The 120,526-nt window shown below is 37.1% G+C and overlaps 6 protein-coding genes, 3 long non-coding RNA genes and 3 pseudogenes across 18 annotated transcripts; 9 read left to right on the top strand and 3 right to left on the bottom strand.

Moving 5' to 3' along the window:
• Positions 1–6,479: 6,479 nt before the first annotated feature.
• On the top strand, positions 6,480–11,551 carry LOC137747893 (glyoxylate/hydroxypyruvate reductase HPR3-like; annotated as a pseudogene). The gene is made up of 2 exons (XR_015955877.1): positions 6,480–6,655; positions 11,015–11,551. The product of XR_015955877.1 is annotated as a glyoxylate/hydroxypyruvate reductase HPR3-like (transcript).
• An 865-nt stretch (positions 11,552–12,416) lies between these two features.
• LOC137748699 (RNA-binding CRS1 / YhbY (CRM) domain-containing protein) lies at positions 12,417–16,036 on the top strand. Its single transcript, XM_068488875.2, has 5 exons — positions 12,417–13,072; positions 13,742–13,869; positions 14,487–14,712; positions 14,801–14,928; positions 15,233–16,036. Exons 1-5 carry the CDS (start codon positions 12,529–12,531, stop codon positions 15,437–15,439), a joined length of 1,233 nt encoding a protein of 410 aa, XP_068344976.2. The 5' UTR covers positions 12,417–12,528; the 3' UTR covers positions 15,440–16,036.
• A 4,606-nt stretch (positions 16,037–20,642) lies between these two features.
• Positions 20,643–21,643, top strand: LOC148698639 (uncharacterized). Its single transcript, XM_088677404.1, has 2 exons — positions 20,643–21,501; positions 21,612–21,643. The coding sequence occupies exons 1-2, from the start codon at positions 20,655–20,657 to the stop codon at positions 21,641–21,643; spliced, it is 879 nt and encodes a 292-aa protein (XP_088533530.1). The 5' UTR covers positions 20,643–20,654.
• A 1,394-nt stretch (positions 21,644–23,037) lies between these two features.
• Positions 23,038–29,542, top strand: LOC137747894 (TMV resistance protein N-like; annotated as a pseudogene).
• A 2,429-nt stretch (positions 29,543–31,971) lies between these two features.
• On the top strand, positions 31,972–49,933 carry LOC137747554 (lysophospholipid acyltransferase LPEAT2). Of its 2 annotated transcripts, XR_015955875.1 has the most exons (15): positions 31,972–32,549; positions 33,078–33,258; positions 33,372–33,431; positions 34,291–34,454; positions 34,568–34,631; positions 34,732–34,800; positions 34,934–35,035; positions 35,244–35,288; positions 36,123–36,193; positions 36,919–36,985; positions 37,697–37,747; positions 38,039–38,149; positions 38,266–38,313; positions 38,434–38,730; positions 49,713–49,933. XR_015955875.1 is itself a non-coding variant. In XM_068487684.2 (14 exons), exons 1-14 carry the CDS (start codon positions 32,089–32,091, stop codon positions 38,602–38,604), a joined length of 1,665 nt encoding a protein of 554 aa, XP_068343785.2. In that variant the 5' UTR covers positions 31,972–32,088; the 3' UTR covers positions 38,605–38,953. The 2 variants fall into 2 exon arrangements, 1 of the variants encoding a protein (XP_068343785.2); XM_068487684.2 differs by lacking the exon at positions 49,713–49,933 and having other exon boundaries at positions 38,434–38,953.
• A 990-nt stretch (positions 49,934–50,923) lies between these two features.
• On the top strand, positions 50,924–52,276 carry LOC137746713 (uncharacterized). The gene is made up of 3 exons (XR_015955876.1): positions 50,924–51,741; positions 51,832–51,892; positions 52,005–52,276. It is a non-coding gene; the product is annotated as an uncharacterized LOC137746713 (long non-coding RNA).
• A 4,754-nt stretch (positions 52,277–57,030) lies between these two features.
• On the top strand, positions 57,031–65,497 carry LOC137746463 (MADS-box protein SOC1). Of its 4 annotated transcripts, none has more exons than XM_068486482.2 (9): positions 57,031–57,966; positions 58,140–58,222; positions 58,443–58,661; positions 63,869–63,962; positions 64,100–64,161; positions 64,281–64,380; positions 64,501–64,542; positions 64,738–64,779; positions 65,139–65,497. In XM_068486482.2, exons 3-9 carry the CDS (start codon positions 58,480–58,482, stop codon positions 65,262–65,264), a joined length of 648 nt encoding a protein of 215 aa, XP_068342583.2. In that variant the 5' UTR covers positions 57,031–57,966; positions 58,140–58,222; positions 58,443–58,479; the 3' UTR covers positions 65,265–65,497. The 4 variants fall into 4 exon arrangements, with proteins under 4 accessions (XP_068342583.2, XP_068342581.2, XP_068342580.2 ...); XM_068486480.2 differs by having other exon boundaries at positions 57,533–57,966; positions 64,100–64,173; XM_068486479.2 differs by having other exon boundaries at positions 57,533–57,966; positions 64,091–64,173.
• Positions 65,498–65,750: 253 nt separating this feature from the next.
• LOC137748817 (putative fructokinase-7) lies at positions 65,751–68,800 on the bottom strand. Its single transcript, XM_068489007.2, has 7 exons — positions 68,556–68,800; positions 67,784–68,004; positions 67,285–67,497; positions 66,999–67,196; positions 66,772–66,912; positions 66,565–66,681; positions 65,751–66,316 (listed from the first exon to the last, which is right to left on the bottom strand). The coding sequence occupies exons 1-7, from the start codon at positions 68,647–68,649 to the stop codon at positions 66,182–66,184; spliced, it is 1,119 nt and encodes a 372-aa protein (XP_068345108.2). The 5' UTR covers positions 68,650–68,800; the 3' UTR covers positions 65,751–66,181.
• Positions 68,801–69,422: 622 nt separating this feature from the next.
• On the bottom strand, positions 69,423–71,809 carry LOC137748795 (uncharacterized). Of its 4 annotated transcripts, none has more exons than XR_015955864.1 (6): positions 71,651–71,809; positions 71,252–71,443; positions 70,813–70,862; positions 70,607–70,715; positions 69,687–70,191; positions 69,423–69,577 (listed from the first exon to the last, which is right to left on the bottom strand). It is a non-coding gene; the product is annotated as an uncharacterized LOC137748795 (long non-coding RNA). The 4 variants fall into 4 exon arrangements; XR_015955865.1 differs by having other exon boundaries at positions 69,423–69,853; positions 70,093–70,191; XR_015955867.1 differs by having other exon boundaries at positions 69,423–70,191; positions 70,813–70,872.
• A 7,741-nt stretch (positions 71,810–79,550) lies between these two features.
• LOC137746945 (agamous-like MADS-box protein MADS3) lies at positions 79,551–85,165 on the bottom strand. The gene is made up of 8 exons (XM_068486951.2): positions 84,511–85,165; positions 82,150–82,225; positions 81,958–82,019; positions 81,757–81,856; positions 81,252–81,293; positions 80,516–80,557; positions 80,258–80,397; positions 79,551–79,829 (listed from the first exon to the last, which is right to left on the bottom strand). The coding sequence occupies exons 1-8, from the start codon at positions 84,690–84,692 to the stop codon at positions 79,742–79,744; spliced, it is 732 nt and encodes a 243-aa protein (XP_068343052.2). The 5' UTR covers positions 84,693–85,165; the 3' UTR covers positions 79,551–79,741.
• Positions 85,166–103,470: 18,305 nt separating this feature from the next.
• Positions 103,471–106,072, top strand: LOC148698638 (uncharacterized). 2 transcript variants are annotated; one of them, XR_015955857.1, is made up of 5 exons: positions 103,471–104,438; positions 104,571–104,657; positions 104,758–104,919; positions 105,021–105,094; positions 105,950–106,072. It is a non-coding gene; the product is annotated as an uncharacterized LOC148698638 (long non-coding RNA). The 2 variants fall into 2 exon arrangements; XR_015955856.1 differs by having other exon boundaries at positions 103,471–104,657.
• Positions 106,073–108,831: 2,759 nt separating this feature from the next.
• LOC148698637 (uncharacterized) lies at positions 108,832–110,027 on the top strand (annotated as a pseudogene).
• Positions 110,028–120,526: the final 10,499 nt, after the last annotated feature.

The raw sequence follows: 120,526 nt of genomic DNA, 5'->3' as shown, positions 1-120,526 counted from the left end.
AAAATGGAGTTGAATTTCTGTGCATCACTTCCCATGAATATGGCCAGAAGCGTATTCTAGAGAAGATGAAGCATATCCTGAGTGGTTTGTATAATACAACCATACGCTCTATAGAGAGTCACTATGTGGCTGGCCTACCATAGGGACTACACTTGAAATTACACTTTGGCATGATTGTTTGGGACACCTTGGACGAACAACGATGTGCCCTATCCTCAAATCTTCACATAGGCATCCACTAACTCGAAGTTTAGGTTCTATTCAAGGAATCACATGTCAAACTTTCTCTATGGGAAAGCTTATCATTAAGCCTTCTTATGACAAGATTTGCTCGAATCATCATATTTTTCTACATAGGATTCAGGGGGACATTTGTGGACCGATTCACCCTCTCTGCAGACTATTTGGATATTTTACGGTATTGGTTGACACTTCCATACGTTGGTCATAGGTGTGCTTGTTTTACACAAGGAGCCTTGCATTCTCCAAACTGTTGGCTCATGTTATCAAGCTCAGGGCTCACTACCCTGATTATTTGATCAAATCTATTTGATTAGATAATGCTGGAAAATTCACATCTAAAACTTTTGATGACTATTGCATGTCGATTGGGGTTAAAGTTGAACATCTAGTATTCCATGTTCACACCTAGAACGGCCTGGTAGAGGCATTTATTGAGCACTTGCAAATGATTGCTCAATCGTTGGTCAACGTACCAAGCTCCCGATTGCAGCTTAAGGCCATGCAATATTCACACAACCATGTTGGTCCACTTGAGGCTTGTTGCGACCCAACCATATAGTGCCCTTCAGTTGACTATTGCATACAAACCCAACATGTCGCATCTGCGCATTTTTGGTTGTGCGGTCTATGTGCCAATTTTTCCGCCTTTATGTGCAAAAATAGGGCCTCAGTGGAGGATAGGAATGTATGTCGGATATGATTCTCCTTCAATTATTCATTACTTAGAACCTTTGACAGGTGATCTTTTTACCACTCATTTTGCGAATTGTCACTTCTATGAGACATTTGTCCCGTTGTTAAGGCATAAGAACGTCACCGTTCCTAAAAAATGACAAGAATTATGGTGGATGACTCCCACTTTGTCTTATTTAGATCCCCACATTGCTCAGTCTGAAGCTAAAGTGCATCATATATTAGATCTTCAGATTATAGCTTAGAGCATGCCAGATGCTTTCACAAATCTAGCGCGAGTGACAAAAACATATATTCTAGCTATGAATGTGTTTGCAAAGATAGATGTACCAAATATATGACGGACTTTCCTCCTCGAGGCCTTGGATGCCACTTTGGCCGATCCACGTACATTAGCAGCTAGTCAATCCTTTGCCCCTACGCAAAAGTATGGCATACCTCTTGGTTCAAAGGATTTATGCCCCCAGAAGAGGAAACCCACATCACAGGTTGTTGAGCTTACCGTGAATCCAACTATCGCCTACTCATTCTATCCAACTCATGAAGAAATTCTAGATTACAGAAACATCCTTGAAAAGACGAATTGACTTCCCGGGAATCGCGAGATTTCAGTCCATTATGCTAGCTTGGATGATGTTTAGTGTAGAAATGAGATGATCATTGACGATGTATTAGCATATGCAGTAGCTACTGAGATCATGTTGAGCGATGACATTGAACCATGTTTTGTTGATGAATGTTAACGTAAAACTGATTGGTCAAATTGGAAACAAGCAATCTAAGTCAAACTCGATTCGCTTTTGAAATGTAAGGTGTTTAGACTTGTAGCTCCTACTTCTCCACATGTGAAGCCCGTTGGCTACAAGTGGGTTTTCGTTTAGAAGCATAATGAGAAGAATGAAATTGTGCGTTACAAAGCTCGGCTTGTTGCGTTAGGGTTCTCACAATGCCTAGGGATTGACTATGACAAAACTTATTCACCTTTTATGGATGTGATTACTTTTTCGCTACGTTACCAGTTTGGTGGTTTTCAAAAAACTGAGTATGCAGCTGATGGACATAGTAACTGTATAACTCTATGAGGATCTTAATACGAAAATTTATATGAAAGTTCCCGATGGACTTCCATTAATTGAATCAAATATTTCCAAACCCTAAAACATGCTCTCAATTTGGCTGAGGCGTTCACTCTATGGTTTGAAGCAATCAGGCAGAATGTGGTATAACCGTTTGAGTGAGTATTTTACTGGTTAGGGATATGTGAACAATAAACTATGCCCTTATGTGTTCATTAAGAAGTCACATTCCGATTTTACGATAGTTGTATTTTATGTCGACGATATGAACCTCATCAGAACTATTGAAGAGCTCAAGAGAATTGTCGCATATCTGAAGTCAGAATTTGAGATGAAAGATTTAGGAAAGACTCGATACTATCTCGATCTCGAGATAGAGCACCGTTCAGACTCGATACTATCTTGATCTCGAGATAGAGCACCGCTCAGATGGAATCTTAGTACATCAATCGAACTACACCCAGAAGGTGTTGCGCCGCTTTAATGAGGATAAAGTGAAGCCTTTGAGTACTTCTATGGTCGTTCGATCGCTAGATGCAAAACGAGATCCCTTCCATCTGAAGGAAGATGATGAAGAGATTTTGGAACCTGAAGTTTCTTATCTAAGTGTGATAAGTAGTTTATTGTACTTAGCTCAATGCACTAGACCCGACATCTCCTTCACTGTTAATCTTTTGGCAAGATATAGTAACGAACCTGCACACAGACACTGGACTGGTGTTAAAGATATCTTCCATTACCTTAAGGGTACTATGAATCTGGGCTTGTTTTATGCCTACGGATCCTCGAGTGATGCTACACCCCCTTATCTTGAGTTAATTCTCACCTTGTTGGTTATGCTAATGCAAAATACTTACTTGATCTGCACAAGGCGCACTCTCAAACAGGTTACATCTTTACCACTGAAGGCATTGCAATCTCTTGGAGGTCAACTAAACAAACCTTAGTTGCCACTTCGTCTAACCATGCTGAAATTCTTGCCTTACACGAAGCAACTCGGGAATGCTTCTGGTTGAGAGCAGTTGGGGGCCATATTCGAAGCTTCTACGATCTTTACCCCGTCATTGATGTCCTGGCGACGATCTATGAAGATATCAAACAGCTTAAGGAGGGTTACATTAAAAGAGACAATATTAAGCACATTGTGCCGAAGTTCTTCTTCTCACATCAACAGTAAGAGCATCAGAAGATTGAAGTCATGCAAATCCATTCACAAGACCGTCTGGCCGACCTTTTCACCAAATAACTACCGAATGTGACATTTCAGAAGCTTGTTCAAGGAATAAGTATGCGTAAACCTTCTGGGTTGTAACATTGTTAGTTCTCTTTGGAATTATGTCAAACTCAAGGGGAGTATCATGCAATATACTTGCTTGATCTTAATGTACTCTTTTTCCCCACGATTAAGAGCATTTTTTTCCCTCTGGGTTTTGTGCTACTTAATGAGGTTTTGACAAGGTACCCACCTTGGGTTGATCATATCCTTGATGATGTCTCATAGACATTTCATTTGACTTTGCATTACTTACGCCTTTTTCTTAGACTTTAGGTTTTTGCCCCAACTTGGGTTTTACCATAGCCATTGGGTTTTTTGTGAGACTTAGTTCCATATGCAAGTTCCTACTTTACTTTGAGACTAGCGTGTTCTCAGAATCAGTGCCGATGAGTTGACTTCCTCAACTTTACATGATGCCAAATCTACTTGAGTATTTACACACTCAAGGGGGAGTGTTATAAACATTGTATTTAAGTGTGATTGTGTAAATCCTAGATTAGATTTGATGCTAGTTATTCTTTCCTATTAGGACTTGTATTCCTTGCAGGAGAATGATTCTTCCCTCCTTTATTACTATAAATAAAGGCACTGCGTAGGGGGAATAACACATCCTCTACACAACCTGCAAACACATCTCTCTCCCTATTCTTTCTCCGCCGTGTGCCCCTTCTCTCTCCATATTAGATTAACATAAGCCATAACAGAGGAAATAATGAGGACGTTATTGTTTTTTATGTGTGAATATTGATAAATTTTTAGGTTCAACATAGACCATGTCTACATTATTGATATTGTGCTCAACTTAACCACTTTAATGCTAAGTATGAGGTTTTATTTCAAAAGACCTTGGTGATGGCTTGTGTGAACTTCCCATATATAAGCTGCAAACTGCATATTATCTTATATTTTAGATATAAAACTTTATTCTCCAACGGATATTTCAACATTATGTAAAGTAGTTTTAGTCAATGTATCAAAGAGGCACAAAAAAAAAAAAAAAAAAAAAAAAGGAAAGAAAGAAAAGCAAATTAGACTATAGGATGGAGTACCAGGATATGAGCATCACAAAGCAGGATATCAGTAAAGGCCCTAAAAGACCATAGATTGAATTAATATAGGCGCCATGCTTGGTAACTCGGGGGAAACCAAATTTAGGGTCTCTTATCATTTTAGGGTTGGTGCGGAGCTAATTAGGAGGTTGGGGTTCAATTGAGGCTAAGAGTATGAGATGTTGCATAAAAACTTGAGGGAATTAAAGATTTTTTTTTCATGTTCAGCCATCATATGTCGAACATTGGGTTTGACGGTCTGGCAAGCGACATGGTGGACGTCGTAAAAAATTTCGATGTCTTTGAATTTAACGAAATTGTACCTACAAAACAAAGAGACACCTTCAGTTAACATCCAAAGTTACATGCCCAAAAGGGGGTTTGGCCATTGAACCTCTAATGCCTAAGTTAATTTATCTGTAAATAGAGAGAGATTTATGGTTGAATTACGTATAATCAACTTACGAGCAAATAAATTGGTGATAGGGTATTTATTGGAGTTAGGGCCAACCATATGTGTTGGAGATTCCATGCCATGTGTTAGCGTCCTATTGGCCAAAGTGTGTATCCATTGAATGCAATAGTAAAGAATCTTTAATATGTTGAGATATCTTAAAAATGCTTGAGAGTAATCCCAAGAGATATTACTAAATAAATAATAACACCTAAGAATTATCTTTGGAGAAACCTTGATTGAATTTGATTGATTATGTTTCCTTGAATAAAGGAATATGTCTTCAACTAGGAAAGCTTAAAGATAAGAGTTAATCATTAATTTTTATAATATCTAAGAATTATTTTTGGAGAAACCTTGATTGAATTTGATTGATTGTGTTTCCTTGAATAAAAGAATATGTCTTCAACTAGGAAAGCTTAAAGATAAGAGTTAATTATTCATTTTACCTTTAATTCACTTACCTTATCTCCTTGACATGGGTATAAGAGATTGAAGAAATTGTAGTTAGCAACTCTGGCCTTCTTCGTTGATTGAACTACGCATGGAACGAAAGTGAGCCTCGTCATTTCAAAAGTCCACGTGTCAGCTCCAGGATTTTCTGAATAATTTTTAACTCCACAAATGGCCCCCCACTTGTTGTGCTGTGAGTAAGAGGTGCAAGATGTGTAGAAATCCCAAGTTAAGTACGCTTGCCAAAAATAGGTTCCTTGACTGCATTGGTAAACATCGTGGAGTTGTGGGTGTTCAACAGTCACAACAAACTTGTTTTCAATCTTCTTCTCTCTATTCATGTTTTAATTCGTACAAACTCTAGAAATCCAACAAAACATACTTGTTTTCAACCAGTGTGAAATAAACCAAAATTTTCTTTAGGGAGTGATTGATGATATAAATTAAAGAGAACCCAACTGGAGTTCGGTTTCGTAGGGACTGACTGACTCATCAAAACACTCATGTTGCTGGGTTTCACAACAGCAGGCACATACGTGAAAAAAATTGGATTAGTTTCAGCAGATCTCTTCTTGAATTGTTTTTTTATAAAAAAATTAATGCTCCAAGTCTATCCACGAGATGCAAATGGACATATTGATAGTGCACAACTTTTCTTCACAATACTTTGACACTTCGTTCCAAATAAAACACATCGTTAGGAATTCATAGTGAATTTCTCCAATAAATTGAACAAAATTTACTAATAAGTTGCACACTTTATGAATTGTAAGTCGAATTTGTTCACCATATGACAACTTTGAGATTCGTGGTTGACACAAAAAAGTACTGGTTGATGAAGAGAGTGACTTTGATTTAGGTTGAGGTTGTAAAAGATATATACCTTACTAGTTCGAACAACATGTCCGCAAATTGTAGATGATCAGGAAGTGTTTTTGTTAAGTGTAATTAGGTTTACCGTTTGAGGGTATACGGGTCTGTTCAACTAAGGTTTTTGTTATATTTGAATTTTTTTTCATAGAAACAAACATTTATGAAATTAAATGTTAAAATTTAGCCCCAAAAGCCTGGGACTCCCCTCTTCCTCAGCCCCAGTTCCTCCAATCCCGCGTTACCTCCGCCCAGGTCCACCTCACCTCCTCCCTCGGAACCCCCATCACACTCCAGCTCCTCCAAATGCTCCCTTCCTTGAAGCTTGTAATTACTCTTAGCGCAGGCCTTGAGCATGTCGACTTCGCTACGTGTCAAGCACATGGCGTGTGCATTGTGAATTCCTCTCCAGTCTTTTCTGCTGATGTCGCTGACATGGCTGTGGGGTTATTTCTGGACGTCATGAGGAAGATTTCGGCCGTGAATCGGTTTGTTCGAGATGGGTATTCGGTTAGCAGAGGAGATTTTACTTGGTTCTAAGGTAAATATATTTTTTTAATTAATACAATAATGACACATCCACTCCAACATTGCTATCATAAAAAAAAATATTGTGAAAAAATATTAAAGAAAGCTATCATAAAAAAAATTATTATTGTGAAAATATTTTTTTTTTTTAAAGATACGATAGTAGATTTTATTTCATCATTAATTGCATTACAAAGGTTGATCCATCTCTAAACATAGAGCTATATACAGTCCTCAACAATTATATCAATTATGATACTAGGTGGAGAACCGATCCATTCACAGCTTTGCATCAGAGATAGGCCGACTTTTGCAAGGCGGTGAGCAACAGCGTTTGTGTTTCGGCGAATGTGGGTAATATTTGCTTCAGTGATTTATTGAGTAGAGCTTTGCAAATTGAGGATAGGATCCCTTAGCACCTCTACAATCTGAAGCGAGTCGGTTTCAATAATAAGGAATTGATAACCCCTGTCAATCGCCTATAGCAAACCTGCCCTCATTTCCATAGCTTCCGAGAGCAACGAGGAGGCTATATCTTCAAAACTTCCAATACTAGCAGCCACAAAGAGACCATCACCGTCCCTGATAATGGCACCAAAACCAGCAGCTGGGCTTTCTGCATTCCAGGACCCATCAACGTTCAACTTAAGTCGCCTCTAGGGTGGGACAATCCATCTGGGGGTGCTTCTCAATCTGTTGTCTTGTTCCGCACCTGCATTTGTGATTCTGGTAAACTTCAACCACCATTGAATAACATTAGCAGTGCATATCTCAGGAGACACTAGCTTATCGTCCTAGAGTTTCTTGTTCTGTGCCCCTTATAGTGCCCAATAAACCATAAGAAAAACATCTAAGCTTACCTTAGGTATCAGATCCACAATCTCATTGATCCATATCATGAAGGATGGAAGGTGAGTGTTCCTCTAGAGTGTAATGGCATTCCTTCATTAGGTGGATGGTAGATTCCCCATACACACCACACAATACACATTCCACATCTGTGGTAATATGTCTTGCCGCCAAGTTAGCCCTAGTAGGAACCAACTCATTGGCAAGTTGCCATACGCAGATTTTAACTTTCGGTGGCATGTTTGCACTCCACACTTTTGCTTAGATCTTAGAATCATCGGAGTTAGGGGATGACGCCCCCCAGTTTGTGGGCTGTAGCCAATTTCTCGCCACATGGTAGGCCGACTGGACCATAAACCTTCCATGTTTTTCATGGTGCCACATCAAGTGATTTGACGGATTTTGAACACTTAGTGGAATTGTCCAAATCAAATTTACCTCCTCAGTAGAGAAGAGCTTTTCTAGCATATCAATCTTTCAACCTTTTGCAATTGGATCGATTAACTCATTTACCGTTGCCACCATGCATCTTACTAGTTTGGGCAAATATGGGCGAAATCGAGATGGGATGGGAATCTAAGGGTCATCCCAGATATAGATGGATTGCCCAGTGCCTACCTGCCATCTTAGACCCAAGCTTAAAACTTTCCTTGCTATGCAAATGCTTTTCCAGACATATGATGCTCCCAGATTTTAATAGGGTTTCCATAAAAGAGCTATTCTAAAAGTACTTAGCCTTTATAACTGTAGAAACTAGAGAGTGAGGGTCTGCCATCAATCGCCACCCCTGCTTTGCTAGCATACTAAAATTGAATGCATATAAGAGTCAAAACCCAAGTCCACCCTTATTCTTTGGATTACAAAGACGTTCCTAAGAGCACCAGTGCAATTTCTTTTCTCCTTCGTCACCATTCCACTAGTAGGATGCAATTAACTTGTTTAAGTCATCACAGAAGGTTTTGGGAAGAAGAAAGCAACTCATCGAGTAGTTAAGGATTGCTTGAGCCACTGCCTTCACCAACACCTCTTTCTCGGCCGCACTTAGCATCTAACCTTTCTAACTCTTTAATGTCTTCCATAAACGATTCTTTCGATACCCAAAGCACAAGCTTCTGTTCCTCCCCACAAATGTTGGCATACCAAGGTATTTCTCATGTCGCTCTACACGACTCACACCAAGGATCCTAGCAAGCTTTCGTTGTACTGATCACTTTACATTTCTGCTAAAACAATACTCACTTTTCTCGAGGTTTACTTTCTGCCTTGAAGCATGTTCATAAATCTTTAAGACCTCCCGTAATTGCCTGTAGTCCAATTTCGTCGCTCGACAAAATAGTAAACTATCATATGCAAATAGCAAATGACTAATTGCCGGTGCCTCCGTACATATGGAGACACCTTGTATCATTCTCTGCTGTGCCCTCTCAGCTATTAGCGCTGGCAATCCCTTTGCACAGAGAATAAACAAGTACAGTAGAATCCACTATCACTCTGTTCCCATTTTCTTCTCCAATGGTTTTCACGGGCCCCGGTCGTCGTAGCTCCCCTTCTTTGTGGAAAAAGCATGGAATTTGCCCTGGATGCAGATTCCACCCTAAGTTCACCATTAAATCGAGTTTCACCGAATGGTAATAATGGCGCCGGACGAGTACACTCACTCAAGTGGCCTAACCTTCCATATCGGTAGCAGAAAATTCTCAATCCTTCATATTTGAATCAAATCTTATAGGAGCCCCGAGTTGGGCATGGCACCAAACAATATGTAATTAATGCTCGAAATGAGTCGAAATCCACCCTTAATCTCAAGAAACCACGAAATCCCATATCTGCTGGATCTTCCACTTCAAGGACTACCCCAATTTTTGCCCCCAGACTTCTGGCATTCTTCACTATACAATAATTCTTGGGTATCCTATGAGCCTGTATCCAGTAAACAGCTTGATCAGCAGCAATGTTATCAAGAGAGTGAACAGATGGCCAAAACTTCATGGAGAAAGTATAATCCCTGATGAACCAGGGGTTGCCCTCCAAAATTTTTCTAGCGATTTGTTCCTCCCCCACCGTGATGGCATAAACGTTTTCTTTCGCCCTTTGAACCCTGACCACCCTCATTTTGTTCCATGCTGCCCTGAGAACCTCCTTGACTACTGTTGGGGGGGGGGGGGGGCTCATTATCTGCAATTAGCCTCCCAACCAAATGGATGCTATTGTCAGATCTCTCCTCCAAGTCCAAGCTATCTTCAAACGTAATATTGAGGCCATCCATCATTTCTTCCCCAATGTCCATTGAAGAAGAGAAGGAAACCATGCAAATACTCACAGTAATATACTAGAGCAAGTAAATAAACTCACATCAAGGATGCCAGAGTTAGTAAGAACCCACGGCTTGGGATGCTAGAGTTAATGACAAGTAGAAAGCCTGAAAGCCAAACAATGCTTGGAAATTTTGAGCTCGACATTAAATCAAACAAGTGGTGTGCAACTCCTTCCTCTCTAGGATGCTGGTGTCAAATCCTATAGGTCGAATTTTGATGGGTTGGTTAGTTTAGATCGTTTTGCAACTTCTTTTGTTCATAGAAATGAGGAGGGGTAACCTGTTGGTGTTAAGGCGTTGAACCTTGATGGCACCACCATTTCGATTGCAGAGATTGTTGCTTTAAAGGAAAGGCCTTTGTTCGTAGGCACAAAGGTATTGTGAAAATATATTCAAGAAAAAGTAAAGATACAATAAGTTAGAGGGGACATGAAGACAAATCCAAACAAGAAGAAAATTATTAGAAACAAAAAATCAATTAAGAGAACTTATAAGAGAAACGAAAATTTGGAAGGCCCGAAAGATTATGAACATTAGCCGCAATTGCACACGGCAGACAAGAATCCCACAAATGAACCCCAACATGATTAATATCATAGTTTGCCAAACAATGTACCACCTAATTTCCTTCGCGATAAATGAGAGAAAACCGAACTTGCATGGAAGACAGGTACTTGTAGTTGTATTGTACGTATGAAGTTTAAATTAATCGATCAAAAATTCATTGGTGCTCCACTGCTCTGGAAAATAGGATATTCTTGAGTTTTTAAGTCGATATAGTCATACCCTTTATTTGTTTGTTGTGATGTGATGTAAAAATTAAAGATTGTCAAATGCAGATTTTGATTGATTAGTTTTTATTTGATTTTAATTCTCTATGTTACATGAGTGTATGTGATGCTCCGGTTTGTCAACGTCTAGAGCCGCTAGACTGAAATATTTGGATTAGAGCATGAAAATTCCGCTCTTGATTCAAGCAGTGAATCTCATAAACCGGTGTGTTCTAGAATTTTTTTTATGGAGAGCCGATACTGAAAACAAATGAACACAGTTCGGAGGATAAGGAATTTCCCCATAAATGGGAGCAGTTCCTTTGAACTTTATAGTTATGTTAAGCATTGAAATTTGTACATAGAACTATGAATCTTCCTTCTTTTCTTTTTCTTGTGTTTGGTGATCTAAAGTGGTTTTCTTGATAGGAAATTTCAGATTGGAGGGAAGCGAGTTGGTATCGTTGGATTGGGACACATGGGCTTAGAAGTTGCTAAAAGACTTGAGGCATTTGATTGCATTATCTTGTACAACCCAAGGAAGGAAAAACCATCTGTTTCGTACCCTTTCTATTCCGATGTTTGTGAACTTGCAGCTAATAGCGACGTGCTTGTTGTTCGCTGCACATTGACTGCTCAAACCCACCACATGATTAACAAGAAAGTCTCGTTGGCATTGGGAAGAGAGGGGGTGACTGTTAATGTAGGGCGTGGAGCTATTGTCGATGAGAACGAAATGGTGCAGTGTTTGGTGCAAGGAGAGATCAAGGGTGCTGGCTTGGATGGATTGGATGTGTTTGAGAATGAGTCTGAAGTTCCGAAGGAGCTCTTTGGACTTGATAATGTTGTCCTGTCACCGCATCAAGCTGCTACGACAAGGATTTGAGTGATCTAGCAGTAGCGAATTTGGAGGCTTTCTTCTCAAATAAACCATTGCTTTCTGAAGTGGTGAATGGTTGAATAGATTTCTATTTGCAGGTTAGTGCCTTCATAATTTTGTGTACCATCTTGCTTGCAATCGTTATGGTTTTTCTCCGATGGCGATTATTCATACAGAAACCACTCGATGCAGGGTACAAACAATTGATTCGACAGATGAAGTGACGAGAGAAGAGAAGGATGAAGAACTGCCATATCGCTGTTGGTATTTGTTTGGAAAGTTGAATGATTTACAATGAATAAAGCGACTGAAGATGTTTGGTTCTGTAAATTTTCTTTTGTCTTTCTTCCATGTTATGTAAATTCACACCTCACTGGTTGCAAAGCGAAACAAAGAACACGAACCAGAAATCGAAGGTTGATCGCCATTTCTGCGTTACCTTAAGGGGATTCGAATGATGCTACTCATTTCCTTAGTCAACAAGGTAAATGGTTAATAAAATCTGTTTGTTCTCTAGAGTTGAGAAAACTTATACAGGGCTCACTCGTCTACCCACCTTTTGATTTTGTCCAATAATATTTAACACATGTTTATTGTTTTAAAAAATAATGGACATGTTTAAAAAAAAAAAAAAACAAAATACCACGTGACATTTTTTAATTGAGTCGAATCAGAAAGTATTATCCCTCATTAAAATCAAAATACTCGAAAATCAAAAGAATTGTTAAATTTGAATCCTCAATCTTTATCAACAAGAAAATGAAAGTGTAATATGAACAATGATAAAAATATTACTAATGCTTCTACAATTGTATTTAAATTTTATCGTATCAGTTAAAATGATCAGAAATCAAGTCTCAATTAACAATACAACTATCAAATATTTACGACTTACAAAAAATCTAAACAGAACATTGATTTTAATAAATCTTGATATATAATTTCTAAATTATTTACACACTCAGTCATCGCATATCCAAGAAAAGCCCCGGAGGGGTGTTTTAGTTTTCGCTCGCGTTCTGCTCGCCCTTTCCGCTCACACTCAATCATCACACATCGAAGAAAAGCCCTCCATGTTGCTCACCAAGCTCTCCCGCCAAAAGCCAAACCCACTCGAACTCCTTCTCACGCGCCACCTCTCCAACCCCTCGAAACTCCACGACCGCTACTCCTTCAAACCCCCACCCTGCCTTTCCCCAGACCCCCAAGACCATAACCCTAACCCTGATCATATCCCCAAGAAAAAGCAGAAACCCCAGTACCGCCCGCCGTCGTCCCTCGACCGTACGGGTCAGAAGCCGATACATTCTGATTTGCCCTTCGATTTCAGGTACAGCTACACCGAGAGCAACCCGGCTGTGAGGCCCATCGGGCTGCGGGAGCCCAAGTACTCGCCTTTTGGGCCGGGCCGAATCGACCGCGAGTGGATCGGAGTGTGTGCCCCGGCCGTGGACTCGAAGGTGCGGTCGGTGGAGGGAGCGGAGGAGGACCCGAAGTTGGAGGAGAAGAGGAGGAGGAGGAGAGAGAAGGTTCAGGGAGAGCCTCTCAGTCCCGCTGAGAGGAAAATCTTGGTGGAAAAGTGCCAGAGGCCCAAAACCAAGAGGCAAATTAATTTGGGTATGAATTTTTGCTTTGTGTTTCATTAGCTTTGTTGGATTGAGGAATGTGGGGAATTGATAATTGCTTTATTGTAGAGTTTGTACGATGATTGGGCCACTCCGCTTTTCGTTTGATTGAGAAGATTTCGGCTTTTTGGATAGCTTAATATGCTCGATGAATTGGGTATTAGGTTTTGCTGTAATTGACATAGCATTGAGTTGCTTGAGGTTCAGAGTATTGTACATTGTCTATTTCGATTCTGTTTGATTATTCGGGTCTGAGCTTTTTGTATTCTCTACCGTTTTTGTTGGATTGGGGGTCTGCTATTTCTTTTGATTGCTATGGTTTTGAGGTTTCTGAGATGGGAGCTGGGGAGAGTATTTGATAATAATGGTATTTTGTATTTTGGTTTTACTGCGATTTGTGAGTAATAAGGGTATGGTCTTATGTTCTTGGTTTCTATTTGGTGCGTCTGCTTCCTCCGGTCGTTCTCGTTTGGTTTATTTTGTCAAACTGGTTGATGCAATCCCTATTCCGTCAAAAATCCCCCTTGTAATGTTTAAAGGTTTTTATATCACTAAGCAATTACTAAACAAGAATAAGTAGTGTCCTTTATGTTTATTCATCTCCCCCTCTTATTTATCTCTGTTATCGTCTTATGGTGTACTATGATTTAATTTCTTGTAGGGAGAGATGGTTTAACTCACAATATGCTGAATGATATTCATAACCATTGGAAATTCGATGAGGCAGTGAGGATAAAATGTATAGGTGTTCCGACTGTTGACATGAAAAATGTTTGCAACCAGCTTGAGGTATCTTATGTTCTCTAATTACTGCTCTGTATCTTTCCTCTGATGGAACTATCGTTTCATTTTTCTCTTTTCCTCGAGTCTTTTACAATATGGTATGTGTGCTGTACCACATAGGCCCTTTTTTGCGTTTACGAATTCTCAGCTATATGCTACTCATTGCACAGTCCTGCTTGGCATATGGTTTTTAGTTCTTTAAAGCATCAAAGTTCTTTTCTACATTCCATCATCAACCTTGTTGCAAAGTTTTATAGTTTGTTTGACATTTTAATATAGATGCCCTTGACATTTGGCATCATTATCTGGGGGAATGTTTGACCATGAAAAATGAAATTTTGAAGCTCTGTAGGAAGAGCTGCCCAGTTTGTAAGAAGGGCCTCTGTGGGATCAAGGGTGCGATTGTGTAATTGAGAAAGTGTTGAAACAATGTAACACTGATGTTTCACATTATGGTACATTCTAAAAAGGCACCTTTTTTGAATCAATAAAAAATCAAATGCAACATATAATCTGTCTTTGCATGATGAATTGAGTTATATATGAGAATGGTTACAGGATTCACTATTATTTCTTGGAACTTGGAAGAAATGCTAAATGCAGGTTTCATGTGTATGTTGCAGGACAAAACCTTTGGAAAAATCATCCACAGACATGGTGGTGTACTTGTATTATACAGAGGCAGGAACTATAACCCCAAGAAGAGGCCCGTGATTCCATTAATGTTGTGGAAACCACATGAGCCTGTATATCCCAAGCTGATCAAAACTACAATTGATGGCCTAAGCATTGCGGAAACAAAGGAAATGAGAAAGAGAGGATTAGCTGTCCCTGCCTTAACAAAACTTGGTACATTCTTTTTCTGGTTTATGGACTTGATGACTTGAGAATTGAGATGCGTGTCTACTTATTATTTACGATCTTGTTGAAACTGCAGCCAAGAATGGTTATTATGGTAGTTTGGTATCCATGGTCAGAGATGCTTTTCTCTGCTGTGAGCTGATTCGGATAGATTGCCAGGGATTTGAGAAGAGTGATTACAAGAAAATAGGCTGCAAACTTCGGGTAATTTGTCAAACCTGTTTTTTCTTCTCTGCTTAAGCTTACTTCTGTGTACAAGTTGAAAGTGCATTCAAATGGCTAGTCATGGGGATTTCCAACTGCATTTCTTCCTGTATCTGACATGTCTTATGATGGGAACAGTTGCTTGAATATCCTCGAAAGACCATAATAGTTTCTTGCTGTCTCAACTTTCATGGCTTTGTTGATGCGAACTGCGCTCGAAACCTAAATGTGTATTTGCATGCATGAATAGCATGATTGCTTCTGTTTATTAAGTTCTCGTATTTAAACTTTACTGTTGCTACAGGATCTTGTTCCTTGTATCCTGGTGACATTTGAGAAGGAACAGATTGTGGTGTGGAGAGGGAAGGACTATAAGCCTCCAGAGGGTGGATACTTACTTCCAGATCGAGAACTGTTCGATGGTCCAGAAGGTGATTTGGGTTCTGGCGCAGAGGCGTGTGATAAGTCAGAATCAGATGGCAACAGTAGCCTAAATGAATTCTCGTCTTGAGAAGATGAGTAGTCACTTCATTGCTGCAAATACAGGTGCCAATAGGTGTTGTTGGTTGGAGACTCAGATTTGATCGAACTTTCCTTCTCCCGATTGCAAATTCGGAATTCATGCAGAGCCAAATGGACGCAGTCCAGAATATCCTGGAAATAGTATTTGGGGTGAACTTGTGGGTTGTGCAGTGAAACTAGATGGCATGATCTAAACTGTTCCCTCTTGTCGCAGCACAAAATGGAAAAAGAAAACGAGTGTCAACTGAAGTATTGAGACAAGGTGACAGACAGGGTAAGAATTGTAGAGATTCTTTGGATCCGATTTTCACCATTTGTAAGCTGCCCTCCATGTAGGACAGTGATTCCATGAATCCGACTCTCATTTGGCGGAGATACCAACCCCAGTTGGGCAAGACTTACTCAAGCCTTATTCTGCAATGGTGTGCTATATTGGTTCAAGCTTTTTTATCAAGGCATTGATCATGTTTTAAATTGTAATTAGACTTGTACGAAAGCGACTCTGCAAGAATCCAACTGCCTCCAAATCTCTATGATGATGATGGGGGTTGCTGTATGCGCATATATCTCGATTTCACTTTGTTCATCTGTTGATTCTATTCTATATACCGCGTGCTTACTTTTTCTGATTTTGCATCAGAGAGATACTAATGGGGGTTATACCACCGGTTGTACACCAAGGATCCCTTATACGGGCGTCTGGACGCAAGAACTTATCCGGGTAGGCCTGGGATGCAGAGTCAAACTAGAGTTATGTTGAGTACATATTTTTATTGGAGGATTTAGTATTCACTGTCTGCAAGCATTCACACAAATCAATTGTCCTCCGGAGGGATTTAATTAATACGCGTTAACTCCGACTCTGAGTATTGATACTGACCTCAGGCTCGTCAATTCTCTGTCGCCGGCGTATTTCCTACAAACTTGCCGGCGCCATTGTTAATCTTGTTGCTCCCTCAATTTCTACTTGTCGGAAAAGGTGCACTGGTTCCAACTTGTTTTTTGATCTACTACTTTATGGTGACGAATGATTACCATTTCTGAACTCATCCTTTGAAGGTAAGGTGTTTTGCTGACTTTGCCTATTTAGAGCATCTCCGATGGGAGTCCCTATTTAGGGACTCCTACCACCACCTTAGAGTACTCATTTAAGGATTTAAACGGAATCTTTGTGTCCCTAAAGAAAGAAATATTGCCTTCAATGGGAGAGTCCTTATAGTAGAATCCCTAAATTTGAGGTTTTTACAATTTTATGTAATAATTTGATTAGGTGCATATTTTTTGTTTATGTTAACATTACATTCTCGTAAAATATTTTTGTGAACATTTTAACAAAAAAAATTCAAATTCTGACACTATTTTTTTTTCTTCACAAAAACGTAACTAGAATGAGTGAATTGAGTAGGAGTGAATTGAGTATAGGAGATGAAGTTGTGGTTAGATAATTGGTATTTATAGGAATGATGAGAGAAAAAAAAATGAAAGACTAGCCCCAAATTGAAAATATTGATATTTCAACGAGGGCATTATGAAAAGAAAAAACAAAAGAATTTGAAAACCAACATGAAAGAGTAACCTAAATTAAAACGGTATTTAATTGGAACCGTTGATCTTTCAACGGTAAAAGAATTTGAAAAGTAAGAATCAATCTGGACCCTTCATTTTAAATGGTTGAAAAGAAAAGGAAAAAAAACAAGGCCATGTAACTGGGACCCACGCCTGCTTTTCCACTTAAATTGTCCTATTGGGTCCACCATTTCAATCCCTATATGTGGGTACATACACCAAGTATCCGGCGAGTCCCAATACTTTAGGGACTCACTTTCCGATCCATTGGAGATTCATTGTCCCTATATTTGTTTTATACTCATTTTATATGGTGGTTGTCCCTATATAGGGACTCCACTGGAAATGCTGTTAGACAATATAGAATAATGCTGAAGACAGAGAGAAAGAGAGAACAAACAACATACAGGACATACTATTATACCAAACAGCTATAAGATTCTTCAAAAACCCGAGTTTTTAGACTTTGTCCTGATTATTTGAAATGGTCTTCAAGTCTTGAGTCATGAAGGATAAGCTACTACCACTTGAAAAACACACTAGAGCCGAGTCAAAGTGTAATCCGCTATAATCCAAAGTTTTCGAGCAGAACCAGCAAAAGATGTAAGAAAAGTTCCATAAAAAACCTGTAGCACTGGTTAACCACAAGATAGGGATGATGAAAAAGCTCTAACAACCAAAACCAAAGACCCACATTCCAAGAACATTCCCAAAAAATGTGAGATAGAGACACAACAATAGAATTTACAAAATGAGCAATGAGAAACCAAGGAAACTCCCAACAAAAATACAAAATGAGCAATGAGAAACTATTGAAAATCCCATATGTTGAAGCATTGTATCAGTGAGGAGACGACGATGTAAAACAATGAGAAATCATTGAAACTCCCAACAAAAATACAAAATGAGCAACAAGAAACTATTGAAAATCCTATATGTTGAAGCATTGTATCAGTAAGGAGACGACCATGTAAAACTTTCCAAACAATTAGGCTTTGCCTTGGTTGGATCCAATGAGACCAAATGATTTTCCCCCAGGGCTTGAATATCAAAGTTAAGCAAGTGAAAATAAACCTCTTTAGCTATAAGAATACCAGAGAGAGATCTAGACCAACATAAAGAGTCGGAAGATTTCTGAAACGGAAGGGAATAACTGTAATGAAAGAAGCAACTTTAGGAAAAGGATTGATGAAATCCGACGACGATTCCCAATGAGAAACACATATAAAGTCTCTCACTAGGGCGCTGACCGTATGAGCAAGAGTATCACGGATGTCAAGATAGGAAATCAAAAGACTGCCCAACCAATTATCAAACCAAAATGAAACTTGAGAACCATCACTTACAATCCAAGTCGAATGTTTTTAAAACTCAGCCACATCGATGATTTTTTACAAACGGAAAGAGGAACCCAACCTCTATGCAAGAAACGAGCATGCATGAAGATAGCCACTAGAGTGGGAATCCACAGTATCCCAACAACACTTTAAAAGTAATAAGAGATTTAGAGCCGCCAAATCCTTTTACTCTAAGCAACCAAGATGCCTTGGTCGACTAAACAAACTTGCCAAGAAATTAGAAGAGTACCATGAGAGTCCGGATCACCTGATTAGAAAAAATTCCTTATCCAACATTGGACTTGATTTAAAAGAAGACGAGGCCAAACGTACACTTGAAAACTATAAATTAAAATGCTTTGGATGATAGACGTGATAAGTTGTAGGCGACCTGCTTGAGAAAGCATAAAACCTTTCCAGAGAGTTTACATTTTACTTTATCCGCAATGTCCTGAAAGTAACTCCGCATAGATCGACCTTGGAAGATGGGAACACCCAAGTATTTGAATGGAAAAGAACCCACTCCAATACCAATAAGGTTCCTGATAGATCCATGCTTGGTTGCGCATATTTAACCAAGAAAACCAAAGATTTTGACTTGTTGACTACTTGACCTGAGTTAAGCCCATATTCCATAATGAATCTTACAAGGTGTCCAAGATTAGCACGGATGTCTCACAAAAATATCATAATATCATCAGCAAATAAGACATGAGAAGGGGCACATAAACCCTATTGGGGATGCATTAGAACCTCCTCCGCCAAGCAAAATAACAGAGGAGACAAAGGATTGCCCTGACAAACACATCTAGAACAGGAAAAAAAAAAAAAAAAAAAAAAAACAAACCAGAAACTTGCCCATTAACTAAGAAAGAAAGATAAGCTGATCGTAAAATTTCCTCCACCCAATTAACAAACATATGGGAGAAACAAAAAGATTTCAGAACACGTTACAAAAAAGGCCATCCCAAAGTGTCAAAAGCCTTTTTGAATATCTAATTTGATTGCAACAATACCTCCCACACATCGCTTATCAAGAAAATTCATGCACTCCGAAAGTGAGAATAGTGGCATCAGAGATGGTAAGACCTTTAAGAAAAAGCATGTTGTTGAGAGGATACAATCCTGGAGGCAACCAGGCCCAATCTATAGGTAAGAATACGAGTGGTGATTTTGAAGACAAAATTAGCCAGAGCAATAGGACAGAGTTGATAAACTGAGTCTGCACGTGGAACCTTAGGAATAAGAATGACCAGGTTAGAATTATAATGAAGAGGAATTTTCCCATCAATGAAAAAACTCTGAATAGGCAAAACTACATCTGGACCAACTATGCTCCAGCATGTAACATAGAAATAGGCATTGAAACCATCAGGACCCGAAGAACTAAAAGGATCCAAAATTTTAACTGCTGTAGGAATTCCTCTTTCAACTAGCCTAGTATTCACTGTATCGTCGTCCGGGGAGAACAAAGTCTTGTAGTGTATCACAATGTGATCATGTACGTAGACGGATCATCTAATATTTGGGAACGAACACGAACTGATGCCAAGGATTGATGAAGCTTTTTGAATTCCATCATGGAGTGAAAAAAATTAGATTTAGTATTCTATCCCCTAAAGATAACCCGCGAGCTCATGATTTATCCTTCAAAAACATTTCTTGTAACCTAAGAGCCTCATGTACAAGCCCTTGGGCTTGCATGTCACGTGCAAATGTATCATTAGAGGGACCAAGAGAAGCAATTTCCCCCTGTATAACTTCCAAATCATGCAAAAAAACTATCCACGACAGAGTTGACATATCCAAAAGAAGACCAATTCCATGCCCTAAGCTTACCTTTAAGAACCCATAACTCAGCTGCTAGGGATGACGTTGAATTACTTTTTTTTTTGAGAAATGACAATGGATTACTTTAAAAATTAAACATTACACTCAAAACTATAGATTTTTTTTTTGGCTTGTTGATCAACTAAATGGATATGTGGTTTATTTGTATTAAGTGAATAATAATCTGCTCAAAAGTGTTTATTTATTCAAGTCAAACAAGTAAATCAATGTATAATGAGTCATTAAACTGACAAGATTGCACTCTTCATCTGCTCGAAAGTGTTGAAGTTGTGCAAATTGCCCTTGTGTTTAATAACTCAGTTATACAAACATAATATAAATGGTTTGTGTCTAAAGATGATACCATGTTTATATGACTTTGGATTGGGAAATATTGTAACAATAGTTTTCCATGTTTGATTAACTAGCTACTAAATAATATTGTTTTCGTGATCTTCTTCAGCACCTCACATGACGTCTCTCAACTTCAATAATATAGAGACTTTGATTGGTTCCAACTTTAAGAAATGGAAGGAGGATGTCGAGATTGTGCTCGGTCTCATGGATCTTAATCTAGCACTAAGGGAAGAAAAGCCTGAAGCCATCACTGTCGAAAGTACTGTAGATGAAAAGATAAAGTTTGAAAAATGGGAGAGGGCGAATCGAATGTCCATGATGATCATGAAGAAAGCAATGGCTCAGTCAGTCAAAGGGGGAATTCCTAAGACTGACAATGCAAAGGAATTCTTGGCTGCAGTAGGGGAGAAGCTCAAGGAGTCACAAAAGGCAAAAACTGGGACATTCCTTACACAAATAACATCAATGAAGTACGATGGTGTGGGAAGTGTCAGAGAGCACATATTGAAGATGTTCGATCTTGCCCAGAAACTGAAGGATCTTGAGGTACCTATGACTGACCAATTTTTAGTCCACATGGCTTTAATTTCCTTACCTCCTAAATATGGGCAGCTCAAAGTCTCATACAACACTCAAAAGGAAAAATGGGGTATCAATGAACTGATTTCAATGTGTGCTCAAAAAGAGGATTGGCTCAAAAAGGACAAGGCTGTAGATGTGAATTTTGTGCAGGCTGAAAAACGCAAAAGAGACTCCACTTTCGGTTCAACCATACCTGCTGGTAAGAAGAAGAAGAAAGAAAACTTTTCTTCATTTAAAAGTGCTAATCCCTTTAAAGGATCTCACAAAATTAAGCCTGTTAATGCCGAGATTGAGAAAGAAAAAGAATGTTATTTTTGCAAAGAGACAGGTCACTTAAGAAAGAATTGCACTGGATTCAAAAATTGGCTTGTCACTAAAGGTAAAATCATAAATGTTTTTGTATGTGTTGAGTCAAATTTAGTTTTTATTCCCCCTCAAAGTTGGTGGTTTGACACTAGGTGCTCCATTCATATAACCAATTCCTTGCAAGGATTCTCAAAAACAAGGGAGATAAACAATGAAGTCTACAATGGCTATGTAGGAAATGGGAGCAAAGTTGCTGTTGAATCCATAGGGAGAGTCGAATTAGTCCTTTCATCTGGTTTTGTTTTAGAATTGAGTCCAGTTCTTTATGTACCTTCCATGAGAAGGAATTTGATTTCTGCATCTAAGCTAGTTAAGTCAGGTTTTATTTTTTGTTGGTGACAATCATTGTGTAAAGTTTTACCATTTGAATGATATTAATAAATTGCTTGGGAAAGCCTATTTTGAAATCGATATGTGGCAACTAGACTGTTCATATAAAAATGAATGCCTTAGTGTTCAAGCTGTTGGTTCAAAATTATTGTCCACTTCTGAAAAATCCTCAATGCTTTGGCATAAAAGGTTAGGACATATATCTAAAGAAAGGAGCATCACCTTGTCAAAACAAAACATGTTGCCACAACTTGATTTTAGTGATTTCAAAGAATGTGTCGATTGTTTTAAAGGAAAACTCACCGACACTAGAAAATTAGGATCAAATCGTAGTAAATCCCTGCTAGAAATCATACATACTGACATATGTGGACCTTTTCTAAACAAAACCATTTGTGGAAAATCTTATTTCATATCCTTTATTGATGATTTTTCACGTTATGCATATGTTTATCTCATCTCGGAAAAATCTGAAGCTTTGGAGTGTTTTAAATCTTTTCATTTAGATATCAAAAAACAACTTGAAGAACAAATTAAAATTGTGAGATCCGATGGAGGTGGTGAGTACTTTGGCAGGTGCACTGAGGTTGGACAACACAAGGGGCCTTTTGCAACTTATCTTGAACAAAATGGCATCGTAGCACAATATACCACTCCAGGGACCCCTCAACAGAATGGGGTGGCAAAAAGAAGAAATCGTACTCTCAAAGATATGATAAGGTCTATGTTTGCACACTCATATCTTCCTATTTTTCTCTAGGGAGAGGCATTGAAAACCGTAACATATATCTTGAACCGAGTGCCAAGCAAGTCAGTTAACTTGGTGCCATTTGAAGCATGGACTGAAAGAAACCCGAGTTTCAAACATTTCCATGTTTAGGGATGTAAAGCCGAGGCGAGATTCTACAATCCAATGGAGAAGAAGCTTGATCCAAGAACTACAAGTTGTAGGTTTATTGGATACTCTGAAAAATCAAAAGGGTTTAAGTTTTACTGCCCTAACAATCATTCCAGAATTATGGAGACACATAATGCTAAGTTTCTCGAGCATTTGGATGGAGATGGTGACAGCCCTTCACATTCAATATTATTAGATTTTGAAGAACTGCCACAAGAGGGTGAGTTGCTTGAGCAGCAAGCAATTGCCGTGTGCATTCTTTTCGAGCCATAAATATTTCCTACACCTGATAGTCTCCCTGAGCAGCAAGTACATGGAATGATGAATGATCACCAAATTCCCCATGATGAAGAGCAAGGTCCTAATACTTCAGACGTAGAAGATAATAATATTGATGATCATATACACGGCATAGCTGTTGCACCGATTCAGGCACCAGTTAGAAAGTCACAACGAGTTCTCAAGGCTATTATGTTACCTGATTTTGTATATCTTAATAAGGCAGAATATAACGTAGGGGATGATGATGATCCTACATCCTATCATCAAGCAATCTCAAGTACAAGATCAAAGCTATGGAATGAAGCCATACATAAAAAATTACAGTCTATGGAAAATAATAGAATGTGGACCTTAGTACCAAAACCGACGAGGATTCACAAACTCGTAGGTTGCAAATGGGTCTTTAAAACAAAGAGAGACTCAGAGGGTAATGTTGACAAACATAAAGCGAGACTAGTGGCAAAAGGCTTTACACATAGAGAAGAAGTCGATTACAACGAAACATTTTGTCCTATCTCAACCAAAGACTCCATGAGAATAATACTAGCCCTTACAGCTCATTTTGATTTAGAGCTTCATCAAATGGACGTTAAAACCACTTTTCTTAATGGGGATCTTGAAGAGGACATATACATGAGCCAACCACTAGGATTTGTTGAAAGGGGGAAAGAATTAATGATTTGTAAGCTGAACAAATCGATTTGTGGGCTGAAACAGGCTTCGAGACAATGGAACAAAAAGTTTGATAGTGTGATGGAGAAGTTAGGTTTCCAAGAAAATAAACTAGATGAGTGTGTGTATTTTAAAGTCTGTGGTAGCAAGGTAATATTCTTGGTATTGTATGTAGATGACATATTAATGGCAAACTCGGATATTCTTTTTTGTTACAATCGACCAAGGGCATATTAGCTCAGAACTTCGATATGAAAGACTTAGGAGAGGCTCGGTTTGTGTTGGGGATAGAAATCATTAGGGATCGTGCCAAGAAATCCCTTGGTCTTTTACAAAAACAATATATTGATAGGGTGACTAAAAGATTCAACATGGACAAATGTTCAAATGGAGAGCTACCTATTGGAAAATGAGACAAGTTGACTTGTGAGCAGTGTCTCAAGAATGATCTGGAGAAAGAAGGAATGAAAGACAAGCCGTATGCGTCTCTAGTAGGGAGCTTGATGTATGCACAAGTATGTACGAGACCGGATTTGGTCTTTGCAGTGAGTGTATTGGGTAGGTTTCAATCAAATCTTAGTGTATCTCATTGGGTTGCAGCCAAAAAGGTCTTAAAGTATCTTAAAAGAACCAGGGATTTTATGTTGACATATAGTCATGTGGACAAACTTGAGTTGGTGGCATTCTCTGACTCTGACTTTGCAGGATGTATAAATGATAGGAGGTCAACTAACGGTTGTATCTTCCTGCTAGCTAATGGAGCAGTTTCGTGGAAGAGTTCAAAGCAAAAGAGTATTGCATCTTCTACATGGAGGCTGAATACATGGGGTGTTATGCAGCAACTCAACAAGTCATTTGGCTTAAAAATATGATGAAGGGACTGGTGATTGACAACATTGAAAGGCCTCTGAAACTTTATTGTGATAATAAAGCTGCATTCTTCTTTTCGAAGAATAACAAGAAGTCTTATGCGAGCAGGTTAATGGACATAAAGTTTCTGAAAGTGAAAGATGAAGTAAAGAAGGGAACTATTGATGTTGAGTACATCAACACGAGGTTGATGGTAAAGGATCCAATGAAAAATGCCTTACCAGTGGGAGTCTTCAAGAGGCATGTTTTCAACATGGGAGTAAGAGAGTCCTTTGACTCAGTTAATGAGTGGGAGTAAACACTCTAAAGACTGAGTTGAACTTTTTTTTTTTTTTTTTTTTTTTGGTTGTTTCTTTTGCTTTTAGTAGCTAGTTGCAGAAAAATGCTATGAATTATTATTGTTTTGATAATCTATGCAATTGCCATTTCATACAGTTTTGGTACTAAAAGTATTTTTCAGTTTGTTTTTGAGGAATCAACATATTGTTTGTTGGTTCTCAATGTCATGATTCTGGTAGTAACATAGTGTTTCATGATAAATGTGTATGTAATTATAGAATATTAAGTACAGGTTATTCGTACTTAGGATTTCTATGGTTTTGCATTTTTCTTGGAGTGACAGGTTACTAAGTAGAATGGCAGCAAGTTTTGTAAACTCAATGATCATCATGATTTCTGTTGTATTGAGGAATATCATTGACATTCAAGTGGGAGAATGTTAGACCACGTGTGAATGACAATGAGATAACAACTAGGTTTCTTAAACTACACGTAAACTCATTATGCGAGTTGTGTGGTTGAAGGAATCTAAGATCCTTGATATAATAGGAGTTGTGGAGTTTAATTATAGTGTAGCCAATCTAACGGGAGTACTTATCAAGTATTTACTAAGAGATAAGAATCACAGTGGGACTTTAAGTTGTTATGAGGATAGAGTTTATCACCACTACTGATAATAGGCCGGTATTAGTGGAACTCTGATAAGATAATTTGGTATATATACATATTGAAGAAGTCCCTGCTTCCACACAATAAGACTCTCGTAAACTAAACCCTATTAACTAGTAGAGGTCATCACTGTGTGCTGGGAGTAGAAGACTAATTCACTTGTTTATTCAATGGCGACATCGTCAGGTAAGTCGGTTCTGCAAATTGCATATGGGGTTATACTGAGGTTGTTTGTGGATGTAATCCTATCACTACGTTGACTATGTTGATGGCTTATGGTTGCATAATAAGTCTAACACCTCTCACTTACAAATGAAGAAGAATACCACTAAATCGTAGTAATTCTTTCTTTTATTCACTACAATTTAATAAATTAGTATGAATACCCTGGCAATTTGTAATGTTACTCTAAAACCTACAGTCCACCTGTGTATTCCTTATGAAGATCCTAAAAAAAAGGACAGCAGAGTGCTGAGTCTGCTGACTAATTTATCATGAGTTGGTGTATTCTTATTATTAGTTGTTATCCTTTGCAGATATGAATCGAAACTTATTCAAACAATTGTTGGAAGGATTTTCAGTGAATTAAATCAATCTCTCCCAAGTGTAATTCCAGATTTAGTAGGGATGGATTCTCGAATAAAGAAATGTTGTCGTGCTTACAGATAGGCTCAAACGAAGTATGTATCATAGGATTTGGGGTATGGGAGGCATGGGTAAGACAATGCTTGCACAAGTAGTTACTGAAAGGATAAAAACACTTCAAAGCTGACAACTTTCTTGCCAATGTTAGAGAAGCAACTGAAAAGCAAAGTATAGCTGAATTACAGAAGAAACTAATTTCAGATATCTTGTTGGAAAGTGATGTAAACATTAAGGATCCGGAGATGGGAGTCCGGATATTAAGCTAGAGGCTACATACTAAAAAGGCTCTTATCATTCTTGATGATGTGGGTCTTGTAAAACAACTGAATGCTCTCTGTGGTCACATGGTTTGGTTTGGGGAGAAAAATCATAATCATATCAAGGGATGAACGTTTGCTAATTGAACATGAAGTGGATGAAAACTATCAAGTTAAGGAATTGACTGATGATGAAGCTCTTTTGCTCTGTATTCAGAAATCCTTTAAGGGAGACCAGGTTGGAAAGGATTTTCTCGAGCTATCTAAGAACTTTGTACTATATGCTAATGGCTTTCCATTACCCTTTTCCGTAGAAGCAAAGAATAATGGTCAAGTGCATTGGATGGACTAAAAGAAAACCCTGAAAGAAAAATTATTGATGTGCTTAAAGTAAGTTATGATGGATTACAGTAAATAGAAAAGAAAGTATTTTTGGACATTGCATGTTTCTTTAAAGGGGAGGACAAGCATCGTATAACAAGAATACTGGAAAGTAGCTATAGCTACCATCCAGTCATTGATATAAAAGTTCTCATGGAAAAATGTCTTCTAACTCCAGTTGGAAGAAAATTGTCAATGCATGATATGATACAAGAATGGCCCAAATGGGTTGGGAAATTGTTTGTCGGGAGAGTCCTGAAGAGGTGGGTAACTGTAGCAGGTTGTGGCTTCCCAATGAAATTACTCATGTTCTTGAAAATAATATGGTAAGAAATTAGTAGAAATACTGATTAAATATTGTTAAAGCTAATTAATTTATAGTCTTTGTATATTCTTATAACTTGTGCTACAGCTAATTCTTTCTTCCTTCCTATTAGGGAACTGCTGCTGTCCAAAGTATATTGCTGAATTTGCCAAAAGAAGAGGAGGTTAACTTGAACGTTAAGGATCCTTTTCTAAAGATAGAAAGGCTGAGATTGCTCAAAATTCGGAATGGGACCTTTTTTTGGAAACATCAATTATCTTTCAAATGAGTTAGCACTTTTGGAATTGGATTCATGTCCTTTAAATACTTTGTCGCCAAATTATGAATCAGATAAACTTGTTGAACTAAGAATGCATTCGAGCTGTATCAAACAAATATGGAAGGGGGCAAAGGTATGCTAATGATTAATCTTGTGCATGTAACTACTGAGTATATGTAATTAGATTTTGATAAACTCCTTAAAGACTTTGTGGTCTGTATATACTTTAGTGTTTAGGAGCCTCATAAATAATGTAAATTATGTATTTGTCTGCCAATCTTGATATGAGTGATTCTCATGAATAATGTGATTATTTTTCAAATGACTAGTGGTGGAGCAGGCTAACACTCATTGACATGAGTGATTCTCATTACTTGACCAAGACGCCGGACTTCACTAAGGTGCCAAATCTTGAGAAGTTGGTGCTTCAAGGTTGTATAAGATTGGTTGAGGTTCACCCATCCCTCGGAGTTCTCAACAAACTTGTGCAGCTGGATATGAGAAACTGCAAATTTGTTGAGAGCCTTCCACCGTCCCTTAATCTGGAATCTCTTCAAATTTTAAGTCTCTCTGCTTGTTCAAAACTCAGGAAGTATCCTGAAGTTGAAGGAAATATGAATAGTTTGCTTAAGCTTTATTTGGACGGGACTGCTATAGAGGAATTACCTCCATCAATTCAACATTTGGGTAGTCTTACTTTGTTGAATTTGGGGGACTGCAGAAACCTTATGTTTCTTCCGAATACCATGGAATGTTTGACGTCTTTAAAGAGCCTTATTTTAACAGGTTGCTCTGAACTTGATGATGTACCAGAGAATCTAAACTCTGTACAGTGCTTGGAGGAGCTTGATTTAAGTGGAACTGCTATAAGAGAATCGTCATTCATTGTGGGTATGAAGAATCTAAAATATATATATCCTTCCAAGGATGTAAAGATCTACCTTCCAAACCATGGCAATCGCTCTTTAATTGTTGGTGGTGGGGTAGAAATGCTTGTCATCCATTCAGTCTGTTGTTTCCTACATCACTCTCAGCTTTAACTTGTTTGACAAATCTAAACTTAAGTGATTGCAATTTGATGGAGGGAGGACCTCCCGATGATATTGGTAGCATAGTCTCCTTGAAATTGTTAAGAACTTGACGTGAGTAATTGTCATAGGCTTCAATCGCTGCCTAAGAAGTTTCAATATAGTCTTCTACAGGTGAATGGCAAAGATTGCACTTCGCTGATGGACTTACCAAATCAGTTCCATGTAATATCTTCAGAATGCTCAGGAACGACTACAATCAATTCCCTCATTTCATCCATGAATACAGATAAGGTCACAAGAACGTACACTATTTCTTCCCACCCAATGACTGGTTCTAGTATACAGTCTCAACATCAATGTGAACTATACGTTTATGAGTATTCAAAGCCAGTTGAAAGGCTTCTAAAAGAACTAGAAGTATCTCTCTCTCTTTCTCACACACACACACACACACACACACACACAAAAACAAACATGCACACTGCATAGCATGATCTGTTTCTTTCACAACTACTTATCATATGTACATTTCTGTTTTACATTACAGGGGTGGATTTATCAATCAGCTTTCCATTCGATTGTTGGTGCCGGATGTAAAATTCTAGAGTGGTTCGACAATGCAGTTATCTCCAGGGATTCCATAGAAATCCCTATACCTCCAGATCTAAAAGGGGACAAGACGTGGATGAGGGTTGCTGCTGTTTTCACAATGAAGGAACATGATTGTGTTGTGTCCTACATAGAATCAGATTTAGAAGCTTTTAATTACTTATATAAATGCAACTTGAGAACCAATGAGTTCAGACTGCAAGCATATTTCTTTTGCGGGAAGCAATGCAACTTCGTTGGATCAGAATCTCATCTACTTTGTGTTTTTTATCAGCCAAGTAGTCGTTTTCCACCATGTTTAAATGAATCAAGTGCGTTGGTGGCTTCATTTGAAACCAACCACCCTTTCATGGTGGTCCAGAAATTTGGGATTTGTCTACTATACGAACAAGATGTTAAGCAGTATATTGATGCACTATTGTCGTGCTACGACGTCCACAAGTACCAAATAATCCCTTCTGATGACTGCATTAAGCTACATGAAGTTGATAAAGCTACGTTCAAATCTGAATGGATTACTGTAGTTCATAACATTTTGAGATGGTAGAGTTTAAATTTTAAAAAACCACATACACTTCTTGCTAACTAAAACTTCTTCCTCATTAATATGACCTACTACTACACGTTTAAATCTGATTGCAAGGACATGGAGAAATCAATCCTAGAGTTTGAAGAAGGCTCTGTAACTCTGCCGAGAAGCAACATTGAATCACTTCTTCCAAGATACCTTAAGGTCTCACTTACTCACTCTCTCTCTCTCTCTCTCATGTCTCTCTTTGGAGACACATGATCAGTTATCTCTCTACATTTTGCAGGGACAAATCTCTATATGTAAACCCTATAATTTTACTGTAAGTGGAAGCCATCATGGTTCATGTTAGTGTGTGTGTGTTTTTGATATGTATTTTGACGGAGGACCTCTGCTAAATCCAGAAATGGTTGAGAGGAAGATGATGGAATATGCTTCTTGAATTTCTCACACTGTGCACGAATACATTTGTTACTGTTAGACATGGAAGGAAGGGAGATCATTCACTCTCCAACACACAATGCAATCTCAACAATTCATTGGTATCATCCTATGAGATGATGCCACTTATCTTATTCTATTACTTAAGCTAACTACATCATTGAGCAGCCATGTGGACTATAATCCAATGGCTGACATTCAAACTGAAATATAAAGCATGTAAATTGATCTTTGCTGCCAGTCTTCAGCTGAAGGGTTACACTCCAACAGTTCAATCCTCAAAAGGGGTCCTCGGTGTCAATTCAATCCTCAAAAGGGGTCCTCTTTGTCAGTCATGCGGCTGCCTACTCCAGTGCCTCGAATGAGGATCTCCTTGTGGGCCTAGCCTCCTGTGGACGCTTCACATAGAATGTCCTGAGTACTCGCCGGAGTGTAGACCCATCCTCGAATGCACATTGACTCGTGAGCCAAGTCAGGAATGAACGTTTCTTTGCGCATCTAGGCGGGAACAGATGTTTCCTCGAGGCCCAAACGAGAGTGCACACTACCAGAACGCACGGTTCGTGGCGGGTTGAGCGACTCTTTGTCTGTATGTCGTTGGAATGAGTCATGTTATTCCGCCCTTGTCTTGCTTCTGGACACCTCGTCGGGGGCACGCTGCATCTCGATACGCTCAATAAGTTGGTTTACCAAGGTGGTCTGCTACACGAGGTTGTTTGTCAAATTGGTGACCTGCTGGGGCAGGTGGTGCTCGCCATTTAGATTGGAAGAGTTTGGATAATGGGCGTCTCCATGTGTGGTGGAAGTATAATGAATTGCAGGTACAAAGCTTGAGCCCAAAGCGGGCATTCCTATAGAAAAGTGGGGTGAAAATAACCCTGAGTCGATTGCGGGACCGATGGTCGAAATCTGGATTGCTGGAGATGGCCTCAAATTGGATAGGGATAGGGGCGACCATAGTGTTAGGGTTTTACCCTACATGTGGCGGCATCCTATTGGCCAAGTGTTTTATCGAGAAATATTCTCAAGATATTAAATAAGAAACATTATCTTGAGATAATGAAGTAATTATCCCTAATTTATTTAAATTGGGATTACTTACTGTATTAGAGTCAATCTTCAATTGGGAATGTATTAAAGATAGGATTTGGGTAATTAATCTTTATCTTTAATGCTTTGACTTTTCCTTGCCAAGAGCAGGTAAGCTGTGGGCAATCGTTTTTAGCTGTTAGGACATTCAAGGGTGTGAGCTGCGCATAGGAGCATCTGAAAGGCCTGCCCATTTATTGAGGGCAATCTTGTCTTTCTTGAGGAAAATTCCACATGTCGCCTTTAGAATTTTTAGAATTATTTTAGGCTCCACAGTAATTTGTTATCAACCGTTCTTATTTTTAAAAGAGAAATAAAAAAAATAAAAAAAAAGTCACACCATAAGATATAACAAATCACATTAGCTCGTCACATTATCATCTCATTTTTTCAAATCAACTCATTTAATCAAATTATTCCAGACTAATCCAATTTATTAAACCTTGTCGTGTTTAATTTGAAAATAAATTGAAATAGTATAAACAATGAAAAATAAATATCATTTTGTAGTTGGATATGAAAAACGAGTTTCAAACAGTTTTTCATTTGCTTTTTCTTTTTGTCGAAATAAAAAAAATACATGCACCTATGTTTAATCTACTTGTTCACTTACTTATGATCAATGTATATTTACCATACAAATATTATAATAGAAACCATCCGTTCTCTCTACTATTAACTAAAAATAATCTTTACAAAAAATTATTTAATTTAAAAAATATTTATTATGTGTCAAATAAATTGATAATTTTGAAAACAAGTAACATCGGAGTATTAAAAATTTGATTTTGTCCTCTCTCATCTTATCTCTTCTTTTTAATTTAGACGGTTTAAAATTATTTTGAAGGTTTAAAGTTATCCCACATATTTTATGAGCTTATTTTATTAAATAAACAAATAAATAAAACTTACAAACAACTCCAACCCACCAGATCTCACTCCTCTCTCTCTCTCTCTCATACACAGAAGCTTAGCGTGTGGCTTCATCTGCCGTACTGCTACTGTGCTCCCCCCAAGAAAACATACACAGAGTAATGGCAGACCACGGTATCACCTCCCCCCTCCTCTCTCCTCCACCTTCCGATCACCCCCACTTGATCCTCACCGTCCAAGACGAGACCGAGACCGATACCGATAGCCACCACAACGGCACCCACACTCATCAGAGCACCAGCGCCCACCACCACCACTCTCGCAACCCTTTTGCGTTTCTCGGGTCCGATGGGTTCACCGTGCCCGTTTCCACCACCGCCGACCCGTTTCGGAACCACACCCTGGAGATTACGGGTGTTTACGAGTCGTTAAAGATCGGAATTTGCCTGCCCGTCGCCCTGGCTCGGCTGGTGCTGTTTGGGGTGTCGTTGGTGATTGGGTTTTTGGCGACGAAATTGGCTCTTCAGGGGTGGAGGGATAAGAAGAACCCTATGCCGAGGTGGAGGTGCAGGATTATGTGGATCACTAGGGTCTGTACTCGATGCATTCTCTTCGCTTTTGGGTAAGTTTGATCTGAATTTTTGTTGGGTTTTTGTTTTTGTTTTTGTTTGTTATTCTGTTCTGGGTTGGTTAAGCTGTGTTTGGTTGCTGGGAAAGTGGAGGAATGGACTAGAAACTGGAATTTGGAATTTTTATTTTAATTGAGGTGAGGTAGTTAGTTTGAATGGAAATGGTCAGATGGAAGCTTAGGATTGTGAAATGTTTCTTGGGACCTGTTTCTGTTTGGATGCTGAAAAGTGAAAACTTGAGCAAGTAATGAACTTTGAGTTTTGGATATTTAATTGCTGCAATCAAAGTGAAGAGAATGGTTTTATTAGATTCAATTGAAAGGAAGGATAAGAAGTGTTGGAGTAAACTATTAGATTGTTTTGGAAAATTGAAAATACAAACTGGAGCGAAATGGTATCGGGTGTAATAAGTAATCGTTTGGCAGTTTATCTCTTTCATGTTATTGTTGATTTTCATTTTAATCTCTGTTTCCTCGGAGTTTTAAAATTTTGATTTTTCCCTTTTGCACCTCTTGTTGCAGCTACCACTGGATAAGACGGAAAGGAAAACCAGCTCCTAGAGACATTGCTCCAATAGTCGTTTCAAACCATGTATCTTTTATTGAACCTATCTTCTATTTCTATGAATTATTCCCTACAATTGTGGCATCCGAATCCCATGATTCCATACCTTTTGTAGGGACGATCATCAGAGCAATGCAGGTAATTTCACAGTAATTGTGCACTTCATTTGCTAACAAACTTGTTTCAGTCTCTTTAGTTGATGGAATTTATATTCGGTTTTCTTAGTTTGTCTTATCGTTTTACGTTATCAGGTGATATATGTTAATAGGTTTTCAGCATCATCAAGGAAGCAAGCTGTTAGTGAAATCAAGGTAGAAAGTTTCTGTTAGTTCTTGGTTATCCTTATTTGATTAGTAAGTTATAAACCCGTTTAGAATCATAGGTTGGCGACCATTGTCACTGCCAGTCGTTTGTTATAAAAGTAAGCGCATATATGCTTCTGCTTTCCTTCTTATAATTATTAAGTTTATCTTTTTAATTATTTGGGTGCCCTTACCTTGAAACATCTCTCTTTCAACTGTAAATTGTTGCTTCCTTAAAACTATAATTGTATTTCTTGTGATGTGGTCTCTTGACTTGGACACTGTATTCTTGTGAGATTTTAGCCTGAATCACCATGTTAATATAAATAATAGATTAATTTAAACCAAATTAAACTTGCAAGCCCACAAATCAATTGTAGTAATATATGCAAATATGAGGTCGATCCCACAGAGATTGCTTTAACACCAATTTAACCGATTAATCACTCTGAACTTAATTAAACAAACAAAGGATAGATTGAGTTGAAAATTTGAGTAATTGATCAAGACTAAAATTGATGAGAAAAAGAAAATACAATTAATTAAAATAAACACATGGCACAAGAAAGTCTAAAGTTATGAATTCACCAATAAAAATCCCATTTACTTTTCCTAGAGCCAACTATTATCCAATTACCATGCCAATTACTCAATTTTTCATAGATTGTAATACTTACATGCCCTTTTAGTCCAACTGCAGCTGGAATACACTTTACATCCCTTTTAGGTATTTATCTTCATTTAATTAGTTGCATGTTGGATGTAACTGTGTGAACCCATACTACTTTAGGAGATAAAAAGTTAAGTGTTTTTTTCAATTTTATAAGCTATTTGATACAGAAATGTGCTTTCAAGGATCTGAATACAGAGAAAAGCTTCGTGTGGTAGATTTCCTCGAGTTCTTTTATTTCCCGAGGGAACCACAACCAACGGGAGATATCTCATTTCATTTGAACTTGGTGCATTCATCCCTGGTTTCGCTATCCAACCAGTAGTTGTACGATATCCCCATGTACACTTTGACCAATCCTGGTAGGACACTTTTCCAATTTGAAACTTTCATTTGGTGCTGTCTTCAGTGGTATCTAATAATGTTTCATGTCTTTAGTGGTATCTAATAATGTTTCATGTGGAATGCTGTTCAGGGGGCACATTTCTTTGGCAAGGCTCATGTTTAGAATGTTCACACAGTTTCACAATTTCATGGAGGTAATCTCTTTCTCCTATTTGATTTTGGTCAATGCACTGTGTGGTTTTATAAGATTTTTGTATTGCATGGGCGTTGATTTAGATAAATTGAATTGAGCAGGTAGAGTACCTTCCTGTTGTTTCACCCCTTGAGAACAAGAAAGAAAGTGCTATCTGTTTTTCGGAGAGGGTGAGAATTTTTGTTAAATTGATTTGCTGTCTGTTTTTCTTGAGCCATGAGTGTAGTTTTGCACTGCACATTTTCTGTTCTGCCTTTGTTTTGTAGATTGTTAATAGAAGTTGACACGTATGAATATATGCAGACTAGTCATGCTATTGCAACTGCACTCAACGTTGTACAGACATCTCATTCTTATGGAGACTTAATGCTTCTCACGAAAGCATCTCAGTCAAAATTGAAACCGGTAAGCATCTTGGTTAATACTTCTTTAGAATTTGTTTTTGTTTGAAACCAACCTATCAACCTGAGACCAGCCGACCACATTCGTTTACCCTAGCCAAAGCCCAACAATTTAGCATTACAAGAGCTTCTGTCTTAGATTTTGTTTAAAAAATTTTAAGAGCTATTCACAACCTATTTATATTGCACTAAATGTTTCTATATGTTCACAGGAGCGACCTTCGGTGTATATGGTTGAAATGGCAAGTGTAAAATCAGTAAGTCATTGCATATAATTGCTCTCTCTCTCTCTCTCTCTCTCTCTCTCTCTCTCTCTCTCTATATATATATATATATATATGTATGTATGTATATGTGTGTGTGTATATATATAATATTATGAACTGCAAGAGAATTTATAGTTGTGCATCCTGGTGTGTAGATTAACATATATAGTTTTAGATACTATAACTAATTTTTGAATTGTCCATAGGAGTGACATTCAGCTTATATGGTTGAAATAACTTCTATCTTCTTCTTAGAAAAAGTTACATTTGGAAATTAGTTTAATATTTTTCTTGCGCCTCATTTATTTCCTCTGAATACTCTATTCTAAAGTTGTGGATGATTTGCAAAATCAGCCATTAGTACTTATAGATCTGATCGAATATGCCCAATAAAAGCATTCAGTAAACAAGGGCAAGGCTGTTGAAATGGTTTAAGATGACTATTTTATTCCTTGGTCATGACCGTGTTGCTTGTGTGCCTGTATTCTCAAGGCGCTTGTCCTTTATTTACATAGTGTAACATAATGATGCGGCTCGCGCTTGAAAACAGAATAATTTCATGAGTATACCAGAGTAGACAAGGACGAAAATGCCAATATTATCCTACTTATTTCATTGATTCAATGCATTGACAAGTTATAGTGCTAACGTCTACCAGAGTGGCTATAGCTTCTTGAATACAGTCTAATGCGTCTACTTTTTGCATGGTATATGGTATTTCTATCTGCTGCCATTACAAGAGTGTCAAAGTTTTATATCCTTTATAACTTATTGCACCCTTTGCTTTGGTTAACAATGTATTTGAATTTATGTCTTGTTTTTCAGTTACTCCATATAAGCAGCATGGAAGCTGTGGACTTTCTGGATAAGTTTCTTTCTATGAATCCAGACCCAAGGTATTCTTGAAACTATCATTACATTGAAGTTATCACCAAGTCTTATTTTTGGCGAGTGATGTTTGTCAACCATTATTATTATTGTCAATGCCGCAGTTGGTTATTTAAATTTAGTATCTGTCGTCTGAATTATGATTCATATATAATTCTGATGCCTCCACCTTGTTTCTTGTAAATATCTTCCCTCGTGCCATATGCTCTTAAGTTCTCAACATTTATGGTGGAAATTCTTGTTACTAGATAAATGTAATTAGTTGTGTTAAGATTGCTTGTTCAAGATGATACATTAAATGCTCTTAGAATGTCATGTTTTAATGGCAAATATCAGTCCTGCCAACCCAGAAAACCAAAAGGGTGCAGGCTTTCTCTTATTGTCTTTGACTCTTTGTCAGTCATACTAACACTAACTATTATGTGTATACTATTTGTGTTCATCCTGCTTCTAAATTGTATGCATTTTGACAATTTTTTTTTTTTTTCATTTTCATGTTTGTACAATGTCGTTCCTGAAGCTTGTCTTATCTTTGCAACTTCTATAGTTCACTTAGCAATGCTTAACGCCTTGGACAATTTATTTAACATCATTTAGTGATTAGATTCTAGCTAATAATTTAGTTAAATACAGTGGCATTTGAAATGCTTAACGTACTAGTGCTTTGAATATATGCAAAACTTATGGCAAATGCAAGACCTGTAGGATTCTTATTGTTGTATCCTGCTTGCAGAGGTCATGTTCACTACCATGATTTCTTAAGGGTGCTAAGACTCAAGACTTGTAGCTTTTCCGAAGAGGTCAGTTACCATTATCTTTTGCCAAACAATTTCTGTCGTCTCTTGGTTTGCAGCTTTTGTGAACTCAATGCTAAGATTTAGAGTTTAGACAGTTTATAAGATATGTACTTGCTTTTCTGATATGAACTTTGGTACATAAGAGATTCACATCAGAATCGTGTGTGTACATGTATGGGAGTTAGAATAGTGAGTTGGTAAACGTAACATGAATTGATGCTTCAAAGCACCCCAATTCGGAGACGGTTGCATGGCTTTTGATACCATTCTGTTGGTCACCTGGACCTGGTGAAGTTACTTTTTTTTGTCTATATCCCGGAATCCGGATGATTGTTTGCTCCAAGTGTTTGTCCTCTTGTGGACTTCAGTAGCGTACATTACAACTAGCTTAGTGGTTAAGTGTGTTTGCATGGCGTCTACATCTTTAAGGACATGGGAACGCGTATCCTTTTGCAGGGTTACACAAGGTCTTAATTATGGGCAGGGTGCACAGTTTTAAATATGCGGAGAATGCATGATAACCATTCTGGTCTTTTTAATTTTTTGACCGTTGTCTTTTCCTTATATTAACTATCATGATTGTGTTCTGTTTCTGAATGTGTAAAGTATACTATATTACATATGATTGAGCATTACAGCATGTCAATTGGTTTCTTGAATGTATGTAACTTTCAATTTTCCATGTCATTCTCATGGAAATATTTTGGATCACAGATATGTGCATTTATGGATGTGGAGAAAAGTGGAGTAATAACGTTTAAGCAGGTAATCGAACACTCCCAACCTCTCTGTCTAGAAATCCACGAAGTTGCATTAGATAGATCAATGCATGTTGACAGGCAGATTCAACTATCATAATAGCTTTGCATATTTCATATTTGGTTAGATACCAAATAATTTAGTTTCACAACTGGAATAACTTTTTGCTCATGCAAATATGGGAATTGGGCATAGATGAAATTGTTTGTGCATCTGAGTTGGTTTTGGTTTATCTTTTGTACATGCTAATGTCATGATACCATGTAGCACATAATTGTATTACTCTGTCGCTTTCAGTTCTTATTTGGATCAGCGCATATCGTGAAGCAGCCATTGTTCCGTAGAGCCTGTGAATTCGCCTTTTCAGAATGCGTTTCTGGGGAGAGTGACCATGTTTCAGAACAAAAAGTATGCTGCTTGCACTGATCTTCCTGCTTTTGCTCTTTTCAAGTCCCCACATATCATTTTTATGATGAATTGACTCGTGATTCCTTGTATCTTAATTGCTTCTGATTCTGAATCAGTTTGGAGAGTCCATCAGACCTGCAATCCCGGATTTGAACGAGGATGAGGTGATGGCATACCCTTTTAGGCTAGGATTTTTCAACGTTGCCTGCACATAACGGAGCATGAACACATAGCAAAGATATTACCAATTGCAAGATGACTAATGTGTAATAAATTGCTTGCAGGTCCGTGAACTGTTCAATCTATTTGATTCTGATAACGATGGAAGAATCAACAAGGAAGATTTTTTGACGTGCCTAAGAAAAAACCCACTACTGATTGCGCTTTTCTCGCCTTGTTTGCATAACAAAGACATTTCAGAAGATGGTAATAGGTTGGTTGAGGAGATTGTGTAGTGGATGGGTTTCTCTTTAGGGTTTGTGGAGATTTTATGCAGCATTTGTAACCTCTGATAGTCTGGTATTATTTTGGGTGGATAAGGGAGCGGAGAGAGGCCGAGCTTCGGGTTTTGCTGAAGTACAGTGGATGGAGGGAGGAGGGGTGGGGGGGCCTTAATATTTTTGCCTTGCTCCCTAAAACTGGTCATGTCATACCAGAGTTTTGATGTAATTGCTTTTTCTTCTGTAAGTTTTATGTAATCATCGTTTTAATCTTAGTTCTCGCTTTATAACTTCATGTCTGTTGGATGGAACATATGAAAAGAAAAGAAAATTAAGTACCAGGATTGATTTTTTGGTGTAAAAATATGGCCACTCGAATATAGATATATGGTAGCTAATTTGTGCGATTTCTTCTCTCAATTCCGGAATATCCTCCTTTCGCCGAACCCTCAAACCCAATGTCACTCCTCCTTCCGTCAAACCCTCAGACAAATTCAAAAATCAAGAAATTGGAAATCACGAGAGAATCAATTTTACCCCTGATTATTCTCTATGGCCTCTTTGAGATCGATCTCTCCTCCTCTCAGTCTATAAAAAAACCTTATGATTTCACTGTTGTTCTCTACGCCGCTGCATCCCAAAACCCTAATATCTCAGTTGTTGTCATTCTTGTTCTATTGGCTGTTGCTTTTAGGTGATGATTTTAGTTGTTCAGTCAAATTTTCATGTCCAACTATTTTGAAATTCTAACACGATTGTCTCTTTTTGGTGCACTTTTCTGGGGCTTTGTATTCCCGGGTGGATAAGCTTTGGGAACTTGTGGTGAGAGCTGCTGCTTAACTTTTGGTGAGTTTTAATTTGATTATTGATAATAAATTAATTGCAATATTAGACTGTGCCTTTCTGTGTCGCTCTCTATTTGAGTGGTTAGGATTGTAAATTTTCTTAGTCAACAAAAAGAAAAAGGCAACTCAAGCTCTTTATGTCCTCCCAATTTGTGCTTTTGAAATCTTTTTCATATAGGAAGCAGTATTGGCTGCTTCTCTTTGTGTTCTTATCATGCATATTTCAAAACGGAAAGAAGGCTTTGTTTTTCTTCTTTTTGTTGATTTTATCTAATTATAATGATGCTTTGATAAATTTAAATTAACAATATACTGATTACTATTGAATGAAATTTCAATTGTGAAATTTGCAGAATGTTTCAAAGTGTAAATTCATGTATTATATATCGCTTTTGGTAATTTCCAGAATATTTTGATATCTAATAGGCTAATACTAATGTATTGAATCAATACTACACATGCAAATTATATGGATGTTAGAATGTTTTTTTTCCTTTGTTTTTTTTTTTTCATTTGTTTTCTATTTATTTATTTGACATTCATATTGTATTTTCTTTTGTCAGATTGAGTGAGCGTTCTGGAATACAATGGCTGCGAGAGATATATTTGTTGAAGCTACCAAAAAAGTAAGTTCTCAAATTTGGACCAACGCTAATGCTTCGTCAGTGCCACCTCCTTCACTTGTGGATAGTGTTAAGAAGAAAAAAGTGTGGTGAATCTTTTAATCCCATTGACCCTAGAGCTACTTGCAACTATTGTAAGAAGAGTTATGCTTGTGATACGAAGAAGTGTGGGACCTCTAGTTTGTGGAACAATTTGTCTAATCAGGTAAAAGGTATCCTCATAGGGTTGAGGACAAAAAACAAAATATCCTTAGCTTTGGGGAGAAAGATGGTAATGGGAGCCTTATAGCAGTTGGCTTTAGTAAGGAAGCTTGTAGGGTTGGGTTAACCAGATGATAGTTCTTGACGAGCTACCCTTTAGCTTTGTTGAGAAGGAAGGGTTTAAGCTTCTCTATGGATAGGTTCTTATTGGAACCTCCTGAGAATCCAATTGATAAGCAATTAATTGCTTGAAATGGTGGAAGGTTTACTGGGAAAAATATCCAATTTTAGCAAGGGAAGTGTTTGCAATACCAGTTTCCACAATGGCATTTGAATCTGCCTTTAGCACTGGAGGGCGTATTCTTGATGATTATAGGAGTTCCTGACTGCTAAGATGGTAAAGGCACTGATTTGCACACAAAACTGGTTAAAGTCATCTTGTATCTCTTCAGAAGTTGAATCATCATCCATTGATGAGATGGAACTCCATGAGCAGATCATTTTAGGTAATAAACTATTTGTACTTGTATTTGGTTTTCATTTTTCAAGTAAATACTTTCTGACTTGTTTTCTTTTCATTGGTATATGTTTTGTAGAGCTTTCAGTTGCTTCCACATCTGAAATGGATATAGTTGATTAATACATGGTTGAGTTAAGGTACTTTGCAATTTCTATGAACTAATCAAATCTAATCTTCTATTTAAATTCTATGCTTTTGTGTTATCAGCAATGGTTTACTGATTTAATGAATGTTTTGAATCCATTGCAGGCTTGCAACTCCTCTTGAATGCTTTGGACCTTGACTTTGGGAATAAATTAGTAGATGTCGTCTCATGTTGCGGAGGGTCATCAACATTTGTTGATCAAAGCTCATGGACACTACTACTATCTAAAGTTTTGAATTTTATTATAATTTTGGGCTTGATAAGTTAGTTCATGTTTAACTTTTGAATTTTATCAGTATGGAATTGTTAAGTTGAATTTCTGTTATGGTTGAAGTTTGGAACGTGGATTTTAAATATGATATTTAAGTATTTGAGATTTCAAGTTTCAAGTTCATTTTTTGTTGAGGAAATTTGGATTCAAGAGTTCTGGTTACTAGGTTGAGTCCTTTTAATGATTGTCTACAAAGAATAATAAAATTGTTATTAAAAAAATAGTACGAAGCACAAATTGAAAAACTTGTCCAACCCAACCCACAAAACAATGGGTTGGGTGGATTGGATTACATGTTTGAGCGGCTAGAAATAGATTCTAAGAATCGCTACTCGAGCCTGTTGGGTCGGCCATCTGGTTTGGGCCCAACCTGAACCGACTCACCCATTGCCCACCCTTACTCTCAACTTTAACTTAATTGGAGTAATAGTCCTACAACTAAAAATTCCGATCAATGGTCCCTTAACTCTTCAATATATGTAACTATGATCATTTTCTTCAACTTTGTTAGAACTTCTATTAAAATGAGTTACGTGCCACGCACATGAAGCTGAATCGAGGTGCAAATATGGAAAACCAAATAAGAAAAATTGTAGCAATGGTCCCTCAACTTTAACCCAACTAAAGAAATGATCCCTCAACTTTTAACCCAATTAGAGCAATAGTCCTCAACTTTAACACAATTGTAGCAATAGTCCTTCCAACATAAATTATTTTGATGAAATTATGATACAGTTAATGAAAAGGACAATAGTTGCACGTTTTGATGAGTTAAGTGACTAATGATCATGAATTTTTAGTTGAAGGACCATTACTAAAATTGGATTAAAGTTGATAAACTATTGCTAAGATTTTCTCCGTTTCTTTTGAATTTTACAATTGATCTGCGCTAGTCATTACGCGGTAGAGTTCACTTATGTACCCACCATCCAACTTCACCATGGTCGTCTTCTAGTATATGTTTCTTTCCGGTCGATTGCTTATACCAGTTGAGGTTCTATATCTGCTTTGAACTGTGGGAAGAAACTGATTTACTTGCATATATCTATTAAACAATATAAATAACACAAAATTTGCTCTTGATTTTCCGTGTATCTTTTTGTTAAACCAGCAGATTTTTATTCGGTTTCCATTATTTTTTATTCCATTTTTTTTGTTACATTACAAAGAACCCAAAGTTCAAGCAGAACCGCTAAACAAGGAAGAATATTATCCTAAGAGACTTACACAAATAGCCCGAGTTCTAGCAGCCCCAGGTTTCATTATTTTGTTTCTATGCAACACATACAAGTTTTCATTTAAAGAGATCTTATTAAATAGATTGATTTTTCAATTGCAAAATGACACTAACTCTGTTCGACCTTGTCTAGATTGATAGAATTGATTTGGACCTTTCACAATTTCCATTTTTTGTTTTGAGAAAAAATAGGACAATTGATGGCAAGCTACAGTTATTCATCATTTTCAGGCCCGAAGAGATTATGAGGAATTTCACTTTGCCAGTAGCCACAGTCAAGCAGACTCACTAACTCGGAGCATCGAACCTGGTACCTCTCACATTCTTTGTTTATTGGAAAGTCGCAATCCGCGCCCTTTAATACCGAACCACTTGCTGTGATTACCATTTTCTTTTTCTCGGTTTGCATCTTCTGCACAAATATTTATGGGAGTTTTAATGAAAAGTCCATGATACTGTTCACTTTAACGAAAAATCATATTTTTACACTAAAAAGTCAATCCTAGTACTATTGTCACGCCCCAATCCCGACATACGTCTAGAATTGACACGTGACGTCACCAAAAATCCGTATCTATCATATCCCACCTCCGGGATATGGGCAAGCACAACCCAAAAATCGAATCGCATAGTTATTTTTCGTATGTTTTATGGCTGCATCTAACCTCCCCGTTAGACTGCCTACGTACTCTAAACAGGGATCAAGCCATTCGTAGTTCTTCATGCACAATAATTGACATATAACACAGTCCGATTAAGTCGAAAGGTATAACATTTCTCAATCAATCAATAGAACTTGACAAGCATGAAAATACTAGACTCAGGGTTACATAACAAACCCATTTGAAAAACATGATTTCCCCTCCAACTATATATAAATCATTATGTCGCAACATGATACCGCAATTCACAACATATATCACTTCAAAAAAACCAACGAAGCACAATACCATTCTCTAGCCACATTTATCAACAAGTCTAATCATAACAATAACCATGATATCCAACATAACAATCCCACATGACGATTAACCTTTCCACTTCATCCATCACGTAATTCATCACGTTTTCCACACAAAATCGCATTTCATAGTGTGTAACATAGTTAAGAATTAACAAAATACACATGATTCTCTAGAAATATTAATCAACTAAAATACTCATGATAACCACACTCATATCCAACGTCATTCCATAATCACATCAATCAATAATGTCAACCATCACATCATCAATAACACATACAACACGTCGAAACACGTGGGCTAGAGTGACACAGTTCGACCGAAGACTACATCTTTGAAAAAGGAAAATTTTGGACCACCCAACGAAACCAAGGCATCAAAGGGGATTCCGGACCATCACTCAATGGGATCCAAATCAAGATATGATTCCGGACCATCACTCAACGGAATCCAAGCCGAACTCAGTTCCGAACCACACAACAGAACTGAACGGAAGTCCAAGAAACATAACAACGGCTCAAAGGAACAAAACATGATTCAAGTTACTCAATTCCCAAAAAAATCAACGAAACAATATCGAGCAACAAATCCATATCACAATGGCTTATCGGTCCATTACTAGACCTCACATCTCTCGAGCAATTCAATATGCATTACAATCATGTGTCATAACCATTTCCAATACCCAAGTTAAATCACATTTCACTTCATCATACCAATCACTATGCTTCCAACACTATATCTCAATACATAGCTTGTAACATATCAAGGAATCACGAAGCACAATATTAATATTTACTTACGTTAATCAGTCAGTGAGATAACATATCATTTCACGAATTTAATTAAAGAACTCTACATAATTCCCAATTTGGGTTAAGAATAATAACATGGTAATTCTAATTTATTTTCACAATATCTATTGTGGGTAATTCCCATCTACTCGAATTTAGGATTCTGAGATCACCTTACGGAATGAACAAGAGTAAGGATTCCGGACCACTCAACGGAATCCAATAACATTGGGTTCCGGACCACTCAACGGAACCAAAATATCAAGCGGTTTCTCATAATCTACCTAGACCTGTCATATGTAAAGTCAATGCCAATATTATGGAATTGGTGCACTGGCAAATCAGGCACACAGATAAGCTGAGAGGCTCGGGTGAGGGACAATAAAATAAGCAGGTGATACAATAATAAAACCAGCCATCAATCATAATTTATAAACCTTGAATATAAATCCTTCATAGGAAATCAATACCAAACTTTTGAAAACTCCGAGGGAGTCACCCAGACATCCAAAAGTTCATTTCAAACAACCATAACATCTCACACCCATATTCACATACACACAATGAAAGTAGAATTAGGGCGACACTGTTCATCCAAAGCCTACACCTTTGCAACCATCTCAAACTAAACTCAATGAAGTAAGGTGGATACAATCCCGGACCATCACTCAACGGGATTGCGGAGTAAGAGGGATTCCGGACCATCACTCAATGGAACCCAAACCAAGATACGATTCCGGACCATCACTCAACGGAATCGCAAAGTGGAGTATGAAGGATTCCGGACCATCACTCAACGGAATCCAAACCAGGATACGATTCTGGAACATCACTCAACGGAATCCAAATCAGGATACGATTCCGGACCATCACTCAACGGAATCGCGGAGTACATTGCATAACCACCAATCAATGAAACAACACATGAATCAAGTTGCTCAAGTTATAAAGGCTCAACGGACAAGAAATGAAATAATGAAACGAGCATTGACACATGTTTCAAAGCAACAAACCCCATGACAATGGGTTAACGGTCCACCACTAGCCCTCACCTTCATCAAATCAAGCCAATCAAACAAAACAAACCATATTTCCAATATGCACGTCAAATCTCACTTCATATAACAATATCATTGGCTAAATATGAAAATTAACAATTTATAGGAAAAATGATTATAAAACCATTTCATATTCACATATATTAAAGTCACTCACATTTCATCATAACATACCATCTATGTAAATCAAACACCTTTCGAATATACACGTCAATTCACATACCACGATCATCATTAGTACACAAGCCAAATCATGTTTGATAAACATAGGTCTATGGCTAAATATATATAATCACATTTCAATAGAATCACATTATAAGACCAAGTCAAATTCACAGATGATACCAATATAAGAAATCAAGGTAATAACCATATCACATATGTTCAAGTCACTCTCTAACCAATGTAGGCCCATTAGACTTCACTTAAGTCTCCCATAGTACTAATTTTATTATTTAGAACATTCCGAGACATGTTGATCATAAATCAATTCTCGGTCAACGATGGGGTCCACAATAATCCGCAAATCCGATTTATGATCCACAACTTCCCAAAGTCCACATTATGCTTCGAGGATAACATACTAAAGTTTCATTTTGATCCAATGGTCGAATTGTCGTCAATCACACTAACAAGTGGCGGTCCAAATTGATCACCACACCAAACAATTGAATCTTTGGAAACCAAGCTAGACATAGGTTCACATGGTCACTAGAAGGTATTTGAAACCTAGACAACACTCGTGAATGATCCCTCGCACCGCCACATGCGGTGGAAGTCAAGATGGAGGGTTTAGAAACCCCGAATTTCAACATTAACTAGATGAGCTCAAATTTACGTGGTAGCTAGAGCTCAACAAGGGAAACACTTTTCACAACTAGGCCGACGATAAATTCTAACCGAAAACTGTCCAATTTCATCGGAGAAAACCGGATTTCTAGGGTTCTAAACACCCAACTCTAAAATGAATACGAAAGCACAAACTAAGCATACCCACTTGAAGATTATGAAGAGTAGATGAAGTTTCATACCTCACTCGAAGGAAATCGTTGCCGAAATCGCCTGAAAAATGATAAAACCGCTGGAAAAGTCGTGGACTTTGCGACCTCGAACTGCAAAGATGGAAAATAAATGGGAAAATCTAACATCACAGAGATGTAGGGCTCGTCAAGAGCTTTCCATGGACACCAAGATCATCCAAAACGGAGCTCGGATGAAAAAGATACAAGCAGGTCAAGTTTGGTGGGTTTATGGGTCAAATTTCCCCCTAAAACGGGTTAGTGCAGTTTCCATTTCCCATTTTCTGAAAACCCCTCCCCCTTTTCTGGAGGTTTCCTCCCATTTATAACATTTTGGTAATATTACCAAAATGCCACCAACTTTAAACGACTCTAACTTCTCCGTTCGGACTTGGAAATAAGATCTGTTTACACCTACGCGCTCATGGAATCGAACTCTACCTAACCAATTCAAGAGTTGACCGAAAAGGTCAAGAAAATTGGGAATGACTAAAGTAACCCTCATTTCATTTTTCTCAAATTTGGAGAAAAAAGAACTAATTCTAATCAAATCTTCGAAATACGTCAAGAATAAAATAAAATAAAAATTTAGGGACGAGATATCACAACTATTCACTTTATCCTTTATTTTGTCCTTATTATTAAAACCTAAAGTTTTCAAGTCATTTTCATTAATTTTCCTGATATTTATCCCTCATTTGTATATATTTATGATCATACACCGCATTTTATTAGTCTATTCACTTGACTTTAAGTACTTATCGAAGCCCACATGTTACACCTGTTTAATATCATATGTAAGATGTTTCGTGTGCATACTGTTTTTCTTTATATTGGATATTAGATTTATTAATACGTTTCATTCTATTGCATCGTACAAGAGACCAAGACTTTGAAGTTTCTTGATACTCTTCGGGCATTAGTCTGTTGATCCTTAATTCTCATCCAACGATGAGTGGGAGGCTTACAACGCTCAATTATTATGAATTTAAAGTTCAAATTTAAGCGATACCAAATTAAGCTTCTATTGTATGGTTTTGTCGAACTTTATCTCCTTTTAATGTAAAAATATTGATGTACTTAAAAGAAAAGGTTCAAATTTAAGCAATGGGGAACATGTCACTCATTGCATCTATAATCCAAATGAGTATATTAACGTCGAACTTGGTCAATATTAACACTCTGCTTTAAGTAATTTTTTTTCCCGATATTAATGAGATAATATTTTGTTTCATGACTAGGAAAGAAATTACACATTCTAAATGACAAATAATTAGATTAGAACCCGATGTTTCTTGATCGAATCAGAACTTGGTGATCTTTGATTCTAAATTGAGGGCCTGAAATTCCTCGTTATTAATTGTATAGCCAACCCAAACTATATTTGGTGTTTTTCTATACGTTTATTCTAGGCATTGAATATGGCTCTGTCCTTGCAACAAAACATTTGGTATATTTTTATAGTAAATTAGAGAAATGGTCTCTTAACTTTGATTGAATTGTAGCTTTGGTCTCCAAACTAAAATTCTATTAGATTTAGTCCTTCAACTTGACAAAACGTGGAGCATTAGTCCTTTGGTACTAATACCATGAGATTTTCTGTTACTATGATAATGTGGTCTTTGTGGACTCCATATTTTTTTTGACGTGGATGCCATGTGGGCTAAAAAAATTATAAAAAAAATACAAACATAGAGAAAGGAAAAAGAAAACACATAAAACAAAAATGGTTTAATTTTCTCTCTTCCATCTTCCTGCCGCCCACGTCCTTCTCTGAACCCAGCCGTCATTGTAGCACTCTCCCAACAACCAAATAATAGAAAAGTTCAAATCTAAGTTTGTAACACAATCTTCCTTTCCAAACAACTTCACACAATGACCTCCATCCTTGCAGCACCATAGTCCACGCTGCCTTGACAACTCAATCTCTAGTTCCCCACCACCTACAATCGAAACCCTCACAGCACATCGGTCGGAACTGTGCGTCAGCCACATGGGCTGTTTGACAACAAAATAGTCGTTGGCCTTTCTGCAAGTGATCGACAATGTCAGCAATTGGATCCTAGCGCTGGGTTCCTCCCACTGACCTTGGCTCAATTTTTGGGTTAAATTTGGCAAAAAAGAAGTTTTAACCCAAGACTTTCTTTTAGCCTAATGATTGGAGAAGTTTTGGACAAGTTTAAAACTAAATTTTGAGTTTTAATCCAACCGTTAGAGTTGGTTTTGAAGATGATATGGACTCAAAATTTGAGTTTTTTTTTTTTTTTTTTTTTTTTGGGGCCTTAGAGATGATTTGGACCCAAAATGTGAGTTTTTTTTTCCACCCCAGTTGAAGACGGCCTTAGAGATGATTTGGACCCAAAATGTGAGTTTTTTTTTCCACCCCAGTTGAAGACGGCCTTAGAGATGATTTGGACCCAAAAATGTGAGTTTTTTTCCACCCCTTGTTTGAGACAGCCTAAGCCAACCTATCATGCTATTTTATCTTTACTTGTGGTATTGGTATTTGCTAACTTAAATATTAAAAGATAAATTAGTACAATATAATAAGACATAAGGAGTGAGAAGAAAGAATTATCTATTGCCACGATCACATTACATTATCCCGTCGATTCGACCACACAAGAAAGAGATGATCCTTTTGAGGCTTTGACTCGCTCGTTGCTCCCCCAGTTGTCATGCTTGCCTTATTACATAAACTATTTCTACAAGATAATACTAAAGATATTAAATTTATAGATAAAATTTGTAAACTAAATAATTTATCACTAATAAAAATGAACACGATTATTAATATTTAAGTAATAACACAATCATTAACTTCCATATAATTTAATTTATAAAAATTTGTCTGTAAATTTAGTCTCCGTAACATTACCCATTTTTATAAGGATAATGTTAGGTTGACTAAATTTTAGATAAAATTTACAAATTAAATAATATGTCACTAATAAGAATGAACACGTTAATCAACATGTAAGTAATAATCAAATCATCAACTTCTATGTCGTTTAATTTACAAAATTTTGTTTACATATTTAATTATTTAGCATTATCCCTTCTATAATTTAATCACAAACTTTTAATTATTTAATTATATAAAGAAACATCTACTCTATATATATATATATATATATATATATATATATTTTGGCATTAAAAAAGTAAAGTAAACAAAACTGGGGGAAAGGGCAAAATGTGATGTGACACACAAGGTGGGGGCCCGTGGGGCAAAATGTGCTTGCGCTTTTCTCGCCTTGTTTGCATAACAAAGACATTTCAGAAGATGGTAATAGGTTGGTTGAGGAGATTGTGTAGTGGATGGGTTTGTCTTTAGGGTTTGTGGAGATTTTATGCAGCATTTGTAACCTCTGATAGTCTGGTATTATTTTGGGTGGATAAGGGAGCGGAGAGAGGCCGAGCTTCGGGTTTTGCTGAAGTACAGTGGATGGAGGGAGGAGGGGTGGGGGGGCCTTAATATTTTTGCCTTGCTCCCTAAAACTGGTCATGTCATACCAGAGTTTTGATGTAATTGCTTTTTCTTCTGTAAGTTTATGTAATCATCGTTTTTATCTTAGTACTCGCTTTATAACTTCATGTCTGTTGGATGGAACATATGAAAAGAAAAGAAAATTAAGTACCATGATTGATTTTTTGGTATAAAAATATGACCACTCGAATATAGATATATGGTAGCTAATTTATGCTATTTCTTCTCTCAATTCCGGAATATCCTCCTTTCGCCAAACCCTCAAACCCAATGTCACTCCTCTCCTTCCGTCAAACCCTCAGACAAATTCAAAAATCAAGAAATTGGAAATCACGAGAGAATCAATTTTACCCCTGATTATTCTCTATGGCCTCTTTGAGATCGATCTCTCCTCCTCTCAGTCTATAAAAACCTTATGATTTCATTGTTGTTCTCTACGCCGCTGCATCCCAAAACCCTAATATCTCAGTTGTTGTCATTCTTGTTCTATTGGCTGTTGATTTTAGGTGATGATTTTAGTTGTTCAGTCAAATTTTCATGTCCAACTATTTTGAAATTCTAACACGATTGTCTCTTTTTGGTGCACTTTTCTGGGGCTTTGTATTCCCGGGTGGATAAGCTTTGGGAACTTGTGGTCAGAGCTGCTGCTTAACTTTTGGTGAGTTTTAATTTGAGTATTGATAATAAATTAATTGCAATATTAGACTGTGCCTTTCTGTGTCGCTATCTATTTAAGTGGTTAGGATTGTAAATTTTCTTAGTCAACAAAAAGAAAAAGGCAACTCAAGCTCTTTATGTCCTCCCAATTTGTGCTTTTGAAATCTTTTTCATATAGGAAGCAGTATTGGCTGCTTCTCTTTGTGTTCTTATCATGCATATTTCAAAACGGAAAGAAGGCTTTGTTTTTCTTCTTTTTGTTGATTTTATCTAATTATAATGATGCTTTGATAAATTTAAATTAACAATATACTGATTACTATTGAATGAAATTTCAATTTTGAAATTTGCAGAATGTTTCCAAGTGTAAATTCATGTATTATATATCTCTTTTGGTAATTTCCAGAATATTTTGATATCTAATAGACTAATACTAATGTATTGAATCAATACTACACATTCAAACTATATGCATGTTAGAATGTTTTTTTTCCTTTGTTTTTTTTTTCATTTGTTTTCTATTTATTTATTTGACATTCATATTGTATTTTCTTTTGTCAGATTGAGTGAGCGTTTTGGAATACAATGGTTGCGAGAGATATGTTTGTTGAAGCTACTAAAAAAGTAAGTTCTCAAATTTGGACCAATGCTAATGCTTCGTCAGTGCCACCTCCTTCACTTGTGGATAGTGTTAAGAAGAAAAAAGTGTGGTGAATCTTTTAATCCCATTGACCCTAGAGCTACTTGCAACTATTGTAAGAAGAGTTATGCTTGTGATACGAAGAAGTGTGGGACCTCCAGTTTGTGGAACAATTTGTCTAATCAGGTAAAAGGATCCTCATAGGGTTGAGGACAAAAAACAAAATATCCTTAGCTTTGGGGAGAAAGATGGTAATGGGAGCCTTATAGCAGTTGGCTTTAGTAAGGAAGCTTGTAGGGTTGGGTTAACCAGATGATAGTTCTTGACGAGCTACCCTTTAGCTTTGTTGAGAAGGAAGGGTTTAAGCTTTTCTATGGATAGGTTCTTATTGGAACCTCCTGAGAATCCAATTGATAAGCAATTAATTGCTTGAAATGGTGGAAGGTTTACTGGGAAAAATATCCAATTTTAGCAAGGGAAGTGTTTGCAATACCAGTTTCCACAATGGCATTTGAATCTGCCTTTAGCACTGGAGGGCGTATTCTTGATGATTATAGGAGTTCCTGACTCCTAAGATGGTAAAGGCACTGATTTGCACACAAAACCGGTTAAAGTCATCTCGTATCTCTTCAGAAGTTGAATCATCATCCATTGATGAGATGGAACTCCATGAGCAGATCATTTCAGGTAATAAACTATTTGTACTTGTATTTGGTTTTCATTTTTCAAGTAAATACTTTCTGACTTGTTTTCTTTTCATTGGTATATGTTTTGTAGAGCTTTCAGTTGCTTCCACATCTGAAATGGATATAGTTGATTAATACATGGTTGAGTTAAGGTACTTTGCAATTTCTATGAACTAATCAAATCTAATCTTCTATTTAAATTCTATGCTTTTATGTTATCAGCAATGGTTTACTGATTTAATGAATGTTTTGAATCCATTGTAGGCTTGCAACTCCTCTTGAATGCTTTGGACCTTGACTTTGGGAATAAATTAGTAGATGTCATCTCATGTTGCGGAGGGTCATCAACATTTGTTGATCAAAGCTCATGGACACTACTACTATCTAAAGTTTTGAATTTTATTATAATTTTGGGCTTGATAAGTTAGTTCATGTTTAACTTTTGAATTTTATCAGTATGGAATTGTTAAGTTGAATTTCTGTTATGGTTGAAGTTTGGAACGTGGATTTTAAATATGATATTTAAGTATTTGAGATTTCAAGTTTCAAGTTCATTTTTTGTTGAGGAAATTTGGATTCAAGAGTTCTGGTTACTAGGTTGAGTCCTTTTAATGATTGTCTACGAAGAATAATAAAATTGTTATTAAAAAAATAGTACGAAGCACAAATTGAAAAACCTGTCCAACCCAACCCACAAAACAATGGGTTGGGTGGATTGGATTACATGTTTGAGCGGCTGGAAATAGATTCTAAGAATCGCTACTCGAGCCTGTTGGGTCGGCCATCTGGTTTGGGCCCAACCTGAACCGACTCACCCATTGCCCACCCTTACTCTCAACTTTAACTTAATTGGAGTAATGGTCCTACAACTAAAAATTCCGATCAATGGTCCCTTAACTCTTCAATATATGTAACTATGATCATTTTCTTCAACTTTGTTAGAACTTCTATTAAAATGAGTTACGTGCCACGCACATGAAGCTGAATCGAGGTGCAAATATGGAAAACCAAATAAGAAAAATTGTAGCAATGGTCCCTCAACTTTAACCCAACTAAAGAAATGATCCCTCAACTTTTAACCCAATTAGACCAATAGTCCTCAACTTTAACACAATTGTAGCAATAGTCCTTCCAACATAAATTAATTTGATGAAATTATGATACAGTTAATGAAAAGGACAATAGTTGCACGTTTTGATGAGTTAAGTGACTAATGATCATGAATTTTTAGTTGAAGGACCATTACTAAAATTGGATTAAAGTTGATAAACTATTGCTAAGATTTTCTCCGTTTCTTTTGAATTTTACAATTGATCTGAGCTAGTCATTACGCGGTAGAGTCTGCTTATGTACCCACCATCCAACTTCACCATGGTCGTCTTCTAGTATATGTTTCTTTCCGGTCGATTGCTTATACCAGTTGAGGTTCGATATCTGCTTTGAACTGTGTGAAGAAACTGATTTACTTGCATATATCTATTAAACAATATAAATAACACAAAATTTGCTCTTGATTTTCCGTGTATCTTTTTGTTAAACCAGCACATTTTTATTCGGTTTCCATTCTTTTTTATTCCATTTTTTTTGTTACAAAGGAACCCAAAGTTCAAGCAAAACCGCTAAACAAGGAAGAATATTATCCTAAGAGACTTACACAAATAGCCCGAGTTCTAGCAACCCCAGGTTTCATTATTTTGTTTCTATGCAACACATGCAAGTTTTCATTTAAAGAGATCTTATTAAATAGATTGATTTTTCAATTGCAAAATGACACTAACTCTATTCGACCTTGTCTAGATTGATAGAATTGATTTGGACCTTTCACAATTTCCATTTTTTGTTTTGAGAAAAAATAGGACAATTGATGGCAAGTTACGGTTATTCGCCATTTTCAGGCCCGAAGAGATTATGAGGAATTTCACTTTGCCAGTAGCCGCAGTCAAGTAGACTCACTAACTCGGAGCATCGAACCTAGTACCTCTCACATTCTTTGTTTATTGGAAAGCCGCAATCCGCGCCCTTTAATACCGAACCACTTGCTGTGATTACCATTTTCTTTTTCTCTGTTTGCATCTTCTACACAAATATTTATAGGAGTTTTAATGAAAAGTCTATGGTATTGTTCACTTTAACGAAAAACTATATTTTTACACTAAAAAGTCAATCCTAGTACTATTCATTTTATCCTTTATTTTGTCCTTATTATTAAAACCTAAAGTTTTCAAATCATTTTCATTAATTTTCCTGATATTTATCCCTCATTTGTATATATTTAGGATCATACACCGCATTTTATTAGTCTATTCACTTGACTTTTAGTACTTATCGAAGCCCACATGTTACACCTGTTTAATATCATATGTAAGATGTTTCGTGTGCATACTGTTTTTTTTTATATTGGATATTAGATTTATTAATACGTTTCACTATTGCATCATACAAGAGACCAAGACTTTGAAGTTTCTTGATACTCTTCGGGCATTAGTCTGTTGATCCTTAATTCTCATCCAACGATGAGTGGGAGGCTTACAACGCTCAATTATTATGAATTTAAAGTTCAAATTTAAGCGATACCAAATTAAGCTTCTATTGTATGGTTTTGTCGAACTTTATCTCCTTTTAATGTAAAAATATCGATGTACTTAAAAGAAAAAGTTCAAATTTAAGCAATGGGGAACATGTGGCTCATTGCATCTATAATCCAAATGAGTATATTAACGTCGAACTTGGTCAATATTAACACTCTGCTTTTAGTATTTTTTTTTTCCCGATATTAATGAGATAATATTTTGTTTCATGACTAGGAAAGAAATTACACATTCTAGATGACAAATAATTAGATTAGAACCCGATGTTTCTTGATCGAATCAGAACTTGGTGATCTTTGATTCTAAATTGAGGGCCTGAAATTCCTCGTTATTAATTGTATAGCCAACCCAAACTATATTTGGTGGATTTCTATACGTTTATTCTAGGCATTGAATATGGCTCTGTCCTTGCAACAAAACATTTGGTATATTTTTAGAGTAAATTAGAGAAATTGTCTCTTAACTTTGATTGAATTGTAGCTTTGGTCTCTAAACTAAAATTCTATTAGATTTAGTCCTTCAACTTGACAAAACGTGGAGCATTAGTCCTTTGGTACTAATACCATGAGATTTTCTGTTACTATGATAATGTGGTCTTTGTGGACTCCATATTTTTGTTGACGTGGATGCCATGTGGGCTAAAAAAATTATAAAAAAAATACATAGAGAAAGGAAAAAGAAAACACATAAAATAAAAATGGTTTAATTTTCTCTCTTCCATCTTCCTGCCGCCCACCTCCTTCTCTGAACCCAGCCGTCATTGTAGCACTCTCCCAACAACCAAATAATAGAAAAGTTCAAATCTAAATTTGTAACGCAATCTTCATTTCCAAACAACTTCACACAATGACCTCCATCCTTGCAGCACCTTAGTCCACGCTGCCTTGACAACTCAATCTCTAGTTCCCCACCACCTACAATCGAAACCCTCACAGCACATCGGTCGGAACTGTGCGTCAGCCACATGGGCTGTTTGACAACAAAATAGTCGTTGGCCTTTCTGCAAGTGACCGACAATGTCAGCAATTGGATCCTAGCACTGGGTTCCATCCACTGACCTTGGCTCAATTTTTGGGTTAAATTTGGCAAAAAATAAGTTTTAACCCAAGACTTTCTTTGAGCCTAATGATTGGAGAAGTTTTGGACGAGTTTAAAACTAAATTTTGAGTTTTAATCCAACCGTTAGAGTTGGTTTTGAAGATGATATGGACTCAAAATTTGAGTTTTTTTTTTTTATTTTTTTATTTTTTGGGGCCTTAGAGATGATTTGGAACCAAAATGTGAGTTTTTTTTCCACCCCAGTTGAAGACGGCCTTAGAGATGATTTGGACCCAAAAATGTGAGTTTTTTTCCACCCCTTGTTTGAGACAGCCTAAGCCAACCTATCATGCTCTTTTATCTTTACTTGTGGTATTGGTATTTGCTAACTTAAATATTAAAAGATAAATTAGTACAATATAATAAGACATAAGGAGTGAGAAAAAAGAATTATCTATTGCCACGATCACATTACATTATCCCGTCGATTCGACCACACAAGAAAGAGATGATCCTTTTGAGGCTTTGACAAACACAAGCGCTACTCTCGCTCGTTGCTCCCCCAGTTGTCATGCTTGCCTTTTTACATAAACTATTTCTACAAGATAATACTAAAGATATTAAATTTATAGACAAAATTTGTAAACTAAATAATTTGTCACTAATAGAAATGAACATGATTATTAATACTTAAGTAATAACACAATAATTAACTTCCATATAATTTAATTTATAAAAATTTGTCTACAAATTTAGTCTCCGTAACATTACCCATTTTTATAAGGCTAATGTTAGGTTGACTAAATTTTAGATAAAATTTACAAATTAAATAATATGCCACTAATAAGAATGAGCACGTTAATCAACATATAAGTAATAATCAAATCATCAATTTCTATATCGTTTAATTATAAAAATTTTGTTTACATATTTAATTATTTAGCATTATCCCTTCTATAATTTAATCACAAACTTTTAATTATTTAATTATATAAAGAAACATCTACTATATATATATATATTTTTTTTTTTTTTAGCATTAAAAAAGTAAAGTAAACAAAACTGGGGAAAAGGACAAAATGTGATGTGCCAGACAAGGTGGGGGCCCGTGGGGACTACACCCCTATTTTTGATACGCAAATTAATGATGTAGGCTTGTTGCGTTTTCGACTTCTGATTGGCTGGAGGTCTGCGTAGTCGTACGGACGATGTTGATGTATTGCTACCATTGTACTATCTTCGCCGGTTTTAACTCTGTCCCTCCCATATTTTATGCTTTTTTTTTTCTTTTTTTCTTTTTTTTTTTGCCCTTTTTCTTTGCTTTCTGTTATGGGTGCCATTTTGTAGTTTAACGTCCATCACAAGAAACAAAATAAAAATCAATGCATTAGTAACAAACAATGATAAAATTAATATAAAAATATAATGTGCAGCTGATGAATAATGTTCAGAATAAATCTACATTGACGAGAAAAATGATCTTACATTTGTTTATAAATAATTAACGTATTTTTCATATTGCTAATTAATTTTACGATGAAAGCTTAATTTTCTTCGACGATTAGTATCTTCTTTAATCCATTACGTCTTAAGGTCAAATTATTCCTCTCCTCCCACTGCAGGAACAATACATAATAAACAATGATAACATTAATATAAAAAGCGTACCAACCCAGAAACTCAGTACACTCTCATATTTGTACATCTCTCTCTTTGGTTTTTCTTTTGAGAACTTTCATCAAACACGTAGTTTTAAGTTCCTTGCTTTCTCATAGTACTTGCCTTTTGTGTCCAGAATTTCTTTTTCTTGTGTGTTTTGTGGGTTACCAAAACAAGCAAAGGACGAGGCATTTTTGCATACAACCTTTGATTTTTATATTATTATAGTATATTTTACGTTTCTTTTTAAAGGTGGGGTTTTAAGAAGAGAAGGATAGAAAAAAAACAAGAAGTTTTAACTAAAAACTCGTGATACTGTTCATTTTAAAGAAAAATCATATTTTTATACTAAAAAATCAATCATAGTACTATTTATTTTACCTATTATTTTATCATTATCATTAAAACTCAAAATTTTCAAATCTTTTTTATTAATTTTTCTAAAAAATAAGGTAAGAAAAAAAAGAGAGAAAAAAGGTAGGTGTGTTGGTTGCCTCTGCTTACCCCAGGTTAAGGGTCAATCATCAATCTCCACCCTCCCTGTTTCTCTATAATTTCCTTCCTTTCTGGGTTTTTTAGTCTCCCCCCATCACTCTCCCTCTCTCCTCTCTTTTTTTTTTTTCTTTCTTTGGCATCTTGTTCTTCCCATATTTGTCCCTAGCTTCTTCTGGGTTAGTTTGCATATTTGGTAAATTCGCTGAGTACCCTCTCCCACTACTCTGAAGAGGATCTTCTCTTTTTCTTTGAATCAATCATTCACAATACACCCACCTCCTCGACCTTCTCCTCCTCCTCCTCTCTCTCTCTCTCTCTCTCTCTCTATATATATATATATATGCGCTAATATATGTGCTTTTTTGGGGTTTAGTCCAAGTCCTTGCTCAAAAACTTGAGAGAAAAGAGCTCTCACTTTCCACTTTTGGCTATTTGGTGATAATTTCGTAAGACTTACTTATTCCCTTAGACTCTCTCTCTCTCTCTCTCTCTCATCCACTTTTTCTTTGTTTGATTTTGTTTACTCTTCATTTTAATTTTTGCACTCCTCGTTTGCTTACACAAATTATATCTATATGTATATATATTGATTGTTTGCCAACCGTTTTGAACTGAACAGGATCTACTGCCTTCCACCTGATCTATACCATCATTCCAACTCACAAAAAGAAATAAGCTTTTTGGGTTAATTTTGCTTATTTGGTAAGATTTAATTATCTTCTTCTTCTTTTCGTTATTTTCATATACGTGTATATCTCTTTTGTACACATTTGGGGTTTTTTCAAGTTTTTGTCTGATGATTTCTGCAGAGACCAAATAATAATAATAATAATAATAATAATAATAATAATAATAATAATAATAATAATAATAATAATAATAATGAACTGATCTCAGAGCTTTCATTTTCTTGTGTCAAAAGGGTGGAAGGAAATTAATTAAAAATTAAATCATCAAAAATGGTGAGAGGAAAAACTCAGATGAGGCGCATAGAGAACACGACGAGTCGTCAGGTGACATTCTCAAAGAGGAGAAGTGGTCTGCTAAAGAAGGCCTTTGAGCTCTCAGTTCTTTGCGATGCTGAGGTTTCCCTCATCATCTTCTCTCCCAGAGGAAAACTCTACGAATTTGCAAGTTCCAGGTATTTTTTATTTTATTTAATTTAATTTTTATAAAACCCCACATAGTTTTTATTTTCTATTTACATGAAAAAAATGCATAAAAAATGTTCGTTTAATTTGCCAGAGAATTTGAATGTAATACTAGATCCAATATTAAAATGAATCTAGCATGCATATTATGATTGCCCGTACGAGCTTTCTTTGCACACGGTACCGTACTGTTGTATATATGGTTATATTGAGTAATTCCATTTTTACTTTTCATTCAGATTCTTTTTAAAACAAGTTGCATATTTATTTGTCTGAATAATTTATTCCAATTAAAATTAATTATCTGAATTTTTTTTTCTTTTTGTAAAGGTAACCTAGTGAACTATTTGAAATTTTCCGATCAATCACTCACCATCATATTTGATTAATTTTCATCTACGTTGTCGTAAAATACTAACACATGAGTCACTCTTGAGGTAAAGTTGTGCCATTATTTGACCTCAAAGTGAATGAAATTTCATCAAAATTGACACTAAGAGATTAATTGATTGATTTCAAATAGTTAAGAGGCTTAATTGACAAAAGAATATAATTTAGGAAGTAAATTTCAACTAGAGTAATAATTCAGAGATCAAAAGATAATTTACCCTATTTATATTTGGGGAGCAGTCCTTGCATTACTATTTATAGTAAACTTTAATATATGGTCTGTAGCAGTTGCTCATTTGATCTGGCTACTTCCACTGAGTTTGGCTACGTACTGTTCATAATACCTTTTGAATTGTTTTGTTCTTTTGCATCTTCGGTAATCGAAGGCAGGAAAATATTAAAAAGAATTAAGTCATTTAGGGCTAGTTCAAGAGTGAGGGTGAGTCGAGTGAAGAGCAAGAGTAAACTAGAAATTCGGAGTTTGAAACTCTCTTTGTGAAAAAAAAAAAAAAAAGTAAAATAAAATAAAAGAGGTTCAAAAGAATTAATATTCTCACAAGATCTGGGTTACTGAAGATTAATACTTAATAATTCATGGGTTAATTACAAAGTTTGGGTTAACTTCTATGACTTTTTAAATTATTTAGAGCATCTCTATGGGCTTTTCCAATGAGTTCCTAACTATATAATTTAGGGAAGATCTCTAAAAAATAAAAATAAAAAAATCTACTTCAAACATACTCTCTATTCACCTCCTAAGATACGGATCCATCTAGCAGCTCCTAAATATAAGGAATGAGAAATGAGCTATTAAATATAGGGAATGAGAAATGAGCTCTTAATGGAGAAATTTTTCAGTGTGTCATGAGCATGGCTCGATACACCAAGTGTCATAATACAAACGGTTGATTTTTTTTTTTTTCAAGTATCCAACCACTTGCCCACCACATCCCGAGCTCGACTCCACCGTATCATGGTATTATCCGCTTTGGGCCCCGACCACGCCCTCACGGTTTTGTTTCTGGGAACTCACACGAGAACTTCCCAGTGGGTCATCCATCCTGGGATTGCTCTGGCCCTTTCTCGCTTAACTTCGGAGTTCATGGGAACTTTGAAGCCAGTGAGCTCCCAAAAGACCTTGTACTAGGTAGAGATAAAAATATACATATAAGGCTTACATGATCCTCACCCTTGGGCGATGTGGGATCTTACAATTGTGACACTTTACATATTTTTATTATTATTATTTTTTAAATTTGAATGAAAGAAAGACAATTTTTGGGTATTATAAAAGTTTGACCATTTTTGCCTTCTCCCTGTACATATGTAGATTATTGACTCATAATTATTATGTCAATAGAAAATATATTTGGAGTTCAACTCTTTTAAAGAGTTCTTGTAATAATATTTTGATAGTTTTAATTAAAATTTTGTTATAAATAAAACGCATGATTAGAGATGCTCTTGAGATCTTCTTGGCAAAAGAGAATTTAAGGGATTTAAACTATAGTCCTATTGCTTGAGAGGAACTTGTGCGGCAGAAATAACAAAAAAGGGACACTGCTTTACAAAATTTAATTTTTTTTCTTTTTATGGGGATTTTACCAAACCTGATTGACATAATCTCGTAGAAGAGGAGTGGATAGGGCTTTGTCCCACGTTTCTTTTCCTTTTAATGGACATATTAGTATTTCGCATCAAGAAATGTACTTTCAAGACAAATGTGTTACGAGAGATTATATTCAATTCCTAAATTATTTCCTTCACACTTTTTTATTTTTTTAGTATTTTATGATATTTTACAGACCATTAACGTAATTTTGGATGTGTGAATATAATCTCTCATGCAATATCTCCGCTTTTCTCTTGATATAATTTTATATTCATTCATTTGGGTGTTGTTTAAACCGATGAATGCATTTTCACAATATTAGAAAAAAAACCCATAAAAATTACAAAAAAATAGGAATATGTGTTTAGTAATCAAACAAGATTGGTACGAATATACATCAAATTGTCAAATTTTAGCAGTACATCTCTTTTTTAATTGAAGAAGTCCTAAGTTTGAGTACCTTTCCCATAAAAGAAAGAAGAATATATATGCAACTACGTAGAAAAAAAAATAAAATAATCTACGTTTGGCATAATGCATTACATAACCTAATAATGCATAACCTAATACCATATGATTCAATTTTCACAATGGTACACATTATCTGGATGACACATGATGCAAAGTAGTTAACAGTTTGTTTTTTTCTTTTTACCGATATATATAATGTCTTACTCCTATGTACTATGTATTATGTACTATCTATAAGACGCAACCTTTTCCGGATTGTCATCTTGAGGTTTTGGATAGCTTTATTATGATGTCCTATGTACTATTAGTGCATGTTTGAACAAAATATATTTTTCAACTTAAAAAAATATACAACCATTCACACTAAAAGATGGGGAATTTGGACAAAGGCACAATAATTTGGTATCTAACTTGTCGTTCACATAACTCAAATTTAAGACCTTGCATTTATAAAGTAGAGATAAATACTACTAGACCGTAGTGCTAAATAAAAATTAGTCAAACTAGTTAACTTATGAACTTTATGCAAACATTTTCGGATATTATTGAAACTAGGGTTTCTATCAGTGTTCTAAAAATCGGCCTAGGTGACCCCTTAGGTGCTAGGCGGTGAAGGCCCACTGCGATTTAGGGCAAATCATTTTGAAAAATCGGTATGGAACTAGGCGGAGGGCTAGGTGGTACCTAGGCGGTTTTTATTTTTTGTTATTTTTTATTGATTGTGTGCTTTTTTCTTTTTTGGTTTCATGGTGTTATATTTATGGAAATTGTGTACCTAATTTGCAAATGATGGACTTACTACAAGTTCATCCAATAGTGAAACGAATTGGAGCACTTTTGAGGGAATACATACAAAGAAAAGAAATAAACTAGATACAACAAGATTAAATAATTTAGTCTATATCCAATCCAATGCAAAGACCATGAGCAAGAAGAACTTAGTCTATCATCCAAGAATCCTCCTCATTATGATTATATGCTTATTGTTTTTTAAATATTGAACTTTTTGGATGTATGTACTTTGTATATTCTTCTACTTCTATTTTTGCATTTTATCATTCTTTTATTATCCATACAAGTATAGTTTATTTTTTAGGTGTAAATAGGCACTTATTTACAAGATATATAATAAATTTACATAAATCCGCCTAGGCGCCCGCCTAGGCCTCACCTAGGTGCCTAGGTGCTAGGTCCTTACCCGCTGCCTGACTAGCGCCTATCATTTTTTAGAACCTTGGTTTCTATGTTAGCCGATATAGAGGCATATTATTTATAGTGTAGCTCATCAGAAGTAATATAGTTCTCACCAACCTTTTTTAATGAGAATATTCAATATGTAGGTCCTTTTTGAGGGATTTAACCATGGATTTCTTTTATTGCTTTACTAAGAGGCAAGGGCAAGACAAGGGAAAGGGCATATAAATTGTCCTATGAAAAGTGATTACTTGGTGCAATTCCGCCCGTTGGGTTTGGGCTTGTGCAAAGGCGATTAGTATTTAGAAATTTTAATTTTAATTTTTTTTATGCCTTGTAAGTGTGTTTAAGTGTGAACTTTGTATGTTTGTCCTTTGAAAATAAAACTCATTGTTTAACTCCAATAGTTTAATTTCAAATACAAAGCAAAGCATAACTTTACAACAAACATAATTAATTAAAAATATAAGGCAAATGAAGAAGATGGTTAGATATTTATAGAATAAAAATAGGGAAACATTGGATGTGGTCTCTATTTATCAATGTTCTTTGGCTGAAATTTTCTTGGTTTTCAGTTTTTCATTGAAATCCCTGAAAATAATGTAATAATGTAATTCTTTGGCTGAAATTTTGTTGGTTTTCAGTTTTTCATTGAAATCCCTGAAAATAATGTAATAATGTAATTCTATGTACGTTATTATAATTTTTAAATTAAAAATTATAATTTGTCGTTGTTTCTATTAATGAGATTTTAAATAAAACCCTTGATTTGTGGGAGCGAAAATATTAAAAGATAAATTATACTCTCCAATATATTATACATATATATAAATATGGGTACACTTATAAAAAATAACCAAAACATGGGTGCATTCTTCAAAACCAAACTAATATATACTAGGTTCAATAACATTAGTAAAATTCTTTGATTAAACTTGATATAGATACATTCTCAAATCAAAGTAAAAGAATGTACCCATATAAGTTTAAAAGTTGGATTAGAAAAAAATAGAATGGATTTTGTATATTTAAGAATGGGTACATTTAAGACTAAAAAATTGAAATATTATATGAACGAGTACGTTTAAAATAAAAAGGTTGAAAAATATGTTTATAAAAAAGTAATGAGTACATAACTTTGTTAATTAAATTAAATTTTTTTAATTTGGAAATGTTTTGAATTAAAAAATAATTAGGAGCTTAGTAAAGGTATGAGTATTAAAATCCTAAATCAATAACTAATTTTTATTTTTAAAAATTATGTAACTGAATTATTAATATACTAATGATATGGACTCCGATCAAAATCAACCGATGGAAGTGGTAATTCCAAAGTTCTTGCCCAGCCTATTGGGTCATGAATGGACTTGCTCTAAAAGACTTGTAGAATTGAATTGTGTAAGAGGAAAAGGTTTATGAAGAATTAAAAGTGGAACATGCATGCTGGAGCATTCAATTTGCATATATTAATATATTATATGCTTATATAAGGGGAAGATTTATCATATTTGACGTTGGTTATAAACTCAGCATGCAGGGAACCATAGAGCGTTATCTGAAGCATGCGAAAGACAATCAAACCAACAACAAATCCAGTTCTAGTTCTAGTGAACAAAATATGCAGGTACGTACCGTGCCTCGTTTTTGTACGTAAGTTCGTCCCAGAAAGTGTTCACAATTGCGTGGATGAACTTAGTGGAGTACTGTTTAGATCCATATCTTGGTCTTGTGATGAGTTTTTGTTTAAATCGGAACATGCAGCATCTGAAGCAAGAAGCAACTAGCATGATGAAGCAGATAGAGCTTCTTGAAGTATCAAAACGGTTCATGGCCTTGTCTGAAACTTTTCTTTTATCTGAACTTGTCGTCGAAATATTCAGTTTTTTAATCCTTTTCAAAAGGCTTCTTTTTTTAAACGTGGAATTTGCAAATTATGCCTCAGGCAACTCTTGGGAGAGAGTCTAGGATCATGCACTCTTGCAGAATTACAAGAAATAGAGCACCAGTTGGAGAAGAGCGTCTACAACGTCCGAGCCCGAAAGGTTTATCTGAGAAACTAAAATTATTTAAGCACCTGTAGATTCTGGCACTAGCAGTTTCTCATCTTTGATTAATTTGATATTTAACAAACTTTTTTTCTCTTTTTCTAATTAATTCTACAGAATCAGGTTTTCAAGGAACAGATTGAGCAACTGAGAGAAAAGGTAAAACTGCTACAACATAAAGTTCAAAAATAAAGAATTGCATGTCTGCTGTGCTACTGCTAGCTGACTAAATATTACAAAATGTGTAGCTGCAAAATAAGAAATCTACAAACAGTGCAGAACAGTTAATTCCGACAAGAGGTAATGATTATGGTAGTTAACTATGTAAGGCTTTTTTTTTTGGATAAATTTCAGGAAAAACTCCTCACAGCTGAAAATACAAGACTGGTTGAGAAGGTAAACCCACCTTATTAAGTTATCATAATCTTCTTTTATATTAAATGTATATTTTAAATTTAGCAGTCACTGGTATTTTCTTATGTTGTACGGATATGGACACAGGGACACGACATCTGGGAAAGTGGAAAGAAACTCATGTTTCTTGAAAGAAATTGAGTGATTGTTCCTACTCGATTTTACTAACAAATTTAGAAAACCTAGCATTTATATTTCATGTTAACATTATTCCAATGCCACAAGCCAGCGTTATTTTATATATTTGGTTGTCACTTGAGAGATTTAAATGGTAGTTTCCATCGACAAAACTTGATGTCAATGGTTGAACAAAAAATGACAGTTTCACTTATTCTTTGTAGTATGGTAGTTTCAAGAAAACATTGGACGAGCGAAGAGAAAAGACACCCTACAATGAAAGTAGTACAAGCTCGGATGTTGAGACTGAATTGTTCATTGGACTGCCGGAAAGTAGGGCGAGGCGCTAGCTTCTACTCCTAGAGAGCCGACATTAATATAACCTAAAATCCATGAATGAGCAGATATATTCTTTCTGTAGTTTCAGATTGTTTTTCGGCCCTGCATTAGATTGTTGCTCCACTAAATTAACATTTCAGTGGAGCTCTGGAAGTAATCACAACTGTATTGTAGGAGGGATCATATTGTCTTCTTGGAAATGATTATGATGCATATATATGGACTATTTGATTTTTGTTAGATATATTTTTATGTTCTATTGAAATTCTCCAATGTTCTTTTTACGTGGTCCTTTTACTTTGTGTTCTTTCATCAAATGCAAAGCATCTATCATCAATTAGCTACTCAGTCTCGTCTCTACTTTGTTAGAGAAGGTTCTGAGTTCAAATCTCATGAACGACACTTGTTGAATAATAGATAGAAAGAGTAATAAATATGTTGGTAGTCATCACAGATTCGTCTCTATTTTTTTTTTTTAAGCAAACAAATAGAAAACATTTTTAATGGTGGATAACAATGGAAGGTGTTGTATATAAAACACATAGCAGCGTTGATAAATGGATGTGAATACAAGAAAGTACAGTGTTAGGGAGATACAACCAATTACTACTAGCAGAGGCAAATATGGAAAGCCAAAAACCCACGAGTCACCCAAGGCATGAGATAGGGTGGGGTGAAGGGTAAAAAACTCATGAGCCACCCTATTTTACCTGCCCCTCCTAATCTGAACCACAAATCAAACCCCAACTTCGATATGATGATTTCGAATCATCTCCAAAATGTGCAGCACCACGAGAAGTTTTAGCACCTGTAGATTCCACCTCCAAGGACATCCATCCTCAAACCCGGTGTCTCTATCACGCAATTCTCTGTGTTTTTAAAGAATATTAAGTTTTTATGATGTATTGGTTAATCCTTTATAGTTTTATCAAGCAGTGGTTTGTTGAAGAAGTTGGTTCACAGCTTCTTTTGTAGGCAGTGCAGGAATAGCTCCTTTCTTTTGCACTGTCAGAGCACCACAACCATTGGCAAACAAGAGAGCTTCTCTAAGTTTTTGTTCATCCTGGATCAGTAAAAGAATTCAGATTTTCATTACCATATAAGGTGACATGTGTTTGGAAATTGAGTGAAAAGAGTTGGGCTCGTTTAAAATAGGCATAGCCCAACAAGTTTATAGAAAGTCCGACACAACTCTTGATCACAAAATGGGCTGTTGTGTTGCAGTAAGCATGACACTGAAGCCTATTTTATTGTGCCAGCTCGGCCTATCTATTTTGTGTAGCGGTTAAAAAGAATCTTACAAATGTATACCTTGTACAAATTAATGTCTGAACCCAAGCCGTTGAGTATGGCAGCGACAAAAGAATCACCGGCACCAGTAGTGTCGACAGCATCAGTTTTGATACCTGCAACCTTACCCTTAAATTCCTGCACCACGGTAAAAAAAAGGGATCAACAAAACCAAACTAAACTGCAGGTAAAAACCAATTAAGTATTTACATCATGATGGATGTTAACCTTTGTGTAGTATCTGCAGCCTGCTGGCCCTTCAGTTACAAGCAGAAGCTTCAGATTGGGGTGGTAAAGCTTTTTCAAGACCACCTCATCATCATAAGGATCATCACCTCCGGTTAAGAATTCAATTTCTTCCTCGCTTATCTGCAATTTCAAGAATGCATTACAACATGTGGATTAGTAACACTAGGTAACAGGGTGTGGCCGTTACACTAAACAGCGTAATGCACCTTAATAATGTCAGCTTGGTTCCATATGCTCATAATGCCTTTCTGAGCAGCCTCTGCAGATGGCCACAGTGGCAATCTCAGATTCGGGTCGTAAGAGAGGATACAACCGGCCTTTTTGGCAATGTCCATTGCAGCAAGATGAGCTGATCTGCCCGGTTCCTCAATCAAACTAATTGATCCATAGTGAAATATGCCGGCCTACATCAGTGAATTAGAATATTGTCAGTAACTTAAGGAATTAAAGGTGACTACTGATTACATTTGGATTTGGGGTTTAATGTTTTACCTTTTTAATCAGATTTACATCAAGTTCTTTTTCCTGAAGAAGCATATCAGCACTTGGGTTGCGGTAGAACATGAATTCTCGCTCCCCGTCACTTCTTAGTGTAACGAATGCCAATGCAGTCCGCGCATGCGGATCAAAACGCATCCCAGAATTGTCCACGTTGTTTTCTTTCAGAATGTCAGCCAACATGTATCCAAATTCATCTTTACCAACCTGAGATACAAACGGTAGGGACTTTAGTTTATCTAAAACAGAATGGCAACAAAGATCTTAAAGCTATATGGTAATGTCAATGTAGATGCTTAGCACAGTCAATTAGTTGACCCCAAATTGACAACCACATTGATTGCATATCAAATTCAGTAAGGTTGAAGTATGTGAGATATCCATATTTTGGAATAGCACGTTTGACCAAAGAAAATAACAGAATGTTGATAAAGCTAGTTGTAATACAAGGAAGCAGAAAACTAAAAGTGATTTTGGATGATTAGAAAAGCACCTTGCCCATAAAAGCTGCTGAGCCTCCCAATCTTGAAATTCCAACTGCAACATTGGCTGGAGCTCCACCAGCAGCTTTCTTGAAACCATCTGCATCTGCAAGGGAAACTCCGGCACTAGTCGGGACGAAGTCGATCAACATCTCCCCAAAGCAAACAATCAGCTCTGAGTTCTTCCCTTGGATACTACTCTTTTTCTTTAAAGATAACGATTTAGATGAACCTACAAAGAACCAATTGGTTAAGAACTTAAGATCCGTTCAGAAAGCCAAATTTTTCTATCTCAATAATCCAGTGTAAAAGGAGATTATGACTCGAACATTCTTGTGTTAAACAAAATTTCAACTCACTGAATTTGACATGATTCACGTAGAAGTCCTAGATATTACATAACCAATAATTTAATTACGATCATATTTTGTAGCTTAGGGAAAATGTTCTGGATCAAATTTTGCCAACACCAATTCTCGATATTGTTAAACAATCAATTGGCTCTAAAAGCTTAAGCTGTCAGGAAATAGGTCAACAATGTATATCAAGCTAACTTCTCTCTCTCTCGCATGCAGCTTCATCCTGCACGTGAAACATGATCACAAGATCCCAAAACCTTAGCTTTCAAGAAAATCGGCCAACAATGTATATCGAGTATCCTATCATTTACCTCGAGAAGTCATTTGGGTACAAATGAAATCCAAGATTTACCACAGTAACACAATTTTTCACAAGAATCAAAAGGGGCATCAAAGAAATTAAAGAAAATGGAAATATTAATACCAGAAAGAGAGGAAGAATTCCTAACAAACTTGAAGCTGCCCTTTTTGGATCGCTCAAGTGTGACAGGGAAGCAGCTGCATCCTGTTGGAGCCATTTAATTAAATTAATCAAGAGCTGTGTTAATTTTGCTTTCAGACCAAACGTTGATTAAAAAGTTGAAAACTTGAAACGCAGATCAACGTTGGTCCTTTTTTACAAAATTTCACAACTCAACTCTGCATATTCATACAATTAGAATTTTGATTAATTAAATAATCGAGAGTTTATATATATAACACTTTTGTGGGATCATTAGTTTTGCTTTTATTAGAATGTTTCAATATCTCCAACTGAATTCTCTATTTTTGAGCTAATTTTTTGCTTAAATATCTCCAAAATCATCTTTGGCTAACCATTTTACAGTGACCACTTCAATCATAGAGTCCCTATTTTAGTTGGTGACAGTTTTTTTCTGTTATCTTTTGATACCAAAATGTGGGTTGGCTCAACTTTTTTATCTTTTAATATTGTGTTCTTGGCTGTTAATTTTTTTGTTTTTGTTTTGTTTTGTTAACAAATAGAAATTTGGCTAGAGGACACCCTTTTCATTGGTGTCTATTGTCAAAAGTGGACACTCGCATTGGTGGCAAACCTCAACTGCCACTACATAGCCACTAAATAAGAGAACATGGCCTATGTAGAGGACTCTATTGTAACCATGGAGACCCTTATTACATTGGTGTCATCTGCAAACAGTGCCACTCTAATTCACATTGGTGTCAAAGTTGCAAATTGTGTTTTAAAAAAAAGGAGGATGCCCTCTGTGGGTACCCAAATTGGAGTATCATATTTCTTTTTCTGTTTGTGGTGAGAAAACAAATTGTAATATCATTAAAATATAAGAATACAACTATAAATTTGCATAACTGATATTTTATACAATTTTGTACAAATGTTGGAACCAAACTTTAAAAAGTCTTCCAACCCTTTGTTTCCAAGAGCTTAATCATCTCAATAACTTGAATCTGATCATCAGCTGTAGCCTGCACCCAAAATCAAACCCACAAATTTCGTAATAATAACGTTAACTTAAGTCCAACTGTTAAAGTGATTAGAGTTGAGGACAACATTGAGATATGATCATATAAATACCTGGGAAAAGTAGATTTTCAAGGGGTTTGCAGTCATAATTTACCATACAAAAATCTCCACAAATTCACTTCAACCCTTTTGCAACTTCAACTAAGAACATATTAAATTGACAAGTTCATGAATATGCAGACCACCTTCAACCTTGAAACAACAAATGATCTCGCACTCTGCGTGGGTATTCAAGAATAAGATAAAGAAAGTATAGATACTATATTTATGACCAATGGGCAGAGGACAAGATACAAACAAAGCATTTACATATGAATGAGGGAAAACCGAAATGAGAATGGAATATTAGTGAAGAGCGCGCGCATACTCACACATATAAATGCATTAATATTTTCTCTTTTTTCAGAAACTCAAAAACCAAGAAATTCCAAAACAAGAGTTTAGGAAAGAAACATACAGTTCTTCCGAGAAGGAGAGCAGCCCCTGCACCTAAAGTGGCTCCAATTGAATCAGCAACAAAGCCAACAGGTAGCCCAAAAAGATAACCACCACCGAGCTGAACCATTAAAATGAGGAATCACATAAGGGTGCAAACTTGCAATTAAATAAAGATACAAAATTTCTTTTTTGAAAATCTTTCCTCTCTATTTCGCCCTATACCATGAATTGATATTGTAGAATATAGCAGTAAAAGAAAACTATAAGTGAAGTATGCAAAGCATATGCTAGATCATTAGTCCACAAGAATTAAAGTGCAGTAACAACAATTGCTAAGGCATCGGACAAATGCTTACAGTAAGTACTGAATGTTATATATTTAACACTTGCAGGATTAGACTGAACGTAAAACATATAATATAAAGACACTTCATACACAAGTAGCTGTACAACTAGTAAGTAGACCCAAATGCTTACAGTAAGTACTGAATATAACAGGATTAGACTGAATGTAAGTGGTATTAGGATCCCACCTTAACCAGAAAATTTGCTCCGGCCACAAGACAGTCCGTTTCACCTGCCTTGTCAAGAGAAATCCCAAGCTTTTCTTTAAAAAGATCTACGTACTTAATGCCCCACCAACTGTGGCCCGCTCACCATTGTCACAAGTCAATAAATTAGCTTGTATACGTGCCAGAAAACAGTGATACAATGGCCAAACCAAACAGTTAGTTTTTACCTTAATAACGCACTTCGCACTCCCAGAAGCTCCTCCGTGTTGTTGGGAGCCTGAAATCATCTACAACCATAAGCAATGACCCAAAACCAGAAAATGATAACTACAACTACTGAACAAGCAGCTATATTCAGGGCATATATGATCTTCTTTCGTATTTCATTTTCAGAAGTTTAAATCTTCTGAAACTACAAAATTTTTGCAGTCGAAAATATGGGTACTAATTACTTAAGCTGAAGTAGTTCATTTACCAAAAAAAATGGTAGTTTGAACTTTCAATCCAAGATTTCAACATCAACACTTAGTTTAACAAAACAAGGTTAAAAAGTCTCAATTAGTGAAAAATGAATCTTCCCATATCCCAAGTTGATTGAAACGAAAAATGATACAAATGAATCAGGAGATGGAAAGCAATCAAATACTTGTTAAGCATTAAGCATACCAGTAAGGCGAAGTTGCTTGGATCGAATGAAGTCTATACAGTCATTGATTTTCTGAGTTTCCAACTTTGCAAAATGGAGCTTCCTTTCAAGAACAGGACGCCCTCTATCGCCATTAGAAGCTACTAAACTCTTATTCGAAGAAGACGAATCGTCACTATTCGTTGAGAAATACACCAATTTTATCAGAGAACCTGCCAACAGACAAAACAAACACAAAAACAATCGAAAATCATGAGAATTTGAGCAATTGGACTCCAAAAATTAAAAAGCCAGGGTTTTGAAATCTCTGTAATTCTAACGTTCCCAATTTCCATTTCGGGTCGGCTTCCTCTTGATTTGAGCTTTTATTTTGGAAAAATACACTGGAGGACAACCCACGAGGAGAGGATCATCTTTACCTCTTGGGTCGAGGTCCAATTCTGGCAAGCTTGGTCATAAATTGGCCGGAAAACCAGCGGTTACCGTTTCTTTGATCTGAAATTGAAATAATTCGGCTTCGAATTTGATGAAACTAACTTGGGAGTTGGAAAGAGGACGGGAAGAGGATTTTGGAGGTACAAGTTTAGTAACCAAGGATATATGTTTATGGGTATTTTAGTCATATTGAGTATAGCTGTGGTTAAGGTGATTAGCTGTCTTAGTTAATAAGTTTTGACAGTTGTAAGTTTGTTTTCAGCTTTTAGATATATATATATCACTGTAAAGGATAGGATTGACTGATTCAGTAAATACAACAACTTCTTCCTCAAGATATAATTCTCTCTCTACTCTGATATTTGTTGTTCTTCGTGCTCATGTTTTTCTTGTTGTTCGATGGAGATTTTATGGCTTAATCTGACATGCTTATGATGGTATCCAGAGCCAAGGTTCAATAAACGGGTGAAGAAGATCCTGGTTTGCTCATCAGGCTTAAGGTTTTTCTGCGGTGTCTCTGAGCTGTTTGTGCACGGCATCTTGATATGCTTGGATTAGGATCTTTGATCTTTGTTGCGACATCAGGTTTTTCTGCTTTGATCTTCGAAATTGAGCTGTTTCTTAGTATAATTGTGGAATTCTTGCCTCGCTGTTATGAGAACTTATGGATCTGTGGCTTGATGTGATAATTTCTAGGGCACGAAGCCTATAATTGTTTGATTTTATCAATTTGCAAAGTCTTGATTGTTTTCTGAGCATGAAGCTCCTTGATTACTGATGATTGATTGGAGCACGAAGCTCTTGATTGTTTCTTGATTGTTGACGGCTGATTGTAAGTGAAAATCGTGACAGTTTCCTGATTTGTGTTGCTTATGAACTTACGGTGTTCTTGAAATTTTTTGGAGTTATGGCGATGAATATGATAAAGGTTGAAAGTCTCCTTGGAATGTTAACAATTAGACTTCAGGAGGATAATTTTGTGAAGTGGTCATTTAAGTTTAGATCTGTTCTTGAAGGAAGTGATCTGTTTGATCATTTTGATGGTACCTCTGTCTGTCTACCAAAGTTTGTCTTTACTGAAGATAGTGGTATAACTACTGAAGTTACAGTAGCTTATAAAGAGTGGATTAAAAGAGATAGGGCTCTTGTGAGTCTATTGATTGCTACTTTGGGAGATAAGGCAGTTGAATATGTTGTAGGCTGTAAAACTGCACATGAAGCTTGGATGAATTTGCAAGATAGGTATGCTACTGTTTCGAGAGCAAGAGTTAATCATCTCAAGACTGAGTTACTGACAATTAAGAAAGGTTTTGATAGTGTTGAGAAATACATGTTGCGAATCAAGGTTCTTAAGGATCAACTTTTTGCAGCAGGAGAGGTTGTATCTGAAAATGATGTTATTGTTGCTGCTTTGGCTGGATTGCCAGCAGAATTTAACATGATCCGTACTGTGATTGTGGCTCGGGAAACTCCTATTTCTCTTAAAAAGTTTCGAGCTCAATTGTTAGCAGCAGAGAAGACTGCTGAAGATTCACAGTCTACTATGAATTTTCCTATGTCAGCTATGTATTGCCAAGGTGAATCTTCCAATGCTAGTTCATCACAGAGTCAAAGATCGTCTCAACAATTTTCTGGTGGTTATGGTTTTGTCAGTGGTGCTAATGCTAATTCTCAAAATAATACTCAAAGGCCAACATGGGGAATTGTGTCTCAAGCTTCTCTACCTCAGTTTCATCAACACAATAATGCAAATTCTCAGCATAACATGAGCTATCAGAATTATGGAGGTAACAATGGAAGGTTTAACAACAGGCCAAGGTATAATGGGAACAATAATGGCAGGTTTTCAGGGAATTCCAATTTCTTTGCTGGAAGCCTAAGTCATAATGAGAGCTCTAATTTTGGATCTAAAGGTGGTTCAACGTGGTAGAATTGGAATGGCAATACTGGTTCCAGACCAACATTGATTCCTGAATGTCAGATTTGTAATAAACGAGGCCATACGGCTCCTAATTGTTACTCACAGTATGATGCAAGTTCCAGTTCAGCTCCTCCAGTTATGGAATGTCAAATTTGTGGAAAGAAAGGGCATACTGCTCTCAACTGCTACCACAGAGGCAATTATGTATATCAAGGTGCTCAGCCATCTCCTTCTTTGACTGCTCTTACTGCCCAAGCTCAGCAGCATTTTGGTTCTTCATCACAGCTTAATTGGGTGTTAAATACATGAGCTACCCACCATATGACTGCTGATCTTGACAATTTGACACTTGTGACACCTTTTGAGGGCAATGACAGGATTACAGTAGGCAATGAAGAGGGACTTCCTGTTGCTAACACTGGTTTGGGTTCTCTTTTAACCTCTTTTAAACCTTTAACTCTTCAAATGGTTTTACATGTTCCACAGTTAGCAGCTAGCTTATTATCAGTTTATAGACTATGCAAGGATAATCATTGTTAAGTTATACTTGATGAATTTGGTTTTTGGGTGCAGGACAAGGCAACCAAGAAAATCCTAATGAGAGGAAGGAGTAGTAGTAGTAGCTTGTATTACATTCCTCAGCAGCATTTCTACAAATATTCGCAGCTAATGAATAATACACCTCAAGCTTTGTTGGGGCAACTTGTCAAGACATCTCTCTGGCATCATCGACTTGGGCATCCCACCAATGAGGTTCAACTCAAAATGCTTAAAGACTCTCAGATTTCTGTTTCTGCAGATAAGAGTCCACAATTGTGTTCAGCTTGTATTAGGGGTAAGATGTCTAGACAACCATTTCCTTCTAAGTGTAATAAGTCAAGTATTCCTTTTGAAAAAGTGCATACTGATGTATAGGGACCTTCACCTATTGTTTTTGTGGAAGGTTACCGATATTATGTAATTTTTGTTTGTGAATGCACAAGGTTTACTTGGATATTCCCACTTGTTAATAAGTCTGATGTGTATACTGTCTATGTGAAATTTCATGCCTTTGTTCTGAATCATTTCAAAACAAATATTAAGACTTTACAATCTGATGGAGGATGAGAGTACATGAGTAAAGTGTTTAAGAATTTCTTGGATACCAATGGTATTTTACATCTTGTTTCTTGTCCATATACCCCTCAGCAGAATGGTCTTGCAGAGAGGAAAAATAGGCATATTGTTGAAACTACTGTGACATTACTTAGTGCTGCTTATTTGCCTCAACAGTTCTGGTTTCATGCGTGTAGTTATGCAGTATTCTTGATCAATAGAATGCCAAGTCAGAATTTAGCAATGATATCACCCTATATGAAGTTGTTTGGTCAATCACCTTCTTTAAGGTCATTAAAGGTCTTTGATTCTGCAGTTTTTCCTTATTTGAGACCTTATAATGTCAATAAGCTACAAGCACGAAGTGATGAATGTGTATTTTTGGGATATTCAGTAGGTTACAAAGGAGTATTGTGTTTTAATATACCTACAAAGCGGTTATTGTTGTCAAGGCATGTTATTCATGATGAAAGTGTTTTTCCTTTTAAGACATCACAGTCTATAAATGCTACTTCTTCTGTGCCTACTTCATCAACCCAAAGAGAGTTACCTCGAGTAGTTTCTGGTGTGTTGTCAAATGGATCTGAGCAACATGGAATGAATAATGTGGTCAATGCTCAATCCATAGATCTGCATTCTGTTTCTTCTCAATCTTCTGGTACACTATCAGGTTCAGAATTGTTACCATTACAAGCTACTGCTACTCTCCATCAAACTTCTTATTCTCCAAGGTTGCCTGTCCATAACCTTTCCCAAATTCAGGTAACTTCCAACTCTGAAGATCTATCTCTTAATGTTTGTTCTATATATGATCATATGGTTGTTACATCTTCTGTTTCTCTTGATGATGTGGCTGGTCCATCTTTTGTTTCTCTTCATGATGTCAATGATCATGGGGTTCATAATGATGTCATTAATGTGCCTTCTGAGCATAATATGATTACAAGATTAAAAAGTGGAGCTATACAAAGGAAGGATTATTCTGGTTATTGTGCTTCTGTCTCTATGAGTCCAGCTTCTTCTTCTTGTCCAGTTTCATCTTCTTCTTCATCTGGTGATGATATTGTCTTTAGTGGTTTGACTGCTATACTGGATATTCATGAGTCTTCAGAACCAACTCATTACAAGCAAGCTGTTACTTCGGAGAATTGGAGAAATGCAATGAAGGAAGAATTTAAAGCTTTGCAAAAACAAGGTACTTGGGAATTAGTACCAGTTCCACCAAACAGAAATGTCATAGGCAGCAAGTGGGTGTATAAGATCAAGAAGGATCAAGATGGAAAGGTGTCCAGATACAAGGCAAGGCTTGTAGCTCAAGGTTTTAGCCAAGAACATGGTTTGGACTATGAAGAAAAATTTAGTCCAGTGGTCAGACATACAATAGTAAGGCTAGTCTTATCCCTTGCAGCAATGAACAAATGGGATTTAAGCCAGTTAGATGTGAAGAACGCATTTCTTCATGGAGAATTACAAGAAGAGGTGTTTATGAAACAACCTCAAGGTTTCCAAGATTCTCTATATCCTACTCATGTCTGCAAGTTACTTAAGTCTCTATATGGACTTAAACAAGCTCCCAGATCCTGGAATGCCAAGTTTACAAGTTATCTCCCTACTTTGGAGTTTTAATCTTCTCATTCTGATCCTAGTTTGTTTGTGAAGATCAGTGGTTTTGATGTAGTGATCTTGCTATTGTATGTTGATGATATTATCATCACAGGGTCTTCTTCCAAGTTGATACAGCAAGTAATTGATGATTTAGCCAGTGCATTTGATATGAAAGATATGAGGAAGTTAACCTATTTTTTGGGTTTGCAAATAACCTACAGAGACAATGGTGACATCTTCATTAGTCAGTCGAAATATGTTACTGATCTTCTAAATAAGGCTGGAATGATGCATTGCAGACCTTGTTCAACTCCGAGCAAGCCTCACACTCAGTTATTGAAGGATGAAGGACAACCAATGGCTGATCCAATAGTTTACAGAAGTTTGGTTGGTGCATTACAGTATTTGACTTTCACTAGGCCTGATATTGCCTATGCAGTCAATTATGCATGCCAGTTTATGACAACTCCAACTGAAGAACATTTTTGTTTAATTAAAAGAATTCTTCGATATCTTAAAGGTACGATGCAGTGTGGATTGACATATTCTGCTCAGGGACAAATGGAATTACTTGCTTATAGTGATGCAGACTGGGCTGCTGATATAAACACCAGAAGGTCTACCACAAGATATATTGTATTTATCGGTTCAAATCCTGTATCATGGCAGTCCAAGAAACAAGGAAGTGTGTCTCGCAGCTCTACTGAGGCAGAGTATAAAGCACTCGCTAATGCTGCTGCAGATGTAGCTTGGATTATATTAGTTCTCAAAGATCTTCATATTTTTCTTCCATTTGCACCATTGTTACATTGTGATAATCTTTCCACGTTAGCCTTGTGTTCTAATCCAGTCTTTCATACTCGGATTAAACACTTGGATACTGATTTTCATTTTGTTCATGAAAGAGTTCAAAAGGGAGATCTAGGGGTTCAATATATTCCTACAGAAGCTCAGGTTGCAGATGTTTTGACCAAAGGTTTACACAGTCCTTTATTTGTTCATCATTGTACCAATCTCAGACTGGGTTACCCCAGTTGAGATTGAGGGGGAGTTTTAACCAAGGATATATGTGTATGGGTATTTTAGTCATATTGTGTATAGCTGTGGTTAAGGTGATTAGCTGTCTTAGTTAATAAGTTTTGACAGCTGTAAGTTTGTTTTCAGCTTTTAGATATATATATCACTGTAAAGGATAGGATTGACTGATTCAGTAAATACAACAACTTCTTCCTCAAGATATAATTCTCTCTCTACTCTGATATTTGTTGTTCTTCGTTCTCATGTTTTTCTTGCTGTTCGATGGAGATTTTATGGCTTAATCTGCCATGCTTATGAGACCGTCGCTGGTGTTCTCATCGCCGTCGTTTGTCTTTAACTCCCGTTGTCGGCGCTGTTGCGTGAAGAGAAGAGGAAGAGGAAGAGGAGAGATAGAACGAAGCGAAGGAGCTATTGGACGTTTGTGAAGGGGGGAGAGAGGATTTAGTGACCAAGTCTTTTGTTATATGTTACAAACATCGCCATCACCTAATCTGTTGTAGGGCTGATATATTCTATGTACCAAGATAATAATCATGCAAATAAATAATTTACTTTTTTGCCACTTAGTATTATGGTCCAATGATTCTTGTTCACTTGCAAGTCGGAGTTGTTAATGTTGACTTCCGTAAATGGCAACTTCGATGTCAAATTATTATGACATGTCTATTGTTTTACTTAACACAAATCTTTTTACCCATCAGTGTAAAAGAATAGATAGACCAATTTTATACAAAATTTACAAATCAAGTGATGTGTCACCAGTACTAAATAAGCACGTTAATCAATACTTAAGTAATAATTTAATCATCAACAACCAAATTATATGGTTTACAAAATATGGTTTAAATAGGTAATTCCTAGCATTACACTGGGTAAAATATATCCTTGCATGTAAAAATGTATAACAAACTGCCTTACTTGAACTTGGTTAAGTGTAAGAATAGTCTAGACTATTGAGTAGTCCGACTTTATGTCCATTAGATTGGCAAGTAAGCAAAAATAATTTTTCCTCAACTCAATCTTTAATCGTTCATTTCACAATTGATTTGTCCGGATTATTGAAGAAAAATTGACTGAACTTGCAGAAAAGTTGAACTAATACTTTAATTAGATGTACTTGCAAAAAAGTTGGGTGCCAATATAGGAATGAGGATCCTCGTTGTATTCTCAAATCACATTCATTCATCGTATATCGTGCGGTCAGAAATCATTGTAATTTTTTTTATTTAAAATTGAATATAAACAGTACCTGGCGAAAACTGGCTGCATGATGTACGATGAACGGATGTGATTGGAGGACTCTCTCCCAACATAGCACTCAAAGTAATTTGACCTATAGTTTCAAGACATGAGTTGGATTCCGTCACCTCCTAAATTAGATCGTCGAGCAAATTTTAGTTCGTTATAGAGGCAAGGTCTCTAGTCAAGTTTACACGAAATACATACCAAATTAATTGGTAAATATTCTTGATCAAGTGTTAAAAAACCTTCCTATGATACAATGATACCTCGAATCTCACATGTGATGGGGAGTTCTTCGGTACCTACGTAACGATTAGAAGTCTAATAGTCAACTTTAACTAGCAATCATGGATGAACTCTTAGATCGTAAGTTCATAACTAAAGGTACTTGAGACAAACCTAGCCAAATGACAACATACTCCTTAGGACAATGCAACATCCTCTTTGTTACAGAATAACGTTGATTTTTAGATAACCAAACACGATCAAGAACTTGTACTCTTTTGTGAAACAAGTACTAAAAGAACTAGACCATTAGGTACATGAATAGCATTCATTTTCTGATTAGTTACAAAGGATCGAGACATAAGATTTTCTTATCATATAATCACCGAAGAAAGAAAAACTTTTGCATAATCATGCTCAATAAAGCGGTTTACCACAAATCAATTCCTCTTACGCCCACATTAGCCAGCCAGCACGCCCCCAATCGTATTCCTAAACCACCCATTAAATAGTTAATGTAAGTCGAGTGATCGATTCTCTCTTTCCTATATCGTTTGTATAAAGGAAACTAACAAAAGAAAAAGAACTTTGATTGGATTTGATTTGTCAAACTCCAAACCTCCAAAGCCCACCTTTAATGTAAACCAAGGCTCAATTGAATGGTCAATGACAATCCAACCGTCAAGGCCCAAAAATACAGCAATTATCAATAAATAAAAGTAAAAAGAAAACCAAATAACAAGAAGGAAACACAGGAATCTAGAAGTATAATTTCAAATTTACAAACATCTCTTGTCAGTCATACTTAAGTAAATATATGTTGGCAGTATTACAATTCTTAAAGTCATATATTCTTGCAAAGTATAGATATTAGAAAATATAATTTATGATGCTGCAATAATATATAAAATATGAAATATATATCCTTCATTTTTGGTATTGAAGGTTTTCAGAGAACCCATCCTTGGATGAAGTTGGTCTCACCAGTCAAGCTCTTTGGAATAGATGATCCCTCGGCAGGATGGTACTGATGGTACCTGTTCAAAGTTCAAACAAACAACTATTTTCAGTTTCACATCAAATATTTCTACCATTACTTTTTCATACTAGTAAATTAACCAACAATTTTTTTAGAACTAAGGCGAAAGGATGATTGAAATGAAAACTATATGGATGAAAAAATAACTCGTTGCGCTGCTTAAGCTCGGAAACAAGCATTTTCGCATAAGGATACTGTTGTACCCTTTTTGCATGGGTCGAAACAGGTAAAAAGGTGGTTTGAGCTTAGTCAAGATGAGGATGAAATGGTCTTTAATTCTTCAAAAGATAAATATAGGATGAAGGGATAAGATATATTTATTTTTTTTAACTCTAATTGCCAGTACTTTTGTAGTTGAAGTTGTTCCAGAAAAACAATGATCTGATCAGTGAGTTTAGCTGAAAACACAAAAGAGAATTGAAATACCCCATTTGCATGACAGGTTCAGGTGTACAGTCCATGGGGTTGGTTTGTGAAGAATGCAAAGAAAAGTTGCTACTTCCAGCCGCTGCATCTGAGCTCCACATGTTTTGAATGACATTCAGATTCTGCCCTTCTTCCTCAAGCTGATCAAATTAAAGCACATTAACAAAATACTAATTATGATTAATTAGATTAATGCCACAAATATGGAGGAATATTGCTGTATAATTAAATAGAGAGGAATATCAGGATCGTATATACCTTGACCCTCAGCTGCTTGTTGAGGTCTCCAAGGTGACGCTCCTGCCATATTTGAATATTACAAAACAATTGGATGCTAATGACAAACTTTGAACACAAAACTTTGCAAGAAAAACATAACAAATTATAGGTCAATAACTATTTGGGTTTGTGAAGGTTAGACAGCTAATTTAATCATGAAAATGGTGTGTTATTTTAGTCGAAATGTTTGTCTGTTTACATTGCAGGAAATCTAAACATGGACCAATCATAATCCTAACTCATCCGTCACCATATACCTATGCAATGACATGACAATAGAGGGACGCTGAAGAGCACTTTATGCCCTAGTTTGGTACTAAGGTGATTCTGAAAAAAGTGGCTATCAAGAAAAGCTGAGAGCTTTTTTATGTTTGGTAAACATTCAGCTTCAGCTTTTTTTTTTTCACAGTTTTTGGTGAAAAAAATGCTAAAAACACAAAGCTGCAAAACCCAGCAGCTTTGAATAACCAGTTTTTTTTCAAATCTATTTTACATTAAAGTTTATCAAACACTATAATACTGCTTTTTTTTCTTTTCAAAAGCACTTCTACAAAAAAAGTTTACCAAACACTCTGTTGCTTTATTTCACAGCTGCTTATTCTCATAGCACAATAGAAGTAGTTTTTTTTCAAAGCACAGCAATACCAAACCAGCCCTATATGTAGAAGATGGTTAATTAACTGTATATAATTAAATTCAGAATTCTCTTACGTACCTTTTTGCGCAGGTCCTCCATTTGTTCAATCATAAGCTGTGTCTACAATCAAGAACAATCCAAATGTATTATGCGATTTAAATGCTAGTTAATTAATTTAACATTGTGAACTTTATATATATATATATATATAATGTGAAAAGGAAGAGAACAAAATGAATGAAATCTGTATCATGGGTTGGTTGCCAATCTACATTTGATTTCAAAATTTAATTAGGCATTAATTTATTTTACAATATTTAGAACATATATAATTTGTATAGAACACACACACACACACACACACACACACATATATATATATATATATATATATATTTATAATATATATTGTGATACCTGAGTGTCACTAGATGATGATAGCTATAGAAATAGGATCCTCTAGTTGTGTTTTTATATTTGTGATCGGTGTACAACCAAAATTAGAAGAAGGATTAGCTTTCAGTGCCATAAATTAACAATTTAATTCCCTAACCATCGCAAGTAATTACGTATTAATCGTTACCTTCCTTTGTCTGGTTTGTGCAAGAGCTCCTTCAAGTTGTTTTTCAAGATTTTGCAACTCCTTCACACTCAGTGGTCCAAGATCTTCACCAAGCAAATGCCTTAATCAAAATGCATGATCACAAGAATAAACCAAGGTTAGCAAATAATTTATGGATATAAAGTTATTGATTTGTTAATTTCTAATTAGTTACAGCATAACCTTTGAGTTCGCTGAAGGGATTCATATTTAGCTTTCAGTTTTGTGACTTCTTGGTACCAGCTCTGCATGATTGTTAGCCATAAACAAAAACAAAACATAGTTAAGATCATTCACGAAATTAAGCTTGAACTAACTAAACTATTAAACCCATGAAATTACTTCTGATACACAGTAGAAATTAGCTAGAATAACCTGTGTTTCACGTTCAATGCTATTCTCATGTGGAGTGAAGGAGCAACGTTGGTATCGTTCAAGGGTTTTGCTCATACTGCCAATAGAAAGTATAAATTAATTTTTTTTTTTTTTGTTTGTGATAAATGGTAGGTGATCCAATTAAGAAATTATTCCCACAGCAAATTCATCAGATCAGCATATAATTTTTTATACCAGGAAATTCACTAAAGTACCATCTAAAGTACACTAAGATGTATAAATTCTTTTGAGCAAATGTTACATAGTATTATTTGAATAAATGTTCTGGGCTGATTATGTAAAATGAACATATATTTTAGTGTAAAATGCACATATATATGAAACTATAAACTTATAAACTTGGCAGGAAATGAACTTTAAAATCAATGAAACAATAAACTCTCTAACTTCTTTACACACACATACATTAATGAGTTAATGACTCAGATTCTTGTTGAGGTTAAAGATCTTTAGTTAAGATCACCATAACATAAAAAGTAAAATATATAGATGTTGATTACATATGCAATGTGATATGGATCTGTACCTATTTATGCAAGTGTTGCCGCTTTATAGATATGCTTGAATCTGTTTTCCTTTTATTTTAATGAAAATTTTTAGAACCCAGCTTCAAAATCTATCTCCAGAATGTAAAAACTGAAAAATAAACCTTTAAAACCAATAATGGATTTTTTTTTCTTTCTATTTAATATATGGTCTGTGACATTACTTGTACAGAAGAGAAGGGAAATACTAAACAGGTAAGGCAAATCTATAAACTACTGGACTGATGATATCATCAGATGATTCACAATTGCAGGCAAAACTTGACACATGAAAGGCATTTAGAGAGAGAGAGAGATTTTCACCAAAGTAGCAAAACAAAACAAAAATCTACTGGGGAACCTGGGGGGTAATTGATTAACATGGAAATATCTATCATCAGCTATATATATATATATATATATATATATATATATCCAGTTGAACATGCACCATTTAATGTACCATTCACGAATATGGATCATACAATTTTAAAGTTGGGACTGAGATCCAGTTTGTCAAACCAAATCCTTGACTACCAGTTCTTGTTAAACAAAACCTGGGATTCTCTTTCCAGGAAAAGGCAAACTTAGGTAACATCTTTTCTGAAAAATCTTCTGATTCAAATACAGATCTTTTTCTTGGCCAAAAACCATGACTTTACCTAAGAATGAGCAATAACCCTAGCTGGGTTCTTTAAAAAAAATAAAAAAAAACACTAAAATAATATAAATTACCACAGATCTGAAGGACGAAAGATCTGAAAAACAAGGTTTCATCTCTCTTGAGCTTAACAATGGTTGACTTGCCACACAGCTTCACTGCAAGCTTATATATATATATATATATATATATAGAGAGAGAGAGAGAGAGAGAGAGAGAGAGAGAGAATCCCAATAAACCTAGGGATCAAAATATGAAACAAAGAGACCAACATAATATATCTGGGCAGAAGGGTAGGCTTGATTTTGCTCCCACCGTAGAGGCCATCATACAGAGAGAGAGAGAGAGAGAGAGAAACAGACAGTACTGGTAAAACCAAAGGACCATAGGCTTTAAAGAAATGAGGACAAGTTTCTATGAACCTTGGATACCGTGTGAGAGAGCGAGAGAGCCTAGTTCTTGCACAGAGGTAAAAGAGGAGTTTCCTAGTTAGGTGATTGCTGCAGGTGCCGGTTGTTAACTGAACCTCCCCCACATGGTATGAGGTAAGAAGTTGTTCTCACATGTATGAAAGAAAAAAAACAGGAGCCACATCCATATACCCAGAAGAGCTTAGCTAACTAGAGAGCTTGAGAGAGAGGGGGGATGAAACGTGTCGATCTGTGATTGGGGAAGCTGGGTAATGATCCCTCTTACATAGAGAGACGCAGAAAACCTGCCTTTGTTTGATCCAAAAATCGTTTAGAGCACAAGGAGTACCAGAAAAGAAAAGATTGCGAGAGATGTCAGAGACAGGTGTTGGAGAAAGAAAGTATTTTTCATACATACAATAGACAGCACAGAAATATATCAGCTAAAGAAACAAAAACAAAGGAAAGGGGGAGGGGGCAAGAACAACTAAAGTCATAATCCTTGAAGAAGTAAAAACAACAAATCTGAAACCAAAATTCCGGAAGAAAAATTATTTTTATGCAACAACAACGAAATGAACTTTCTGAGAGAAACAAATTCAGCAAAAAGTATAGGAAAAAAAGAAAAAGGAAATCTAAGAACTACGTACCCATTACCACACAACCCAAAAAATTAGCAAAAAATCTCTTCTTTTTTTTAAAAAAAAAAAAAAAAAAAAAATTTAGTTAGAGAGAGAGAGAGTACCCAGCACTGGCAAACTCATAGAGCTTGCCACGGCTAGAGAAGATGATAAGGCCAACCTCAGCATCACAAAGCACAGAGAGTTCATAGGCTTTCTTCAACAAACCATTTCTCCTCTTTGAGAAAGTCACCTGCCTGTTAATCTTGTTCTCTATTCTCTTCAGCTCCACTCTCCCCCTCCCCATATTCTCACCTCTTCAATTTCCCCTTCTTTTTGAAAATTAAATATGAAATATATATTGTGCTTTTTGTCTCTGTATTTGTTATCCCATATGCATAGAGAGAGAGAGAGAGAGAGAGAGAGAGAGAGAGAGAGAGAGAGAGAATATATATATTCCTCTTCTCTAGGATTTGGGGTTACACAAAAATGGGTGGTTTGTTGAACTGTCTGTGAGGAGTGGGAGTTCAGAAGGGGGCTAGCTAGCTTTGTTTATATAGAGATGGGATGTTTTAGCAGAGAGAATTCAAGTGGCGGATGATACATCTTCTAATTCTATTACAACAAAATACGGAAATCCCAGTAAACATCTTCCTTTTTGCTCCCCCTTTTTTTTCGTATTTTAATAATTTTAAGCAATTTTACATAATTATTGATGAGTTTGTTGACAGAGCATATTTGTGCCCTAGGGAAATGAATATTATTATCCAAACCCACGCGCCCAATTTGATGTGGAGGAGGAGGAGCTATACAGTTATGTGTACATGGATGATATGTATCACATTCACTAGGGCCAACTCCATTACATGAAAGATACCGGAACAAGAAAATTGCACTTAGGTGTTAGATTCTCTAACCCCTAACCCTAAATAATGTAAATTGGAAAAGTTGTTTAGTGGCAGGAAGAAAGTACTTTGGTGCCTATCAACAAGAATAAAGGCGACATACAAAATTGCATGAGTTGGAGGAATATTAAGTTAATGAGCCATACAATGAAGTTCTAGGAGAGGGTCATTGAGCATAGATTGTGATAAGAGGCAAGGGTCTCATAGAATCAATTTGGATTCATGTCATTGCACTCGACTATAGAGGCAATCTATCTCTTACGAAAATCGAAGCAGGTTTAAATATCCAACTCTTCCTTCAATAGCTTGATTCTTGCAAAACTCTATCACCAATACCCCCAATCTTTGAATCAATGTGATTTCGGGAGGAGGATAAGATGTGTAGCTGAATACCATCTCTCCACAGTAGCCCTAACCTATCGGATTGACCATTAGTTGATACTTTAAAACAAAAATCAAACCCTAACTGCCTCAAAACCATTTTTCAAATTTTCAACCTTGCATTTTGTATCACAAAGGATGACAATTTGAGAGACTTGTTGCCTAACTAACAATGTTAGTGTTTGAACTATCCAGAGGTTCCTAAGCCCCTAACAGTTTTAAAATAGACAATTCATGGCTTTTGGAGAGGCTGATTCTTCTCAGCAACCGCCAGTCGAACTATTGCACTTACTCCCATCCTTAGATAGCCACACCTCTCGACTTCCTACAAACTATTAGAAAGACTGATCACCACCTTACACCAGCTTTCCTTATCATAGCCATTTTGGTCCACCATCGTAGCTCTATGTTGGCCTCTTCCTGTATTTGATTATTTATTCCTTCTCTTTGAATCCCTCCAAGTACCATTGGAGAAACGTAAGGGATGACTTTGGATGGGGTTATATTCTTATGTCACATTGCCACACTTCCGTACATGTGTACTAAATTAGTCCACAACATAACACCTATGGTTCATTCGGCAGTCCATAGAAACCACCATCCATCGGCCATTTTCTTCTTCGATGGTTTTCATTAGACCTTGAGACTTTGTTTGGGTGAGGACACTGAGGAAATAGGAGAGTGGATGCTTGATATATCGGTTAAGCTCTTAGATTTTTGTTATACTTATTCTCTACTCTGAAACGCGGTGAATTTCTCCATTTATAGCATATTGGGTGCCTCAAACGCCCATAATGAAAACATAAATTGCACTACTAGTTGTAGTATAATCAAATCTCCGTCGATCCTCTAGTCAAGCATGTTGTTGGAATCAAAATTGATACATCCACGGACGGATATGATATTCAATCAAAATTACCCATGAACTCCAGCAATGAGAGAGAGGTTGATTGAGGGCTGTGATTGAATCCGGATCGATGGATTGTTGATTGTCGTTTACTGCATTTCGTATTTGCTTATCGTTTCATGTTGGAACTAATTTATGTTCCACTTTGGAATTATGCTTAGGCAAATCCATAGTTATGGACACACTCTTTATGTCTTCCAAATTAGCTATTCTTTCAAAGTTGCTGACAAATTTTTCATGTCTTAGAAAGAAAAAAAACTAATACTTGCACTTTAGCTTGTAGATGATGACATGTTGTCTAAAGCTTAATTGCCCCTCTCGTTCATTCGTGATGAAGCATTCGGGATTTGCAGGATCAACCTGAATATTAATATTACTAGGATTACTTACGGCGCATGCTAATTCCTAGATTGTAGGAATCTCTAAGGATAGAGGAAACCTGTTCAACAAAGTGTGGTGGCACCATGGGTCCGTTTGTTCAGCTCGTCACGGTCAAAATTGTTTAGTCCATAACCAGATATATATGCATTAATAAGAGCAATAATGGCATTTGGAATTTCTTTATGCGTGAGAATTTAGGTCCATAACCACTATATGGTGTAGGAGTCATTTCGTATTCACATGTTGGAACATGAAAAGTTATTCTGATGTATGTATGTCTTATAAATTTTTCTTCTTACTCTACATAGTATGCCCCATGTCGTTTTCCATTACGATGCGTTGGTTTGAACCCTTAGTTAAGCATCAACTTAGTCATTATAGTGTGTAACCTAAACTTATAGGTTGTTGTAGTACGTTGTGTGTCGTTTGATAAGAGTTTGGAGGAAGGACTTGAGGAATTTTGCAAAGAATTCCAACCTGCACTACAAATGGTAAAACTGATAACGTTTTTCGCGTAGCTCGAAATTGTGTTACACAAAATTACACAGAAAATTGACACCCTTATCTTTGTGATGGTATATGGCACGAAACCCCATTCATGCCGAGATGTTACATTTTAATTTGCAAGTTGATAGTGTTGTTGTGACATGCTAGTTGGGCTAGCTTGCTATTCAACTTCTTTGCATGCCAGATTTGAGTCTGTTATGTCTTTTGAAAAATCTGTAAAAGTAATAGCATTGTAGCTCTACATCTTAGCTTTCTAGATGTATATGGCACATCACTTGGAAAAGTTGAGAAAACTTTAAAATCTTTGTTCTCCCATAGCTGTTTAGTTCTAATGGGAATATGATTCTTCTCTCAATGAAAGCATCAATTGTTGAAACAAAAATCTCGCACATCTACGGACGGAGGCGATATTCAGTCATAATTACCTAGGAACTCCAATGAGGGGAAAATGGGGTTGAATGAGGGGTGATTGAATTTGGATCAAACTGCTACATATCTCTAGTGTTGGAGAATCAAATCACTGGTGTAGCTCTAAGAAAGGAGTATGTATGATGTGTGCTCATCAAATACATCTTTCACGAAGGTGTCTTGGCTTAGGCACGTAAAAGATGTTTCTCCATGTTTATGAGTAGACGAATGACGTGTACATAATATATGTGAGCCTTTGTTGAGCTTAGAAAATATGAGATCATTGAAGATCAAAGAGATGTAAGAAGGAGTCCCAGATAAATACCTAAGCTAGGGTACCTATAAAGATCTTGAGAGAGCAGTTCTTATTAAATTGGGAGATTGTCTAAGAGAGAACCTAGGATAAGATATCCACTCTCCTAGGATTATGATTATGTTGTGTAATCCCTAAGATATCCTAATTTGATATGAATTAGGGTTTCCTTACTTGGGAGACAAGTAATATATTTAATGGGCTTAGAGCTAATAAAGTCGTGCTAGACTACCTTGGCATGTGGCAATTCGATCTAGAATACCCATGTAACTTCGATATCTCTCTGAGGGATAGTCAATCATTCTAATCACCCTGAGTGTTAATTGTTGTGGGCCCAAAAAATCAGGATCCCACATACACCATCTTAAAAGTAGTCATTAGCGGTTTCGTATCATCTAAATCTATTATAGATCTCAAAAACCCTCTGAATCCCATTTCCAATGAATCCTCCAATTCAATCACAACCTTGATTTAGGTTTTAGGAATCCATAAGCCTGGACCTAATAGATGACTCTATCCAGCAAGATATCATCCAATAAGTTGTATAAAGGTTATAGCTTTACAATAACGGTGTAACCCTTCCTAAACCAAAGGGTTTCCCTCCAGGAGCCTCTTCGCCACCTTTTATTCACCAGTGGTGATGGAATATATGTTCGCCTTAGCCTTAACAACCATGACCACCCTCAATTCATGCTAGTGAATGCATGATTTCCTTTACGATGGATTTAGGTGGTTCTTGATCTGCAATTAACTGGCCAGCGAGTTTAATGGAGTTTTTGAAATGCTCATCTAAGTCCAAAGTATCCTTAACAAATAGAGATAAATTCAAATTCCTCCTTATCTGGGTAAGAACAGTTGTTCGTCATTTGTACCAAAATCACCACAAATAAGGCACCTTAGCCACACCAGAAGGCATGAAGGCCACACACAAATCACACAAGGCTACTAAGCCGTTGAAGGCCACCTAAGTAGTATTTTGTATGAAACCACACTACTCACTCTACCAAGAATGGTTCTCATTGGAAAACTAGACCAAATCTGTAAATTTCAGGCAAAGAGAAACAAGAAAGAGAGACGAGGGAGGGAGAAATGACACTTATCTCTCTTTTCTAAAATACAATCATATTTGAGTTTGTTGGGCCGAATTGTTCACCAACATTGTGTTTAAATGCGTAAATTTAAGATTACACATAAAATCCAAAATAATAGAAATTTTATCTTCTAGAATTTGTGAATTTTATTGTTTGATTAACCTAAAATAAAAATGAAGGTCAAAATATGGAATTTAATATGTGTATAGAGTCATTAATATATAAATGGCAAATTGTAGTGGTGATTGTGGTAGCAAAAATCTGTTATCTTTAGTCTTGATGAATTTGTACCTACAAAACAATTAAACACCCTTGATCAATGAATTTTCGATACCTAAGTAAGTTTCTCTAAAAAGACAGAGAGTTTAGGACTTAATTGCGTAAAAAAGTCTACTAGAATTTGGTGGAGAATGGGGTATTTATAGAGCATAAGGTCACCAGATGTGAATGGTTTACCATGCCATGCATCATCATCTAGTTGGGTAAGGTGTGTCATTCACTGGATGGAGTAGGAAAGACTTATCCCAAAGATACTATTGAATAAATAATATCTTGGAATTATCTTGTGGGATCCCTGATTGGGTTTGATTGTGATTCTTTGCTTAATTGAATTAACCTTCAATTAGGAATGCATAAAGACATGATTTAGTTATTAATCATATCTTAATAACTTTGAGTTTTCACGTTATCGTGGGCATGAGAGTTTTATGAGATTATGTTCAGTAGCTCATGTCTTCAAGAGGGTTGAATTGTGCTGATATGAGCATATTTATGCTACTTAGTTATGTTGTTTTCTTGCATTTAGATAGTTAATTACTACTTATTTTAGTCTTTTAAGCTATTTTCGTATGTTTGTAGGTCCTAATGGCAAAAGGAGCAAGAAAGTGCATTTTAGAGCCATTTGGAGCAGTTTTGGGCATGGATTGGATAGCTTAACTATAGGGCAAGGAGAATGGACGAAATTGAAGTCAAGAGAGGCTAGGAAAGGCTACAAATCTCAAGAAAGAAGTTCAAATACAAAGAAGATAAGGAAGGAGCAAGAAATAAGGAACATTATCCACCCTTATCTTATCATATCCTAACTAACCTTATCCTTTCCTAAATCTAGCATTATCCTATCTAATCTTATCCAAATCAGTTTGTGCCTTAATTTTAGCTATTTATAAGGGATTAGATATACATTTAAACACATAACTCATATTCTAGAAGCCCTATCTTCCTCCTAAAAAGGTGCTGCACCTATCCTTTCTAGAAGCCCCAAATCCTTGCAGTGTATTCCCTATCCCTTTCCCCCTTGGTTTCTGCCAAACCTTAATCCTTTTCCCATTGGATTGTGCAATCCTTTTTCTTCAGAAATTGTGCAAAACCTAGCCTATAAATACAAGTGTTTGCCGTACCATTCAACCATCCATTCACTCATTCATTCATTCATACATTCAACCATCAAACACCATAATTCACACCACATCACCCTAGTGCCACAAGCAAGGAAGGAAGGAGAAGATGACTTGTGCAATCTGCCATCCAAGGGAGTGTCGTGCATCCCATTGGAGTGTTAAGCGTTTCTTGGTTCTTTCTATCCTTAGTTTTAGTTCAATGTTTATGCCAATTTGGTTTTCAATTATGATGAACATGTGGAACTAAGTTCTTTCTAGTTAGAGGTGAATTCGAAGCCATGATTATATGTTTTATATGAATTGATTACATTCAGTTATTGTTTCTTAAGTCTTGAATGTGATTTGCTTATCTGAGTTATTAAAACTTGTTTATGTATGTTGATTAGGGGTCGACACTTAATTTGCATGCATGAATTTGATGCTAGAGTATAAGGGAGTTTCACCTAATCGTTATGAACTTATATTCACAAGTAGTGGAAGTCACTAGTCATGATTGTGTTAAGTAAATCCTTGGTATGAATATCATGCTTTTCATAGTTACGAATGCCTTGTCAATGCTTATGGTTTTCAAAGAACTTAATGACCTTTGATATGATTTTCTATCATGCTTTTCATAGTTAGGGAACTTGATAAGGATAATTTGGTTGTGATGCGTATCCCATCCAATTCAATGAATTAAGGAAAATCTGAAATTTAACTTATGCTTTTCATGGTTAATTTAGGGCATTGTCATTCATAGTCTAAATGAATAATAACTAGAAATTGGGTTGTATGCATATATCATGAGTGGAGAAGGACCCTCTAACTAGCCTTTCACCCATTTAATTCACCCAAATTCGCTTTTACAAAGTGTTTTATGCAAAGTTTCTGTTTTAAGTTTTAATTTCGTCAAAAACAATCCCCCTTTCGTTTAGTCTTGTTATTTGAGTCAAAATTTGTTTTCTTTTAGTCTTTTGAGTCAAGTTAAGTTTTATTTTCGTCAAAATCACTTGTTAGGTCTAGAATTGAGTCTTTTTTATTGTTTGTTGCTGTTTTAAGTGTTTTAAGTTAGTTTTGAGTCTATAGAGTCTAGTTTAGTGTTTTTGAGTCTTAATTGTGTTGATTAGCATACCTAGTTAATCACCGGTCTAGAACGATCCCTACTTGCATATATACTACAATTGATACAAATAGGGTTTAATTTGTGTGTCAGGTTAATTTTCACATCATGTGCATGGAATAAATGTGGACCTTGCTAATTGAATGAGGGCATCTTCATCACTTGCAAGTAAAAGTACATGGGCAGCTACAAGATTTATCGAATTACTTTTGGCTCCATAGTAACACCCCAAAAAAATATTTGGACATGTGAATTGAAATGATAACTTATCTGAATTTATTCGGAAGCTAAACATGGTGGTAGGGCAAAACAAAGCCATGGTTAATCACAACTCTATCAACCACAATGAATTTCCTTATTTGACACTTACTTATAGAATTTATTTTGGCTGGATATAACTTTAGAGTTAGATTGCCTATTTACCCTATGAAGATCAAGCCAATCATAGTTCAGAATCATATTCAAACCGTTCATCACAATACATGAAACACTTAAATCTCAAAATAATTTCCTTGACATAATCTATGCTAACAATAGAGTATACCTGTTTGACAAGAAATTTGAATAATTAGAAGAAATTAGGGATTTACCTCAAAGGATTTCAATTACATACTTAATCATCAAATTCAATCAACAATCCTTTCAATTCACTCAACGAACTCAAGTGTAGGTAGAAAGCTCGTGAGGAGAGGATCAACTTTCTCTCTTGGACCGAGACCAAATTTCGACGAAATTGTCAGAATTGGCGAAAATCCGCCAAAAAACCGTCACTCTTCTAGGCTCCAACAATTGTTTTGTCTTTCAACTTCCTCCATATAATCATAAAAATGAATAACTAAATTATATATCTAAAAAATACAAGGGATATTACAATAATGATGACGATGGTGACTGTAGTGATGATGTGGCTGCTGGTGATGGTGATAATGAATGTGGTAGCGACAATGCTTATGGTTACTATGGTGGGTGGTAGGTGATGGGTGGTGACGTGGTGATGATAGTGAGTGGTGGTGGCAGCAGTGCCAGTGATAATGGTAGGTGGTGGTGATGGCTATTCATGGTTTAGATTTTGTTTTTTAATCTCACTCTTAAAAATTTGGAAATGAAAACTATTTGTATGAAATTTAAACTTGGGAATAGGACATTCAAATTCCAAGTTTTTTCCATATGAAATTCTAAATTTATATGTTTATAAATCGAAACAAGGGAATTTGTGCATGTCAATTTATAAATTCTGACTTTTTCCAAATTTCAAATTTATTTCCCTCATACCATCTCCAATCCTTGGCTTAAAATCTAGAATTTTTAGCTCAAAAAAAAAAAAAAAGGTTTTAACCCAAAAACAGTTTTTCTCCTCCAACCCTTTTGGATTAAATTTTTAGCCTGAGAGTATTAAATAATAAATTAGGATAATTTTCCTTAAAACAATTTAAAAAAAAATAAATATTGTAGGCTGTCCTAATTTAATTTTATGAACATTTTAACCAAAAATATATATAGATTCCGATATATATTGAAAAATATCTAAACAGGCACCATGAAATTCGTGGAATACTATGAAAGAATATAAAACACATAAAATAATTTTTTTAATTACTTTAGCCGTTAGATTTAAATTTGGATCGTTAGATCATTTTTTTTTTACCGTTAGATTTGATCATATTAGATCTTAGTCGTTAGATTCAATAAATTTATAAATATAAAACTGAAAAAAAAAAAAAAAAAAAAAAAAAAAGTACACATATGGTGGCTAGCTCCACTAACCTAAGGGGAATTTTGGGCTAAATTTGTCCTAGAAATGAGTTTTAGGTTAAAATTCATATTTGCCCCATGAGTTAGAGCAAGTTGGAGTAAATTTAGAACCTAAAATTTGAATTTTACTCCAAGAATTTAAGTAAGTCTCATCCAAGTAAACATATTACAAAAGAAAATCCAAACATGTAGGACACTCAACATGTTCATTTATCTGATAATTTGTCCTCTTGAATAAAACAAGATTGCATCAAACATGAAACGTCTGCTCAAATGATATTTTAAATTTCTTCGGGATAAATTTCACAAATTGCCTTTTATTGGGTAAATTCCAGGAATAAATATGTATGATTGGTCATATATATTCGGGAAATTAAGGAGTTAGCTCCTAAATTTACAAAATTTCGATTGCCTTTCTCTCTTTCATGGGTTGATGAATTGTCAGTGTCACTGTCAATTTCTTGCTTAGAAGGTATGATAAAATTAGACCTAAACCCTAATGGTCTTACAGGAACAATAATAGAAACAGTTATGCATAGTCGGCTAAAATATTTTGACCTGCAAATTTTGATTCTTGTTGCAGTCCTATTAGATTATGAATATGATTGTGTAAATTCTAGTGTGTCTGGGGATATCTTAAAATATTCCCTTTAGTAGATATTATCCTATTAGAGTTGTAATCCTATTAACTATCCTACTACTATAAATAAAGGCACAATGGGGTGATACAACACACACCTCAGAATTACATCTCTCTCTTTTGTCGCTGGCCCTCTCCCTCTCTAGTCCTAAATACAATTAACTAAATTAGGCCTACAACAGGTTATCAACACGTTCTTGCCAGAAGCTAAGGAACTAAAGAATTGTAGGAGGATGCACTTTTCTACACAATCAAAGGCTTAATCGGTTTTCTGCCCTTCATGTTCTTTTAAAATAAATTAAGATATTTGAAGCGACCTTGAAGCATGAAAATATTCCCCATGAGGCATGAACCTCCTATATTTATATTTTCCTTTCAATTATATATATTGCATATGTGTTCATATTTTTGTCAATATATATTTGTTCATGCAATACGCAATTATGCTATGTGGAATTTGTGAGTCAAAGCATCGAAATTAATTTAGAAGCAATTAGGGTTTTTAACCCTATAATTTGAAAGAAACTAAAAAAATTGAGCCGCGGCTCCACGCTGCACCATCGAGCCGACATGGATGCCCTGTAACCACGTCATTACTAGGACGTCATTGTTTCGACGCCATGAACCACCATGCTGCATCCCGTGGGCTTGCTGCCCCTGTACAAACAACTAGGCGTTGGCCTAAGTTAGGTTCTACGCAGGCCTGAAGCCCCGAGCTCACCAGCAGGCATGTAACCTTATTGGGCAGTTCCTTGCAACCTGGCCCAACCTGCCTGCAAGCTCGCGATGCTTGCTAGGTTTTGTCCTAGCTTCGGCCTGTCTACAAAAAGCCTCGGCTTGCTGGCCTTCACCCCCTGTCAAGGCCAGTGATCACCAAAGCCAACCCAGATGGCTGGGCTTGTTTCCCTCGACCCAAAATCGAAGCAAGCCCGTGGCTGGGCTTTGTGCACACACCCTAGGCCAGCACATGTGATATTAGGCTATGATTTTTCGAATCCAATGATCTTTTTTTAGCATTCCCACTAATATTAACTCAAATGTTATTATTTTACTTCTACGATCAAATCTGGATGGTTACGATATATGGAATTAATTAAAGTGGCCAGCAGTCCATTAGTCTGACAATTAATTCAAAATTATTGGCCTGAAGCTCACTTTTTGGCAATTAATGATTCAATAAATTATTTCTTTTCTTTGAACTGTTGACTATCTTTCATAGTCCCAATGCACTCACACTTGGGTTCCTGAAGCAATCCACAAATTCACCACACTTTGTTGTATATTGTATTATGTGTTCTTGCATGTATCCTTGTATATGAACTAGACGTTCATAACTAAAATGATCCAATAGTTTCAAATTTAGCGCATTTGAAACCCGAAGTTTTCATTCAAAACTTACCACATGAAACCCGTAGCTTTCATGCTTAAATTAAACTAATACATGTCTACAGAACCCGAATGTTCTACAATTTATGTCTATGGTTTTCTATATGACTAACCACGTTTTTTTGTACCCTCTGTTTTAGGGACATGTCGAACTTGAACAAGCTCGATTTCATCGCTTTAGAAGTATCTAGCAGAAACTACCTAAAATGGGTTCAAGACGTGAAGCTGCATCTTATTGCAAAGAGTCTTTGAGCCACTATTGAGAAACCTACCGATAACCTAGTCGACGAAGCTCAGAAAGCTACTGCTATGATCTTCATCTGAAGACACATCTATGATACACTACAGACCGAGTATCTCACTGAGGAAGACCCTCGCACCCTCTGGGTTGCTTTGGCCGATTCCTTTGATCACTAGAAAAACATTTACTTGCTTGAAGCAAGACATGACTAGCAACATTTACGCTTCTAAGACTTTAAGTCTATGAATGAATACAACTCCGAAGTTTGTAGAATCCGATCACTGCTTAGGTTTTGTGAAGAGGACTCAACCGAAGAGGATTTCCTGGAAAAGACCTATTCGACCTTCAATGCCACCAATATTGTCCTATAGAAACAATATAGGGCACAGAAGTTCACCTAATTTTTGAATTTGCTCTCTGTTTTACTTCTCACTGAAAAGTTGAACCAACTTTTGATGAAGAATCATCAAGCTCGACCTACTGGCTCGAACGCTCTGCTTGAAACGCATGCAACGAATTATAGAAGCCACAACCGACGGAACCCCGATATGGCAGTGGAAATGGGAGGCAAGCCCTACCATAGGCCCAATGTTAACAAAGCAGAGGCCCATCCAAGGGAGGAAATTTGACTAGAAGTGCCAACCCCTTGCCCCTAAAGCCCCAAACTTTAAGAACTAGGGAAAAGCTACCATTCAATCGACTTCCACTGAACTGGACATGTACTACCGATGTGGATTAAAGGATCATTGGGCACGCGTATACCGAGCTACCTCTGAGGCTATTGCGAAGTATCATTCCTGTCGTGAGACTAACTTTGTGCATGTGGAACATCCCAAAATGCTGCTACAACTATGGAGGTTTCATATTTTCAGGAGGCATCCATTCCCATGGAAGAATAAAGTTTTATTTTCCTTAGACATGTTATTTACACCCCTAGTGGCCGAACCCACTAAGTGTGGCCGAACCCCCCTATTTTCCTAGGTTTATAGTTTAATTTTTGAACAATTTTTATAAGTCTTTGGAATTATTTGTTTGGTTTTGGTTTGTTTTGAAGTATGGATAATTATTTTTATGGATATTATTTCTCGATTGATTAATTAAATGAATGGAATTATATTTATGCATGTGACCGATTCAATTAATTTTATTTCTAGGTATGACTAATGGGAAAGGTAGTTATCAGGCTAATAATGCTAGAACACACATCATCTTACGTGAGCAACACTATTTTACTAACTTCGTACCTAAAAATGCACCTTTGACAAACCTCTCAAGCCCATCCAACCTAATAGAAGGATACAAAAAGGCTCGTATAAGTCTAATGGCACTGAATTAACCATTAAAAAAGCCCTCTATTCTCCACGTCCCGAAAGAATGTTGCTGAGCTTTAGAGATATTTGAGATAATCAAGATCATGTTGAAACAACTGAAGAGAATGGTTCTAAATTTCTTTGTATCACTTCTTACGAATATGGCCATGAGTATATTCACGAGAAGCTGGAACGTCTCCCGAGTAGGTTGTACATAACAACCATTCGATCCGTTAATGTCACAACCCGTCCCGGAATTTTAATTCCGAGGACGTGAAGTTATGAAAATGCCCTTAAACGGGACTAAGAGGCGTAAAATATGTTGTAACTTGATGATTTGGGGATTGGGTAGGATCCCACCTCCCTCAAATCTCTCCCTCATTCCCGTACCTTGTCTCTCTCTCTCCTCCCTCACAAATCTCTCATTCTCTGAGAGTTCTCTCTCTCTCCTTCGAACTCACACAGACCACCCACAAACCACCCCAAAACTATGCCAACGAAGGATCTAAGACCACCATCGTACTCCTGAAGACCACACGAACACGATGGTACCAATTTCAGGTGAGTTTCACTTCGGAAAACATGGATTTCAATTTCACTGTGCGTGTGCACTGTTCATGCACACGTAAAACTTGATGTTTTCTGGGATTTTGAAGCTTGTAGGAAGCTTGGTGAGGTCCTAAGGAAGCTCGGAGTGCTTCGTTTGAAGGATTTGGACGTCGGGATCACGAACTGTAAGTCCGGCCGAATTTTCGTATTTTTGGAAAAGTTTGATTCCGTTGTTTTTAGGCCCTAAAACTAGTCCAACGTGGTAGATTATGATTAGGGCTTCATTTTGGTATAAATTACGTGAAAAATGGACGTAGGAACACGGAGAACGATAAGTTCAAAGTTTGGCCGGAGCTGTCGGGGCTTTTTCCGGTGAAACCACGGCGAGTTAGGGGTCGAGACAGATATGGATGTGTTCGTCTCGTCAATACCTTCATTTTGATATATAGTACGTTGAAAATGGTTAAGAAATGAAGAAGTTATGACACTTTGAAATTTACCCAGAAATTCCGGCAAAACACCATCTCCGGCGAAACCAGTCCGGCGACGCGAGGAAGAAGACGCGCGCGTGGGCAGCGCGTGAACAGTGCGCGTGGGGGCGCGTGAGAGCTCCAAATTGAGTTCTGAAAATTGTCACGCGTTCGTGACGTCGTGTAGATCACCGTGGTATATTCATACACCCAAATTGAGCAACGTATGAGAAAGTTATGGACGAATGTTTGGTGTATGTGCGTTAAATAACGTCAATTTGGTTACTTTTTGTATAGGTGAAAATTGTACAAAGGAAGAATGTAACCAAGCTAGGGGAGGTTCAGGGACCTATGAGACGTCGATGTGATCAGTGAGTGGGCAGTTATTTTTCAGTATATATATATACGTATGCTTGACGTATTTCCCAGAAAACGTATTTTAAAAGAAATACGAATTATATATCCTGTCATATATGCATCATATTTTAATATGTGCATTACCATAATTATGCATACTGTTGCATGGTGCTGAGGAGGCACAGGTAAGTGCCAGGTAAGCGGTATTCATGTGGTTATGCATTCCTGTTTATTATGCAATGGTAGTTTGAGAGGTTTAGAGAGCTCATAATCTGCACCCCTGGTGTTAGTGCTCCCGTCCAGGGCCAGGGCACAGCCTTCACGTGTATGTTCACCAGCACCGCATGCTCGTCTTGGATCCAAGTTAGGTGCAAGCCTGTCGTACAGACCACATTAGGTGGTTCCGACTTGTAGGTGACCCGCGATTTATCGCACAGCTTCACGTGATCGTAGCACTAGAGCATATATATATTACACCCAGCCTGTCGTACAGACCACGTTAGGTGGTTCCGACTTGTGTGCAGATTCAGATATTGAGTTGAGATTGGAGCTCTATCTGCAGCCGTACAGGTCACGTTAGGTGACTCCCGGCTGCCAGATTATATGTTATTGATGTGAATTACGCTTGAGCACTTACATTTGATTATGAGTTTCCGTTGTGGCATATTCTCGAGCATGAATGGCATATTTATGAGCATGAATGATATATCTTTGAGCATGACTGGCATATCTATACATACGTATATATGTTATTTTCTGGGAAACTATACTTGTTTTACAGCGAGGGGTTAGTATATGCAAAAGAGAAAATAAGGTTTTGAATACGTTCGTTTTGCTGACCCACTCAATTTTGTTTTGCGCCCCTCCAGGTTTAAGGAAATGCAAAGGTGTGGTGACTACGAGGAAGTTCAACGGTGTTCTGACAGAATGGACCAAATAAGGACTCACCTTCGGGTGTTTCATTTTAGAAGTTGTATATTTTAAAGCTTTCGTACTGTGTAAATGGTTACGTCACTCTCACTTCGGGACGGGGTGTGTCAGTTGGTATCAGAGCCTAGTTTCAATCTTGGACATCTTGAGAAGTTCTAGTGAATTCTGTCAGAACTACACCGCCTCGTAGCAAACCACGTAGTTAGAGGAATTTAGTCTCCCTGATTTAGCTATTAAGGGAAACTATTATTTTGGTGATTCAGTATATTATCTAAAAGGGACATTTTAAGATGGGTTATGAGTTGAATTTGAATCACCTTATGAAATGATGAACCTGAGGGAGCAAAGTGATGGATTAACCAATTGGAAAAGATGTTTTAGATTATGCAAGTCAAAGGAATCTTCCTTTTGACAGAAGGGTTGAGACAACTAACTGGTTTGAGTTATGAACTTGTATCCTGGTGGAAACAAGAGTATAATTCGTTGTCACCGGAGGAAACAGCCGATTGAGAATTGTTTAAGGACTTGTTTAAAGAAAAGAATTATTCCTTCGGCATCTTATGATGGTAGAAAGCAAGAATTTGCAAATGTGAGACAAGGAAAGCTGACGATCAATGAGTATTATAGAAAGTTCTCAGACTTGCCTCGTCCCATTTGAATATTGCTGCTATTTTGATTGAAGTGTTATATTGTTTTAGGCTGGGTGGCATAAGGCAATGGTATTTTGGGTGACCACTATCCATTGTAATTCTTACCAGGAATATACAAGATATTGTTGAGCCTTGAAGACTCTGAGAACATGTTCAGCGAGAGTAAAGAAGAATGATAAAAGAATGGGAATCAAAAGAGGACGATAAAGTTAATGATTCGTCATATCAAGAATATAGAAAGATTCGGAACTTCAAAAGAAGTGAAGCTAATTCTAGTTCTTTTGGCAAAGGTTTTAATGCCATTGATCAGAGGTGAAGTGATAGATGTATTGGTAATCTCAGATCTCAGAGACAAGGTGATTTTGGTAAGGGAAATGTACCTTTGTGCTGTAGGTACAATAATGGACACCTTTGAGAATGTAGGCAAGAAAGCATTGGGCGCTTTACAAGTGGATAGATGGGACATAGAACTGCAAATTATGTCCAAAGCCAACAGAGGCCCTAGCAGTCTTCTTTGCCACAACTGGCGCCGATCCAGCAAGTTCCTGGATCTATTAATTGTGGTCAGTTAGGCCGTGGTGTACATGAAAGAAGTATTTACACTAATAGAGGTTGTGGGAGACAACAACAAGCCCAGGGATGTGTTAACTACACATCACTGCAAGATACTCCGAATTATTTGGATTTGATTAGGGGTACGATAATTATTCTTAATGACTTATCTAGAGTCTATTTGTTAATAATGTAGAAATTTTACGTTATTATTGTTATTGCCTTGAAAGTAGTAAATAAACGCGGTTGAGACGTGTGTATGTATTTCCTAATGAGTGGCAAAATAGTAATATTACACCCTCGAGAGTTGTTGCTTACTTATCGAGACAACGATGATTTATCAGTATTGCGGGCTGCAGACCGTAATATTAATAACTTATTCGTGGATTCGTTAAGCAAGTAAACCGATAGGTTATCCTATGTTAGTGTCGTACTTATTTAGAGTGCTCAGTAATAGTAGAGTATATATTGTTGCCAGCTACTTTTGTTTCACTAGATTGTGGATTTCGATGTTATTCTAGAGCATATTATGTTATATATAGTGATGAGTTGCAGACCACGCGAGGTGGTACTGAATGTATGCAAGATATACATGTTACGATGAGTTAATTATGAGTTATATATGCAGCCGAGGGCTGAGTTGATTAGAATGAAAGAGTATGAGCTATGTTTATAGCTGAATGTTGACTGGATTATATGTTATCTTCCATCGGTCTGGATGACTAGAGATTACTTTTGTAAGTATGCAAAGTGGAGTAAGGCAGGCCGTTATTTATGCTGTGAGAGCAAAGAGATTATTATCAAAAGGCTGCCAAGGATATTTATCTCATGTGGTGCTAAGTGATGTCACTTCTAGTAGTGTGGAAGAAGTGGGAGTAGTCAAACATTTACCTGACGTTTTCCCTGAGAATTTACCTGGATTGCCGCCAGTCAAAGATGTAAAGTTCACTATTGATTTATCTCCAGGTACAAACCTTATATTATAGAATGTTGCCTTTTGAACTAAGAGAATTGGAAATTGGTTGATAAAGGTTTTATTCAACCTAGTACATTACTTTGGGGGAACCCCAGTTTATTGGTGAGAAAGAAAATGGACGTTAAGGCTGTGCTTTGATTATAAGCAGTTGAATCGAGTAACAAGTGAAAACCGTTATCCGTTACCTCACATTGATGGTTGTTTGATCAGCTTTGAGGTGGTTGTATATTTTCTAAGTTTGATTTGAGGTCTGGATATTATTAGTTGAAGATTATCGGTGAGGATGCCCTTATGATAACTTTCAGGATTCGTTAAGGTCATTTCAAGTTTTGGTGATGCCATTCGGAGTGACGAATGCATCTACTACCTTATGAATTTGATGAATGAAGTATTCCAATGATATCTAGACCGATTTGTTGTCGTTGCTATTGAAAAGATTGATAAGACTAGAGCAAAGTATGCTAAACATCTTAAATTGGTATTGCAAAGATCGAGGGAACGTCGATTGTATGCTAAGTTTAGCAAATGCCAAGGTTGGATGAATCAAGTAGCATTTTTGAGATATGTTATATCTGCTTCAGGTATTCAAGTGAATTCTTAAAAGGTAGCAGAAATTGAGAATTTAGAACAATCACGAATCGTGATTGGGATTCGGAGTTATCCTAGCTTAACAAGCTATCATGGACGGGTCGTGAAAGATTTTTCAGTCATTGCTTTGTCATTGACGAGATTGTTGAGAAAAGAGGTTAAGTTTGAGTGGGATGATAATTATGAGTAAAGGTTTCAACAGTTGAAGTATTCCTCACTTATGCACGTATTTTAGTATTCCCAGAAGATAGTGGTAATCATAAATTTTAGTGATGTTTCTTGAATGGTATGGGATGCATGTTGATGCAAATGTTAGGGTGATTACATACGTTTCACGACGAAAGGAACCTCATGAAATGAATTACCCTATTGGTGATTTGGAAGTCATGATTACCATTCTTGCTGTGAAGTTATGAAGACATTATATTTGGTAAGAATGCAAGATTTTTACGAATCCAAAAAGTCTCCAATATCCATTACTTGGAAGGATTTTGATATAAGGCAGCGAAAGTGGATTGAATTGTTTAATGAACATGATTGTACGACCAGGGTGATCGTAAAATTGTTCTAGCTGATGCACTTGGTGAAAAGACTGTGGTAAGAGTTAATGTCTGGCACGCTTGCCAAGATTGTCTTCTTGTGGATTGGAAATCAACTGAAGTAAAGTTGAGAATGGAAGATTGAGAAGAAGTTGTAATTGCTAATTTTCAAGTTAAGTCTTTTTAGTAAGGTCGTACTCAAGACTCAAATGGTTAACGAAGAAAATTAAGAATTAACCAAGGCAAAGAAAGAAGGGAAAAAGAAAGATTGCTGAGTTCGAGAATAGGATGGTTATGATTGAACTTGAAGTGATAGTTGATCAATGTACCAAGTTAGTACATTTACTCCAGTGTTGAGTAACAACCACAGTGCAACAATACTTATATGTTTTATGGAGAAGAGATTTAGGTTACGGAACTGCTGAGTTTCTTAAGTATGTTGGTTGCACAGTTTCCAAAGTAACGCCATAAGGACCATGAAATGTGTCGATTTTTGTTGATTTGTGGAAGAAATACTTCTGGATAGAGAAGATTCGATCACGAAAGAGTTTTGGTAGGCCCTGAAACTATGGATAAGTCTTCTCAAAGTATTCAGGTGATTAAGTTTAACCTGAGAGTAGCCAGGAATGGCAAAAGAGATTAATAGTTGAACATGTCACTAATCGAGTGTTTAACGTAGACGATCTTATAATTTTGAAGTTTTTACTTTAGAAAAGTAAGATTCGGCTGGGAAAGGAAAGCAAATTAAGTCCTAAGTACATCGGACTTTATGTGATCATCGAAGAGTAAGTGAAGTTGCTTGATTTACTTCCAGAGTTATTGTAAGAGCATGATGTGTTTCATGATTCAACATTTTTAGAAATTTCATCACGAAAAGAAATAGTGAGATTTGGAAAGGAGACAAAATAAGTCTTAAACACATCAGACCGTTTTTGACCACTAAAGGAATCGATGAAGTTGCATACAAGTGGTGATGTCTTCAAAATTGGCTAAGGTGCATAATGTATTATATTTCGATGTGTTGTCACTAGGTGGCAGATTCGTCACATGGAGTTCCGGTGCAACTGTTGAGAATTAATCCGGATTAAACTGGTTGAGGAACCAAGGACGACTTTGGATTGGAAAAAGAATGTATTGAGAGAGATTTATCCGAAGCTATTGTATGAGTTTAGATGATTAAGTTGGTTGTTGGAATTTCGGGGACGAAATTCTATAAGGAGGGAAGGTTGTCACAACCCGTCCCGGAATTTTAATTCCGAGGACGTGAAGTTATGAAAATGCCCTTAAACGGGACTAAGGGGCGTAAAATATGTTGTAACTTGATGATTTGGGGATTGGGTAGGATCCCACCTCCCTCAAATCTCTCCCTCATTCCCGTACCTTGTCTCTCTCTCTCCTCCCTCACAAATCTCTCATTCTCTGAGAGTTCTCTCTCTCTCCTTCGAACTCACACAGACCACCCACAAACCACCCCAAAACTATGCCAACGAAGGATCTAAGACCACCATCGTACTCCTGAAGACCACACGAACACGATGGTACCAATTTCAGGTGAGTTTCACTTCGGAAAACATGGATTTCAATTTCACTGTGCGTGTGCACTGTTCATGCACACGTAAAACTTGATGTTTTCTGGGATTTTGAAGCTTGTAGGAAGCTTGGTGAGGTCCTAAGGAAGCTCGGAGTGCTTCGTTTGAAGGATTTGGACGTCGGGATCACGAACTGTAAGTCCGGCCGAATTTTCGTATTTTTGGAAAAGTTTGATTCCGTTGTTTTTAGGCCCTAAAACTAGTCCAACGTGGTAGATTATGATTAGGGCTTCATTTTGGTATAAATTACGTGAAAAATGGACGTAGGAACACGGAGAACGATAAGTTCAAAGTTTGGCCGGAGCTGTCGGGGCTTTTTCCGGCGAAACCACGGCGAGTTAGGGGTCGAGACAGGTATGGATGTGTTCGTCTCGTCAATAACTTCATTTTGATATATAGTACGTTGAAAATGGTTAAGAAATGAAGAAGTTATGACACTTTGAAATTTACCCAGAAATTCCGGCAAAACACCATCTCCGGCGAAACCAGTCCGGCGACGCGAGGAAGAAGACGCGCGCGTGGGCAGCGCGTGAACAGTGCGCGTGGGGGCGCGTGAGAGCTCCAAATTGAGTTCTGAAAATTGTCACGCGTTCGTGACGTCGTGTAGATCACCGTGGTATATTCATACACCCAAATTGAGCAACGTATGAGAAAGTTATGGACGAATGTTTGGTGTATGTGCGTTAAATAACGTCAATTTGGTTACTTTTTGTATAGGTGAAAATTGTACAGAGGAAGAATGTAACCAAGCTAGGGGAGGTTCAGGGACCTATGAGACGTCGATGTGATCAGTGAGTGGGCAGTTATTTTTCAGTATATATATATACGTATGCTTGACGTATTTCCCAGAAAACGTATTTTAAAAGAAATACGAATTATATATCCTGTCATATATGCATCATATTTTAATATGTGCATTACCATAATTATGCATACTGTTGCATGGTGCTGAGGAGGCACAGGTAAGTGCCAGGTAAGCGGTATTCATGTGGTTATGCATTCCTGTTTATTATGCAATGGTAGTTTGAGAGGTTTAGAGAGCTCATAATCTGCACCCCCGGTGTTAGTGCTCCCGTCCAGGGCCAGGGCACAGCCTTCACGTGTATGTTCACCAGCACCGCATGCTCGTCTTGGATCCAAGTTAGGTGCAAGCCTGTCGTACATACCACATTAGGTGGTTCCGACTTGTAGGTGACCCGCGATTTATCGCACAGCTTCACGTGATCGTAGCACTAGAGCATATATATATTACACCCAGCCTGTCGTACAGACCACGTTAGGTGGTTCCGACTTGTGTGCAGATTCAGATATTGAGTTGAGATTGGAGCTCTATCTGCAGCCGTACAGGTCACGTTAGGTGACTCCCGGCTGCCAGATTATATGTTATTGATGTGAATTACGCTTGAGCACTTACATTTGATTATGAGTTTCCGTTGTGGCATATTCTCGAGCATGAATGGCATATTTATGAGCATGAATGATATATCTTTGAGCATGACTGGCATATCTATACATACGTATATATGTTATTTTCTGGGAAACTATACTTGTTTTACAGCGAGGGGTTAGTATATGCAAAAGAGAAAAGAAGGTTTTGAATACGTTCGTTTTGCTGACCCACTCAATTTTGTTTTGCGCCCCTCCAGGTTTAAGGAAATGCAAAGGTGTGGTGACTACGAGGAAGTTCAACGGTGTTCTGACAGAATGGACCAAATAAGGACTCACCTTCGGGTGTTTCATTTTAGAAGTTGTATATTTTAAAGCTTCCGTACTGTGTAAATGGTTACGTCACTCTCACGTGACGGCCAGCATGCCCTCCTTCGGGACGGGGTGTGTCAGTTAAGACCCATCACGTGGGCGGCCCTATGGCTGGGTTCCAGAGCACTCTACTGCTTTGGTATGACCAAATGGGACATCCTGGCAGAAGCTTTCATAAAGCGCCTTCCAAGGATAGCTCGGACTTTTGTTATGCGAACCAGATTACCGGTATATGCCTGGGGCCATGCAATATTACACCCAACTATGTTGGTCCGTCTGAGACCCACCGCTACCCAATTTCATTCACCGTTACAATTGTTTACCGGATATAAGCCTGACGTCTCACATTTACGTGTGTTTGGATGCACAGTCTATGTGCCAATAGTCCCACCACTACGTACCAAAATGGATCCTTATAGAAGAATGAGAATCTATTTCGGTTATGATTCACCATCAATCATTCACTACTTAAAGCCCTTGACATGAGATCTCTTTACCGCACGTTTTGCATATTATCACTTTGATGAGATGATCTTCTCATTGTTAGGGGAGATAAGATCACTCACGTTCCTGTAGCACACTACGTGTTGATGCACAAAATCGATGAGGACTTTGGTACAACAGAAAGTGTCAAGTTTGTGACCTTCGCTAGGTTGCTCTGGTCATTAGTGTGGATAAGTATGTAAATGAATAGAGACAGGGAAGCAAACAACACAAGATGCATGTGGTTCACCCAGATTGGCTACATCCACGGAGTAAAGGAGTTCTCATTAGTTGTGAAGGGTTTACACAAATACATAGATTCAAGCTCTCTTTTAGTGAGTTATAGTGAATAGTTTAGTATAAATGACATTAGGGATTATTGTGGGAGAATGATCCCCTTTTATAGAAGAGAGTTTCTAGTTTTGTTGTGACATTGACACGTGTCGTGTTGTGATTGGCCTCTGATATCGACACATGTTGCGCTGTGATTGGCCTATGATACCGACACGTGTCGCGTTGTGATTGGCCTCCTAGTTAGAGGAAAAGTCTTATGGGTCCTTGACAGTATGTTATTGACCGATGCTTAGTAATTTCGGGATTAGTCAAGTATGGTACAAACAGTGCTCCCCTAAGTTCCCGAGTGAGGAAAGCTCATCGGTTGGGGACTTGCAAGATCTAAGCCATTAAGTAATCACGAAACTTCCAAGTATCGAAGTGTGGTGTCGCCTTCACTTGCCTTCTCTGTCCTGTAAGTAGATGTGGCATCTTCTCTTGGAAGTACTTTTCCTTCATCCAGGAGTGGTATCTTTGGTTGGCGTTGACGTACAAGGTAATGTATCATTTTCATTTGAAGCTTACTTGTAGTTTCAGGTTTGGTCAAGTGCAATACAAACCATATAGTAGGAGTCCCTCAAGTCTCTAAGTGAGGAAATCTGCAGAAGGAGGTGACAGACAAGGTAAGCAATCAAGGTTCCAAGCAATCAGTCTCAGATCGGTAGGTTGATCTTGGGTTTCGGCTGATTGTAATCATTCTCCCTGTCTCTCATTCAGCAATAAGGATAAAGAGAAGATACAGGGAGAAGAGATGATATGAGGTACTCTTGTTTTTGGAGAAGACGGACGAATCAGCACGTGCTTTATTGTACTTAACTTTCCACAAGTGTATTCTTGAATTGGGCTGGAGGGTTTTCTGGTTTCCTCCAAAGGAGCGAGCCGACTCCAGAATTTGAGGGTCAAAACAAGTTCGTCAAACCTAGAGTTTGTTTGATCCTAATGATATATGATATTTTTGCTGTTTGATAAAGTAGTAGATATGGTATGGCGAAGCTTTGTTCTTCGACAACGGTGCTAGCAAAAGGCTGTTGAGACTTCTCGATCTCTTCAATTAGAGCAATGATGCCGAGCTTGGATTTGACTTAGACTTTTCCGTCTGGATTTCCACAAGAAAGGGCGTCGTGATGTAGTGATCTTTTCTAGCTCGCCGTTGAACCTTCTGCTTCAATCTTTTGTATAGCAAAAATGGTGTGCAACCTTTGCATTTAAATAGTCCTTCAGAGCACTACTTCTCAGTGACTCATCCATGCTTGGCAGCTTTAGTGTAAAGAGCCAATATCGTACTAACTGTTTTGAGGTATTTGTCGAAGGAATTCATAACCTTGACGACAGTTGAGGATGAGTACTCGAGAGCAATACTAGGCAAGCGACCAGGCAAAGGTTTCGGGCAATCAGTTCTAGATCGAAAGTTTGATTTCAGGTTCCGATTGATTGCATTATTTCTCCTTGTACTGCAGGTAAGAGCAAGGGCAAAGGAAAAGACAGGGAAAAGGCATCATATGGGATACTCTTGCTTTCAACCCTGATGATATGAGATATTCTTGCTCTGATGTGGCTGGTTGGCATGAGTATTATCGAAGGAGAAGAAAACAGAGTATTTCGAGAGGCTAGATTGGGAGTGCCATTTCGGATGTGGGGAAGGGTTGAGCATTTTTTTTTTGTTTGGCAGGTCTGCCTGGCTGTGAAGGATGAAGGTCGACATATATAGGAATTGTCCCAATAGCGAGTGGTAATGATGTTCTGTTACCCTTCTCAGTCAAAGCAATGTAGTGGTCGCTTCAAGGTTTACCTGTTTTAACTTTGTTAGAGTACTTTGAAAAAGTGGTCTGTGGTATCCAGAAAGCTGATGTTGCGTGTGAGAATTGTGGACAAATTTTATCTAATGAAATCCGACTTCTCAAAGTTCGGGGAGCGGTACCTCTTTGATTTTTGAGCAGGCAATCTTGTTAGGGATATGGTTCTCGAGATTCGGAGAGCGGTGCCTCTTCGATTTCTGGGCAAGCAATCCTGTTGGGAGTGTTGTCTCAGATGTGAAGAAAAGTTGGGCATTTTTGCAAGTCTGCTTTGGCATGGAGCATAGAGGTTGACACACATAAGGATTTTTCAATAATCAAGCAGTGGTGCTATTCCTTTATCCTTGTGGGTAATAGTAGGGTAACTAGGCCTTCAACATTTACCTGTCTTAACTTTGTCAGAGTTCTTTGGCAAAGTTGTCCTTGGTTCGAGGAACTGATGTCGCGTGTGGAGATTGCTAATAAATTTTAACCCAAGAAATCCGCTTCTCGAAATTTGGAGAGTGGTGCCTCTTCGATTTTTGAACAAGCAGCCCTATTAAAGATCTGGCTCTTTCTTTTATAGGAGCACCAATTAAGTTCAAGGAGTTCGTTCTGAAAGTTATTGCTTGTAGGAATTTTTCCCTTATCTTCGTACTTCTGAGACTTACTGTACTTCATTTTTTTCTTCATCTTTTCTGAGAATATCTGACCCTTCCGACCGTCGTTTGGACTTGAATGTTGTAGAAGAGGTAGCCATGTCTCCTCAAGATAACATATGACACTCATCCTTCTTATCTCCTACTAGTCCCTTACTATTGGGGATTCTGTGATAAAGAATGATATGACCGCTGCGGTGGTGGCCAAGAATCTTCTTACTCCCAAAGATAACAGACTACTTTCCAAATGGTCCGATGAGTTGGCTGTTAAGGATTCTCTGGCTTTCAGTGTTCAATGTGCAGGTTCTGTGTCTAATATTGCCCAACGCCCATTTGCTCGAACCCGCCAAGTTGAATCGTTGGCGGCTGAAGTGATAAGTCTCAAACAGGAGATCAAAGGGCTTAAGCACGAGAATAGACAGTTGCACATGCTCGCACATAGCTATGCTACAACCATGAAGAGAAAGCTTGACCAATTATAGGAATCCAAGGGTCAGATTTTAAATGATCATCAAAGGTTTGTGAGTTTGTTCGAAAGGCATTTGTTGCCTTCGTCCTCTGGGGCTGTACCACATACTAAAGCTCCAAATGATCAACCTCTGGTGCCTCCTCTTTCTGGGGTTCTACCTAGTACTGAGGCTCCAAATAATCACCCTCCGGTGCCTCCTATTTTTGGGACTTTGCCAAGTGTTGAGACTTCTCCTGAGCAGCCTTTGTGAAGGCGCCCTCCTGTTTGTTTGTTTTGATTCATGTGTATGCATGTATTTGTAATTTATCGAAGATATAAATAAATAAGCTTTACTTCATTCAAAGTGTTGTGTTAAATACACTAAGGTATCCTTAACTAAGTTCTTTGAATTTTTTATTTTGTTGAAGTTTACATGTTGAAACTTCGTGGGTTGAAGTAGTGCTCCCTTAATTTCTTGAGTGAGGAAAATTTCTCAGTTAGGGACTTAAAAAATCCAAGGCACTGAGTAGTCGTGAAATTTCTGAGTACCAAGGTGTAGTGGTATATGGTAGGAGTCCCCCAAGTCTCCGGTCGAGGGAGTTGACGAGGGAGGTGTCTTGCTAGTAAGCAATTTTCCAAACAAAACTTCACCATTTTCCTTTCTAAGTGGTTGCCTAAAACTCCTCATTCATATATATATTTGGTATGAAAGTTGTTAGGCCCAAAGAAGGGGAGGCCTAGGCTCTTTCTTTTGTTTGAATTTTCAAAATTTTTTATTTTTTATTTTTTGAATTTTAGAATTTTTTTAATTAATTAATTATTATTATTTTTATTTATTTTTTTTAATGGGTGAAGCTTTGATGTTGAAGTTTTGTAGGTGAAGTTTTGGTGTTAAAGCTTTTGTATTGAAACTTTGGTGAAGCTTTGATGTTGAAGTTTTGTAGGTGAAGTTTTGGTGTTGAAGCTTTTGTGTTAAAGCTTTGTAGGTGAAGCTTTTGTGTTGAAGCTTTGTAGTTGAGAGTTGAACCTTTGTAGGTGAAACTTTGGTATTGAAGCTTTTGTGTTGAAGCTTTGTAGTTAAGAGTTGAACCTTTGTAGTGAAACTTTGGTGTTGAAGTTTTGTAGGTGAAGTTTTGGTGTTGAAGCTTTTGTGTTGAAGCTTTGTAGTTGAGAGTTGAACCTTTGTCGGTGAAACTTCGGTGTTGAAGCTTTTGTGTTGAAGCTTTGTAATTGAAGCTTTTGTGTTGAAACTTTGTAGGTGAAACTTTTGTGTTGAAGCTTTGTTGGGCACCATAAATTGATTTTGCTTCACACTATCTTGATCAAGAATGTGTGAAGCTTTTGAGAATTGTAATTGCTCTCCATTGATGAGGCTTTGTTAGATGTTGAAATTTTGTAAGTGAAGCTTTTGTGTTGAAGCTTTGTTGGGCACCATAAATTGATTTTGCTTCACACTATCTTGATCAAGAGTGTGTGAAGCTTTTGAGAATTATAGTTGCCCTTCACTTGTTGAAGCTTTTGTTGGCACCATAAATTGATTTTGCTTCACATTATCTTGATCAAGAGTGTGTGAAGCTTTTTGAGAATTGTTGTTGCCCTTCACTTGTTGAAGCTTTTGTTGGCACCATAAATTGATTTTGCTTCATACTATCTTGATCAAGAGTGTGTGAGGCTTTTGATATTTGTTGAAGTTGTTGAATTTCCCTTTTTTTTTTTTTTTTTTTTTTTTTTTTTGGGGGGGGGGAATTAGAATTTGAAAATGTGGGAGAGACAACATATACCAATTTTGCTTCTACACTGTTGAGCAAGAGATTGTGATGCAAGCCACACCTTGTAGTAATCGAAGGTTTGGATGAACCATATAAATTGAATTTGCTTCGAACAGTCTTGATCAAGAGTGTGTGAAGCTTTCTACGAGTTGTAGTGTTTGCATTGTTACAGAGGAGAAATGTCTGAAGCATATGTAAGAGGGCTGAAGAGCTTGATCTTCGTATACCATGCATTGAAGCCGTTGTTGGCTTGCAATAAGACTTTGTTGGTGACTATAACTCTTGTTAGGCATAAATGCTCCCCTAGTTGAGTTGTAAAGCTTGAGGGTTTTTGATTATTTGTGAATACTAGGAGTTTACATGTACAAGTTGTACCACTCGTCTTCTGGTTGGTGTAATGAATGGTGAGTTGCTTTCATCACTTGGTTAGTTAGTTCCTTTATCACATTTCATCACCTGGTTAGTGGCACAAAGATGAGTTCCTTCTTCACTTGGTTGGTGGCATGAGTGGCAAGTTACCAAATGGTATTAGAGTACAGGTTGTACACTTTATCACCTGGTTGGTGGCATAAAGGAGAGTACAGGTTGTACATTTCATCATCTCGTTGGTGGCATGAAGATGAGTTCTTTCTTCACATTTCATCACTTGGTTGGTGAGAATAAGGGCAAGGTGTCGAGGCACATTGTAGCAAGTGTCGAATGACACAAAGTGTGTTGAACCCTTTCGAAGCACAATTGGCTTATGTATGGATGTGTTGGAATGTATGATGTTTATGTATGAATGTGTTGGAATGTATGAAGTTTATGTTGATTGACATAAGTGATGCTTATGAATGTTTTGCTATGCATAAAGAGATCCCTTGTTTGGATATAAGTCATATTGACATATACTTAGACTTTATTTCATGTTGTAAGCATTCGTGTTGAAGCTTTGAACCTGAGCGTTTCAGTGATAGGGATGTAAAGGAGTTAGGACCAAGTTGTCTAAATCACCTCTTTATTGAATTGATGCCAAATGGCCTTAATTACATAGGATGCCAAATGGCCGTAGCTCAACACTTGTACAGTGTGAGTCTACTTGTAATAGTACTTCAAGTGATCAGCGTTCCATGGATGGCCAAGGGTCTTGCCATCGGAGCTCTTGAGCTTGTAAAAACCAGGGCGACTGATGCCAATAACTTCAAACGGTCCATCTCAATTTGGGCTAAGCGTGCCTTCACTCGGGACTCTGTCGCATAGTAGTCTTTTCTTCAATACCCAATCCCCCACTTTGAAATAGCGAGGTTTGACTCTTGAGTCATAATAGTTGGAGATGCGCTGCTTGTAGGCGACATTCCTCAAGTGAGCCTGGTTTCTGTGTTCCTCGACTAGATACAAGTTGAGGGTGAGTTGTTTGTCATTTTCACTTTGCATGTAGTTCTAGACTCGGAACGTTGCTTGCTCAAGCTCAACTGGGACAACAGCCTCTATACCAAAGGCAAGTGAGCCTGGTTTCTGTGTTCCTCGACTAGATATAAGTTGAGGGTGAATTGTTTGTCATTTTCACTTTGCATGTAGTTCTAGACTCGGAACGTTGCTTGCTCAAGCTCAACTGGGACAACAGCCTCTATACCAAAGGCAAGTGAGAATGAAGTTTCTCCTGTTGAAGTCCGATATGAATTGCGGTATGACCAAAGAACTTGGGGTACAAATTCTGGCTAACAACCTTTAGCCTTGTCCAAGCTGGTTTTCAAAGTGCGCTTGATTATTTTGTTGATGACTTTAACTTGTCCGCTAGACTGGGGATGAGCTGGGGAGGCAAAACATAAGTTGATGTTGAATTTAGAACAGAACATCCTGAACTTCTTGTTGTCAAACTGTCGCCCATTGTCCGTGATTATCGCATTAGGAATGCCAAATCTGCAAAGGATGTTCTTCCGTACGAAGTCTTCTATTTTTGCCTCAGTAATGGTTGCCAAGGGTTCTACTTCGGCCCACTTTGTGAAGTAGTCAACTGCAACAATTGCATAGCGGACCTTGCCTTTTCCTGCAGGCATTGGGCCGATCAAATCAAGTCCCTATTGGGCGAAGGGCTAAGGGCTGATCATAGGAGTAGGAGGCTCGGGAGGGGAGTGATGAATAGTTGCGTAGCGTTGACACTTATCACATGAGCGGGATATTCTGATGGCATCTTAGTGGAGTGTTGGCCAGTAATATCCTTGGCGAAAAGCCTTGTGTGCTAGGTATCGAAATCCAGCATGATCTCCGCAGACTCCATCATGTATTTCTCAAAGGACAATTTCCGCTTCCGCAGGTGTGAGGCACCGTAAGTATGGTAAGTTGAAACCTCGCTTGTAGAGTTGGTCATTAATGATCAGGCAGTGGGTAGACTTGTATCGAATCTATTTAGCTTGGATTTTATCATTTGGGAGAGTGCCATGAACAAGGAATTTATAAATTGGGATGATCCAGCTATCCCCCTATTGCAAGTTGCACACTTCTGTGACCATGGTGCTTGGTGTTGCCAATGATGCGAGAATTATACGCACACAAATTAAACCCTCTTTTTATCAATTGTAGTAAGTATGTAAGTAGGGATCGTTCTAGACCGGGGATTAGGAGGGATTGTTAACCACTTGGATTTGACTCAAAAACGTAAAATAACAATATGAAACACTATACTAGACTCAAAGAATGCAAAACTAAACTTTAAAACACTAAAAAAACGAAAAGACTCAAACAGTACCCAAAGCACTCGAAACTGCCTTAAAAACACTTTCTGGGCAGTTTTGAGCACCTTGAGTACTTTGGACGAATTTGGGAAACAAAATGAATCAAAACACTTTTAGACACAAACTAAATTGATTTCTAACTAAATTGAACAATAAAGTAAAGGGGGATTGAGTTTTGGATGAAATTAAACTAAAATAGAAACTTGGAAACAAAACAGATTGTACAAACGAAATTGATGGAATAGAATGATGAAAAACTAGTTAGAGGGTTCCTTATCCACACATGAACATATGCATATAATTTGATTCCCAGTTATGACTTCAACAAACGATGAATGACAATGCTCCAAGTTAATTAGGTCCACTTAAATTAACTTTCAGATTTCCCTAGATTCATTGGATTGGATGATTGCATACGACAATCCAAAGCATTCCTAATCAAAGTCCCTAACCATGGAATACGCATGATAGAGACATTCAACAAAGATCATTAAGTTCAACGGAAATCATAAACATCGACTAGGCATTCATAACTATGGAATACGCATGTTAATCCAGCCTAGGGTTTACTAAACACAATCGTGACTAGCGAATTTTACTACTCATGAATATAAGTTCATAACGATTAGGTGAAATTCCCTTATATCCTAGCATCAAGTTTAGGCATGCAAATTAAGTGTCGACCCTCAACCCACATACATAAACAAGTTCTTAATCAAAACAGAAAAGTAACCCACATCTAAAGTTCATGAGTTCATAACTGGAGTAAATCAAATCATAACCAACATATGTCCATGGCTTCAAATTCGCCTCTAACTAAAAAGAAATTAGTTCCACATGTTTAACATAATTGAACAACAAGTTAAATTAAACATGAAAACAGAAACAAGAAAAGAAAGAACAAATGGATGGAATTGAATGGATGGAAAGTTAGCTACGGGGTTCATCTCCACATATGTTATACTTGCATAATAAAACGATTTCCAATTGCATTTCAACAAATCATTAATTCTCAACACTCCAAGTTAACCATGATGCACTAATTAACCTTCAAATCTTCCTAACGTTATTGAATTGGATGATTGCATACGACAACCCAAAACATTCCCCACAAGTCCCCTACATGATTGCATAATAGAGATACAAGCAAGAATCATTACGCTCTATGAAAATTATAAGTATTGACGAGGCATTCGTTACTATGATTGCATGAAACTTATGCCAAGAATTCGTTTAACGCGATTGTTTATAAGCAACCTCCACTACTTGTGAATATAAGTTCGTAACTATTAGGTGAAACTCACTTATATTCTAGCGTCATATTCATGCATGAAAATTAAGCGCGCATTCTCAATAAACATACATAAATAAGTTATCAATCAAACGGTTAAACAAATTGAATCCACAACTTATGAAATGCAATTAGAAGTAATCAAATCAAAATGCAAGCATAAACATATATTTCGAATTACCCCCTAGCCAAGGGGGTTTTAGTTCCTCATGGTACAAAACAAAGAGAATCAAAGAAACACCTAAACATTCCAACAACTCAAACTTGAATTGTATGAACGTTTAGGCCCTCTTATCTTCCATTCCTCATTCGTACAAAACAAAGAGTATTGAAATTAAACATTGAAATCAAAGAAACACCTAAACATTCCAACAACTCAAACTTGAATTGTATGAACGTTTAGGCACTCTTCTCTTCCTCTTCGTTGTAGCACAAGGTCTAGGGATAGTTTGATGGTGTGAATGGTTTGGGGAGTGGTGGAAATGGAAGGATGGTGTTTGGATTGTAAGGGAGACTCACGGTTTTGGATTCTAAGGGGAAGTGTTTGTGTTAGTTGTGGTGTGAGAAATGGAGAGATGGAATGGGGAGTGAATGAATCAATTGTATGAATGCAATGCATGGTTTTATAGGGAGAAAATGGATGGGAGAACATGTGAATGGCAGCTAGGAATGATTAAAGAATGGAATGCTAGGTTGGAAATGCATGTGAATGCAAGGAGGAAAGCTGAAAATGCAAGGGAAGCTCACGGCACAATGTTGTTTTGCTTCTTGAAATGCATGTGAATGCATGTGAGTGCAATATGAAAAGAATGACTAATTAATGTATGTAGGGTGCAGCTAGGTTGGAAAGGTGTGGATTGTGGCTGCAATTTAGGGAAAGGAAATAGGTTTAATGCATAAATAAAAGGGCAAAGTGGCTGCAATGATGAAGAAAAGCTGGAATTGGTGTGGAAGGCACGGCAAAGACTTGTTGTTTGTGTGAAGTGTGTGTGAATGCATGTGAGTGGCTGATTTGTGGTGCAATGATGAAGAGTTGCATGTGGGTTAGGTTGGAATTGCATGTGGAATGGCTGGAATGAAGGGGAAGTCACGGCATTGAAGGTGTTTTGTGCTTGAAATGCATGTGAATGCATGTGAGTGCATGTGTTGGTGTTTTTTGCATGGCTTTGATGGATTGTTTGATTGGGCTAGAGGTTTTCCATGGCTCAAAGGATTTGTTTGATTGGGCTAGGCCCTTTGTTTTATGTCCCAAAGAGCATACAAGGCTTCAATTTCGTCCATCCTCTTTGCTCCATGATTAAGCTATCCAATCCATGCCCAAAAATGCTCCAAATAGCCTCAAAATGCACTTTCTTGCTCCCTAAGCCCTTAGAACCTGAAAACACACAAAAGAAGCATAAAGGACTAAAATAACTAGAGAAACATAACGTAAATGCACGAAAGCAAGCCATTTAAGTCGCATGAATATGCTCCTATCAGCCAACAATTTGACATGAATTTTTCTCCCAATCTTGTCTTCCACTGCTGAGGCGAGGCGAGCCAAAGCGTCTGCATGACTGTTTGTCGCTCGAGGGACTTGGGTTATCTGGTAATGGAAGTGCTTGAGCAAAAGTTGTGTTTGCATAAGATACACTGCCATGGAGTTATCCTTAGCATCAAAGTTGTTCGTGACCTGGTTAACCACCAATTAGGAGTCACTGAAGATATTAATTTGTTTAACTTCAAGGTGTTTGGCCAAACGTAAGCCTGCTAAAAGGGCCTCATACTCGGCTTCATTGTTTGACACCTTGAATTTGAAGCGGAGAGCATACTCCATTGCCACTTTATCGAGGGTAGTCAGGACTAGTCCTGTTCCACAACCCTATTGGTTGGATGAGCCATCAACATATAGAGTCCATACTGGGAGTGTTGGTTCTACCTTCCTGGTTTCCAGGGGTGATGAAGCCTCTGCCTCAGGTGTAGGAAAAATGTCAATGGGATAAGTGAATTTCGCAATGAAATATGCAACTGCTTGGCCCTTTTCAGCTAGCTTTGGGTGGTAGGAGATGTCAAACTCTCCCAGTGCTATGGCCTATTTGATCATTCGCCCCAAAGTGTCAGGACTCTGAAGTATTTGTCAGAAGGGGTGATTGGTAAGCACGATGATGGAGTGTGCTTGGAAGTAGGGGCGAAGTTTCCGAGCAGACATGACTAATGCTAGAGCTAATTTCTCAATGTTGGAGTATCGTGTCTCCGCATCTTGTAGAACCTTGCTAGCGTAGTAGATAGGTCGTTTGATACTACCATCCCTACAAATGAGGACTGAACTGACTGCTGAAGTTGAGACAGATAGATAGACAATTAGGGTGTCACCAACTTTAGGTTTGGAAAGCAGAGAGGCTTTACTCATGTACTCTTTGAGGTTCTTAAATGTTTCAGCACATTCATCGGTCCACGTAATATACTTCTTACTTCCCTTAAGTGCTTTGAAAAAAGGAGCGTATTTTTCTGTGGCCTTAGAGATGAACCTGGTCAAGGCTGCCACCTTGCCAGTAAGGCTCCGGATGTCTTTTGAGGTTACTGGTTCTTTCATGTCCATGATTGTTTTGATCTTCTCGGGGTTAGCTTTAATGCTTCGTTGGCTAATCATGAAGCCCAAGAATTTTCCAGAGCCCACACCGAAAGCGCATTTGTTGGGGTTCAACCTCATTCGATACTTCTTCAGGATGGAGAAGGTTTCAGACAAGTTGGCAATGTGTTGGTCAACATGTTTGCTTTTGACTAACATATCATCAACATAAACTTCCATGCTTTTCCCAATCTGTTCAGCGAACATTGAATTGACTAATCTTTGATAAGTCGCCCCTGCATTCTTTAGGCCGAATGGCATGACTTTATAGCAATATAGTCCTCTATCAGTGGTGAAGGTCGTGTGTTCTTGATCTGAAGGGTTCATGATATTTGATTGTACCCTGAGTAAGCATCCATGAAGCTCAAGAGTTCACACCCTGTTGTAAAGTCTACAAATCTATCAATGAGAGAAAAGGGAAAGTTATCCTTCGGGCATCCTTTATTTAAGTCGATGTAGTCGATACACATTCTCCACAAGATCTTTTGAAGCAAGAGACTTTCCTTGGTCGGATTTTTCTTAACAATGACCACATTTGCTACCCACATTGGATAATTGACTTCACAGATGAAGCCTATGCTTTTAAGTTTTTCAACTTCTGCCTTCATTGCTTTATATCGTTTAGCATCATAAGATCTTTGCTTCTGTCTCACCGGCTTAGTGTTGGGATCAATACTCAAGCGATGACAGATGATATCGGGAGAGATGCCTGGCATGTCCTCGTATGACTAGGCGAAGACTTCAGTGTTCTCTTACAAAAAAGAGATCAATGCTAACCAAATGGGTGGTGACAAAGTGGTGTCAATCTTCACTATTCGATCTGGATAATCTTTTGAGATAGAGACCTTCTCCAACTCTTCAGCAGGTTGTGCTTGCTGGGTGAAAGAGTCATCTCGAGGATCATCGGGTTGATTGTTACCACCGTGAATATTCAAGTTGGCTCACTGGTCTTGATAACTTGGTCATGTATAAAAAGTGTTTCTTTGGGTACATGCAAGTGTTGTTGCTTGATTGAAGTGTTGTAACATGATTGTACACTAAGTTGATCTCCTCTAATGTAACCATTACCATAGGGGGTTGGAAATTTCATCAACAACATATGCGTGGATACCATGACCTTGAGATCATTAATGCATGTACGCCCAAAGATGACATTGTATGTCGTTGGGCAGTCGACCACCAAGAAGTTAGTGGTGATGGTGGCTGTGTACGGGCCTGTACTGATGGTGAAGGTAAATGTACGCTCCCTAAAGGTTGCACGACATCACCAGAGAAGCTTATCAGAGGAGAAACCGAGTGATCGAGCAAGTGTTCAGCTACATTAAGTGTTTTGAAAGCTTCAGCAAACATGATATTGACCGACGCCCCCGTGTTTACTAGGATTCGTCGTACATCAAAGTTGGCTATGTGAGCCTCCACAATCAATGGGTCGTTGTGAGGATAGATGATACCTCTTTCTTCCTCAGGGTAGAAACATATTGGATCCCAGTTAGGCTTTTGATACTTGCCTCCCCTGATGTCTTCCATGTGAAATACTTGGTGGCCAGGCTTCAACGTTTGTTCATTGTTTTTCATAGCCCTGTTAGAAGATTCAAATATAGGTGTGCCACCGCTTATGGAATATATCACATTCACTTGGCGTTGGTTGCGGTTATCCCTTGAAGGGTGAAGGAGGAATTGGTCAATTTTTCTTTCACGTGCCAAAGCTTCAATATGATCATGGAGGGTGATACATTTCTCGCCATCATGGCCATTATACTCGTGGTAACCATAAAACATGCATGTGTTCTTCGCGGACTTGAAATCTGGCTCCTTCGGCCTTGGCTTTGGTATCGAGTGAGCTATACTGGGGTAAATGGCCGTGCATGTGGCGTTCAAAGGTGTGTATGTCTCATACCTCGGGGTAGGACCATTCTTGACACGTGTTTGGCCCACTGCATTGACCGCCTAGGGGCGGGTATTATCATGGTGATACCTTTGGTTATCGCAATAGTGCCCCTTACTCTTTTTATTAAAGTGAGACTGGTGAGGATGGAAGTCTTTCCTTTTGCCCTGAGAATGATACGTCTGTTGACTTAGCGAGGTATTAAGTAAGGCAGAGGGAAGCGTCGCTGTTGTTTGGAAGGTTGAGGTTTTCTCATTCGGTTGGATTTGGCTTCCACTCCCCATTTGCTGATAAGGGATGGCTGTAGGGGGTTTTCCTTGATATGTCCTTACCTCGGCGGAGGCATAGTTATAAGTCTGTGCAATTACCTCAGAGTAAGTCTTCCAAGTGTTAGCATTGATCATGTACTTGAAGAAACAGTCGCGTAGGCCTGCCGTGAAGGCTTTAAGGGCAGTCTTGTCATCTGCCTCAGCGCAACGAGAATACTTATGGATGAAGCGGCTGGC

This window comes from Pyrus communis, chromosome 2 (genome assembly GCF_041283825.1).
Source record: "Pyrus communis isolate YQ-2024b chromosome 2, ASM4128382v1, whole genome shotgun sequence".
Classification (NCBI taxonomy): domain Eukaryota; kingdom Viridiplantae; phylum Streptophyta; class Magnoliopsida; order Rosales; family Rosaceae; genus Pyrus; species Pyrus communis.
The sequence above is the reverse complement of the archived record's forward strand: the minus strand, read 5'-3'. Positions and strand labels throughout refer to the sequence as shown.

Bases quoted from the DNA above. Each gene is read 5' to 3' on its own strand.
- LOC137746945 (XM_068486951.2), bottom strand. From the start codon at position 84,692: ATGGGGAGGGGGAGAGTGGAGCTGAAGAGAATAGAGAACAAGATTAAC. The intron at 80,398-80,515 runs GTATATACGATC...TAATTTGATCAG, and splicing joins ACAAGCAGCTGAGGGTCAAG to CTTGAGGAAGAAGGGCAGAA. The intron at 79,830-80,257 runs GTATTTCAATTC...AACTTTGAACAG, and splicing joins GAACCTGTCATGCAAATGGG to GTACCATCAGTACCATCCTG.
- LOC137747554 (XM_068487684.2), top strand. From the start codon at position 32,089: ATGGCAGACCACGGTATCACCTCCCCCCTCCTCTCTCCTCCACCTTCC. The intron at 34,455-34,567 runs GTAGGACACTTT...AATGCTGTTCAG, and splicing joins GTACACTTTGACCAATCCTG to GGGGCACATTTCTTTGGCAA. The intron at 38,314-38,433 runs GTGATGGCATAC...AATTGCTTGCAG, and splicing joins CGGATTTGAACGAGGATGAG to GTCCGTGAACTGTTCAATCT.
- LOC137748699 (XM_068488875.2), top strand. From the start codon at position 12,529: ATGTTGCTCACCAAGCTCTCCCGCCAAAAGCCAAACCCACTCGAACTC. The intron at 13,870-14,486 runs GTATCTTATGTT...TGTATGTTGCAG, and splicing joins ATGTTTGCAACCAGCTTGAG to GACAAAACCTTTGGAAAAAT. The intron at 14,713-14,800 runs GTACATTCTTTT...TTGAAACTGCAG, and splicing joins CCCTGCCTTAACAAAACTTG to CCAAGAATGGTTATTATGGT.
- LOC137748817 (XM_068489007.2), bottom strand. From the start codon at position 68,649: ATGGCTCCAACAGGATGCAGCTGCTTCCCTGTCACACTTGAGCGATCC. The intron at 67,498-67,783 runs GTGCTTTTCTAA...TTTGTATCTCAG, and splicing joins CAGCAGCTTTTATGGGCAAG to GTTGGTAAAGATGAATTTGG. The intron at 66,682-66,771 runs GTTAACATCCAT...ACCGTGGTGCAG, and splicing joins GCTGCAGATACTACACAAAG to GAATTTAAGGGTAAGGTTGC.
- LOC148698639 (XM_088677404.1), top strand. From the start codon at position 20,655: ATGACGTCTCTCAACTTCAATAATATAGAGACTTTGATTGGTTCCAAC. The intron at 21,502-21,611 runs GTAAAATCATAA...AATTCCTTGCAA, and splicing joins AAATTGGCTTGTCACTAAAG to GGATTCTCAAAAACAAGGGA.
- LOC137746463 (XM_068486479.2), top strand. From the start codon at position 58,480: ATGGTGAGAGGAAAAACTCAGATGAGGCGCATAGAGAACACGACGAGT. The intron at 58,662-63,868 runs GTATTTTTTATT...TTATAAACTCAG, and splicing joins TACGAATTTGCAAGTTCCAG to CATGCAGGGAACCATAGAGC. The intron at 64,174-64,280 runs GTCTGAAACTTT...ATTATGCCTCAG, and splicing joins TCAAAACGGTTCATGGCCTT to GCAACTCTTGGGAGAGAGTC.